Raw genomic sequence first — 144,179 nt, forward strand, 5'->3', positions numbered from 1 at the left:
CCCCAAAGTGCTCCCCCACTGACACCTCAGTCATCAGCCCTGACTTATTTCCCAAGAGGAGGTCAGGTTTTGTACCTTCTCTAGTAGGTACATCCACATACTGAATCAGAAAATTTTCTTGTACACACTTAACAAATTCCTCTCCATCTAAACCCTTAACACTATGGCAGTCCCAGTCTATGTTTGGAAAGTTAAAACCTCCTATTATAACCACTCTATTATCCTTACAAATAACTGAGATCTCCTTCCAAATTTGTTTCCCAATTTCTCGCTGACTATTAGGGTGTCTATGATACAAACCCAATAAGGTGATCATCCCTTTCTTATTTCTTAGTTCCACCCAAATAACTTTCATGGATGTATTTCCACAAATATCCTCCCTCAATACAGCTGCAATGCTGTCCCTTATCAAAAATGCCACTCCCCCTCCTCTCTTGCCTCTCTTTCTTTCCTTCCTGTAGCATTTTTATCCTGGAACACTAGGCTGCCAGTCCTGTCCATCCCTGAGCCATGTTTTTGTAATTGCTATGATATCCCAGTCCTGTGTTTCTAACCATGCCCTGAGTTCATCTGCCTTCCCTGTTAGGCCTCTTGCATTGAAATAAATGTAGTTTAATTTAACAGTCCTACCTTGTTATCTGTTTTGTCCCTGCCTGCCTTGACTGTTTAACTCACTTCTTTTCTCAACTGTACCAGTCTCAGATTGACTTCTTTTCTCACTCTCTCCCTCGGTCCCACCCCCCATTGTACTCATTTAAATCCTCCTAAGCAGCTCTAGCAAATCTCTTGAAATTAACTAAAATGATCTGTATCCAGTGGTGTACAGATTATGTGAAATGGCCATGCTAAATTCCCCGTGGTGTCTAGGTATGTGAAGGCTAGGTGGATAAGCCATGGGAAATGCAGAGTTATAGGGATACAGTAGGCGTTCTGGGTCTGGGTGGGCTGATCTTCAGAGGGCTGGTTTGGACTCAATGGGCTGAATGGCCTGCTTCCACATTGTAGGGATTCTAAGATTAAGTCAAGAACATTTGAATAAGGGCCAAAAATTAGTAAAAGAAACAGTATACAGAAAACCATGAGCATAGCCAAACATCTGTGACAGAATTTTAAATAGAGGAATTATTTCACTAGAAGAACTCATGAAAGAAAAACATAAGCAAAAAATTAGATTTATTTTTGGGGACGTACAATTAACAATTATAACAAGTCTCTTCCTGCCACAAAAGAAATTAGAAAACAACAAATATATTAAAAGACATCCAGAAGATGCAGCCAGTTTAGGACAAAACTGTGTTGAGATTAACACTAAAAATGCCCTTAAATGTTGAGACAAAAAATCTAATGAAATTATAGAGGTTAGTGAGTATCGATTTCTTTAAATCAATTTCATTGACTATCTAATTTCTTTTGGATTTGAACATAGTTCATAAACTTAAAGTAGAAAAGTTGTGTTATGATATTCTATGATACTAAATTCATTCCTACAATATAGTTTTAGAATTGATTCTTACAATAAGTATTCATAAGCATGCATAAAAGAGTTATAGTCTCATACTTATAACCTGCATCAATATAAAAACATCAAAGAATTCTTTTAAGTTATGATTGTAAGTTCTGCTACTGGTAAACTTAAAACAAAAGTTGTTTCTGCTACAGTATAGCTGTAGATATCTTCTTCCCTGCGATAATTGTGGATGTTTGAAAACTCCTGGGGGAGAGATTTTTCAAAACAGCATCAAGTCTATGGTTGGTATAGCTTACTAAGTTCCTTTTAATGATCTGTATTTGCTCTTGGTTGAGTTTTAAAGCTGACATTACTGGACCCAAAACGTTAATTCTGATTTCTGTTCACAGATGCTACCAGACCTGCTCAGCTTTTCCAGCAACTTCACTTTTTATTATTAAATTTGACTGAGTAGGTTTACATTGCTGGAGGTAAAGATAGTCAAATCATTAATAGTCGATCTGAATGTCCCAACAGGCTGCATTGAAATTAGAGAGGAAGACATGGCACAATGGCATGGGTTCAGGCTAATTTCTCAGTATTTATAAACTTCCTTTACTGGAATATTTTAGGGTTAGTGTGACCAGGTACAAGGTAGCAGTTTTTGCTTTCATCAAGATTTAAAAAGGCTGCCAGTGCCACAGAAGAGGAATAAACTTTATCCAAATGGCTGAAAGATCTAAGGAAGAGATTTTTCAATTATCTTTACATTTCGTAGAATCATTGAAAGTTTTATGACACAGAAGAGGCCCATTTTGTTTGCTACGATGAAAATACAGCCTAACTCCACTACAATTGCACGTCCAGATGCTTATAAACTGCATTGATGTTTTCTGCCTCTATCATCCATTCAGGCAGTGGGCTCAGGACCCATACTGCTGTCTGAGTGAAAAGGATTTTCTCACCTCCTCTGTAATGTTTATATCTATCAATTTAAATCTACCTCCCCTTTGCTCAGGTGAGTAGGCCCTTCCCATCCATTGTGTGCAGGCCCCTCAAAGGTTTGTGTATCTCAATCAAATCTCCCCTCAGCTCCATCAATTCAAGGAGAACTAGCGCAGCCTATGAAAGCTTTCCTCAGAGTTGCACTTCTTCCCTGTCTTGGCAACATCCTTATAAATCTCCTTTATAATGAAACCAAAATACTATAGGATGCTGGAAATCTGAAACACACACAGAAAAACGCTGGAGAAACTCAACAGGTCTCACATCTATTGAGAGAGAAACAGAGTTAAAGTTTTGAGTCAGATGCGATTCTTCTTCAAAATATCGTATTGAAGAAGAATCATAGCAGACTCAAGTGTTTCTCTTTCCACAAATGTCCTTCGTATGCTCATTAGTGTCATGTCATCCCTTCTGCACACAGTATGCAAATCATTGCCTAACTAATGATTTATGCAATTCTATTGTAACAACTGTGTTGTTGTATTCCACTCCTGCGCTGACAAAGTAAAGGAAGACATAAATCTTTATAACCACCTTATCGACTTGTCCTCCTACCTTAAGGATAAGTGGACATTCACTTTATGTTTCCACATTTTGTCTATCCCACTCAATATTCTTAAATTAATAATATATTCCTTTGCATTGTTTGACCTTCACAAATGCATTATTTCATACTTGTCCGGGTTGAATTCCATTTGCTAGCTATGTGCCCACCTGACTAGTCCATTGATATCTTCCTGCAGTATGCAGATGTTCTCCTCAATGTCAACCATGCAGCCAATCTTTGCAACATTTGAAAACTTTTTAATTATGCATCTTATATTAAAATCCAAATTCTCAAAAAGCAAGGGACATAGAACTAATTCCTGCAGAACTAGAGTCAGCCTCCTAGTCAACAATTACTGTTTATTTCCTGTCACTGTGCCAATTTTATAGCCAGCCTTCTACATTTCCTCAGTCTTCATGTCTCCCCCATGGAATCTTGTCAAAAACCTTTACTAAAATCTCTGTCAACCTCATAAAGTACACTACCCTAATCAATCCTTACTGTTACTTCCTCAAAAATTTCAATCACGTTAATCAGACATAAACTTCCTTTAGCCAATCCAAGCTGACCATCTTTGATTAATCTGTGCCTTTTGTGACAGTTTATCCTGTCTCTCAGAATTGGTTCCAATAATTTGCACACTAAGATTAGGTTAGACTAACCATCTTGTAATTATTCAATCAACTCCTCATTCCTTTTTCCAACAATGATACAACATTAGCAGTTCTTCATTCCTCCAGCGCCACATCTGTGAACAGTGAGGGTTTGAAAATGTTAGTCAGACCTTCCGTTCCTTCTTCTTTGGCTTTTTTTAACCAATAGGAGTACACTTTATTTAAAATTGTGATTTATCTACATTCAAGGATTTTAATCCCATTCATACTTACTTTCAGCTTATATTTATCCCATCAAAATTTTCATATTTCTCTTCCTTCACTACATTGCCCTGTCTTTTGCAAAAACAAAGACGTGAAATAAGCATTAAGAACCACACCAATATCTTTCACTTCCACTCGTGTATTACCTTTTTGCTCTTTTAATCACCTACTCTTTACTTAGTTATCCTTTTAGTCTTTAATGTATTGACAGAACATATTTGGGATCATAAAGATTTTGATTGCCAATACTCTTTCATATTCTCTCTTAACTTTTATAATTGTTTTTATTTTAGCCCTCCACTGTTTATACTCTTCTTGGCTTTCTATATTACTGTACTGAGTTCTTGCTGTTGAACAGAAGCTTTCCTTTTAAGCCTTATCTTATTCTGTAAGCTCTGTGACTTGCAGGCAGCTCTAGATTTGGAGAAAGTGAAGACCGCAGATGCTGGAGGTAGAGTTAAAACGTGTGGCGCTGGAGAAGCACAGCAAGTCAGGAAGCATCCCAGGAGCAGGAGAGTCGCGTTTTGGGCATAAGCCCTTCATCCTGATGGGAACATGTTCACACGAGCCCCTTAAATCTTTCCTTTGAATGCTTCTCACAAGTCTGGTATTGATTTACCTTCAAGTAAATTGATTTACCTTCAATCCTTGGCTGAATTACTCCTCAGCTTTAGAAATCTAACTTCAGGTCTCTCCAATAAGACAATACACCTTTGTCTTTTTCCAGAATTATGTTAAACAAATTGAATCAGGATCACAACCATTAAAACACTCTCCATTCCCTTTCCTTCCACCTGTACAGTTTCATTTCCTGAAATTAAAGCTAGAACCAGGCCCCTCCCTTGTTAGACTTGCTACGTATTCACCAAAATGATTTCCTGAAGGTTCCTCAAGAACTCTGCTACCTCAATTCCTTTAACATTAAAATATCTTACTTAATATTATGATAATTGAAATCTCCAATTGCTCTATTGTTCTTGTGTTTCTCAGAAATTTGTCTTTATATTTATTCTGCCAACTCCCTCTGACTATAGTTCTATAATACATTGCCAATAGTTTTGGTTCTTAGCTCAATATACAGGGCCTGATCCATCTAACATATCATCTCCCCACTCAGTTGTAATTGTTTCCACAACCAAAATCGTCAGCCTTTTCAATTTTCTATCCCCAAGTATGTTGTTTGAAAACCCTGTAACCACTTGTGTACAACTATCATTCCTGTCTTTCTTGAGCTATGTTGAGCTTTGTCATGTTCCTACCCGTGCCCTCTTTGTTTACTTCCTTGGGACTTTGTAAAACAAAAAGTATTTAAGACTTCTTCAAATTAGTTTTTTTGTAAATTTACAAGAATAATCAGGTCAAAGTTGATTTTATTTGACTTAATGTTTGATGAAGGCAGACTTAAAGCAGAAAGAGATGAAATAATGGTATGGTTATAAGTAATGTAATGGCTTGTAATGTGTAATACTGTCAATAAATATAAAAGTATGTTAAGATTGCCTCCTACAGCTATCGGTTTTCTGAACTCAGACGTTATCCATCTGTCATTTATTTGTCATTTCAAAGAAGCTCACATGTTCATTCATGTTTTCACATTTAGTTATTCAAAACAACATTGTGATGTTCACTTTTCATAATCCCAGTACCTGACTGAGAACCAGTTACTGATCTCTCAATAATACTCATCAGATGTTTGGACCTTTCTGCACTGTCACTAAGGTTTTTTTTAGAAAGACCTCACCAGCACCAAGCATCCACCATTCAAGGACATTATGAGCTATTTTACTCCAAAATATATATGAGTTTGTGTTTCATTATCGGCATGAGGGAGACTTATTGGGTTCTTTAGAGACGAAGTATAATTCACTAAAAGCCATTTCACGCCTTAAGTCTATGGAGCACAGATAAAACATCTTTACAAGCACTTAGCAATGCCCATCTCCAAAGGCAATTGAATTTTATGACCACTTGATTTTGTTTGATCCTAAACATCCTATCCAAGCAGATGCTTTGTTATTCATTGCATCATTTTTCTTTTAAAACTTTAACTTTGTATTTTCAAAGAACTGCATAAAATCGAGCAGTTTGCATTAAATTTTTCAATTTCTTCCCAACTTTCTTCCAAGTTTCATGCCATGTTTTTGTTCAGATTTGGAGCCTGTACTACCTTCATTCCAAACTAAGGGCAAAATTTTCCTTCCTGGTAAAGTGGAATTTGGGACTAACACAGAGAATGCTGGAGAAGCTCCACAAGGGTGTAAGTTTGCTCGCTCAGCTGGAAAGTTCATTTCCAGATGTTTTGTCACCCTACTAGGTAGCATCTTCAGTGGGCCGCCGGGCAAAGCACTGATGATAATTCCTGCTGCCTATTTATGTGTTTGAGTTTCTTTGAGTTGGTGATATCATCTTCTGAGCTGATGTCATTTCTTGTAATGATGTTATTTCCTGTGGTTATGCCATTTCCTGTTCTTTTTCTCAGGGGGTGGTAGATGGGGTCTAACTTGATGTGTTTGTTGATAGAGTTACGGTTGAAATGCCATGCTTCTAGGAAATCTCATGCGTGTCACTGTTTGGCTTGTCCTAGGATGGATATGTTGTTCCAGTCGAAGTGGTGTTCTTCCTTATATGTATGTAAGGATACTAGTGAGAGAGGGTCATGTCTTTTTGTGGCTAGTTGATGTTAATGTATGCTGGTGGCTAGTTTCCTGCCTGTTTGTCCAATGTAGTGTTTGTTACAGTTCTTGCACGGTACTTTGTAAATTACATTAGTTTTGCTTGTTGTCTGTATAGGGTCTTTTAAGTTCATTAGCTGCTGTTTTAGTGTGTTAGTGAGTTTATGGGCTACCATGATGCCAAGGGTCTGAGTAGTCTGGCAGTCATTTCTGAGATGTCTTTGATGTAGGGAAGAGTGGCTAGGGTTTCTGGATGTGTTTTGTCTGCTTGTTTGGGTTTGCTGCTGAGAGATTGGTAGACTCTGTTCATTGAGTACCCATTCTTTTTGAATACATGGTATTCCAAAGAAACCCAAACATATAAATAGAAAGCAGAAATTATCAGCAGTGCTTCCCCCCAAGGCTCACTGAAGATGTTACCTAGTAGGGTGACGAAACGTCTGGAAATGAACCTTCCAGCTCAGCAAGCAAACCTACATCCAGAACCTCAACCTGAGCTACAAATCTTCTCAAAACCTGCAAAGATCCACAAGGTTTGGCAGCATCTGTGGAGAGAGATGCAATCCCGCTATGATGTTTCCTCAAAACTGCTCTTGTGGTTCGGGGTGGTGTCCCTACATCTGAGTCAGGGGCCTGGGTCCAAGTCCCACCTGCTTCAGAGGTATGTCAGAACAAACCTGGGTTTTGGGTCTGTTTTGTAACCTGATTATCAACAAATTGAGGATCACCATTAACTAAAAGCTGAACTGGATTAGCTATGTCAGAAGTCACACAACACCAGGTTATAGTCCAACAAGTTTATTTGAAATCACAAGCTTTTACAGCACTGCTGCTTCATCAGGTGAAGTCATTTGCTCATCATAGTCTGTGTTGCAGGTTGATTTGAGTGGGTTGTGATCTGTAGTCTTTCAGGATCTTTTTGGTTTCTTGCATTTCTGCAGAAACTTGGTGTCTATGTTCATCTGTGCAATCTTCTTGGAGATCCTCTCCACTTTGAGCCAGAGGTTGTCGTGTCAGTGGTAGCCATGATGTGAAGGTGCCAGTGTTGGACTGGGTAAACAAAGAAGTCTCATGACACTAGGTTATAGTCTAACAGGTTTGTTTGAAATCACAAGCTTTCAGAGCACTGTTCCTTCATCAGATGAAGTGAGTAGCGCTCCAAGAGCTTGTGATTTCAAACAAACCTGTTAGACTATAACCCGTTGTCATGTGACTTCTGACTTTGTCTACCCCAGTCCAACACTGGCACCTCCACATCATGGATTAGCTATATAAGTGGCTACAAGAGCAGGTCAGAGTGTGCAGAATATTGAACACTCTGCCACCTCAGAACCCATTTTCTTTTAAACTTTGCTTCTTCTTTTTTCTGACTTATGGTGTATAGCTAATATAACTTCTTTTTTCTTCATTTCTCTATTCCGTAAGGATTGTACCCAGGTAGCTTTGTACCTAAGAGAGCATTGTAAGTGGTGACTTATAATCTTTTCATTGTACTCATTTGAATACATGTGACAATAAAGTTAATTCAAATCAATTAACCGTCTACAAGGCACAAGTCAGGAGTGTGATGAAGTAACCTCCCTTATCTGAATATATGAAGTTCCAATAACACTCTCAAGAACTTGACACCATCCAGGCAAAAGCAGCCTGCTTAATTGACACCACGTCCACAAATATTCACTCCTTCCAGCACTGACACTCAGTAACAGCAGTATGTACCACCTACAGGTTGCATTGCAAAACCTCACCAAGGCTCCTTTGACAACACTTGAAATATCATGACTGCTACCTTATAAAGAAATAAGTTCAACATATATATTGGAACCACTGTATGCAAGGTCCTCAACAAACCACCTGGTATCCTGACTTGGAGGTACATCACTGTTCCTTCACTGGGACTAAATTCTGGAACTCCCCCCACCCACCCACCCATCCCCAACGGCATATAGGTCTGTCTACACCAAATGCTTTGCAGCAGATCAATAAGATAGCTCACCATCATTTTCTTCATCAAATTCATCTATCAGGTTTTCTCCTGGTCTGTAACGTTAATTTGATTCAGTCACCCACGAACCCCTTCCTAAGGATATTTTCACCATTAAGGCTGTAGTACCTTAAAACCATCAAATTAGCAATTGGCAATACATGCTGGGCCAGCCAGTGATACAACATCCTATCACTGAATTTAAAAAAAAATCTCACCTCCAGTAGAAAGTAGTCTCAGCTGATGTTCCCTCTCTAAGCTGTGTGGCTGCACAGCCATAGGAAGGTTTGTCACAGGCTGGTTGGAGAGCTTCCAGCAGCCTCTGCTTGCAGTGGCCTTTGAGGTCTACAGACACAACTGTGAAAGGGAATGTTGGTTACAACCTGGACTTTTACGAGGGATGACTTTTAATTGGCTAAAGTGTGGGCTAGGTAGCAATTTAGCAACCGCAGGGCAAGAATGAAAAGTGGTCAAACCAATGAACGCACTTGCTGGAAATCAGATTCTGGATTAGTGGTGCTGGAAGAGCACAGCAGTTCAGGCAGCATCCAAGTAGCTTCGAAATTGACGTTTCGGGCAAAAGCCCTTCATCAGGAATAAAGCTGGAATTGAAATACTGGCTTTATTCCTGATGAAGGGCTTTTGCCCGAAACGTCGATTTCGAAGCTACTTGGATGCTGCCTGAACTGCTGTGCTCTTCCAGCACCACTAATCCAGAATGAAAAGTGGACCAGACTGGATAGAGCACTGTTGAGGCATCTGTCAGCAGTGAGACATCCAGCTTTTAATTACATGAGTCCTTGGCATTTGTCACAAAGTCTTGATTATTTTTGTCATTGCAGAAGCAAGGGACATGTATTGACCACAAGAGGATGCAGGCTGGAAGAGAGATTCCTTATCTGCACTTTATCACTGGCATAGAGGAGGAAGACATGAAGATCATTAAAGACACTATTGAGAGCAAGAGAAGAAGACAAAAGGTACACCCATGATGGCATCTAGTGGGCTAAAACCTAGCAGAGAGAGTTAAATGTAGTAAGGTGTAAAGTCATGCACTTTAGTATAAATAATTAAAAAGCACATTTCCATTTCACTTTGACTTGCAAGGAAACAGGCTTGATTATGGCGCTAAAAATGAAGGACCCATTGGTCAGTGTCCATTATATGACAGGATTCACCCTGCAGTTTGAGAAGGATAAGTGGGAATAAAATGTAGCAGCATTACAACTGGGGAAAGGTAACTACAAAGACATGGGGCAGGAGCTGGCCAGAGTTGATTGGAAGGGGACCTTAGCAGGGAAGATGGTGCAGCAACAATGGGAAGAAGAGACATACTAAGGGGACGATGAGGTCGCTGAGAGTATTCAGGGACAGCAAAAAAAGTAAAATAGAAAGTATACAATGTAGTGAAGATTAGTGGGAAGCCAGAAGATTGGGAAGCCTTTAAAACCCAGCAGAGGATAACTAAAAAAGCAATAAGGGGGAAGAAGGATTCATAAGTTTTTTTAGGTATCTAAATGGTAAGAGAGGGGCAAGAATGGGCATTGGACTGCTGGAAAATGAGGCTGGAGAAGCAGAAATGGGGAACAAAGAAATGGCATAGGAACACAATAGGTACTTTGCATCAGTTTTCACTGTGGAAGACACCAGCAGCACATCAGAACTTAATGATATTCAGGAGTAGAGGTGTGTGTACTAGCCATTACTAAGGGTAAGTGGTTGAGGAACCTGAAAGGTCAAAAGATGGACAAATCACCTGGACAAGATGGACTACATGCCCGAGTTCTGAAGGAAATAATTGAGGAGATTGTAGAGATATTGGTCATGATCTTTCAGGAATCAATAGAGTCAGGGAGGGTCCCAGAGGACTGGAAAATGGTTAATGTAGCACTCAATTTACAAAGGAATGGAGGCAGAATACAAGCTAATTAACCTGTTCTCTTTTGTTGGTAAAATTTTAGAGTCCTTTATTAAGGATAAGATTGTGGAATACATGAAAGTGCATGGTAAAATAGGGCAGAACCAGCATGGCTTCATCAAAGGGTGGTCATACCTGACAAATCTGTTAGAATTCTTTGAGGAGGTAATGTGGAACTTAGACAAAGGAGAGCCAGCAGACATTCTTTGTTTCGATTTCCAATAGGTCTTTGACAAGGTACCACACAGGTGGTTGCTAAATAACATTACAGCCCATAGTGTTAAGGCCAAGGTACTAGCATGGATAAAGGATTGGCTGATTGGCAGAATGCAAAGAGTAGGGTTAAAGGTGTCTTTTGTCAGGATAGCAGCCAGTGACTAGTGGAGGTTTGCAGGGGTCATTGTTGGGACCACAACTATTCGCATTATACATTAACGATCTGGATAAAGGTACTGAGGGCATTTTGCCAAGTTTGCAAATAACACAAAGATGGTGGGACAGGTAGGGTTCAGGAAGGGGGGAGGCTGCAAAAGGACTTGGACAAGCTAGGAGAGTGAATGAAGAAATGGCAGATGGAATAGAATGTGGGAAAATGTTAGATTGTGCACTTTGGTAGGAAGAACAAAGGTGTAGACAATTTTCTAAATAGGGAAATTCTTCAGAAAATTGAAGCACAAAGAGACTTGGGACTTGTCATTCAGATTAATATGTAGGTTCAGTTAGCAGTTAGGAAGGTAAATGCACTATTAACTAGAATACAAGTACTGCTGAGGCTGTATAATGCTCTGGTCAGATTGCAGCTGGAATATTGTGAGCAGTTTTGGACCCTGTATCTAAGGAAGAATATGTTGGCCTTGGACGGATTCTAGAGAATGTTCAGAGATTGACATGATAGATTAAGGGCTTGTCATAAGAGGACTGTTTGAGAACTTTGGGTCTGAACTTGATGGAGTTTTGAAAGATGAGGAGGGAATCTGATTGAAACTTATAGACTACTGAGAGGCCTGGATGGAATGGATGTGCAGAAGATCTTTGCACTAGTAAGAGAGACTAGGATTCAAGACACAGCCTCAGAGTGAAGGGACTACCCTTGAGAACTGAGAAGAGGAGAAATTTCATCAGTCAGAGGGTAATTAATCTGTTGAACACATTGCTGCTAAGGACTGTGGAGGCCAAGTCATTGACCATATTGAAGTCAGAGATAGATAGATTCTTGATTAGTAAGGGGATCAAATGTTATGGGGAGAAGGCAGGAGAATGGTGTTGGGAAATGTATCAACCACAATCAAATGGCAGAACAGAACCACTGGGCTGAATGGCCTTATATTGCTCCTGTACCTTACGATGTTAACTGGTGGAAAAATCCAACGATGCACATAAAATGTTAGTGTTCACTTGCAGTGAGTAATTAAGAAGGCCTGTTTTGCTCGGGAGTTGGAGTTTAAAAATATACAAGTCTTGTTACAACTGTACAGGGTATTGTTGAGGCCATACTTGGAATAATGTGTACAGTTTCGATCCCTGTATTTAAGGAAGTTTAGCCACAAGCATCCCCAAACCTCAAAGCCAATGGACTATATGACAGGTTCCTGCCATCCCAGCTGCAGACCTTTGGTCTGTACATGGACGTAGTAGAAATACAAGGACAAAAAAACCCTTCTGAGGGTACATAGGTTGCTTGGGTTCATTGTAAGTAGAATATCACATTTATACATAGCATAAATATATTGACATAGATGAAGCAGTGGGTGCAATATATTTGGATTTTCAGAAGATGTTTGAAGGTACCACACAATAAACAACTTAATAAGATAAGAGCTCATGGTGTTTGGAGGTAATATAGAGGACTGCTAAAGGCTGTGGAGGCCAAGTCATTGAGCATATTGAAGTCAGAGATAGATAGGTTCTTGATTAGTAAGGGGATCAAATGTTATGGGGAGAAGGCAAGAGAATGGAGTTGGGAAATGCCTGGATAGAGGACTGGCTAACTAATAGAAAACAGAGAGTCAGGGTAAGGGGAATTTTCAGAATGGCAACCTGTGACTGGTGAAGTGTGATTAGAATCAGTACTGGGGCCATATGGATGAAAGAAGTTATTACTATAGCCAAATTTGGACATGACACAGAAATACATAGAAAGGCAAGTGATGAGGATGATGTAAAAAGTGCAGAGGGATTGGGATAGTTTGAACGAGTGGCTAAAAACATGACAAATGAAATATAATGTAGAAAAATATAAAGTAATGCAATTTGGCAGAAAACATAGAGGAGCTAAATATTATTTAAATGGAGAAAGACTGCAGAAAGCTATAGGGCATACGTATTTGAGAACCCTCGTACACGAATCTCAAAAAAGCTACCCTACAAGATCAGTAGGTAATAGGGAAGGCAAGTAAAACATTGATCTTTATTTCAAAGGGGATGGAGTATAAAAGTAGGGAGCTTTGCTAAAACTATACAAGGCACTGGTCTGACCACAGATGGAATACTGAGATCAGTTTTGGAAAGGTTGGAGGCAGTGCAGAGAAAGCTGATAGCAGGTATGAAAGAACTGTTTTATGAGGAGAAGTCGATGAGGTTGGGCCTGTATTCATTGAAGTTTAGTAAAATGAGAGAGATCACATTGAAACAAACAAGATATTTAGGGAATATGTCAGAGTAGATGCAGAAAAATTATTTCCCCTTGTGAGAGGTTCTAGGACCAGAGGTGCCAATTTAAGACAGAGATGAGGAAGAATTCCTTCCCTCAGAGGGTAGTGAATCTGTGGAAGTCTTTACTGCAGAGGACTGTTGAGTTTAGGTCAATAAGTATATTTAATGCTGGGTCAACATATTTAATTAGTATAGGAATCAAAGGTTATAGGACAAAAGCCGGAAAGTAGAGTTGATCAGATCTGCCATGATCTCTTTGAAAGCTGATGCAAACTCAATGGACCAAATAGCCTCCTTCCACTCTTACGTTTTATGGTCTTATGGTCATCCGTCTGATCAACTGTCATTTTAGCATAGCATCTTGTCAATATTGAATATGGGAGCATCAGATATTGTAAAACTTTCAAATGGTTTAACTTTTATTAAACTACACAAAAAACAAATAAAAAATGAATAATGAAACTGTATTTGCTTCTGAAACTGAATAGGGACTACTTGCTTTTTGAGCAGCAACCAAATTACACCCAATGAATGATGTCTTCACCCAACACAGACCTATCGGAAGTGGGTGTCAATTTCATGCTGTCTGGCTTGTTGCACCCAACACTGCACCACTCTGTCATGGCAAAGATCATGGTCCTCCCACTCAGTGTCTTCATCCTCCTCCTGGGAAGACTGCTACTGTTCTTCCAGCTCTTCAGTGTCCATCACTTCCCCACTCTAGTTGTGCAGAGAACAGCAGGTTAAGATTTTGCAGGATACCAGAGACCAATCCCATCTTGAGGAATCTATCACCTATTATGTAAAGTCCATGGAAGAAGAATTGCATTGTATCTATACTCAGCCTCAAACAAGAAGGTTAAGTGATGGAGCCATTAGCCACGCTCGGAGAGGATATCCCCTATCTGTACGAGTCATCCTTGTGTTGTCTAAACCCTTTAGACATGGTGATCAATAAATTATAAATGAATTTACCCAGGGGTCCCACAATAACATAATGGTCAAATTACAGGAACAAATTAGTACTGATGCAAACTGTCACAATGTTATTAAGGAACAAGTAACAGTCAGGCTTTAATACTATTCCTAACCCCGCCTGATCCCCTTAGTCATTACAATACTTCACAGAGTCTCTTGTAACTTTAGTCAGGTTCACAAAGTAGTTGTTCTCTTTCTCTCTCAGTCTGGATGGTCAATCATTCTTTGCCTTTGCCATTCTAGTCACCTCTTCTTTGTCTCCAGAAGAGATTGATCTGCAGGTTAGCCCTGTTTTTAAACATTTTGAATGGCTTTATGGATCTTTAAACAGTTCTGACCAATCAGGGAAACTTGTTGAATGGTTTGAAACATTGTCAACTGTTTGGATGACTCATTAATGTTTGTTTCTTTGTGTGGCAGGGCCTGAGTGCCTTTCTGTCAGGTGTTTGGTTGAAATTATGCATTCCTTCTTTGTTTGGTTGAACCGTTGATGAGACGTATCTTTTTACATTATTCTGATATCATTAGCAACCTGGCAGCTGTGTTTGCACTGGGTCTAGTTTATGGATTTGCAATTTGCAGAGCTTGACTTGGCCAACGTGTCCCTTACCCAGCATCCCCTGCTGTTTGGCCAAGTTGGCAATCGAGTTGTGTTTTAGCAGTCGTGAGACTATGACACTTGTAAGGCACCCTACCCATGGAATGAAGCAGGCATTTGGGAGTTCTCATGGATATAGGCATCATGGCAGCTCCCAGGTATTTGGCACTGACTTCTAAAATATTGCAGGAATGGTCACAGATAATTTGGATATTGACTACTTGGAACTCTTTTCCATTAATAAAGTCAACTATATTATAAGGTGACATTGTCAACACAAGAGTGTACAGTCTATAGTGCACTGCACCTGACAAAAACCTGCCATGGAGGCAAAGGCTACTGCCAGGGCTGTGGCACTGATCTCCTTATGGGCAAATGAGTGTGATATTGCACAAAGTACATCAGTAACATAAGAATGAGAATTAAGAGATCCAATAACAGGCCTCCAACTGTGTCATCTGCTGGAGCAGCACTTGTGATCTGAATGGTGGGTAGCCATCAAAGTAACAGACAGTAACTTCAACTGTGAGAAGCAGACAGTTGAAGTTACTGTCTGTTACTTTGATGGCTACCCACCATTCAGATCACGAGTCCTGCTCCAGCAGATGACACAGTTTTGTGACCGTGTTCTGGGACATTCTCACTCTGTGGTAGTAATGTGCTTTGCTCATCTAGAAGAAATGGCAATGTGACTCTATGCCTCCTGTATGTCCTTTGCATCCTGAGGAGACCTGCAACTGTGACTTGTCCATGTGGAAGTTGTTTAGCAGTTGCTGGAGCTTGCTGCCGGTTTTCTGGTGTAGTTGGCTCCCCCTCAAATTTCTCTGCACTTTTATTTCCTCTCAGAAGTGACTGCCAGGTTTAATTAATGGTCAGCCAGGTGGACCTCACAGAATATGAGTTGACTAATTTGGGCTTTTAACCTGGTCCAATCAGGGGCCCTGGCTGACAGAGAAGAACAAGAGTTTCAGACATCCTCCTCACTCTGAGAGCTGGCTCTGAGGGAGCTGGATCAGTGTCAGAGAATCGCCATGTATAAATAAAAAGTGACTCGGTGACAGGATGCCAGTCTCTCTGGCGTTATTTCACCCTTGTTTTCTTGTGGTCCCAGGAATGGTAATGACTGCTGAAGCTGGATCCAATGATTGATCCAAATCATGGTTCCAATGACCCTATCTATTGGCATCAGAAATCCAGCTGCTATTGCAGACTTCTGAAAGTAGCTCTAATTACTGCGGCAACCACAATTTCATTGTGTGCATTTAAAACTATTGATATTGCGCTTTCAATCATGCAGTATTGTATGAACTGATTCAAGCAAAATGCCATCCAGTAATGGTGTAGTTCTTTATCTTTCTCCGTCAAGTTTGAAACATGAAGAGACAGAATACAGTTATTGTATTCACCAAGGCTGATTAGCACATACGTGAGCACTTATCTCTGTGCTTGGTTTTGAATCTGATGGGAAAGTGGCCTATCAAATTCATGCTGAGTTTGTCCAACTCTGTAGTTAGGTGGAGTTGTAGAATTGACCGTTTTGATATTTATCTACAGTCCAGAGAAAATCTATAGAGTATGAATGCATCAGGTTGACCGTGATCACTTTTATTCAGGACTGAAATGCATGATTGGACCTGAAAATCTGGTTGAGTCCCTTTAACAGTGTTTAGCTTTTTGGCAGTTAAGTGTAAATTCAGAGTTGCTTATAGACTTTCAATAATGTGAGCAATGTATGTAAGAACTCCTGACAAGAGTTTTATTTAGTTTGCACCCAACAGAATGCATTAATTAAACCTGGCAGTCACTTCTGAGAGGAAATAAAAAAGTTACTACAGCTCTCAGAAGCTATATATCCCATTAACACTCAGCCCTGATTCTGTATTTCGGCTCAGGTTAATATATCCTGTCTCAGTAGAGATATCTTACTCTGGATTTATTTTTCTTCTGTGGACTGTGATCATTGGATCCAGTCTCAGCAGGATCACTGTGATCATGTGGCTGTGAGTATCACTTTGAAATCTAATAATTGTTGCCCACCCCTAATTGCTATACAGAGCTTTAAAGTCAGCCCAATAGTGCTGTGGATTATGTAGGCCAGACTGGGTAGAAAGGCAGATTTCCTATCCTAAAGGACATTATGATGAGTTTTTATGTCAACTGATGATCATTTCATGATCACTACTGAGACTCTCTTTCCATTCCATAATTATAAATTAACTGAAGTTAGATTCGATTGACTGCCATGGTTGAAGTTCACAGTGGTACAATACGATGGGATTCTTTGCAGGATACTGGGTGGGAGGAGGTATAGGAAGGGTTACACCTGAAATGTTGACTTCTCCATCTCCTGATGCTGCCTGGCTTGCTGTTTTCTTCCAGCCTCATGCCTGTCTACCGTGGTAGGACTTCAACCTGTGCAATTATATTGAAATGATTTTAAGCACAGCCTACATTGTGTGCAATTCTGGACTCCATCCTATCGGAAAGATGTTGTGAAATTTGAAAGGGTTCAGAAAAGATCGACAAGGATGTTGCCAGGGTTGGAGAATTTGAGCTATAGGGAGCGATTGAACAGGCTAGGGCTGTTTTCCCTGCAGCGTCGGAGGCTGAGGGGTAACCTTATAGAAGTTTATAAAATCATGAGAGGCATTGATAGGATAAATAGACAAAGTCTTTTCCCTGGGGTCGGGGAGTCCAGAACTAGAGGGCATAGGTTTAGGGTGAGAGGGGTAAGATATAAATGAGACCTAAGAGGCAACTTTTTCACTCAGAGGGTGGTATGTGTATGGAATGAGCTGCCAGAGGAAGTTGTGGAGGCTGGTACAATTGCATTTTTAAAAGGCATCTGGATAGGTATATGAATAGGAAGGGTTTGGAGGGATATGGGGCGGGTGCTGGCAGGTGGGACTAGATTGGGTTGGGATATCTGGTCGGCATGGATGAGTTGGACCAACGAGTCTGTTTCCATGCTGTACATCTCTATGACCCGATGGCTAAATGCAGAATGTTGCAGATACTGGAAATCTGCAATAAAAACAGACAATGCTAAAGATATGAGAGACTGCAAGGCAGGACATAGCCTTCCAGGGCCAAAATAAATGGTAAAGGAGTAAAAGAAACAAAAATGCAAGAAAACAAATATGCGAAGAGCAGGAATGCTCCTCTGTCATTCCTTTTCTCCTGTTGCCATCCCACCTTCCATTTGTTCTTGTCCCATTCAACCCTTGACAAAATCAATTTCATCTCAAGCTTTTCCCAATTCTGGTGCAAGATCACAGATTGAAAATGTTAGGTTGAACTTGGTTGTGCTTTGGCTAAGTGTCAGTTTCAGAGAGTTTCATGGACGGTTTCTTCCCTGAGTCCTGTAATCTCACATAATCTTCTGTGACTCATCTTGTTAATTATGCATCCGGGGTTCACAATATCCTTCTCAGACAATCATGCAATAATCAAAGGTGCAACCAGTGCCAGGACCTTTGAGTGTTCACATGGGTGGCTGTTATATTTAAACTCCAGCCAAGCACCACTTCAAGTTGCAAGCCAGGAGCAGCCAATCCAAGTAAGTTACTCACGTGCAGTTCGAAAGGAAATGCCTGAGAAAGGGAAATTGGCACCTCACCTTAAGGTCCTGGTAGACAGGGTATGGGATAGGAGGGTTGTCCTCTTTCCTCAGGAACACAGGAGGAAACTATGGCAGCAGACTTGCCAGCCTGATCAACATAGCAACCTGGATTATAGTCAGAAGAAATGCACAGCAATGTTCTAGGAAGGGCAAAAATCCTCTGTACTCTGCAAGGTTAGATCATAAGACCATAAAACCCAGGAGCAGAAGTTGGCTATTTGGCCCATCAAGTGTGCTTGGTCATTCATGGTCAGGATCAGATTATCTTCATCTTCACTTTCCTGCCTTATCCCCAAAAGTCAGGCTATCTTAGCCAGGTTAAGTGGCAGCAATTTTTCTCAGTTACCTCACGTTCACTCAAACTCTGCCACTGCACACCTCTATGAAGGCTCATGGTCTATTATTCTTACTGATGATTTTCATTTATTCAAGGGATGTAGGCTTTGCTGGCTAGACGAGCATTTATTGCCCATCTCTAACTGCCTAGAGGAAAGTCAAAAGTCTGGAGTCACATGTAGGTGGGACCAGGTAAGGATGACAGATCTTCTTCCCTTATGGGAATTAGTGAACCAAATGGTTTTTTTCCAACAATCGACAATGGATTCATGGTCATTGTTACACTCTTCATTCCAGACTTTTTATTGAATTCAAATTCCACCATTTGCCATGGCTGGATTTGAACCTGGGTCCCCAGAACATTACCTGGGTCTCTAGATTAATATTCCAGTGATAATACCACTAGGCCATCATCTCCCCCCTATTGTATGCAATTTCTCCCCAAATGGCTCAAATTCTCTTCATCTTCCAAAACTACAGAGTATCCTACACCTTTAATGGGGACACTCCAAACCTTTCCTGCTGCTGTGGTGCCACTACAACTCTTACATCCACTTCCATCATACTCAGTATTTCCTTTTTTCTTGTTACAGAATGAAGTAACCTACACCTAGACTGGTAGCTCCACAGCATCCTATCTGACCTTCCTGTATTTCTCAGATTGGTCGGACTTAATCTAGAGGAGTCATGGTGGCTGAACCTCTGGACTGCGATTGGACAATAGCCATGACTGACTGTGGCGGCACACCCTAACTGATCATAGTTGCCCTTGACTCAACCAAGGATTATTCCTCTTAGATGTTCAAAAGGGACCACCTGGTTGAATCATATGTCATGTGGCTACCATGTAAGCTGCGGGCAAATGCAGTAGGTGTGGCATTGACATAGCGCCCTGCTAACAGAGACATGTCTATACCCATGACTGTTCCATGCTGGCAACATGACAAGGTGCCTGGCTTTCTCTCTGTGCTAAAGGCAGGGCAGAAATGCTGTGAGCATCCAAACAAGCACAGAGTGCGTGAGCATTAAGAAAACAAGCCAGCACTCCAAAGGTGCACTCTGTTCCAAGGCATGAGATGGGTGTGCACTCGGGTAACCTGGTAGAAACTTTTCAATATAAGACCTTGTGAGCTGTGAAGGAGTAGTGGAGGTGTACTGAAGTGATTTTATAAGTTGATCAAAGAGATGAAGGTAGGTGAGGACCTGGAAACAATCATTATTACAGAAGAGATCGTGTTAGGCAAGCTAATGGAGCTAAGGATACACAAGTCTCCTGGCCCCAGTGGAATGCATCCCAGGGTACTAAAAGAGATGGCGGGAGAAATAGCAAGTGCACTGGTGATATTTTTCCAAAATTCGCTGGACTCAGGGGCAGTCCCAGCAGATTGGAAAACAGCAAATGTGACACCACTGTTTAAAAAGGGAGGCAGACAAAAAATGGGGAATTATCAACTGGTTAGCTTAACCTCTGTCATGGGGAAGATGCTTGATTCTATTATCAAGGAAAAAATAGCAAGGCATCTCAATAGAAATTGTCCCACTGGGCAGATGCAGCTTGGGTTCATGAAGGGAGTGTCATGCTTAACAAATCTTTTTGAATTCTATGAAGACTTTACAAGCAAGGTAGACAATGGGGACCCAGTGGATGTGGTGTACCTAGATTTCCAAAAGGCCTTTGACAAGGTGCCGCGCAACAGGCTGCTGCGTAAGATAAGGATGCATGGCATTGTGGGTAAAGTATTAGCACGGATAGAGGATTGTTTGACGAACAGAAAGCGAAGAGTGGGGATAAATGAATGCTACTCTGGCTGGCAAACAGTGACTAGTGGTATGCCTCAGGGATCGCTAATTGAAACTGCAATTATTCACAATTTATATAAATGTTTTGGAGTTGGGGACCATGTGTATTGTGTCTAAGTTTGCAGATGACACTAAGATGAGTGGCAGAGCAAAGTATGCAGAGGACTGGGCAACTTTGCAGAGAAACATAGATACTTTGAGTGAGTGGGCAAAGGTCTGGCAAATGGAATACAACATTAACAAATGTGAAGTCATCCATTTTGGTAGGAGTAACAGTAAAAGGGATTATTACTTGAATGGTAAAAAGTTGCAGCATGCTGCTGTGCAGAGGGACCTGGGTGTCCTTGTGCATGAATCACAGAAGGTTGGTCTGCAGGTACATCAGGTATTTAGGAAGGCAGATGAAAATTTGTCCTTCATTGCTAAAGGGATTGACTTTAAAAGCAGGGAGGTAATGTTGCAGCTGTATAGGGTGCTGGTGAGGCCACACCTAGAATACTGTGTGCAGTTTTGGTCTTCTTACTTGAGAAAAGATGTACTGGCACCAGAGAGGGTGCAGAGGAAATTCGCTAGGTTGGTTCCAGAGTTGAGGAGGTTGGCTTATGAGGAGAGACTGAGTAGAATGGGATTATATTCATTGGAATTCAGAAGAATGAGGGACCATCTTATAGTAATGTATAAAATTATGAAGGGAATCAATAAAATAAAAATAGAGAGGATGTGTCCACTGGCAGGTGAAACTAAGATAAGATGGCATAGCCTCAAGACTAGAGGGAGCAGACTTAGGACTGAATTGAGAAGGAACTTCTTCACCCAGAGGGTTGTAAATCATGGAATTCCTTGCCCAAGGAAGTAGTTGATGCTACTTCAGTGAACCTTTTTGAAGCTGAGAGAGATTTGTTTTGAACAATAAAGGAATTAAGGGATACGGTGAGAGAACTGGTAAGTGAAGCTGAGTCCACGAAAAGATCAGCCATGACCTTATTGAATGGCAAAGCAGGCTCGAAGGGCCAGACGGCCTAATCCTGCTCCTAGTTCTTATGTTCTAATGTATAAAAAAACACAGCAATCCTTTTAAATAGTAGGCAGCATAATTTAGCTAACTTTAGGGAAAACCAAACATCTTTTTCTTGATGTTGACAAACTAACTTTTTCATTCTCACCATACTTTCCCAAGTTTCTTGCCATTGCCCTGGTCAATCATGGAAAATTCTGCTGGAAAACTGGGTTTCTCTCTTTACTCAGATACTGCCTAACATGCTGAGCAACATTTTCCCCAGGGATTTTCTGTTTTCCTTTTCATTTATAGTCTGTCCTTCTGGTTGTCGGTCTATTCACACATTGCACCCAATAGAAGCTGCGTAGTGCAGAAGGTAGAATTAAGACAGCATATTCCTCATTCCAATGTCATTTTATCCTAAAGCCAGTTGAATCCATCTGATTTAGTGGGATGGCTCCAAAATTTACATAAATTGGAGTCTTCTCACATAGATAGTGTCCAATAGACAGTTTTATTGTCTTCGTACGAATATGCCATGCTTGGTTTGGCTGCTGGACCAGAGATGCAAGACCATCAAAGAAAATATTTTTAAAAATGTAATTCTTGAGCAATTCCTTCTGCTCCTACCTTCACATTGAGCTCTCCCATTCCACCAACTCCTCACTCGCTGTTGGGCAGCCTCTGAACTGACTAACATTATGATGACTCACATCAGAAAGTCTTTGAGAGCACCTTTTTTGGGACAGGCAGGTAGGGCAACTCAATTTAGCTGATAAAATAGTGAGGAGCTACTGCTGCAGTTCTGCTGAGCAACAGCCTATTACTTAATATTTTCACATATGTATTTACAGACACAGAGATTGTGGAAATTTATTGTTATTTTTCAGCTAATGTTGCCAGAGGTGACAATTGTGACAAATAAGAATGGAACTGCAGGGACAATTACAGAATGTATTACTAATCACAAATAACTGGAGGTGAGTCGGGTTCAATGCAGTTTCAGATAATCAATTATAATTATGAGGCGTTTGATTTATCCTTTGAACTTCGTTGGTAGCTATGACTTCTCAATGGATGATGAAAGACCAGAGCTGCTTTCAATCGTGAAAGGGGATTACTTTGATCAAATTTCATTAACCTTAAATGGTAAATCTGTTCCACCATTTGATCATGGCTGATACGTTTCTCAACCCAAGGAGGCAAGGGAATGGCGTTGAGAAATATAAGAGCCAGGATCGAATGGCAAAGCAGATTCAATGGGCCAAATGGCCTAATTCTGTTCTGATCTTTTATGGTCTTATAACCTATGATCTTAACTCTGTTTCTCTTTCCATTTACACTGCCTGACCGAATGGGTATTTCTATCACTTTCTATGGTTATTTCAGATTTCCATCATCTGCAGTGCTTTGCTTTTATGACATGTTAATGATCCTTTTACTGTTTGTGAGTTTTGCAGTGTGCACATTGGCCTCCACGTTTGCCTACATAATAACAATGTCCACAGCTCAAAGATGAAGTGGTTTGGCATGTCCCATATATATGATGGCGTTGTATAGGCAATAAAAAACATTTTAAAATACTTTTATTGATGAAGAACAAGGCGTAAGACTGATGATGAAGTGATTGAATTATAAGGGCAAAAAAAATGGAATAACATACAGAGAAGAGAATGCCTATATTTCAATTATTTTAACAAAGCTGGGAATTTACAAAGATCTCTTAGAGCACAACATCGAGGGCAGAAAGAAGGGAGGACTGAGGCATTTGGACAACATTATGTCATAGTATGGTTACAGATGAGCTACTGAGTATGTGTGAGGATGTCACAAGACAGATAAAGATGATGTAATATGTCAGCAGATCTTTTGGTAAAAGCAGTTATAAACAGGATAGGATGAAACAGGTCTAAGTTTTATAAAACAAGCAAAGAATGCTGGAAAAACTCAGCAGTTTCCCACAGCATCTGTGGAAGGATGTTTACAGAGTTAACATTTCGTGTCCAGTATGACTTTTTTCAGAACAAAGTTTGACAACGTTGCATTTTTGGACATCGTAAAGCAGTATGCATTCATGACTTATTCAACCTTTTCTTTTTATACAATTGTGCAAAATAAATCAGGAGGGCTTATTTAGGTCAAAATCATGAAGAACTTCATCTTGAAATAGAGTAGTCCCCCGTATCCGCAGGGGATATATTCAAAGACCTACCGTGGAAACCCAAAACCATGGATAGGAGCGAACCTATTCATTTAAATTTGATAGACTCCAAAAACAGACATAGTTACCATTGTGTGATTTGCACGTCCACTCATGACAATTGAGGTAAGCAGGCTAAATTATGCTGCCTGCTGTTTGTTAGGATTGCAATGTTTTTATTCTGCACTTCATTGATTGCAAATATCTACACGGTACCCAGTATTCCAAGTGGCTAACACTATCTAAAGACAGCCTGCATTTCTTAAATAAATGCAGAAAGTGTTGCAAAAAATCATTAGCCTGGTGACATGTGTAGAGAGAGAAAGACTTAAGTTTGAATAGAGGAAGATATGTTCACATTTCTATGTTCCTATGCACAGAATCCAGCCATCAGCTGATAGCTGAGGGTGAAAGGTTGAATTAATCTTTCTTCACTTGCACCATTTTATGTCAAATAGACATAACTCAGTTTAAAAACTAAAGCAGAGGGTGGGAAAAGGCAATTAAATATGGTTGCAAAAGGTATGCTCAGAGAAGAATGATCATCAGTTTCAATAATATGTTTCAGGAAGTGTGTGAGTAAGTAAAGACTAGTATATTCACTTGTGACAATGCAGGCAAGTGTGGATTTCACTTGAAAATGAGTTATTCCCCTCTCAAATTCATGAGGGTGGTGGTTTATATTTTCAGCAATTGCAATGTGAAATTATTAATATCTTTCCATGAGATTCTCATAGAAATTCAATCACACTATAAACTCTCCTGATGGCGATAATAAATGAATTACGCAGATCTTCTCTGAATCAGCTAAAACAGGAACAAACTGTAGCAGAGTTTCCACTGAGAAAGAAAACTTACCTGGGAGTTTTAAGTGAATTGATCCAAAGAAACAATTACAGATGCATTTGCACAGAATGACACCATAGGTTTGAAAGTTAAATGTTTACGTTTGTTGGTGGGGGGGGGAGAATCAGTTTAGCTCAGTTGGCTAGATTGTCATACAAAACACCGTGGATTCAATTTCTGCTCTAGCTGAGGTTCCCATGTTTGTCAAATTCTCCCCTTGCCTGAAGTATGGTGTGACCCTCAGGTTAAACCACCTCCAGTCATCTCTGTCTAATGAGGGAGCAGCCCTATGGTTGGTAAGACTACTGCAACTTCATATTTTATTAACATTAGATTAGAATGGATTAGATTATTTACAGTGTGGGAACAGGCCCTTCGGCCCAACAAGTCCACACCGACCCGCCGAAGCACAACCCACCCAGACCCATTCCCCCACATTTACCCCTGCTCCTAACACTACGGGCAATTTAGCATGGCCAATTCACCTGACCTGCACATCTTTGGACTGTGGGAGGAAACCGGAGCACCCGGAGGAAACCCACGCAGACATAGGCAGAATGTGCAAACTCCACACAGTCAGTCGCCTGAGGCGGGAATTGAACCCGGGTCTCTGGCGCTGTGAGGCAGCAGTGCTAACCACTGTGCCACCGTGCCGCCCACTTGCCACCGTGCCGCCCACTTGCCACCGTGCCGCCCAGGCAGCTTAGACAGCAACAGCATAATGCCCATGACATAAGAAAACAAATGTTGGCTAAAAAGAGTATTGATGAAACAATAACATGCACGGTGTAATCAATGCTGTCAAAATTATTTGTGGCCCAATCACTCACGTGTCCACCACATCAATAGCCAAGAATTGAGGGGAGTTCATCAGGGCCAGAAGGCTTACTGGGGAAAACATTTTGAGGAACTCTTGAATGGAGATCTGTCTTTGAAACAAATGTTCTCAACTCCACTACTCAACAGCTCAACCACTGCAGTCTACCTGCTGTGGGTTGACACACAATGCCATTAGGGAGAGAATTCCAGGATTTTGACCGAGTGACAGTGAAGGAATGGTGTTATATTTCCAAGTCAGGATGATGAGTGTCTTGGAGGGGAACTTGAAGGTGCTGGTGTTCCGATACATCTGCTACCATTGTGCTTCTAACTGGAAGTCGTTGTTGGAAGGTGCTGTCTAAGGATCTTTGATGAATTGCTGCAGTGCATCTTGTAGGTAGTACATGTTGCTGCGACTGAGCATCAATGGTGGAGGGAGTGGATGCTTGTGGATGTAATGCCAATCAAGCAAGCTGTTTTGTCCTGGACAATGCCAAGCTCCTTGAGTGTTGTTGGGGCTGCACTCATCCAGGCAAGTGGGGAGTATTTCAGTTCACACTCCTGATTTATATCTTGTTGTTGGTGGACAAGCACTGGGGAGTCAAGAGGTGAGTTACTCACTGGAATACTCCTAGCCTCTGACCTGCTCTCATAGTCACTGTGTTTATGTGGTGAATCTAGTTGAGTTTCTGCTGAATGATAACTCCCAGTTTGTTGATAGTGGGGGATTTAGTGATGGCAATATCACTGAAAGTCAAGGGGTGGGGGTTAGATTGGCTCTCATTGGTGATGGTTGTAGCCCGGCATTTGTGTGGCATGCATATCACTTGCCATTTGCTAGCTCAAGCCTGGATATTGTCCAGATCCTGTTGCATTTGAATATGGACTGCTTCAGCATCTGAGGAGTTGCAATTGGTGCTGAACATTGTGACATCATCAGCAAAATCCCCATTTCTGGCCTTATGATGGAGGGAAGGTCATTGATGAAGCAGCTGAAGTTGATTGGTCTGAGGACACTATCCTGAGGAGCTGAAATGTCTGACCTCCAACAACCACCACCATCTTCCTATGTGTCAGGTATGGCTCTAACCACCAGACACCCATTGATTTGCCCTCTGACACACACTGATTCCAGTTTTACTAGGGCGGCTTGATGCCATAAGAGAAAATGCCTGGCAGCATCTGTAAGGAGAGAAAAGAGCTGATGTTTCGAATCTAACTGACTCTCTCTCTCTTTCTCCACAGTAATTTGTTTTTATCTGCTTGTTGCCATACTCAATTGAATGCAGCCTTGATGTCAAGGGCTGTCACTCTGTTTTTGTCCATTGATAGAGACTTATAGACATGGTCGTCACGTGTGGCAACTTCAAGAAAAATGCAAGGAACATCAACAAACACTGTACGTCATCTTTTTTTGAGCTAACAAAGGCCTTTGACTCTGTCACTATGAAAGCATGTTGAGTATCCTGCTCAGATTTGTTTGTCTCTGAGATTTGTAATCACCATCCCACAATGATACGCGCACTGTGATTCTCACCAATATGACCATCTCAACCCCTTCTCATTGAAAACCAGAGGCAAGTTAGACTGTATCATTGCAACAACTCATTTCTATATTTTACTCATTACAATACTGCCCCTCACCTCCAGGAAACTACTCACACAGCTGGAGACAACCGATAGAAACCACAGGAATCTGTTGATCCTACTTCACCTTCAATCCAAGACCAGAGCCATTCCAAACTCAGCCACACAATTTCTGTATGCAGATGGTGTTTTCATGAGTGTTCAGGTTTTTTTTTGATCTCCAGATCATCTTCAGTTAGCTCCTTCTTTGAAATATATGAGAAAATCAACCTTCCACCAAATGCTCAGAAAACGAAGGTCCTCTTCCATCCAAAACAACAAAATATCTCTTTTCATTGATGAAATTCAGTGGTGAAATCTTGAAAAATGTGGATTGTTTTCTGTAAGATGGGAGTCTTCTATCGATGAAAGCATAAGGAATAAAATTCATCATCATCTCCAATGTGGTAGCTCAGCCTTCAGCTGACCAAGGATTGGTGTATTTGTGGATTCCATCCAAGCCAGCTGCTGTTTAAAGTTCCCTGGACCAGTTTAAAAAAGGATGGTTCAGCTCCCCTGTAACTTAGATGGAGAAAGCCATGAGCAGAAAGGGAGCCTGATCTACTTCTAATGAGTGGGGTCATGAACCCCGGCAGCACAAAGAGTGTTTCCCATTTGACAGATCATCAGGATATGCCACAGTCCGAGACATATTGGTGTCACCCATAATCAGAGCTGGGCAGATTTTGGTACAAATGTAACAACACTTTGCCAGGTTGGCTTCAACTTCTTGTTTTGAAAAGGCAGATGGCATTCTCAAAGAGAGTTTTAAATGATATGATTACTTTGAGAAAAGTATGATTCTCTGGTGGAACGTAATTTGCCCCCAGACATTTATCGACTAATATTTTATGCTTTGTTTCAAATGGGCATTTGTAATGTATATGGGTAAAAGTGAAAACTGGGTGAAGGTAGATATTGGTGCTCGTGAAGAGAAGGTGAAGGAAGGGTGAAGGTGGATTTGTAATATTTTATTTGTAGTTTTGAACTAGCTGCTGACAGAATGTCTCTTGTGTCTGAACCGCCAGCCTTCCCGCCTGTGGTCTAGGTGAAACAGTGTGCTGAGAACTGGTGCATGATGATAAATCATGGCAAGAAACCAGGCACAGACCTGCACCCGTGGTCTGTATTCACAAACAGATGGAATATTTAATAAATGGAATCTTGTCAAGTCTGTACTTTATTCTTAATGGTTCCAGGAAATGCTATTAGGAAATCACAAACATCAATATCAAATGTGATGTTTTTATTTTGATATTCTGCCTTACTCTTCTAAAGCAAGAACTTTTAAATTAGTTCTGCTTGCCATTCCCTTATCTGCATTATAAACACTGTCCTTGACCTAATCTGTAATGTTTCAGACTATTTTAATCATTAATTTTACCTTCCTGTGCCCTTGGAGAGAGACTGTGGTGTTTGTCTTTTTAACTTTGCTTCTTGCTTTTCGATCTATGGTTATATGGTGTATGGCTGTAATGCAACCTTTCTTCATTTCTCTATTCTGTACGTAAGGATTGCACCTCGGTACTCTGTACCCAAGATGGTGCCATGTGTTGGTGCTATTGTTACACTATAATTTAACTTGTAACTGAAGAAGCTGCACCTAGGTACATTTGTACCTGAGACGGTATTGTTGGTGGCGACTTATCAACTTTTCACTGTACTAATTTGAGTGAATGTGACATTAACATTAACTTCATTCAATTCAATACACAAGCTAGCATTTGTTGCTCATCTTGAGTTTCCCTTGAGAAGGCAATGCTGAGTCTGAGCAACCTTCTTAATTGGCTGCACTCTATCTGGTGCAGATAAACTGACAATGCTGCTGGGAAGGGAACCAGCATTTTGATATTCTATGGCAGTAAGGAACAGCTACTTCAAGTCAGAATGGCACGTGACTTGGATGGGAACTTTGCAATTTGCAATGTTCCCATGTGTCTGCTACCCGCGTCCTGCCAGATGGCAGAGATCAGAGTTTTGGAAAGTGCTATTGAATGAGCTTTGGCATGTTCCTGCTGTATATCTTTAAATGATGCATACTGCAGCACTATACATCTGTGGTGAAGAGTGTGAATATTTAAAGTGGTGGATTAAGTACTGATCAGTCTCCTTTATCCTGGATTAGGTTGAGTTTCCTGAGTAATATTGGAGCTGCATTCACACTGGCATTGTTGCAAATAAGTTAGGATATTGAAAGTACTGATAGAGGAAAAACAGATGGTTTGGGTTTCTCTCAGAGAGATGTAGGTGTCCTGAGTCAGAGTAATGCTTTGTCCCATTTTAAAAGCCAATAATTAAAGTCACTCTTTAAATTATGTTAGTGTCTGTCTAGAAGCAAAACATGCAAAAATATCCCAAAATCTTTGAGACATGATGAAGCCCTGCTCTTCATCTTAAACTTCATTCTGATTATACTCAACACTGACACTAAAGGGAAGTGGGTTTGCATCACTTTTTGTGATGGAGGGAATCTATATATGGTCTCCAGTCTATTAGAAATGGGAACATACACTTTAAGAAGAATTGAGATGTGCCAAAGTGCAGGAATGTTTAAGTTTGTGACCCTACAGCTTTGAGGTCCTCATAAAATTGCTATATAAAGCAGTCAGGGAAACTCTGCAAATAGTTTTCAGTTTGTATTTAGGACTTGTGCAATTAGGGCTTGGGTAGTGCTGTAGAACAGAGGGACTTCAGGGTTCCAGTACACAATTCTTTGAAGTTTGTGTCACATACAGACAGGGTGGTTAAAAAGGCATTTGGCATGCTTGCCTTCATTGCTCAGTTCTTTGAATATAGGAGTTGGGACATCATGTTGAGGTTGTAGAGGACATTGGTGAGGCCTCTTCTGGAATACTGTGTCCAGTTCTGGTCACCCAGTTATAGGAGGGATATTACTAAGCTGGAGAGATTTACCAGTATGTTGCCGGGTATGGAAGGTTGAATTATAAAGAAAGGCTGGATAGGTTGGGGACTTCTTTTTACTGGAGGGTAGGAAGTTGAGAGGTGACCTTGTAAGAGTTTATAAAATAATGAGGGCTATTGATAGAGTTAATGGTAGTTGTCTTTTCCCTAGTTTGGAGGAGTTCAAGACCAGGGGACACAATATTAAGATGAGAGGAGAGAGATTTTAAAAAGATATGAAGGGTATTATTTTTACACAGAGATAGTGGTTCATATGTGGAATGAACATCCTGAGGAAATGGTGCGTGTGGGTACAATTATAACTTTTAAAAGACATTTGGATAATTACATGAATAGGAAAGGCTTGATTAGATTCCCTACAATGTGGAAACAGGCCCTTTAGCCCAACAAGTCCACACTGACACTCCGAAGAGTAACCCACCCAGACTCATTTCCCTCTGACTAATGCACCTAACACTATGGGCAATTTAGCATGCCCACTTCACCTGCCCTGCACATCTTTGTACTGTGGGAGGAAACCCACACAGACACAGGGAAGAACATGCAAACTCCACACAGACAGTCACCTGAGGCTGGAATTGAACCAGGGACCCTAGTGCTGTGAGGCAGCAGGGCTAACCACTGAGCCACCATGCCACTCATAATGAATCATAAAAACCTACAATGTGGAATCAGGTCCTTTGGCCCAATAAGTCCATACCAACCCTCTGAAGTTTGGAGAGATATGGACCAAGAGCACGCTGGTGAGATTTATTTAGTTAGGGATTATGCTTGGCATGGACTGATTGGACAGTTTCTGTACTGTATGACTCTATTTACAAAAAAGCAGAAGCTATCCTCTGGCACTTAGCAGTGAGATTTATGAAAAACACTAGAAAGTATTGGTTCCCATCTCATAAGCCTACTCAGCTTGGATGCCAAATGAAAGTTTTCTTCCTGGAGTTGACACAACTCTCAATCTCCCAAAATCTCCTCCAGATCCAGATCTGCCTTTCAGATTTCAATCTCACTTCAGTTTTTCAATAGTCACCTGAATGTAGTTTTCTACAAAGAAAAATTAAACACTAAAGAACAAGCCTGCTTTAATTGGGATAAAGAAAAATTACGAGGTAAAAACAATGACTGCAGCTGCTGGAAACCAGATTCTGGATTAGTGGTGCTGGAAGAGCACAGCAGTTCAGGCAGCATCCAAGTAGCTTCGAAATCGACGTTTCGGGCAAATGCCCTTCATCATGAATCATCCTGATGAAGGGCTTTTGCCCGAAACGTCGATTTCGAAGCTACTTGGATGCTGCCTGAACTGCTGTGCTCTTCCAGCACCACTAATCCAGAATAAAGAAAAATTACACTGAGTTTCTTTCATCAGTTATATAAAAGCAGAGAATTGAGACATAAAAACATGGAGAAAGTGAGGATTGCAGATGCTAGAGATCAGAGTCAAAGAGTGTGGTACTGGAAAAGCACAGCAGGTCAGGCAGCATCAGAAGAGCAGGAGAGTCGACATTGATGAAGAGCATATGCCCAAAACATTGGCTCTCCTGCTTCTAGGATGCTGCCTGACCGACTGAGATTTTCCCGCATCACATTTTTTGACACGGAAACATGGATCTACCATTGGTCATAATACTGCTGTGATGAACTTTGACCCACTGTAAGGATGCATCCCTAGCCCAGATTGAGTTTTCAGAGTGATGTGTAAATAAAGTAGACAGAAACTGGTTGTTTTAGGTCTCAAAGCATAGCAACACACACAGACTCTGAGGCAGTTGAAGAATATTTTCAAGGTTGTTGAGCTGTGGAACTGAACAAATTTACTTATGACCAATTCCACTCCTCTTGGGGATTTAAAAATTAAGCCCATTCTCTAACTCCTGACTGTCCATAACAATGATAGTGTAAGGCAAAAATAGAGAGACACAAGCTGTCTCTTTTACCTGTTGTTGTAAATAATTGGAAATGTATCATATTGAAAATCTAGAATCACCAGGATTCTAAATTACACTCGGTAGCGTGTGAGATGTGCAACAAGGGAGAGCAAAGCTAATATAGTATAGAATAAAGGAAAGAGACAGGACCCAGAGATGTAGCTACAGTGGCAGTTTTCAGAATTGCTTACAAGTTTATAAAAGGATGTGTTTGCATCATTGACTACAATACGTAGGTAGGGCTGCAGCTGAATCATCCTGCATTTACAATACGATGCACAATCTATTGTAAATTACACAAAGGCAAAGGAGTAAAGAAAATAACTGACAAACTTATAGAAGCTTCACCAAAGCTGTCACTGCCGAGGGATGAATCAGCAATTCCAAGTAAGGAGCCTTTGCCACTACTACACGTAAAGGCTGGAACAAGAGAGGGAAAATTCTATTTTTATATTCCTGGAACTCAAGTGCTTGAGGCACAAACTGCTGAAGCTACTGATTCAGTGCCTCAATCTGCCTGAGATCAGCTGTTTTCCATGAGCACTGTTTTGAAGAAAATTAGATGTCATTCATAAGTGATGGGCAACTGTAACATGATAGGGACAGCGAATTGTGAATTAAAAGTCTCTTTTTTTGTAATAACACTGCCTAAAACATCATCCTGAGCTCATGATTGCGGACACTGTTCACAACACGACCAACTTTAATCATTCGAAAACCTCTGAAGAGAAAATGACAGTTTCTGCTGTCATTCGGCAAATAAAATGTATATTTGTGAGATGTAAACTGAATAACGTGGCCATGTCTTGGACATGGGCCATGTGTGATTAGCAGTTTCAGGAGCTTACAAATCATGTAACTGTCCTAGAAATCTCTCCATCAACATTTCAAGACTGTTAATATTTTGTTTCATACCCACCCCATGACATACAAGAATTATAAAGGCTTAAACTGATTGCCCTCCAACAGCTAAGTTACAGACCTTGCTCGGGGATGTGCTTAAGAGCTATCAAATCTGTCACGGAAAATTCATGCCCAAGTCATTATCTTGACACATACAAAACACTGAAATAAAAGGGTGTTGATAGTCTTCAGATATTTCAGAGTTACACCGAGGAAGAAATTTGAGGAGGTTTCACAAAGGCTTGGCAGAGCTCAGGCCTGTATCTCGAGTTATGGTGATGTTACTACTGGACAAATCTGATCCCAGATCGAAATCTGGCTTGACAGATCATATTTTGTTATTTTAGTTTTAATTGTTGGTCTCTCACTGAAACACAAGTGTGCATTGTTGGGTATTTTGTTTAAACAACAGAACAGACATTTATGAAGCAAATAATATTAAAATAAAGTAGAACAAAGCAATTTATGTATTTATAATATGAATTTAAATAGTTTCAAACAACACAGTAAAAATATAATTCTATTAGTCCTAGAACATTCATTTACTAAATCCAAAAAATAATTTTTTTTACAGTATCCGAAGGAACCTTCGTACTGTATAGTACTTACGCCACAATCCCTTTCTATAAGACTTGATAAGTTTAAGGTAACTGTGACGTCAACTCCTTGACTGAAATCCCTGATAACTATTCCCGGATCTATCACACACCTTCAACTTCACTTCAAGTTCCCTTTAGAGTTTAATCTCAACACTTCCAGTATAGAACATGTACTAGTCACTGAATCTGAAGTAATCTCATTTTATTTTCATTTTTTATCAGAAGTGCTACTCTATATATGCAACTCTATGCAAGGATTTCACAGAACTGCCCAAAACAAAGTAAAACAGAAAAAAAAACACTCCCTTTGAACTCAGGGTACGTTCAGGTAAGAAGAATCACTAAGTCTGGAAATTTCTAACAGACCAGAAAGCACTATGGTTCACCCTGTTAATGTATATTCATAAGTAAACAAGCACTCATTAGGCTGCTAAAGCAGACCTCACAAACTATTTTAAAAGAAATCACCATGGCCGCAGAAATACTGAAAGTTCATTATTAACTTTTGACACACAGAAAATCCATTTATTACTAGCCAATGATTCAAAACCTACATTTAAAATAACCAATATTAAAGGTATGTATAAATCATAGTTCACATCAGCCCATCAAGCCAAACTGAAAACCAAGCAACATTTGCAGCTTTTGCAAAGATTCATGCAATAAAAAGCAATGCTTATAGCATGACCTACACTGAGGTTTGAACAATCCAGACTGCACTGAACAGAATCAAGTAATTTTGTCCTCCAAGCATCATTCAGGGTGAGAAAAAAATTTGCCATCTTTTTCACCATTTCAGTTAGATATACAGTAGGATTTTGATAGCATTAAGGACTTGTCAAAAAAAAATCCAAAAGCAGGCCCAGTAATTTCAAATCTCTTCTGACATTTGTCAAAATCCTTATGCATAGCTGAATAAGAAAGGTTGCTTAACACCAACGAACAGGTCTCAGAACAGCACTGTTTCATCCAAATATGAGTGCAGTCCCAATTGCAAAGAGGAACAAATGATAACTTAGTATATTGGGCAGGTGAGATATGTCTGGTAGGCTTTTCTCAAACTATAAATAGCATTATCGGACAGACTCTGAGAAATTAAAACTGCAAGCTAGTTAAAAAGCCTAATTTAACAGAAACTGCCTGGATGTGTCAATCAATTGGAAGTTATGCCCTGAATAGAGGTTAATTACAGCGGAAGGAAGCTGACTTGGGGACTGCAACGTGGGTGTGAGTCACCAGCTCTCTTTAAAAGCTGGAATATTTTCTGAAACTACAGAATGTAGTAGGTGGAGATGACAAGAAATGAATGTGACAAGAAATGAGCACTAGGCTTTGAATTTGGTGCAGAAGGGTAGGAGTTACATTTTTCAGCTTGAAGTAGCTGGTGAATGTTCAAAAGCATTGGTTAGTGAGTTTTGTGAATTCTCTCGACAGGAGTAATAGGTTAGATCAGTTCTGATAAGGTATAAATATTGCATGAAGTTGATAGTTTAATCAATGACACTACATAATAATAATTGCAAATAATGGTTGAGTGATATTTCTGAAATCAAAACTAAATTAATTAAATAAACCTGAATAAAGCTGGCAAGGTAGGTGATGTGTTACGGCTGCAGCACATGAAAGTTACTGGAGACCAGTGTGTTCCACGACAACCACATTTGCAGTAAATGCCTGCAACTCCAGGATCTTTGGCTCAGCATTGATTAACTGGATACTGGATTAGTGGTGCTGGAAGAGCACAGCAGTTCAGGCAGCATCCAACGAGAAGCGAAATCGACGTTTCGGGCAAAAGCCCTTATTCCTGATGAAGGGCTTTTGCCCGAAACGTCGATTTCGCTGCTCGTTGGATGCTGCCTGAACTGCTGTGCTCTTCCAGCACCACTAATCCAGTATTTGGTTTTCAGCATCTGCAGTCATTGTTTTTACCTCCTTGTTGATTTTAACCCTACTGCGAATCCTCTTGCAAGGATGCCTGCCTTGAAGAAGTTTTCCTCCTCTCTCTACAAGAATCTCAGGGAGTCCCTCTCCCACTGCAACTCCCAGGTCATTTCCTCTGCTCTGAAGCTCTTCAACCATGTCGTGAAACAAACTCGGTACCACAGCCACATTTGCTTCCTCAATTGATGAACTGGAGTCTGCTTAATGGAAGTGCTTTCAAAACCAGTAAAGCACTTCAAAAGGTTATATAAAAGGAAATAGATAACATGTGAATGTAAGTTTGCTAGGAACATAGAAGTAGATTGGGAAGAGCTTTTTCAAGTGTATATAGAGAAAAAAGAGGCAATAAAGCAAACATTGATAACTTTAGAAACAGAAAAAAATGAGAATAAAGCAGAGATGTTGAACAAATATTATGTTTGTCTTCACAGTAGAAAACACACAATACAAAAAAAGTGTAATCTAGTGGCTACTAAGAATCATATAATTCCTGCAGTGCAATAGAGGCCATTCAGCCCATTGAGTCTGCACCGACCCTCCAAAGAGCACCCCATCCTATTCCTGTAAACCTGCATTTTGCTGTAGTTAATCCACCTAGCCTGCACACTATGAGGAGGATAATTCGGCATGGCCAAACCACCTAACCTGCGCATCTTTGGACAGTAGGAGGAAACCAGAGCACACAGAGGAAACCCACACAGAGGTAGGGAAATGTCAAACTCCACACCGATAATCATCCCAGGCTGGCATAGAACCTGGGTCCCTGATGCTGTGAGGCAGTAGCGCTAACCACTGTGCTGATCTCTTAAATATTTGAAGCCTCCCCAATGGGAACTTGAACCTTGGTCTCCCCTGTGACAGGCTGGGGGTACTAACCACTCTACTACTGAAGATTTCAGCATGAGGCGATTAAGATAATTAATGTCAGCATAAAGGAAAAAGATTGGCACCAGACTTGGGCCTGAAATTTGATAAATCCCCACAATCTAACGGCCTGCATCTGGAGTTTTAAAGAAGATAGCTAGAGCGATAATGGATGAACTGATTACGATTTTCCAAACTTCCCAGGTTCTGGAACAAGTGAAGCAAATTGAAAGTTAGCAAATGTAAACTACTATCTAAGAAAAAAGGCAACTTATTTTTACAAACAGGAAGTCCTATTTGACTAGCTCACTACAGTTTTTCAGAATTTAAGTAGAAGGTGGGTAATACAGACACAAACAGCTGTATTATTTTCCTTCTGTGTTGGTTAGTTAAAGTCCTGGAGCTCCCTCCTTAATAGCACTGTGGATGTACCTACACCAAATGGACTGCAGCAGTTCAAGATTAGGATAGGCAGAAAATGCTGGCCCAGCAAATGAAGCTCACATCCAATGAATACATTAAAAATATGTACATTTGGATTTCCAAAAGGCATTCAATGTGGTCCCACAGAAAAAAATATACAAAATAAAGGCTCGTTTCATTAGACCAATATAGCAGCATCAATAGAAGATTACTTAACAAATGGTGAGCAAAGACCAGGGATAAATCGGACATTTTTCAATTGATAGACTGTAATTGGTGGAGTGTTACAGGATCAGTGCTGGGCCTTCAGCTATTTACAATCTATGTTAATGGTTTAAACAAGGTAACAGAGAGTAATGTATTCAAGATTGCTGATGATACAAAGCTAGGAGGGAGCGCAAGCTGTGTGCAGGACACAAAGAGCCTGCAGAAAGAAACTAGAATGACGATTGAAGTAAATAGATTCACATTGGAACAAATACATACATTTGACTGTTCAGGAACTTATAACAGAAGTAGGCAAATATGATGCAAAAGTTAGAAGAGTAAAGGTAGCTAGAAGTAATTTTGTGAAGATAAAGAATGAGCTAAAAATAAACTTGAGCTTGTTACAAGAAAAGAAATTCAGTTTTACCAGTGGACAATAGTTTGGCTGATGGAGTATATTACAGAGAAATGTGAAGTTATCATTTTGGCCAAAATAGAATAGTAGATTTTTTAAAGACATAAAACTTGTAAATATTGAATGAAAGAGAGCCTTGGTGCACTCATGTAAGGAATACAAAAGGTTAGAAAGCAAATAGTATGTTGGTCTTTTGTTGTAAGGTGATTGGAGTACAAGGATAAAGAAATCTGGTGACAATTATGCTAAGGAATGCATTCCAGGTAATTTGGGACATTAATTATTTGTTGTTACCGAAGAAACCTAAAACAACTGAGTCTGACCATTTTAAAACTAAAAAGGTAAGGAGTGATCATATTGAAGCAAGCTTGAAAATCACAGTAAAAAGAAATAATTACACATTTTAAACAGATTAGCGAAACATTGTTTGGATTTAGACCTGGAATTGGTGGGGTGGGGTGGGGGGACAAAAAGGGAATATTTAATCTGAGATTGATCTTTAGAATATTTAGAAGAAAACCAGAACACTACTCATGCTTTGCAGAACGTAACAAAATATTCAATTGTCCTTCTCACTAAAACTTAACAGACATATCACTGAACTAAGACATTACAGTAAATATATGAGATTTATCCAGAGTCTTTATTGTGACCAAATAGTGGGCATACAGCTAGAAGAGGGACAATCAGATATGTTTCAAAAGAAAAGAGGATTATGATAAAACTGTGTACTGGTGCCAACATTATTTGATCTGCACAGAGAACAAGTATTCAGAGATTTAAATGTACTTCAAAAATTGGAGTCAAGATCATAAATTTGCAGAATTGTGACAACACAATACTACTTACAGAATCAGAAGCCTTTCAAAGTTTTGTCAATCAAATAACATCTATAAGTTGGAAAAAATGGATTGAGTGTGAAAGCCAAAAGGACCAAAATCATAGCAGTTAGAAGGAATATTTTAGAAGAGACCAGAACGAGGATTGAAGTGAATAGATTCATATTGGAACAGAGATATCTGTAGGTTTGTCTGTTTAGGAAAAGTTATAATAAAAGATGGTAGATATAATGCAAAATTTAGAAGAAGAGTCATTTTTAGCCAAAAGTAATTTTGTGAAGACAAAGAGTATAAGATATAGGAGAAGAATTAAGTCATTTGGCCTATCAAGTCTACTCCGCCATTCAATCATGGCTGATATGTTTCTCAGTCCCATTCTCCAGGCTTCCCCAATAATTTTCTTACTAATCAAAAACCTAACCACTTCTGTCTAAAATCTGTTCCACAGATTAACTACTCTGGCTAAAGAAATTCCCCCTCATCTCAGTTCTAAAGGATTGGCTGTTCACTCTGAGACCCTTAGTCTCTCCTACCAGTGGAAAAATCTTCTCCAAGTCCACTCTCTTCAGGCCTCTCAGTGTTCTGTAAGTTTCAATGATATCCCCCCTCATCCTTCTACACTCCCTATAGTGCAGACCCAGAGTCTTCAACTGGTCCTCCTATGACAAGCCTTTCATTCTTTCATTGAATCTTCTTCCAAAGCCAGCACATTTTCCTTAGATCCGGGTTCCAAAACTGTTCACAGTATTCTGAATGCAATCTGACCAGTGACCTATACAGCATCAGTAATACACTTCTGCTGTTGTTCTCTCGCCATCTTGAAATGAATGATAATATTGCATTTGCCTCCCTAACTGCCAAATGAACCTGCATGTTAACCTTAAGACTGAACTAAGACTTTGTACTTCAAATATCTGAAGCCATTCCCCATTTAGAAAATAGTCTAAGCTTCTGTTCTTCCTATCAAAGTGCATTATCCACTTTCCTCATATTGTGTTCCATCAGCTCTTTATTTCCAACTCTTGTAGTCTAAGTCCTTCTGCAGTTTCACTGCTTTCTCAACACGACCTGTCTCACCACTTATCCATGTGTCAGCTGCAAACTTAGCAACAATGCCCACAGTTCCTTCATCCAGGTCACTAATGTATAATGTCAGTAGCTGTGGTCCCTACAGAATTCTCCTAGTCATCACCTCCATCCTGACAAAGACCACTTTATCTATACTCTCTGCCTTCTGCCAGTCAGCCAATCCTCTATCCACGCCAGGACCTTGCTCCTAACACCATGGGCTCTAATCTTATTTAACAGCCTCTTGTACAACACTTTGTCAAAGGCCTTCTGGAAATCCAAATAGATCAAGTCCACTGGTTCTCCTTTATATAACTTGCCGGTTACCTCCTCAGAAAATTTTAACAGATTTGTATGGCATGACTTCCCCTTGATGAAGCCATGATAACTCAGCCCTATTTTACCATGCACTTCCAAGTACTCTGTAATCTCATTCTTAACAATGGTCTCTAAAACCTTAAAAATGACCGAAGTAAGGCTGAACGGCCATAATTTCCTGACTTCTGCCTCCCTCTTTTTTTTGCAAAGGGGTATTACATTAGCCAGTTTCCAGTACTCTGCCCCAGATGTATTTATCCACCTTCAGAACATTCAGCTTCCCCACCACCTTCTCCCTATACACTCTTCTCTGCCCCCTGACTCTCTTGAAGTTGTGGTATGCTACTGATATTTTCATACAACATCAGGTTATAGTCCAACAGGTTTATTAGCTACCTGACAAAGGAGCAGCGCTCAAAATATCTAGTGCTTCCAAATGAACCTGTTGGACTATAACCTGGTGTTGTGTGAGTTTTAATTTTGTCCACCCCAGTCCAACACCGGTGTCTCCTCACCACTTTATTTAAAAATAATTATATACCTTGTGCTCTGGTTACCCAAGTTTTTATCTTAAAAAAAACCTGCGATCTTCTTTCATATTACCAGCTAGCTGACCCTTATAGTTAATCTTCTCACCGCCCCCCCTGCCGTTTATTCATTTTTTAGATGTCTTCTGCTGGTTTTCAAAGGCTTCCCATTAGTCTTCACATTAGGTACTTGCTCTTTTGCTTCATGTTGTCCCTGACATCCCTTGTCAGCCATAGTTGCCTCATTCTCCCAAATGTGTTTTATTTCCCTTGGGATGAATTTCTGCTGTGCCTCCCGGTTACTCCCAGAAACCTCTTCCCTAGCTGCTCCACTATCTGCCCTGCTAAGCCCCTCTTCCAATTGACTCTGGCCAGCTCCTCCCTTATGTCTTTGCAGTTACCTTTTTTCAATTGTAATACTGTTATCTTTGATTCAGTCCTCTCCCTCTCAAACTGCAGGGTGAATTCTGTCATATTATGGTCACTGCCCCCTAAGAGGTTCCTTCACCTTAAGCTCCCGAATCAAGTCTGCCTCATTACACATCACCAGAATTCTTTGTTCCCTCATGGGTGCTACAGCAATCTGCTCCAAAAAAACCATCTTGTAGAAATTCCATATGTCCCTTTTCTCGAGATCTGCTATCGACCTTATTTTCCTAGTCCACCTCCATACTGAAGTTCCCCGCGATTATTGTAGTAGTGTCTTTCTTACATGCCTTTCCTGCACCACATCCTGACGACTTCTAGGTGTCCTGTACATAACTCCCATCAGGGTTTCTTCTCATTTATGGTTCCTCAACTCTACCCACACAGATACTGAGCCTTCCGACCCTATATCACTTCTTGCTATCAATTTAATTTAGTTTCTAATTAATAAGGCAGCCCTTACCCCTCAGCTCATCTGCCTGTCTTTGTGATAGGATGCGGATCCTTGGATATTTAGTTCCCACCACAACATCATACCTGCCAATTGCAATCTATACTACAAGTTCATTCATCTTGTTTTGTATGCTGCGTGCATTTAAGCATAACACCCTCATTCCTGTATTGACTCCCCCCACCCCCAACCATCTCATAATTGTCCCCTTATCTGCAATGCCTGAAGTTAGATTCCTGACCATTTTCATACTCTGTCCTATTACCTGTTCTGGAAACATTAATAACCTCTCCTGAGCCCTCCCTGCCTTGAACTAGTTTAGAGTCCTTGTGACTACCGTATTTAGTTTTTCCATGGAATCCTGGTCCCTTTCTCAGGGATATAGTTCCCTCCTGTCCCAATCTTGATGTTACTGCCCCACACCACTGCTTTAGCCACATGTTTACTTCCCTAGTCTTTGTATCTCTTTGCCAATTTGCAAATGGTCAAAAGTTGCTACACTCTATCCATTTTCCTCTATGTCTCAGAAACCTGGACAGCAAGTAAAGACCCACAGAAGAAAATTAGAGACATTTAAAAATGTGGATGCCAAACTGTATGCAAAAAATTCCAAGTACTAACCAAACAACAAGTAAAGGGGTACGCTTTAAAAATTCATTCATGGGATGAGGGCATCGCTGGCTAAAAGCCAGCATTTATTGCCCCATGCCTAATTGCCCAGAGGACAGTTAAGAATCAATCACATTGCTGTGAGTCTGAGTCACATATCGACCAGACCAGGTAAGTATGGCAGTTTCCTTCCCTAAGGGACATTCGTGAAACAGATCTTTTTTTTTCTGACAGTCGCCAGTGGACTCATGGTCACCATTAGACTCTTCATTCCAGATCTTTATTGAATTCAAATTTCACCATATGTCTTGGCAGGATACAAACCTGGGTCCCCTGAACTTTACTTAGGTCTCTGGATTAACAGATCAGTGAATATACCACCAGGTTGTTGCCTCCCCTGTGGAAATTATAAATGTAAACTTGAAAATTATGAAAGTAAAAAGAAATCTTAAACGTGCCATCCAAAAAATAAAATGCCTGCATTTGGCCGTTTGACCAGAGATGCAAAGCAGCCTAAATCTTTTCTAGAAAGCAGAGTGGAGCACAGGCGAAGGAGGAATCAACCTCAGCATGATTGGATGATGGATGTCAGAGTGATTGCAGATGAGTTACAGTGGATGTGTGAAGTTGGCACAAGACGAATGGGGATATTGTGCCATGATAGCAGAATCCTGGCAAGAACAGCTACAAGAATAGCAGCAATTACAATTGTACAAGGCTTCGGTGAGACTGCAGTCAGAATACTGTGTGTACATTTGGTCTGCACATCTAAGGAAGGATATTACCTGCACTGGAGGTGATTTCTTCTGCGGGGTGATAGGATTGTTTTACGCTGAGAGGCTGATTAAATTGAGTCTATGCTCTCAGGAATTTGAAGAATGAGAGTTGATCCTATTGAAACATTCAAGATTGTGAAGTGGCTTTACAGCAAGACGTTCTGAGATGTTCTTCCCCCTATCTGAGGAATCTAGGAAAAAGAAAGAATAGTTTCAGACTAAGAAGCTGATCATTTAGGACTGAGATGAGGAAGCATTTCTTCAATCAAATTGTTGTGAATCTCTGAACGATGGTTGTGGTTGAGCTATTATGGAAAATATTTAAGTTTGAAATAGGCATATTTTTGATCTCTCTGAGAATGAAAGGATATGGAGAGCAAGTAGAAAAGTGAAGCTAAAGCCAAATATCTACAATCAATTATATTAAATAGTGCAGCAGACCCAATAAGCCACGTGGTCCACTCTTGCTCCTAATTCTTTGGTCCTGATACTTTCTGTAAGCCCTATGTATGCAAACTTGTACTGAACCTCTTTTCTTTCTGTAGAGATTGGAAGAAAAAGCATATGTAAACAAATAATGCAAGGTAATATAAACAGCCACCTTCTGCTAAAGATAAGACACTGTGGTGGTTGTAATAAAATGACTTACATGCCTTATTTCTTGCCTGAATAATTTGTCAAGACATGGAAAAAGAATATTTTGATAACAAGTTCAATTTGTTTTGATCAAAAATCTGTAATCTTAAATTGCTGATTGTAAATATTTCTTCAAACAATTGTTCAAAGATTTTAGTGGGAGCTTCAGGAAGATGTATTTGAAATAAGGTTATACACTAACAGGTAATTACCTCAACACACAAGTCACCAATGCAGTTCATTACTCAGTTTAATGTTTTTTATTTTCTTCCACAAGGAATGGTATAATAAATTCTGCTGCTAAGTGGTGCAAAATGTTTCAAATAAAATGGCGAAGTATCAAATGTTAATATTTTGAAAGAGGACACTTCACTTAATTTATATATTAATATGTTCACCCTAAAATGACCATTAATCAATGCAATATATTTATCTGCAAAACACATAAAACGTTGTGGCAAAAATGACAATTTCTGCAGAGTATGTCCCAGATCTCCTTAGATGTAGATCACATTAACTTATAAAACTTCCAACAATATCATCAAGCTTTACTTTTTTGACTTACACCTTATTATTCTGCCAGCATAATTTTCAATTTGTTTTGTTTTCTAATTGCTTCAGATTTTGGGGTACATTCTGCCTCACCTCAAGCACACTGAGATACAAGTGAAACAAATCTATAAGTTGTAACTTACTCCTAAACGATTTCATTTAGACAAAAACACATCCAAGAGGTTCGAAGCAGAATGTTTATGTCTTTGATATATTACAAAGATTTTCAACTGAGATTTTTATTCACTGCCACAAAATAAAAACAATTTGTAAACATGTAAAGAATAAACCTAAGACTGCCTTTCAGATATAGTTCTGCGTTTTTAAGGGAAGGCATTCTTCAAAAAATAATAAATGGATTCTTTATCAAAAGTCAGATTGCAATAGTATTAATAATTTATTGTACTGAAATACATAAAGTGTGAACATCATTCTGTTGGCTGTCTGGTAAATTGCTTGCTCATGTCATAACATTTTCTTGATGATTCAGCAATCAGAGAGGAGAGATTTGAATGACGTGTGTAACGGGCAGATTTGGGGCAAAATCATGGAAAGTAAGTTGAGGCCTATCTTGACGTCAAAACTAACTTATTGCGTCTTTTATGCATCTACCAAGCAGTGTGACAAGTTTGTCAAAAGACAGCAGCAAGGTGCCAGTCAAGGGCTTGGTAAATGCATTACGAATGTTACAACTCACCTCCATTAATATTCAGCTTCCTATAACACAAATGCATGGAACATGCTAGACATCAATAATTCTCACCACAGAAGTCAGAGCAGGTATCTGGTGACTTCAGTTTACCACTTGCTTCATAGGACTTCTGTCTTGGACAGTGAGCATGAAAATCACAAGGTACTTTCTGTGACGCTGGCCACACATAGCCCATGTCCACGTACATCAACATCTGACAAGTGCCCCAGTCTCTAAAAACCCTCATGGCATATCTCTGCTCTGCTTTCACGTTGTGTTGGTATTTCAGTGTTGCACTTCAGGCTACACCAGCAACTATCATTGTAATATTAGTGCAGGGACACTGTGCACTCAGAGACATGCAGCCAGCTCAAGAAGTTGGACCACTTCTGGTCTGTTCACTGTCACAGTGCCTGCTCACTCTGAGCTTACCTGGATGCCTACAACATCCTGACTTGCCTTGCCTTTTAGCATTTTTCCCCCTCAAAGTGATACCAAGTTCACACTACAGCTTTATTGCCACACCATTTGATGCAGACACAAAGCCAGGAAGCTTGTCGTGGATGTCAGCAGTCTTCAGTCAAGTCATGAGATAGCCTTTGCTCATAGAGTCCCATTGCAGTAGATCAAAGGCAGCCTCTGATACCAGGCTTGGACATAGTCAACTACTTCAGACAGTCAAACTCATAATGCTCTCCACATAAGTGGTTAGGAACCAAATGCTGGAAAGCCCGCCACCCATCTTTGCTCCTCCTGCTCATGTTTTTCTCCTGGAATGAGAGAGAGCCAGGTATGAAGGAAGTTTAAAGTGGGTAGCATAACCATTACCATTGGCTGAATCCTGAGTGAGTGTGCAGGCAGTGCAGAGGGCTTACAGGGTTAGTCATGCCAGAGGTAGGTGTGAGTAACAGCACAAGAGAGAAAATGTTGCGGGCAATAGTGAGAGTAAAAATGTGTGGTGCTGGAAAAGCACAGCCAGTCAGGCAGTATCTGAGGAGCAAGAGAGTTTCGAGCATGAGCTCTTTGTCAGGAAAGAGGGGTGGCCCAAGGGGGCTGAGAGATAAATGGGACGGAGTGGGGCTGGAGGGAAGGTAGCTGAGAATGCGATAGGTAGATGATGGTGGTGGTGATGGTGATAGGTTGGAGCGAAGGGTGAAACAGATAGGTGGGAAGGAAAATTGACAGGTAGGATAGTTGTTAGAGGGCAGTGCCAAGTTGGAGGGCTGGATCTTGGATAATGTTGAGGGAGGCGAGATGAGGAAACTGGTGAAATCGATGATGGTGCCGTGTGGTTGGAGGGTCCCAAGGCGGAAGATGAGGCGTTCTTCCTCCAGGCATCGAGTGGCTAGAATTTGGTCCTCACTTTCTCCTAGTAGTGAGGGTGGTAGAGTATAAATCTTGTTAGGAGGTGGGTACAATAAGTGAGATGGAGTGAATGTGATATAGCAGAGAGAAGACAGTAGCACTTATCCTCGTGGAATGGGGAAGGGCATTGACTTAACTTTTGTATTTCTGTGCATTTGCCTGGATGGCTCAGGTTAAACTGAACATGTGTACCAGCCCATCCAACAGGGCCTTCAGATCACTGCTCACAAGGTGGGGCACCAAATTTCTCTTGTTTGCTAAGTCCAGGACAAATGTCAGGAATGGTGGAAGGCAGTTCTGTACTGACAGTTCTTGTCTGAGCACTCAGCGGTCTTTTAAAGATGGCATTGGCACCAGTTTTGGAATATCTTGGCAGTAGCAAGTTATTTGGGAATGTCATGTGGCTAGATGGAGTTGGAATCAAACAAAAGGAATGCCACAATGACAGGGTAAGTAGTTGTTGAGGTGAATTTTGTAAAATAATGTGAAAAATCACACTAGATCTCACAATGAAAAACCCTTTAAGAACTTGCCCCATCTGGCCCTTAACAAGAAAGAAGTAAGATTCAGCCAAAGGTCTGAATTTCTTGGGCTGGATTTGCTTCACAAAAGTACAAACAAAGTTGCTGGCTGCAATTTTTGGTATTCTGAGAATTACCACAGGTGTGGGGTGGCTCCTGTTCCATTGAAAATCAAACTCAATGCAGGATTCTCGAGAAAACATGGAACTGAAAAAATGTTATCATCCACCAAAAAATTCATCAGTCTCACCTCATTTGTCTGCAGCATTAGGTTCATACCCATGACACAGGCAAGTTTTAGTGTGCCAGGAGCAGATCTTGGTGGAAAGGGAATCTGTATCTTCAAGAAATCTCAAAGTTGTTGCCATTGAAAAATAAAAGCAAGCATTTTTTTCAATTTACTTTGTTTTAAGTCTTCATTCACCAGGATGCTATGAAATGTAACATTACAAAGATGCTTCTCTTCCATGTACAATATATAACTCCCAAGATGTGAATTTGCTTTTAATACAAATAACTTGTATTACTGACAATAATTATATTGAAGGAAGACACGTATTTTTGATTCCTGTCACAGAGACTGAAATATCCCAGGCAGGTTAATTTATTCTTTTTTTGAATGAAACTAAATAAGGTCAGCTTTTAAATTTCATTGTTTCTATTTCTGCAACATATCCACAAAAAAGTGCAAAATCTTTGAATAATGATGAACACTGTCTTGTGTATCCCTATGCCCATGACTTACCTGCCTCTCTCACTGCCATACCTGCCATATCTTCTCATCTCTCATCCTTGTGCTCTCTTAATGACCATAAATCACTCCAAAATCATATTTTTGGACACTTCTCATAAAATTCTAAAGTCTCCATGCTTGTACACCTTCATACTGTGGCAGCCAGGCCTTAAATCTTGTCTGATGTCTACTCACCAAGCACCTATAATGCATAGTGATTTTGATCCCCATGTAAACACTGGGAATTCTTTGAGATACTCATGAAATTATCAATATAAACAAACAATTTTATTTTAAAAATTTTCAAAACCATAGTCCAATGAAGTAGTCTTGAAACTGTCAAGATAAATAAACGCACGATCCCCTTGACAGCTGTGTCAACAATCCCTGTTAAGCTGAATCCAATAGCGCAATTCTAAACTCTTCGAGGCAACCAGAATGGAACTGGACTGCACGAATGTAAAAATAATGTTTACATTACTTTTTAAGTAGTTGAAAGAATTCAACCATCTCTTGCAACTTAAAAGCAAGGGAACACACAGGTGACCTGTTAGAAGATTAACTCAGGAGAGATAACTGACACTGTGCAATCTGAATATCAATACTATATATGCAAAGAACACTTTACCCATTACATAATACATTTTAAAATGTCTGAAGATTTTTCCACTTCCACAATACAGTAAATTTAATGATCACTTACCTTTAAAGATCAAAGCTCTATTTTTAACCATCGCATCAGAAACATATTTAGCTTTTCACTTAGTGCTTTATTGGGACATGTGAAGTTTTCAGCACGTTTAGAATTTACCCAGAAAATATTCCCGACCCCAGAATAAGTTTTCCCTTCCCCATTATTGATAACATCTCTAAGCTGCAGTCAACGATGGCAGAATCAGAATCTCGCCCAACTTCATGAAAATTGCAGGTCTAAACCGCCAGTGCCCACAACGGAGCCCATACGGCTAGGAATGCTGTATAATGGGATCATCACTTTGTGTACTAGTTTCCTGCACCAATCAAAGCAGTACATGTTACCTGCCCACCTATTTTGTTCTGCTAAATGCAAGTTTTCCCCCTATCGCGACAGAAAGATTCGACCTAAATTCTCCAGACTGAGATCATGTGTTGTGTATGCACTTCTTCATCTCCATTGCTATAAAGAGTACACTTGACATCGAACTTTGTATTAAAGGTTATTCAAATGAACATAATATTCAGTAATAGTCCATAGCTATGTCCTCTTCAGATTGTTTTATTTCAGGTACCAAGCAGCTACAGCGTTTGGTTGTGAAATTTGGACAGTGTTATTGTGAGTACATCTTAAAACTAGATGTCTTCCAAATGGGAAGTAATGTGTTCTATGTTATTCTAAAAACTAAATGGCATCTCAAACTCCCCAGCAAGGACAGAGGTGAAGTCGCTTGGATTGAGGGTTAAAGCGATGTAATGACGAAGGCGATGCGAACGAAGTGGAAATAAACAGCTTATATGTTATCAGTTCAGATTGCGGCGAAGAGACAATTAGAAAGACTCCGGTTCAACTCGGAAAAATCGAACTGCAATTTAGTTTTAAAAATACTCACAATAACACTGTCCAAATTTCATAACCAAACAGTGTTGCTGCTTGGTGTGTGAAATTTTACAAAAATGAATATGTAAAGTGTGTTTGAATAACAAGCTTGTTACTGTTCTTCTCCTGGTACTCAAGCTTTGCACCCAACCGACCAATCAGGCTGTCAGCTCGCATTCATGTCTCAGCCTTCAGTGGATGTTGTTGAGGGAAGGAGACAATGACTGCGATTGTTGCTTTACTGGCTGGCGGGACCGAAACGCTGTGTTGAAGTAGCTGTGAGGTCACAGTTGCAATGCGAAAGACGAGCGCCGTACCGCTCCCCTGGGACAAAGGTGACATCTGACTTGGCCGTACCCAGTATAGCATGCATCAGGCAGCTTCCACTGAAACAAGACTCCCTGTACTTCACAATGAGTGGATGATATGACTTGACCTAGCGAGCTGTACGCGCCTGCTTTCATTAAGACCTGATGCCAAGGGAGACTTTGTCTTTAAAAAAAAGAGATGTTTATATAATTGTGAGAAAGATTTGTGTCAGGCGTGTTGGTCGGTATTTCTTTGAGAGAATGCTGGTGGGAGCACCATGTGCACCCGCGGTCAGATCATTGCCAGTCTCTTCGTGCTCTCTGCTCTGGAAATAGGTTTCGGCATCACCAGCGTGGCTTTGGGTGCAGTCAGCATCGGGAGGAGCCGTGCTCAGGAACTCCACCTCGGGGACTCCTCACCGGTATGGAGCGGGGTCTGTGTACGTTGCAAACTGTTTCTCTTGCATTTCTTGACTCTGCGTTCAGACTCGGTGAATGCTTTCTGTATCTCGTACAGTCCACGAGCGTGCATCAAGGATCGTTAGAGCTGGGGGAACACGGAGAGTCCGCTAGGGTTTAGAATCGTAGACTTCTATAGTACGGAAGCAGGCCATTCGACCCATCGAGTCTGTACTGCTTCCAGAAAGAGCTACCTAGTTGGTCCCCTCGTTTAGCCCCGTCCCGAAACCCTCTAAATTCATCACTTTCAGTTTTAGTATTGATTATAAAAATTAAAGCAGAAATGAATTTGCAAGGGGAAATACTGCAATTATAATCGAGTTTCAAACTACCAATGTACATAACATTGCATTTCACATCTAAATAACTGCGAGCTTTGCATTTTCCTTGTTATGTAAAGTATTGTATCATTTCAAAAAGTGGCAGCCTCAGATCTCGTGCACCGATTGTATTGCAGTGCCCTCTCAGTGCAAGCGAGTGTACACGTGAAACATGAACGTAAGGAGGTTAAAGCAGATAATGTAGGTCTGGTCTGAGCCAACACCAGATTCCACCCTAATGTTAGCCCAGCCACTTCCACCAAACCACCAGAACTGTTATGGTTGCTGGATACATCACAAATTGTATGTCTGGTCTGAAAACTGCTGTTTGCAGACGTAATTGGTATCTGGTGAACTTTTGCCCCGCGCTTGATTAGGATTGACTTGAATGACCACTTGAGGTTTTTTTTTGATGTTTGAAGCGTCTGGGGAAACTAAGTCGAAAACCGTCCGGATATGAGCATTTCAGTTCTTTTAATCCCCAGCCCAATTGCCCCGGATCTTTCCGTTAAAAACAGAAACTTGACAGTTCGAAACCGGACTGGTCCGGGGATGTGGGTGTGATTTTCTTCTCTGTGCTTAATAAAGCCCACGTTTGACATCCTAATGATAGTCAAAATGCTGTGTTCCAACAGCCGGCGAGCTGTTAACGATGAAGGGGAATGACGAATTGAATTGAAATGTTAACGTTGTTTCTCTCCACAGATCCACTCTGATCTATTTCCAATCCTCTTTTTCTTTAAATTTCAGGTTTCCAAAATATCTGTGATATTTTGCTTTTGTGTTGAGCTATAACTATCATTGCGCTATCCCTTATTTCTGAACTGTGTACAATCCTATGTTATTTGGCTCGTGCTGTATTCCCGATTTAAATAAATCTATTGAATAGCATCTCAGTTATTTTATACATTTCATAACTTATGTTGTGGACCAGTTTTGTTTCAAATAATAATTTAGGGGAGTAGACTGAGTTTTCTAATTTGCTGGAGACTGATGTCAGGTATTCAGGATTCTCCAGTATATTTTGTAGGGGCTGTAACATTCTGTTGGATTATTGGGAAAATTGAAAAGTAGTTCAAAATACAAAGCCTGGTACATGTAATGCTTCTTTAATGGACTTCAAATGTTGGTTGTTAGTACCCGACTGATTTGAACTGGTATGAAGTGTTGGATTATACTGTACCACAATACTATGATTGGTAGTGCGAATGTCAGCTTATAGCAAACACCTCCATCACTTTTTCACTCTGGTTATCATTCTTATGTTAAAATGTAAGGCAACACAGCTTTCCCAGGGACTTCAAGCTCTGGACTGCAGAAGAATTCCAAAGATATAGGACTGGAATTTTCCATGGTTTTCAGGATCCCAACAACAGAATAACCAAGTGACTTCCTGAGCCTGAATTTGTTTGGACTGGGATTAGCAGTGCAAATTTCCTAGCGGTTGCCTCATGTCTGGCTGCCTCCATTCTTAGCATCTGATGAAGGATAATCAGGGGGCTATTGCACCCCCTTCAGGGGGACAGCAGCTCTGGAGAGTGGGTGCTGCTGAAGTAGGTCACAAACCGTGAGCGCACTTCAATGTGCACATTTCCTCAAGGTACAAATTGAAATGAGAAGTTTAGACAACCCAAGTCAGGAGGCTCAGCTCAGGAGCAAAACATTTGGCAGAAGTGTTTGAGGTGGGTGAGACATTTTATGGGTGAGACTTTTCCTGTCTCTCGGCCCTCTCTGTGGCATGGAGCCTCTGAGTCAGATGCCCCCTCTCACTTTGCTGCAGGGAGTCCGGGTTCCATGACTGTGTCAAAACCAGTGGCAAGATGCCACCAGTGTCACAAAAATCACCGCATTTGGGGCCTTAAGTATATAAATGAGCTGATTCACTTCCTAGGTCACAAGTCAGAAACTTTCCCAGTGTGGGATTGTGTTGTGGAGCAGTCCCAACATGAACCCTCCTTTATTTTGACAGCACCGTATGTCTAAACTCACCATCCTGTCACCTGGAAAACTTAGCTTGCATTGTCTCTCAGAAACTTGGTGCTAAAGCAGTCAGCTGAGTGATGAGAAGTGGCAGTCATGAATAGTTATATTTTTAGCAAGCGCAAACAGTTATGTCAAACACAGCTTGTTGAAAACATGCAATCTCCATTATACTTGTTAGCTTCTTTTAACCAGGTATATATATTGCATGTTACAATTTCTGAGAAATAACCCTTATTCAATATGTTACCAAGAAATTTAGTATGAAAGTTGTAGATTATTGAAATTATCATGAATTATGCTTTATGAGAAAGAAAACATTTTCACTTGCATGTTATATTTTGCAGGCAAGATTTATTACAGTGCAATAGTTCTTATAATAAGAAAATAAGGCTTACTTTAAAGAATGGTAAATTTTGTTGCAGGAGATAATAGGGTAATCAATATGGTTAATCAAAATTACAGCAGAGAACGCAGTGAGAAATTATGTAGAGAATTGTGACAGCACACAAACCATTGGTATGAAGATTTTAAAAATCTAAGCCATCTTTTCCTCTTTCCAGTTTTTAATCTGTGGAGTATGTGGAATTGTCTGTGCCAAAAAGAAGTCGGGTCGCATAGTGAGTGATTTTATTTTTCAAACATTCAACACCAGTCCTCCAAACGCCTAGATGTCAACAGCCATCACATCATTATTTTGCCATCACCGTTATAACATTTTCCCTGCAATGATAAACTTGCATTTCTTTTTCTTCACTACATTCCACAGTTTGAATTATTCTCTGAGAAAATGATTGTGCACTGTGCAATTGTAGAAATTGACTAGTCCCACCTTTGAAACTGAATTTAGATTTTTAAATGAAATTAAAGCTCTGCTGTGACATTGCAACCTGTTTCACAAAGAAGTAAATGGAAGACAAATGTTTGTTACAGTTCTTCTGCTGCATTCTGATTCATGTTTAGGCTTGCTTGATGCTAGGACAGTATGCCATTCAAAAGATCTAGTGAGTGGATTTCTAATTAAATAAAGCAGATACCAATTATATAAGCCTGTGCTTTTGCTACAGAATTAAAATGTGTTTTAATAATAGTATCTCTCTTAGACAACTACATAGGTTTTTTTTATTGCTCATTCAGGAGGTATGGGTATCACTGGCTATTGCCCATCCCTAATTGCCCACATTGCTGTGCATCTGGAGTCACATTTAGGCTAGACCAGATAAGGGTGGCAGCTTTACTTCCCTAAAGGACATTAGTAAATCAGATGGATTTTTCATGACAATTGATAATAGTATCATGCTTACTGTTGGACCAGAGTTTCTTGCTGAATTCAAATTCCATTATTTACCATGGTATGATTTGAATACATGTCCCAGAACATTATCTGTGTCTTTAGATTAATAATCTAGCAATGGTACCACTGTCTCCCCATATGATATGATTCTAATTAAATGATGGTGGCATAGGTATCATATTTCTTACATATAAAATATAAAAATATGCTTCTTTGAAAAAGTATTATAGTATAAATAATTGACATTTCAAATATTAGCCGTATAAGCTAGGAACATATTTCTTTGAATTATGTAACAATACAAAACTCCTGGGGATGGGGACTGATGATGATTAAACTTTATTAAAATGGTATCTTTCTCATGTTATATAAATGATTTGATCTCTCAGCAAAATATAAAGCAAATGGGTATTTAAAATATAAAAACTTGACTGAAACATATTGTGTTGAAATAAAACATATTGTCAAATGTTGAGAATAACTATATCCACAGTGATAAACGCTCCATGAATAGAAAAAAAAACACAAGATGTGTATAAACTTACATAATGTGATTTTGTCTGAATTGGGAAGATGTTATGATCAAATAATCTATTTAAAACCAGTTGTATTGAAGGTTCATTCTGGGAAAAGTATTGTGTAATCTCATTATTACAGACAGTATTTTACTTACTGTATTTCTGCATAAGCATTCCTTGAGTCAGTGTTCTGTTTCATACAGAAAAACATTATCTGCTGACAAGAATAGTGCTTCAGGTCAGGCCAGTTACTATCCTGTTGGGAAGTTTCTGATAGAGTTTATTGGGACTGATTCTCCTTAACAACAATAAATGTATCTTTTTTTGGAAAACTTAGAAGGGAATGGTAGGCAAGAGATCAGACAACTATAACTTTAAAATTCTGTTTAAGTGAACAACTTTCTTTAAATACTTCTATACCAGAAAGTAGAACTTTTCTTATGCCTTATAACTGTATTTCTAGTTTGCTGATATGGAGACTGATTTTAATTCTTCCTGTCTCCTGCCAGATGATATTATTTTCTGCCTGTTGTATCTGTGGACTGATCGGAGGAATATTAAATTTTCAGTTTCTGCGGGCACTAGCGAAAAGGACAGAAATCTCTTACCCCAGACATGTTGCTTCCATGTCAATGGCATGCTTGGGCATTGCAGGCTGCACTCTCTCTGCCTGGCTCACTTGTCGCCTGGCCAGCAACGAGCAGCAGAGGATGTTCCTGGAAAGAGATCACTCGTTGCATCACTCCCACGAAATGACAGACAAAGTATGTAAGGTTTGCAATCGAGAATATTCGGTATACATAGATTATATCAACTTTATTTTTGCTTTGTCAGCACAGGAGTAAGGCGGTAAGCCTTACCCATTTTAGTTTAGCGTATTTATAGAAAATTTAGATAATTTTACCTAATTCACTTTATATTGTAAGATACCAATACAGTAATAAATAGTTTAATTCAATTAAGTAATAATTAAACTATTTACATTAAATGATAGTACTGTATTATTAATTATTAACTAATTACCAATTATATTAATTATTATTTTATATCTTGATTATATACCATATTATACGGTAATACACTATAACACAGGTACAGGCCTGCGCTGGTTCCTAATCCTAATTTGGACCTGTTACTTATTGCCTATGCACAGTATCTATCACTCTGTTCACCTCTCATTCACGTGTCAATCAAGATATGACTTAAACTTTGCTAACATGCCTCCTTCCATCACCTCCATTGGCAGTGTGTTCCCAGCATCCAACACACTCTATATGAAGAATTTTCCACAATCATCTCCCCTAATCCTTCCCCCCTCTCATCTTGAACCTGTACCCTCTTATACTTGACCTTTCCACCCTGAGAAAAAGCCTTTGACTATTCACCCGATCTATACCTTTCATAACATTGTAGACCTCTAACAGGTCATCCCTCAATTGCCGTCTTTCCAGTGAAAACAATCTAAGTGTATCCAATCTCTCCTCATAACTAAAACCCTCCAGACCAAGCAACATTCTGGTAAACCTTCTCTGTACCCTGTCCAAAGCATCCACGTCCTTCTGATGGTGTGGCAACCAGAACTGCACACAGTATTCCAGATGTGGCCTTACTAAAGTTTTATACAACTGTAACATGACTTGCCGACTTTTATATTCGATCCCCAGCTGATGAAAGCAAGCATGCTGTCTGCCTTCTTGAACACTTTATCCACCTATTTTGCCACTTTCAGGGATCTGTGGACCTGTAGGCCTCCTCAAAAACTTTATCAAGTTGGTGAGACATGTCCTTCTCTACACAAACCCATGCTGCCTATCACTAACAAGCACATTTGCTTCCAAGTGTGAATAAATCCTGTCTCTCAGTACCTTTTCAGCAGCTTCCTCGCAAGTGACATCAACCCTGGGATAGCTCCCCTTTGGCCCTGGAGACTTGTCTATCTTGATTTAATTCAAGACAACCAACACTTCCTCCTCCATTATGTCGACCAGCCCGAGAGTATTCACACAACTTTACCTAATCTCAACATCCCTCACGTCCCTCTTTTAGGTGAATACCGATGTAAAGTATTCATTAAGGATCTCACCCATTTCCTCTTGCTCCACACGTAATGTCCCTCCTTTACGCTTGAATATTGAATTCGTATTCTTGTGAATTGTCCTGATGGATGTATGATGAAAAGATTTTTCAGCAATATGAACAATCCCATCACAAATTTATAAGCTGATTCATCTTTAAAATCAGTGAGTGTCTGCATAAGGTCTTGCTTGCTAAGTCTATTTAATCTGGCTATGTATGTTGTAGTTATAGCAAGTTCAGTTGCATCATATATCAGGTATAATGTGATAGGATTTTGCTGCATAGAAAAGGCCATTTGTCTCATTGTGCTTGTGCCAATCTCTTACTCACATTTGTTGTCCTTTTGTTGGAAATAAATAATGTAAACTTGTATAAACCGCTCTTATTCCTGTTGCTTCCATTTAGTATTTTCTTTCTCTTTGGATTTTTGGATTCCTTTCAGCAATAATTGCTCTACTGAGAGCCAACATGAGAACTTAGTTATAAGTTGTGCCAAGTTAAACTCCTGAGCTTACTTTGCTCTTAAAATTTATAGTGTGTAAAATTTGATTATTTGGTATTCTCAGCGTTATGGATGCCATTTCACACTTAAAATGGTGTCCGCATTGTATGTGAGCTCTCAAATCTGTGAATACCATTTTAGGCACATCATTAGCTCAGGTGTAAGGATCATGTACAAGAATATGCAAAGCAGGTACCGTGATGCCAGTTATTATTTAATGCTGATGTTTTCTTTAGCTGTGCTATTTTCAAACTCAATATTCCAACTAATTCCTTCTCTTAACTTTGCAAAGCTGAAGATGTTTCGATAACAAGGAAACTCACTGCCGCCACCATCATCAGTGTTATTTAAAGGCTCACCAATTACTTTTAGGTTAATTGAGGATTGATTTTCACTCGTGGTTCCTGAGGTAGTACAAGTATTGGTAGTTTGTCCTGTTATTTAAAGCTGCTGAACTCAAATCTACATGTGTTGTATGTGATGAAAGACTTAGTTCTCAATTCAAGAGCTCTGCTCATAACACTCGCCCCCGGAATGGATGTTGTAAACTCTATTTCCTTTGACCAGCAGCAAGATAAAGGGAATGAGGAAAGTCAACAGAGAGGAGGGTTGGGAGATGGCCTGTCAGCAGGAATCCATATCTACCTACAGTTGTCAATGAGCTACACTCAAATCTCAACCCCAGTAATGAACAGTATGTATTTCAGCTCTTTGTCATTCAAAAGGTGCTCACTGAAATCTGTCACATCTTGCGGTCAGGTTTGTAGCCTCAAGAGCAGCTAGAGCATGGTATTGCTATGACTGTAGAAGTGACCATGGTTATGTCGGCATCCTTCCAGGCTGGAGAATGTGGCAACTGTAAATATCTATGAGAGAGGTCACTAATGTGCAGAATGTCGGAAGATTGAAATCAGTTTACATCCTCTGTTTCCAGGGGGCATCGGATGACTTGAGCATGTGGCTTCACCAGGAGAGCAGTTATCCCAATGCTGCAGGGTTCCATTGACTGCACACACATCACCTTCATCAATACACTGCCACTGCAGAGGGTTGTGACCTCAGCTGGTGGGTGAACATACTTAGCACACCATGCAGGTCAATAGCCATGATGGTTCATCTTCCAATCATCTGAATCATCAATACGTCAAGCACCAATGGGAATCGAAGGGTGACTTTTGTATAGCCGGGGCTAGCCATTGACTAGCTGGCTCATGATTCTGGTTTGGAACCCATGCACATAGAGACAGTTTTCATATAAGGAGAGCCAGGCTGTCATAAGAAATATCATGAAGCAAGACTGTTAGGCTGCTAAACCAAGCTTTGAGTGCCTGGAATCTAGCAATACTTTCCCTACAGTGTCTCACACTTTGTTGTAGCCTGCTACACTCGAAAGAACCTCACCATCATGAAGGCACCAGATATATGGTAAGCAGTTGAGAAAGAAGAAGAGGAGGAGGTGCAACAGGAGAGAGAGAAGGAGGAGGCAGTCGCACAATTTTCCTTTTCCACTGAGCCATTTCTGATCAGCTCATCTGATTATGGTTCCAGAGAATGTAACTTAAATTCCGTATCCATCAAGTTGTCCCATGTATTATCTTCTTTCTGTTGCAGCCCGTTACAGCTTGCTCTTAAACACAGTGCTGCAATAAAATCCACAACAAAACAAATAATCCAAATCAATTTTATCAAATAAACTATCTGATATTCAATACAAAATCAACTAAGAAAGTTTTCTGATTCAGTATGTGGATGTACCTACTAGAGAAGGTGCAAATCTTTACCTACTCTTGGGAAATAAGGCAGGGCAGGTGACTGAGGTGTCAGTGGGGGAGCACTTTGGGGCCAGCGACAATAATTCTATTTGTTTTAAAATAGTGAGGGAAAAGGATAGACCAGATCAAAAGTTAAAATTCTAAATTGGAGAAAGGCCAATTTTGACGGTATAAGGCAAGAACTTTCAAAAGCTGATTGGGGGCAGATGTTCGCAGGTAAAGAAACGGCTAGCAAATGGGAAGCCTTCAGAAATATGAAAATGAGAATCCAGAGACAGTATATTCCTGTTAGGATGAAAGAAAAGGCTTGTAGGCATAGGGAATGCTGGATGACTAAAGAAATTGAGGGTTTGGTTAAGAAAAAGAAGGGAGCATATGTAAGGTACAGACAGGATAGATCGAGTGTATACCTTGAAGAGTATAAAGGCAGTAGGAGTATATTGGGAAGTCTGGAGGGCAGAAAGGGGACATGAAATAGCTTTAGCAAACAGTTAAGGAGAATCCAAAGGGTTTTTACAAATATATTAAGGGCAAAAAGGGTAACTAGGGAGAGAATAGGGCCCCTCAAAGATCAGCAAAGCCGCACAAGAAATGGGAGAGATACCAAATGAGTATTTTCCATCTGTATTTACTGTGGAAAAGGATATGGAAGATATAGAATGTAGGAAAATAGATGGTGACATCTTGAAAAATGCCCATATTATAGAGGAGGAAGTGCTGGATGTCTTGAAATGCATAAAAGTGGATAAGTCCCAAGGACCTGATCAGGTGTACCCTAGAACTTTGTGGGAAGCTAGGGAAATAATTGCTGGGCCTCTTACTGAGATATTTGTATCATTGATAGTCACAGGTGAGGTGCTGGAAGATTGGAGGTTGGCTAATGTGGTGCCACTGTTTAAGAAAGGTAGTAAGGACAAGCCAGGGAACTATAGATCAGTGAGCCTGATGTCAGTGGTGGGCAAGTTGTTGGAGGGAATCCTGAGGGACAGGATGTACATGTATTTGGAAAGGCAAGGACTGATTAGGGATAGTCAACATGGCTTTGTGCGAGGGAAATCATGTCTCACAAACTTGATTGAGTTTTTTGAAGAAGTAACAAAGAGGATTGATGAGAGCAGAACGGTGGACGTGATCTATATGGACTTCAGTAAGGCGTTCGACAAGGTTCCCCATGGGAGACTGATTAGCAAAGTTAGATCTCATGGAATACAGGGAGAACTAGCTATGTGGATGCAGAACTGGCTCAAAGGTAGAAGACAGAGGGTGGTGGTGGAGGGTTGTTTTTCAGACTGGAGGCTTGTGACCAGTGGAGTGCCACAAGGATCGGTGTTGGGTCCAGTACTTTTCATAATTTATTTAAATGATTTGGATGTGAGCTTAAGAGGTCCAGTTAGTAAGTTTGCAGATGACACCAAAATTGGAGTTGAAGTGGACAGCAAACAACGTTACCTCAGATTACAACAGGATCTTGACCAGATGGGCCAATGGGCTGAGAAGTGGCAGATGGAGATAAATTTAGATAAATGTGATGTGCTGCATTTTGGGAAAGCAAAACTTAGCAAGACTTATACACTTAATGGTAAGGTCCTGGGGAGTGTTGCTGAATAAAGAGACCCTGGAGTGCAGGTTCATAGCTCCTTGAAAGGGGAGTTGCAGGTCGATAGGATAGTGAAAAAGGCATTTGGTATGCTTTCCTTTATTGGACAGAATATTGAGTACAGGAGGTGGGGGGTCATGTTGTGGCTGTACAGGACATTGGTTAGGCCATTGTTGTAATATTGCATGCAGTTCTGGTCTCCTTCCTATCGGAAATGTGTTGTGAAACTTGAAAGGGTTCAGAAAAGATTTACAAGGATGATGCCAGGGTTGGAGATTTTGAGCTAGAGGGAGAGGTTGAGTAGGCTAGGACTGTTTTCCCTGGAACGTCGGAGTCTGAGGGGGTGACTTTATAGAGATATATAAAATCATGAGGAGCATAGATAAGATAAATAGACAAAGTCTTTTCCCTGGGGTGGGGGAGTCCAGAACTAGAGGGCATAGGTTTAGGGTGAGAGGGGAAAGATATAAAAAGGACCTAAGGGGCAACATTTTCATGCAGAGAGTGATATATGTATGGAATGAGCTACCATAGGAAGTGGTGGATGCTGGTACAATTGCAACATTTAAGAGGCATCTGGATGGATATATGATTAGGAAGGGTTTAGAGGGATATGGGCCATCTTTTTACAGGTGGGACTAGTTTGGCTTAAGATAACTGGTCGGCATGGATGAGCCGGACTAAAGGGTCTGTTTCTGTGCTATACATCTCTATGACTCGAGTCACCTTTGTATATTCCCTTTGTGTCTGCCTTTCATATGCTTTTGCCTTTATCTTAATGCCCCTATGCTCTGCTAACACAAGTTTGCACTAGTACAGGTGGAAGTCTCTTGATTTTCAGTCTGGGAAACCACAGATGGCCTTGCAGATTGATCATAGTAGTTCTGGGCCTAGAAAGTCTGATTTCAGGTTGCAACATCTCAGCATGGGCAGCAACATTCAGCTGATAGGCTGGAAGAAAACACCAAGAGCATTGGTGGCATGGCAGTGATGGGGGGTGATGAATGGTATCTTACTGAGAAGGATACCTGCAGAACCTTGCCACACAGAGCCACGAGCCCATGTGGCGATCCTAATAATCACATTCTGAAATGCTGTGAGCTATTGCAAGACCATTTCAGTACTGGTTTCTGTGGTAGTAAAGGCAGCATTTGGAACCTGTAAGGAAACAAAAGGACCTTTAATGTCTTCAATCTGAGATTCCATTGCAGTAAGGATATTGGGTGGCTTCCGTTTGTGCTGGAAGCTAAGACATTGGCCATTGGTAGTTGCATCATGGTTGGATCCACAAGTGTGTTAATGGACTTGTCCTCCATCTCCAAGTTGCAAAGGATCAGCTTCCTCCAAGCTCCTTGACAGTGACTGCAAGATTTCATTAAGGCCTCCCAATATACCAAGCATTTCATTGCGATATCAATCAGCCCTTCTGTATGCCAGACCAACAAAGTGCTCATTTGAGTTCTCTGAACCAGAACTCCAACATCTTGATAGTACCTGTGCTCTCATTTACCTTTGTCTGGACTACTTCCTACGCATGTCCAGTGTCTCACCAACCTTGGTGCAACTCCAACCTTGAAGCTAGCGTGTAAAGTTTGTGTGGTTTCAGTACCTGGGCTGGGAGATGCAAGTGTAAGAGCGAGTGCCAGTGTTTCACTTTCTTCGTTCTGCTCCTTATCTTTCTCTCCTCAGTTTAATGCTGTGTCTCTGCCTGGCCAGGAATAAGTTGCAAAAGTAGGGTTGTGTTGAAGGGAAGGGAAAAATCAAGACACATATGTATACATCATCTACACTTTGCAAATAGGAACAGATGCTGAGCAGAAGAGGAAGTGGGATGAATGAATGATGAATATTATCAGTTTGCAAACAGTTTCAATGCTTTCAGCGCTATCATTAGTTACATTCACAGTGATGATGATTGTGCTGTGTCCCTCATCGAGGTGAGGAAATGTATCTTTCCCCTGATCATTATGTGCTGCTGCTTACAGTTATGTCTGAGAACAATCTGCAAGGGAGAGCAGTGTGACAGTGAGTATGGTGTAGTATGTACATGTGATATATCATAGATCACGATTAAATAACTGACAACATATGCAAGGCAAGGAATGGGACTCTGAGACTTGCAAAAGTGTGTGATGGTAAGGTAAAGATTTCAATGTATTTAATGATTCATAGTTGATGAAGATTGTTGGAAGTTTTGTGAAGGTGCATTGAACAACGTATGAGGTTGGTGGTTAATCTATGAAGATATTGTAACAGGTGGCTTAAACCCACATGCAATAAGAAAATGATAAAACAGGGATTCCTTGTTCCACTGGCAATGAATCCTTGCAAATGTTAAAGGAAAACTGTAGCTTAGCGAAATGAAATATTTATAATGGGTATGTGCACAATGTTGCAGATCCTTGATGATATTGTTGAGAAGCTTACATCTGATTTCTAATCAGCTGGACAACCTTTTCAATGGGAGCAGCTCCTATGGTTAACTTCCTGTGATCACGTAACACCGATGATCTTGCCTCCCCGACACAAAGGGGATCCGTCTTTTCCTTCTGTCCTGTTGAATTCTGGGTTTTCCTCAAAAGGTCCACTTAGGAACCCTACAGATATTACCTCACTCCCATTAACATTTTCCAGCTTTCTATCCACCATCAGTGGATTCATGTGTCCAGCCCTTCCACGCTGACTCACCAGCCTGGAGCTCTACTCCAGCTTCTGGATGCTGCTCCTCTCTCTCTCTCTTGCTCACTCTCTATCTCTCTCACTATCTTGCTCCCACTCCATGAGGCTTCCCCACCTCAATGGCGCTACTCTTCAATCCAGCTAGTTGCACACTTGCTTCAGTTCCACTTCCTGGTTCCCTAGCCACCAGCAGATGCTTCCTACTCACAAATATTAACCATCTACTTTTTATTTCTTTGTCTCTTGCCCATAGCATCTGCCTCTGCCTACCACACCCACCACTGGAGGTTGCCAGAGATACTGTTCCCTGGAGGAACTGATGTACTCCTTCCCACTATTGCTACTTGCTGTCAGAGGTTTTACTTCCTTATGTCATTTGGCCTTGATCACTTGTCTGGGCTCCCTGAGCATCATGCAACCTCCTCCCAATGCCTTTGTAGTAACTTGCTTTAACGCTTCTCACTCCCCTCCTCCTGACCATTGACCGCACCAAACTTTGTCCCATTGTTTTAGAGAACCTTAAAACTCACTCTTTGACAATACATACAATTTTTATCTCTTCCTCAGGACATATTCATGATTAGAATCACCTCTAGCAAATGTTGCAATCAGAATTAACCTTCTTGCAAGTTTATACTCACTTTGAATTCAAAATTGTTTATCGTGGTTTTGGATTCCCAGCTTGAGTTTGCTTAATAGTGTGCACTGTGCCATCATGTGAATGAACAAGCAGTATAAAGTTTGACACACAAGCAATGAGTATTGTTTAATTGTGCAGCATGATCCCCACCCAGGCCTTTGAGAACAGAATTTTGTGGCTACAGGTGGGGAACAATCAAACTTGATCTAACTTCATGGTTACTTTAATTTATTGTCGCCTCTTCTACACTTTGCAACTTGGTGGTGTTCACCACTGCAGATCCATGAGCGATATAGGTTTCTTTTGTTAAAAATATTACTTGAGTTTGTTAGAGTGGGGCAGAGGTGGTTTTCCCTCTGATGGTTTCCTCTTTCCTTGTACAGAATCATCACACTTTGTTCAGTGTCTCCTGCTGACAGTCCGGGTGAGATTGGTAATTCACCATGTGAGGAATCGCAGGTGAGACTCCTAATCACACCACAACACGGCATGGCACAATGTCTCTTTTGCTTTGTATCATCCAAAAAAAATCACCACAAATTACACATTCAGTTGATTACCTAACCACATCTCCGAACATGATGCAGATCTTCCAATTTGTAAGGCTGTCAGCATGTTTTGAGTATCATTTCCTCTCATCTTGTGTGCCAGCCATCTGATAAAACCAAACTTTGATTTCCCTTCCCAACTCCAGCACAACTTCAAATAAAACAATCAAACCTTGGACATGATTTACTGAATGCCTGAAAAGATTGATTCCCAGCAACATATGACTTGATTTTCTCCAGAGAAACGTGTACGCTAATAGGTAAAGATTAAAATAATGTTACAATCAATCAACTTTAATCATGGTTTAACTTTTTGTTAAGTATAAAAAAAAGTTCTGTTGGTAGACATGAAACATTTAACATATCATGGTTAGCTGGAGTTGTTTAAATATAGATATGGTGGGATTGTACCAAACATTAGAAGATTTCAGTAAACTATATTAAGTCAGAATGAACTGATTGCCCACAAAGTCACAGGAATGCAGTTCTGATGTATCTGGTTCTTGACAGTGATTGTTCATCGTAAAAACAATAGATGCGATATCTATTGTAATAATGCTTTGCAAGCAGTTAATTTACCAATTTCCCGTGGGAGCACTCTAATTCTTGAAAATTGGACCAGAGTATAGCTTAGCTTCAAGAAAGGAAACTTGAGTTTAATGATAGAAAAAAGAAAATTACTGCAGCTGGTGCAAATCTGAAATTAAAACAGAAGGTCTAACAGCATCTGTGGAGAGAGAAACAAAGTTAACACATGGAGTCTGACAAGAACTGAAAAAGTTGGATCGGATTCGAAATGTTAACTCTGTTTTCCCCACCACAGATGCTGCCAGACCTCCTTGTCCAGAATATCTATTTTTATTTGCTTTCATGTTGTTCATCTATGAGTTCTCTTGAATTCTGTGGATTTATTTCTAGTGAGGGATATACATCAGAGCTTGTGAACTCTGCAACTCCAGCAAACCAAAACGTGAAAATAAGGTGAGAATGTTTCTGTACTATAATTAGATCTGACATTTAAAAAATTATTTTGAAATTGAGTTCATAGAGTGTAATTAGGACAGTTTTTCATAGCAGTACATTCTATAGCTAACTAGGAATTAGGCTACTCTAGACCTGGTAATGAACTCTGAGATCGGATTCACCAATAATCTCATAGTAAAGGAACCTCTAAGTGGCAGTGATCACAAGAGGGTAGCATTTCATGTCGAGTTGAAAGTGGTCTAAGACCATTATTTTAAACATGAGTAAAGATTGTTATAAGGATATGAAGGCAGAGCTGGCAAAAGTGATCTGGGACATCAAGGACGCAGGACGCAGTGGCAAGCCTAATGACTTTCAGTGTTATTTTTGTGTAAGTGTACAGCAGCTTCTGACGGCAAGTAGATGCATAATCAATTTCAAATATGTTTGAGTTATTCTGGTTTATTGCCAGTTTCATGATAGCAGCACCTTGTTATCTGCTTACCATTGAAAAGCATTGAACAGCATAAAGTTGTTATATTTATGGAATAGATATGAACTAAACTTGCCTCAGAGGTTTAAATCCTATCCATTCCTTTTAACAATATGATAAATATTAATTGCTGTCAATCAAGCAGTCTGGTACTGAAGATTGACAAATTCAGTTGTGGATTTTTATTCATTCAGGTTTGTTGATTGTTAATTCAGATTTTAAAATGTGTAATTTGTTTTTGTTTTGAGTTTGCTTTCTGTCATTTTTCTCTGTCATGTAATCCAAACTTTGGTGCCCTCTCTTTCATTTTCTTTCTGTATTTGATTTAGCTTTCAATTCATCCGTTGTACTTTATTCTTCTTTGTCAGTCCTTGTGCTGTAATTTCACAATCCTTCACTCTGGATCAGAAGACATATTGCTGTGAGTCCTGTTGACTCAGGTCTCAGATATCCTATCCTCTGTTTTCCCATATGAGATATCAGATCACACTCTCAGAATCTCACCATATGAAAAATTTAAAAATATTATTTACGAGGGCTTGTCTAACATAAGTCAGACACCATTAGGTACCCAGCTAGAACAAACTACGACCCATCAGCAAATAATTGTTACAACCAGAAATTACAAAATTATGCAAATCACATTATAGACGATTTTGAAGAAATTGTAGCATAAAGTATAAAGGCTGAGTTGCAATGTGTCAACCCTTACCATTCTTTTATTAAAGGCAAACCCAGCACATAATATAAATGTAATAAGTACGACATGTGATGAACTTCGGATGAGGAATCAACTGTTCACCAGATCTCAAAGGAGAACTTGAAAGGCATGGAGTCTGTACTCCTTGGAGCTAGCATAGAAATAATATGTCCCATAACATTAAAATGTTTGTTGATTGGCAAAATATGAACATAGGCACACATTTTCCTTATTGACATACATACAGCATGTGATAACAATGCATAACCCATAAGAAAACCTGTGCTTATTTATTTATAAAGCATTTTACCTTCATTATAGGGCAAGAACAAGCAACCTGTACTCAAGGTGAACCAGTGGAGGCAAACCATGAGAGAAATCAAAACAAAACTTTGAATCAGTCTACGTGTGAAGCAAATAGCAGCACAGACACCTCATGCTAAGTAGATAGAAATACTAAGAGGGAATGCCTAATGGAACAATGTAAATTAGCACTGGTGAGGAAGTGTAGTAGGGGTCGAGGCTAAAGATGCAGTAAAATGCAAGGGAGTGATTAGATTAGATTACTTACAGTGTGGAAACAGGCCCTTCGGCCCAACAAGTCCACACTGCCCCGCCGAAGCGTAACCCACCCATACCCCTACATTTACCCCTTACCTAACACTACGGGCAATTTAGCATGGCCAATTCACCTGACCTGCACATCTTTGGACTGTGGGAGGAAACCGGAGCACCCGGAGGAAACCCACGCAGACACGGGGAGAACGTGCAAACTCCACACAGTCAGTCGCCTGAGGCGGGAATTGAACCCGGGTCTCTGGCGCTGTGAGGCAGCAGTGCTAACCACTGTGCCACCGTGCCGCCCACAGTATGATCTAGCATACTGACTGTTCCTTCTCAGCTATATGGGATCACTACATTGTGGGTGGTGAAAGTAGAACGCTATCATATGAAGATCCTAAAAGCTAGATAAACAATTCCATCAATCTCATTCGTGACGTCAGTGACTCTGACATGAGTTATGCCATGGAGGACCAGTTCCTTCATTGTTGAAAGCTTTTCTTTTGTATATCCATTGATGAGAGTGTCACTGGCTGGGCAATCATTCATTGCCAATCCCTAGTTGCCCTTGAACTGCCTTTTGCTTTTTGGGGACCTACAATACCAAGAGGGAGAGAGTTCCTCAACTCTGACCCAGGAACACTGAAAGAACTGCAATATATTTCCAAGTCTGAATATTTGTGGTTAGAGGGCAACTTGCAGCTGGTGGTGTTCCCATTTATCTGCTGCCTTTGTGCCTGTACATTATAGCGGCCTAGGTTTGGAAGTTACTTTCTAAGGAGAATTTCTGCAGTGCATCTTATAGATAACATATAATGACTGTTACTTGTGGAGGAAGTGAATGTTTGTGGATGTGGTGCCAATCAAGTGGACTGTTTTATTTTGGATCATCTCAAGCCTCTTGAGTGTTGTTGCAGCTGTACTCATCCGGGCATGTGGGGAATATCTTGACTTGTGTCTTGCAGATCATGGACAAGCTTTGGAAAGTCAGGAAGTGAGTTGTTTGCTGCAGGATGCTGAGTCTTTGACCTGCTGTTGTAACCACAGTACTTATATGGCTAGTCCAATTCAATTTCTGGTCAGTGATAAACCCCAGAATGTTGATGGTGTTGATTCAGATATAATAATTGTCTTGAATGCTAAGAGACAAGGGTCATGTTTTCTGTTATTGGAGATGGTCTTTGCCTGCACTTGTTTGGCACAAATGTTAGTTGGCACTTGTCAGCACAAACCCGGATATTATCCAGATCTTGCTGCATTTGGACAGAATGCTTCAGTATTTCAGGGGTCAGATATCAGAAATCATAAAATTCCTGGCTGGTAAGAACATCTCTCAAAAATGCCCTACCACTGCTCATGAGCTTTGAGAGGCTTTCATATCCAATTTTAATTTGTACTGAAATTAGTAATTGTCAAGAAGGAACTTAAAACTTTGAGAATTGCTACTGTTTGTTTCACGATCTGAAAATTAGATACAATAGGGACATAGCGAGTTTTGAGAAGATGTGTAGCTCAGGTTGAGGTTCTGGATATAGGTTTGCTCACTGAGCTGGAAGGTTCATATTTAGACATTTCGTCATCATGCTAGGTAACATCTTCAGTGAGCCTCCGGAGGAAGCATTGCTGGTGATTCCTGCTTTCTATTTATATGTTTGGGTTTCTTTGGATTGGTGATGTCATTTCCTGTGGTGATGTCATTTCTTTTGCTCAGGGGGTGGTTAATCAGACCTGAAAAGAAAAGGAAATGACATCACCACAGGAAATGACATCATCACCCCAAAGAACCCCAGATATATAAATATAAAGCAGGAATCACCAGCAATGCTTCGTCTGGAGGCTCACTGAAGATGTTACATAGTATGATGACAAAACATCTGAACACGAACCTTCCAGCTCAGCGAGCAAACCTGCATCCACAATGAGGACATACTCCTTGCAATGGCATATATTCAATTAGTGGAATAGCAGCTGCATGGTAATCACATGAAAGGGAGTCTGAGCTGCCAGCATGGTAGCAGACCACTCCAAAAGGAATACACTCACACACAGTTCATGGCAGGTGATCCCAAAAAACTGCTGCATAAATATTGATTGCACTGACAGCACATGGGCCTTCTGCATGTTATGGAACAGATCAGTGGACTAGTTATCAATCAGTGAAGCTCCTCCTTCAATTTATTCACTCACTGGCTCACTTTATGTTAGACTCTGTTAAATTTTGCCAAAAGGGAACACTTATATAAAACTTGATATATCCCATGTCATTCTCCGTAAGAAATAAACAAGTGAAGCAAGTTGTAATCCATAACTAGTAAATTTGTCTATTAGAAAATGTTAATAAGAGGTGTTGTGGAAATACAAGCCCACAGCTTGGAACACCTCATAAGAATATGTTCTTGCATATAAAATAAATAGAAGGCAAGCAGAGCAGGATAAACTGTTGAAAGAACAAGAATTAAGAGAAGGACAAAGGATCTTAGCAGGAGACTATATCCATGTATGATTATGTTAACTAGATGTTCAAATGTCAAAACCAGGACTCATATAAAAGCTTTGATAAATTTGGGCTCCATGACAACTGCCATTTCTGGCAGCCAATAACAGGAATCAGGGGGTGTGGCAGTTCAGACTAAGAGGTCTCGTGATAACATTTTGGACTATGTCCAGCTAAGTTGTAAGTTTGCTCGCTGAGCTGGTGATTTTTTTCTTAGACAAATGTGATAAAGTGAGCAGTGGCAAGATGAAGCAATATTTCTTAAAATGCAAGACATTCCCTTGCACTGAAGACAGACTTGGAGTACTGTATGCTGTTTTAGTATCCATAGCTCGAAAAGATATACTTGCCTTAGTGATAGTACAGTAAAAGTTGACTATATCAATTCGTAGAATGGGAAGTTTGATAAGAGGCTGAGGAAATTAGATCTAAAGTTTCTGAAGTTGAGAAGTCTGAGAGGTGATCTCATTGACACACACAAGGTTCTGAAGGGGCTTAACAGGCTAGATGCTGTGAAATCTAGAATGCAGGGAACAGTCTCAGCAAACAAGGTTGGTCATTTAATCCTGTGACGAACAGAAATTTCTTAACTTGGAGTGTTTTGTATCTTGGAATTCTAGAGGATTGAGGTTGCTTGATTGTAGATTATATTGAAGACTATGTTACAGTTTTGAGCTCGCAGGCAGAAATGGGGAGAGGACAGTAAAGCTAAGGTAGAAAACCCACCATAATGGTATTGAATGGTGCAACAGGCTTCAGAGGCCCTGTGGTTATTCCTGCTGCAGGCTGGAGGTTCGTGCGTACATATGAGCTTATGTGACAAGCTCCCTGCAGCACCTGCACTTTAGATTGCTTGACATTGTGCTAATATCAGAGCTGGGACTTTGATCAGCAGGTGCTATATCATGGTTGAACACTCAAGTGCTCTCACGCAAATGCTGTCCAGTTCCTGGAAGGGATTGCTGACAGGGATGGGGACTAAACTCCTCACAAAGTCTCCTTGCACCTTGTTATGCCACACAGGCTTCTTAGTAGGCTGTTAAAGCACCAAGCATTTTATCATGAATGCCTATAAGATACCTTCTGTACTGCTCTGCCTCTGAACATTTTGCATTACACCCATGCCAGGAAATGATCATATTCATTAAAAGAGAATTGAAACATCTCTTGCTGTTCAACCACAGTACCATTACTAAATTCCCCTATTGTCAAAATCTGGGTAGTTACCACAGATTAGAAACAACTGCACCAGTCACTGAAATATAAGAGCAGGTCAGAGATTAGGAATTCTGTGGCAAGTAATTCACCTTCTGACTTTCCATAATCTAATGCCATTTATCAGGATCAAGTCAGGAGTGTGTTGGCATACTCTCCACATCTTTGGATTATTGCAGCTCCAATACCATTCAAAAATCAGCACTATCTAAACCAAAGTAGTCCACATTATCACCACCCTATCCATCTTCTGAAATGTTTAGTCCTTTGACCATTGAGACACAGTGGCAGTAGTGTGTACTATCTTCAAATTGTATTGCAACAACTCATCACGATTCTTGAGACAGTATCTGCCAAACCTGTGATCTCTATTACCTGGAATGACAAGGGAACCAGATATAAGGGAATACTACTATCTGCACATTTCCTACCAAGTTAAATATCTCTATCTGTTGTTTCATTGTTGTGTATCACAATCCTGGAAATCCCTTCCTTTCAGTGTTATGGATGGTATGTGTCAATACAGAATGAAGTGCAACAGTTCAGGAGGCAATTCACTGTCAACTAGTATTGTGGAGAAAATATAGAGAACCACCAGGAGACTCGGAGAGTTCTTCAAGAAGTAGGTCTTTTATTTGCAAACAAAAAACTGTGGCACTGAGAAAGCAGATTCTCGAATGCCCCCAAACCTCAGGGTCCGTGGATTTTTATTTTTTTTATCATGTTTCTGTTAGCTTATTAGCATGTCCAACTATATTAAGCAAAGTATCTCACTCTAGCTATGCAATAAACCCGTGATGTTAGTTCCCATTATCTCTTTAGTGGTACATTCTACTTAATGTTATTCTAATGTCACCGTTAGATATTTATTGCTAACTGTGCTACAGTGATCTTCAATTCCAGACTAACCTGTCAAGATAGATATTTAGCTATTCCATCTGTTACAATAGTCTCCTGTCTCAAGCTGACTCTACTAACTATTAATTAGATATTTTAATGTCATGTCCCAAATATTTTTTGTCCCAATCCTGTCATAATAACACTTGACAGAGAAACTTGCCTTATTACTTGTGTTGTCTCATCTCGCCATAGTGACCTTTCAGCCTTAACCTTACTCTGCTAATTGGTGGGAGAATGTTCCACTATGGTTATCCCATTCTGCCTTCCACAGAACACAGCTTGCCAGTGGTCTTCAAGCTTTAACCCTTCCCATGCTTTCATGTTCTTTATTTTCCTTACTAGTCAGAAGTATTTAGTGGTGACAATAAATGTTGGCCTTTCCAGTAATGCTCAAATCCCATGAATGAATAAAACTGCTGAAAAAAGACATGTTGTGTCACAGCATTTTATCTTGCACTCATCAGCATTTTTACATGAAACCTAATGTAAGGGGAAACAGTATGTTTCTACTGTATGAGCACAGCCTGCTGCTTCAAACTGATTGGCAAGTGAGCTCTGATTGATAGACTGCTATAGAGAATGCACCAGTTAGATAATGACCAGTTAGATAATTACCAGTTAGATAAACCTGCCAAGCTTTGTTTAAATTTAAGGCAGGCAGGCTGACTCTGATTGGACAAGACATTAATGAGGCGTGAACCTGAGAGTACTGTCACCTATTTTGCTGAGTTGTTAAAGACACAATGTGTGTGCACGTTCTTCCTGCCTATAAAGAACAGGGCCCTATGTATTAATATATGTAGCTTCCAGTATGCGCAAGTGTGCCCCTGTATGAGCCTGACCGACAATCTTCAACAAACCGCATCTTTGTTTTCAGTAATACTCAAGATATGTGCTACCAAATGATTGAGTAACTTATGCATTTAACTATTTTCACCTCCAAAGTTGCTGTACAGGATCTGAAACCTATGGTAACTTGTTCCCTGCCTGTTTGGGAACACAAATGTACCCATTTTATGGTTGAGAGTGTGGTGCTGGAAAAGCACAGTAGGTCAGGCAGCACCTGAGGAGCAGCAGAATCGACGTTTCGGACAAAAGCACTTCATCAGGAATCTGTAGTCCTCACTTTCTCCCTGTGCCCAGTTTATGACTATGTGCAAACTCCACCTCTAACTATTCTCTGAGGTACACACCGTGTAGATTTCTGAGATTGTGAGATCGATTGATAGTGTTTCTCTTTCATCACTGCCTTACTCTGACAGCTCTGTTCAGTTTGAAATTCTTGATTCTCAGATAGAAGAAAGGCACAAGTGTAAGACTGTGGTGAGAGGAGGAGTTAAGATGAGAGGAAAGCGAAAGGTTCAATCTTACCTCATCAGCAGTTTCTGAATCAGACAACCTTGTGGGAGAAGTGGAATGTGAGACAGTTATGTTGTCACACTTGTATCTTTTCAGCACTGTTGTTAACCAAGCTGTACAACAAAATCCAGATACTAACTTTCTCTTTCAAGGTCCCAGGGCGCTTCTCAGGAATGTTCCAATGTTTTTTAATATGTCAAGCAATTTTAAAGACCTAGCCACTTAAAGTTGCTGGTTTTTCTTTCTCTGTTTGGTGTGGCTTTTTTTTTGTTACTGTCCCACTACATCAACCCTGCTGCCCTTAGCTACCTTTGGGTCGTCTATGTTTTCATCTGACTGCTTGTGTCTCCATGTGCTCTGTCAGTGCCATTAGCTTGCAGTGCTGAGAACTTGTTATTTCTGATTAGCATTTTCTGTACCTTGAGGTGCGCAGACTCGCTTAATTAGCTGATCTGTCAGCCTTTTATCTCAATCTTTAAATGTGCATGTTTTGGCTGCATTTTTCAGTTTTGTTTCGAAGTTATCAATAGAGTCATCTAATACCAATCAGAAACCTTGAAACTCATACCTCCGATCTGAGGATTTGATATTGGCTGGAAGTGTGTGTTGAATCTTTTCAAAAGTTTTGTCTGGGTTTCTGCTGTCCTCTTTAATACACTCCCAACAACTAAATGCATTTAATCCTTTGTCATCTGTCCATAGATGAATATAGCTGACCCTGTTTTCATTGCTAGTGCCTTTTACTGGAACTTCTGACGCTAATGTGCATTTTTGTTTAAACCTCTCAAATGCCTCTACAATATCATCATCTCTCCGATTCATTCTGGGCTGTAGCTGTGTACGCATTGCTGTGCCAGTCAACATTCCATTGTTCATTTGTTGCAGGTTTCCTTCCTCTCGCAGGCACTAATTTGGATCGATTTTCCAGCTCAGCATTAAATTCATTGAAAAGGTTTTAGGTTTACTCACAGCTGCTACCATGTTATGTCTTCTTTTGGCTCCCAGATCTTAGGAATAAGCAAACATTGTGTTTGGAACAGTTAGATATCTTTGCCTTTAATCTAATTTGTCATGCTGCCGAGTTAGTAGCTTACCTTAAACCAGTGTTATGTATAACCTGACTTTTCAGTGCAGCTGTGAAAGAGCACTCGGATACTTGCATATTTGGTTCCTGGCTAATTAGTTACAAGCTTTTTACAGACAAGTGTTTCAAGAAGGTGTTGGGGTCTCCCAGCAGGCTAGGAAGCAGGCAAGAGCACTGCCACACCTCTTTTTGGTATCCATAGTGAGTGTGTATCAGGCACTTAACAACAGTGGGCCTCCCCAGGATCAATGACCCTTTGGGGCAGAAGTCTAATCTCTCCACCAAGAGTTGCTGTAATCAGAGGCTTGTAGCTTTGCACTATTCAGCAACATCACCAGGGAGGCCCATGGTTGCAGAAGGACCGAGGACACAGGTGACTAACTAAAGGCAATAGGGTGGTAATGGGATGGTCTTGCATGGGGGACACTAGTAGCAATGCAAGAGGTCACTTTCAGCAATCCCCCCCTCCTCCCCCCCCAATCCTTGCTGATGCTGGACACCTTGATTAGGCAGCAAATGTCTCAGAATGAGGTTGAAGTTGGATAATAGTTTGCTTGGACAAATGGTAAAGAGTTGTTTGTTTGAAGAGGTGAGCAATGAAGGCAAATGTATAGGAGAGAGAGAGGGAAAGAATCTGAAGAGAGAGAACTATTTATTATATCAGCTCACATCAGAACTAGAGAAAGAAATTGGATGTCTTCAAATTTAGTAGACTTGGCTCACGGGAGCAGGAGGCAGGTCTCCTGGAGAAGATGAGCTTGGGGCTGGTGTGAGGGGGATAATAGGGAAATGTTTAGTTCAGGTCCGGCTTTAGTGGAAGCTTGGTCAAGTGGGTAAGTGGAAGGGAGAAAATTGACAGAGGCAGGTGATTTGTTGGTCTCAATGTTAGTGACATAGAGGCCTGTGACTTCTTCACACTTACTGTTGGAAGTGAAGGTGGGGTACTATCCTCATGAATCCTTTCAGATAATTAAGTGTCAGATTGGTTGGTATATTTCTGCATTGCCTTTTAGTGGTTGTAGTGTTGGCCAGAGTGCGTTCTCACTGGGGACTTTATTCTTAATACATACTGGGCAAACCTAATTTACAGAATTGTGCAGAGGACAAGATTGTGTATGTGCTCACATTATTTCCTAGTACATCATGAAAGTAATTCAGGAAAATAATATGTTAGATCTGATATTGTACAATTTTAAAAGGTTAACCTTGTAATGAAAATGGTTGGAGAGAAAGGTGATCATAACATTACCAGATTTTACAAGGAGTTCAAAAGTGATCTCATTAAATAGGGCCTGAACAAAGCAAAGTTTGTAGATTGAGGAACGAGTGAATAAAGATAGTTTGGGGATTCATCATAAAGTTTGGATGGTTGACCTACATGGCAAACATTTAATAGATAAATTCATAATTTGCAACAAAAATACATTTCATTAAGGAATAAAAGCTTATCCCACTGGATAAGTAGTCCAACCATACCTCTCAAGTGAAGTAAATGATGATATTACATTAAATGAGGAGGACAAAAATATTGCCAAAAGAACAGTCAAACTGATAATTGGGAAGATTAATGAATTCCGAAAAAGATGACTAAGAAATAGAAAAGAGAATGTGAGAGTAAACTAGCAAGGAAGTTTAAAAAAAGATTGCAAAAAGCAATGGATTAGCTAACATAAATGAATCTCCTCAGCAAAAGCAGGAGAAATTATAAAGGAGAACCAGGAAATTGCCGAAACATTGAACAAATACTTTGGATTTGATTTTAATTCTATGCAACTGAATAGGTTTTAAGTGAATTAATACCTCAGCGTTCATATCTGTCTATTTGAAAATAAGAAAGAGTGGGGCAACAATGGTCTGGTGAGTATAAGAAATGTAAAGAAACTAGTATTCCTAACAAAAGAGTACTGGAAGAATTAGTGGGTCTAAAATCTCCTTGAATTGGCACTGCACCCTGTACAAGTAGCTGCACTGATGGTGAATGAATTGATTTTGATTTAGAATTTCCTAGATTCTTCCAGAATTCCCTAGATTCTAAGATGTTCTTTATGAATTGGGAGTTAGCAAACATAACCCCACTTGGAAAAAAAGAGGGACAGAGAAATCACAGAACAGTAGGCCAGTTATCTTGATTCCATAGTAGGCTAAATGCTAGAGTTGTTCATTAGGCACATAGTAACTGAACACCTGTAAAATCATAATATGATCAAGCAGTATTAACACTGAAAGGGAAATTGTGTTTAAGAATCAAGAGTTTCTATGTTTGTAACAGATAGGGTGGGTCAGGAAGGATGTGACCTATTTAGATTTGGAAATAAATTTAGAGAATAATTTTTAAACAGTGAGAGACTGTGAAATAATTGCATTCAGAAGGATCTGTTTTGTAAATGAAACACTGAGAGGTAATCTACAGATAAAGCGAGTAATTAGGTATTCAAATGGTGTATTAACTTTATTACAAGGAATGATAACTTTAAAATAAAAACCTCTTCACTTAGTTATAAAAGACCTTGTGAGACCACATCCTGAATATGGTTCACAGTTTTGGTCTCCTTACCCAAGGGAGAATTTGCCTGCCTTAGAGGGAGTGCAAAAGAGGTCCATGAGACTAATTCCGAGGATGAGATGATTATCCTAATCAAGAAGACATTGAAAGTCTAGGTTCATGGTCTCCAATACATATATTGAGATTGATTGGTTGATTGTAGAGTCTTTGATTGTTGATCTCACCATCCACCTATGTACTCTTGCCGTGCATGTCTATTATCATACAACTGCATGACTTCCATTTCCACAAAGCGCATGGCATGAGAAAAGTGCAAGATCTTAACAGGCTGTGCCAGCTATGTTGATTCATATTTCAATTTAGTCCTGATGGAATATGATTACAGCGTAAAGTAAGTTTTCTGGTGGGAATGCAAACAAATAACAAAGACAGACACTAGGAAATGATATGTGAATCCAATATATTACAGTTCTAGAAATATAAGTGGCTATTCTGCCCATCATGTCCAGGTGGACTCTCTGTAAGAGCAGCTCAGCTAGTCCCACTCTTCAGCTCATTCTCTGTAGACCTGCAGTTTGTTTTCTTCAGCTGCTTATCTAAAAGGTCTGTGCAGACCCAAGAAAATGTCTGGGGAATGCTGTGGTACCCTATATCCAATGTCCACGCATTGCACGCCCCCATTCAGGGGCTTCCCTGAAACAAATTCCAACCACAGATGTGACCTCTAAGACTCTAGACTTGAAAGCAGCAAGCAACACTCTAGATGTTCCAGAGGTGCATATCCAGAACCCTATCTGCAGCATGACCAGCAACAAAATGATGTCACAAACTACAAGGTGAAGCAACAATGATGAGCGATGAACTGGCATCATCGAAAAATTAACAAAAATGTACAACTTCCACTGGGACAGCTGTGAAAGATAAGACCATTTACCTTATATATTACCAAAGAGTATCAACAAGTTAAAAAGAGAATTTGGAACAACACCACACAGGTAGTTTTCACTCAAATAGCTTTTTTGGACAAAGAATGTTGACCAACTGAAGGTTTTTTGGAAGCTACTTTTTTTTTCAAAAGTCAGCAGCAAAAACTGAGATCTGCACTGAAGCATTATTTCACATTTGCCAACACAAGAAGTCATTCACACATGGTGAACTAATTACAGAAGCAATAACTGTGGCACTCACTCTTGCATCAAAAACCTTTAAGAACTAGGAAGAAATAATAATGGCAATCCAGAGTGGTGCTTGATGCTTCGATGGTAGCAATGCACTTAGAATCATTGTCCAAAGACATTTTTCAACAACTACAGCAGAACCTGAAAGTCTGTGAATGCTTCTTACTGCAGTTTGATCAATCCAGCAACATGAATGACACAGACCAGCTGATTGTTTGTGTGTACATGTTTTTAAAGGATACAACAACCAAAGAAGATCCTCTCACCCCCTCATCGCAGGGGGTGAGGATATCTACATCGAGTTCAAAAGGTACATGCTTGAGAAAAAGACATTCCGAACAAGTATCCATCACAACTGATGGTGCACCGGCCATGTTTCATGTCAGTGCAAAATGTACTTTGCAAAAATGACCTAATTTCCTTTTTTTTAATCAATTACCACTGTATACACTACTAGTAAGGCTTAGCAAATGAACGTTGTTAAAATTGTAAACTTATTTTGCGTAACGGCCCTTCTGTATCTGTAAATTCTTACTTGTCGATCTCAGTCCTGCCTCCGATGAAATAATCTGCAATGCTGGTGTGTCGTGGTTATGCCGAGGGAAGGTTCTGCAAGTATTTTTAGCTCTCATGCCTGAAATTGTCACTTCTTCAATCCAAAAATAAAGTCTATGTTGTGCTGCCAGACATTATAAAGTTGCTCAACTCCAGGTTCCTTCCAGACATAATAGAAAAACTGTAAACTAAGGAAAAGTACAGGGACTTAGTACAGATGGTCATGCATTCAAATTCAAACTGGGCTTGTGGCCCTCCCAATTAAAAAAAGTAAAATCCTACAATACTTTCCAATTCTGGAGAAAATGCTAGAAGAAGATCAAAGGCAAAGAAAAATGCTTTCACCCAGAGGCCTTCTGTGTACAACTTAGTAGAGGAATTCATAGGCAATTTCAGGAATTGAATGTGATGGAACAAATCATCACATTAGTCTCAAAATCAGGTGTTTGAATTACAGAGCAGTGTAGTTGATATAGAGATAAATATTGTGCAAAACAATATTGAGCTGAAAGTCATATTTTTGCAGATTTGTAAACAGAAAGAAATACTCAGTCATGTCATCCCTGGTTTAAAACTGAAAGTTTATTTTGACCCCTCAAATCTCTGCGAAACAGCATCTTCTCAAATGAAGGTGATCAAGTCCTAAGTATCATGCCAGTTCTCAGATGCCAGTTTGATAAATTGTATATGACTACCAGTCTCAAATTACCACCCAGACTTCAAGGCATTGGCTGATAACGTGGGGATCCCTGATTCCGGTTTATATTCCTCTGAATTTAGAAGATTGGGAGATGACCTCATCAGCATGTATACATTTCTATAGGGGATGATTAGGATAAAGGGAGAGAGAATTCTTCTTCTGTTTGGGAAGCCTGTCACTATAGGAGAAAGTGAGGACTGCAGATGCTGGACATCAGAGCTGAAAAATGTGTTGCTGAAAAAGTGCAGTAGGTCAGGCAGCATCCAAGGAGCAGGAGAATCGACGTTTCGGGCATAAGCCCTTCTTCAGGAATGAATGTCACTATAGGGTCACAGCCACAGAATAAGACTTACCATTTACAGCTGAGATGAATAGAAATGGCATCTCAAAGGGTTTTGAATGTTTGGAATTTTCTCAAGAGATTGGTGGCTGCCCATTCGTTGAGTAGTGTAATGAAACAGATTGATGGATTTTTTTGTGAATAAAGTGATCATTACAGTCATATAGCTAATTAGTCTCTTACATTTAGTAACTGAGCTACAACTCATCATAGGATAATGGAATGGAATTCTTGCTGCTAGATAAAATGTAAGAGTCTTACATGAGATATGTGAGAGCAGCATTCACCAAATTCATGAGCATCACTATCAAGATTATTCCCTGTTCCTAATTACATCTATTCTGTCTCTAAATGGTGAATCTTACTTACAGGATAACTGTTGTGGCAATGGAAAACATTACACAGGTACATTAGATGGTAGTCTATTGTGGATTTCAACTGTAATAAGAAAGGTTTGGGGGGATAGGGGCCAGGAGCAGGCAGATGGGACTAGCTTGGTTTACATTCATGGACTGGTTGGGATGACTGTTTTTGTGCTGTATGACTCTATAGTCAATTTTGCAACTGAAACGAATATTTATTGTTTATTTTAGAAAATGAGTGTGAGTACAAAACTTTTGTTTCTGTATAATAGCCTGACATTATTTTTCAATTAACAAGGCTTTTTTAGGGAAAGCTTGGTAGATTTCCTCTACACTTTGTGTGAAAATGTGTGTTCTCCCATCACTTAAAGATTGGCTCAATCTAATGTGAAGGTTTTGCATCCTTGATGTGGACTCCCCCACAAATGGAGTTTGTTTCTCTCCATCCACCCAATCAACTCCTTTTATCATCTAAAAATATCAATCGAATCACCCCTAAGCTTTCCATAATGAAGAGAATTCATACCCGGTCTTGGCAATCTATCCTCATAATTTAACCCTTTTATTCTTGGACTTCAACTCAGTTTGCAATTTTGAATACTTTTAAAATTATCTGCACACCAACTTGAGACGAGATTGTATGATGTTAAGTTTGTGAACTGTTATTAAAGTAGAATGTATTATACTTAACTTTGGCTGACACAGTCCAATGGACTGTATTGATGCAGTATTCATGACATGTCTCTTTATGTTTAGTTTAAAAAGCTTCCTCTAAGCAGAATTCTAATTTTAATGGATGTTTCTTTTAATGGGTCTTCCTGCAACCAGTGCCAAATGACAGCACATCATCTGATGTTGTCACCAGATCTATTTCCCATCCCTATCTCTCCATTGCTGATATTGAGTGAAGTGCCATTCTGCCGATCTGCAAAACATGGTTGTCTGCTACTGTCAATATGGCTATGATTACAAAGTATACCTGGTTTTCTATTGTTGACTCTTCTCCTGTAATGAGAGGAGGGAGAGTGTGAAAAGTACAATGTGTGTTCAGGATGGTATAAGAATATTTAGAAGACTCACTGTGAAGGATAGGTGTGAGGAGGCATTAGAGTCAGGGTGAGCATGAGTGTTAGCCACAAAGTGGAGATTTGAGGAGATATCTAGAGGCAAGGGAATGTATGGAACTGCAAGGTATGTTGATCAGGAGAATGCTGTGCAAGGGAATACTGGGGAGCTGAGGTAGTGTTGGTTGTCAGTTGAAAGTCAGCTTGCCTGAATGAACAACGTGGTTTACTTTTTTGTGACACTTAATGCTAAATCCAGGCCTTTGGCACCAGACCCCTGATACAAATGCTGGTACTTCCAAACACACTCTCTTCATTGGGCTCACTGGCCTTTGCCTGTCATCCTGAGGAAAGGACATTTCCTTCTTAATTCCTCATGGCTCCATCTTTGCTGCCAAGAAAGAGTCAAGAGCTAAGGCAGGAAGAATGGTGGATTGAGTATTGGGGAGGAGAGTGGCACTATTAGCCTGGGGAGGGGGTGCAATGCGAGTGGTTGAAGCTATCCTCCACAGCTTTCCCCTGTCTTCCTCACATTCTGCACATTTCTGTACACCTCGCCCGCAGAATCTCCTGCACTGTTTAAATCCAGGCGGATTTAAAATTGAGGCAGACTGAGAATGCAGAAAAAAGCAAGGATAACTTAGGACATATGACTTACAACATCTCTAATAAGGAAGTTAGCATTAAGGCACTTTACCTGAATGCTCGTAGCATTCATAACAAAGCCGATGAATTAATGGCACAGATAATAGTGAATGATTATGATGTAGTAGGCATCACAGAGACTTGGTTACAGGGGGGTCAGGACTGGCAGTTAAACCTCCATGGTTTTTCGACTTATCGAAAAGACAGAGAGGTGGGCAGAGGGGGTGGGGTTGCCTTGTTAGTTAAGAACAAAATTAAATCTATAGTATTGAATGACATAGCGTCGGATGATGTGGAGTCTGTGTGGGTGGAATTGAGGAACCACAAAGGCAAAAAAACCATAATTGGAGTTGTGTACAGACCTCCTAACAGTGGTCAGGACCAGGGACGCAACATGTACCGGGAAATAGAGAAGGCATGTCAGAAAGGCAAGGTTACATTGATCATGGGTGACTTCAATATGCAGGTGGACTGGGTAAATAATGTTGCTAGTGGATCTAAAGAAAGGGAATTCATGGAATGCTTACAGGATGGCTTTTTGGAACAGCTTGTCATGGAGCCCACAAGAGAGCAGGCTATTCTGGACCTAGTGCTTTGCAATGAACCAGACTCTATAAAAGATCTTAAAGTAAGGGAACCCTTAGGAAGTAGCGACCATAATATGGTAGAGTTCAGTCTGGAGTTTGAAAGGGAGAAGGCGAAATCTGATGTAATGGTGTTACAGTTGAATAAAGGTAATTATGAGGGCATGAGAGAGGAACTGACTAAAATAGACTGGAAGCAGAGGCTAACCGGGAAGACACTAGAGCAAAAATGGCAGGAGTTTGTAGGTATAATTGAGGACACTGTACAGAGGTTCATTCCCAAGAAAAGAAAGATTAACCGGGGAGGGATTAGACAACCTTGGCTGACAAAGGAAGTCAGGAAATGTATTAAAGAAAAAGAGAGATCCTATAAAGTGGCTAAGAACAGTGGGAAATCAGAAGATTGGGAAGGATACAAAAGCAAACAGAGGATAACAAAGAGTGTAATAAGAAATGAGAGGATCAAATATGAAGGTAGGCTAGCCAGTAATATTAGAAATAATAGTAAAAGTTTCTTTCAGTACATAAGAAACAAACGACAGGCAAAAGTAGACATTGGGCCACTTCAAACTGATGCAGGGAGCCTAGTGATGGGAGATAAGGAAATAGCAGGAGAACTTAACAAGTACTTTGCGTCAGTTTTCACAGTGGAAGACATGAGTAATATCCCAAAAATTAAAGGGTCTCACGGGGCTGAGTTGAGTATGGTTGCCATTACAAAAGAGATAGTGCTAGAAAAGTTAAAAAGTCTTAAAATTGATAAATCTCCTGGCCCCGATGGGATACACCCTAGAGTTCTGAGAGAGGTTGCTGAGGAAATAGCAGAGGCATTGGTTGAGATCTTTCAAGAGTCACTGGAGTCAGGAAAGGTCCCAGATGATTGGAAGATGGCTGTAGTAACCCCCTTGTTCAAGAAAGGATCAAGGCAAAAGATGGAAAATTATAGGCCAATCAGCTTAACCTCGGTTGTTGGTAAAATTCTAGAATCCATCATTAAGGATGAGGTTTCTAAATTCTTGGAAGAGCAGAGTCTGATTAGAACAAGTCAACATGGATTTAGTAAAGGGAGGTCATGCCTGACAAACCTGTTGGAATTTTTTGAAGAGGTAGCAAGTAGGTTAGACCAGGGGAACCCAGTGGATGTGGTCTATCTGGACTTTCAAAAGGCCTTTGATAAGGTGCCACACAGGAGACTGCTGAGCAAGGTGAGGGCCCATGGTGTTCGAGGTGAGCTGCTGGGATGGATTGAGGATTGGCTATCTAACAGAAGGCAGAGAGTTGGGATAAAAGGTTCTTTTTCAGAATGGCAGCCGGTGACGAGCGGTGTCCCGCAGGGTTCGGTGCTGGGGCCACAGCTGTTCGCATTATATATTAATGATTTGGATGAGGGAACCGGGGGCATTCTAGCGAAGTTTGCCGATGATACAAAGTTAGGTAGACAGGCAGGTAGTACTGAGGAAGTGGGGAGGCTACAGAAGGATCTAGACAGGTTGGGAGAGTGGTCCAGGAAATGGCTGATGGAATTTAACGTGAGCAAGTGCGAGGTCTTGCACTTTGGCAAAAAGAATATAGGAATGGACTACTTTCTAAATGGTGAGAAACTTAATAAAGCCAAAGCACAAAGGGATCTGGGAGTGCTAGTCGAGGATTCTCTAAAGGTAAACATGCAGGTTGAGTCTGTGATTAAGAAAGCGAATGCAATGTTGTCTCTTATCTCAAGAGGGTTGGAATATAAAAGCAGAGATGTACTACTAAGACTTTATAAAGCTCTGGTTAGGCCCCATTTGGAGTACTGTGTCCAGTTTTGGTCCCCACACCTCAGGAAGGACATACTGGCACTGGAACGTGTCCAGCGGAGATTCACACGGATGATCCCTGGAATGACAGGTCTAGCATATGAGGAACGGCTGAGGATACTGGGATTGTATTCGTTGGAGTTTAGAAGATTAAGGGGAGATCTAATAGAGACGTACAAAATAATACATGGCTTTGAAAAGGTGGATGCTAGAAAATTGTTTCTGTTAGGCGAGGAGACTAGGACCCGTGGACACAGCCTTAGAATTAGAGGGGGTCATTTCAGAACGGAAATGCGGAGACATTTCTTCAGCCAGAGAGTGGTGGGCCTGTGGAATTCATTGCCACGGAGTGCAGTGGAAGCCGGGACGCTAAATGTCTTCAAGGCCGAGATTGATAGGTTCTTGTTGTCTAGAGGAATTAAGGGCTACGGGGAGAACGCTGGCAAGTGGAGCTGAAATGCGCATCAGCCATGATTGAATGGCGGAGTGGACTCGATGGGCCGAATGGCCTTACTTCCACTCCTATGTCTTATGGTCTTATGGTCTTATATCAGACCTTGGTGCTCCACATGTCATCTCCTTTAATATTCATTATTTCTAAACTTATTCAAATCTTGTATATCCTGCAGACTTTTAAAGTTCTAATGCTTATTTCTCAATTTTACAAGAACAGTGCCAGAGACCCGGGTTAAATTCCCGCCTCAGGCGACTGACTGTGTGGAGTTTGCACATTCTCCCCGTGTCTGCGTGGGTTTCCTTCGGGTGCTCCAGTTTCCTCCCACAGTCCAAAAATGTGCAGGTTAGGTGAATTGGCTATGCTAAATTGCCCATAGTGTTAGGTGCAGGGTAAATGTAGGGGAATGGGTGTGGGTGGGTGCGCTTCGGCGGGTCAGTGTGGACTTGTTGGGCCGAAGGGCCTGTTTCCGCGCTGTAAGTAATCTAATCTAATCTATTTGTATTACTGTGACGTTTTTGATCTCCGGTCCTTAACAACATTTTCTCTTTTCCTTGACCTCAGCTAGATCATTTCAAAACTTGCCTTATTCCAATTTGGTAACCTCATGCATTTTGAAAAACCTAAAAACGTATTGATTCAGCTCCTTCGGTCTTAGCAATTTCAGAAACCAGACCTATGATCCCAGACCCAAGGAACGTTCGAGTTTGATAGCCCCTTATCATTAGAAACAAAATGTTAGATAAGAAAATCCTGCTCTAACCCCTAATTGCACAACTGAACACCAGTCAAATAAACAACCCACTTCCTGAGCTCGTCCTCAACCCCTGAATAACCCTAACTTGGGCACTAACTCTGTCTGAACCCCCACTCCATCCACTAACCCCAGATGCCACTCCTGGCCCAACCCAACCACTTATCCAATTCACGTTGACTAGCTCCCCACCATCTGACTGTCCCTCACATCTAGTTCTGACAAGGCCCTGATCTGACAACTCCTTTTAACCTGACCCAAATACCTTAGCCCACTCATCCACATGCCCACCTCAAACACCAGATACCCTGTATACCTTCCACACTACCATCCTACCACCTCACTCACCTGTCTCCCTACCTATTTACCACCCTACACATCTATTATCTAAACAACTTCCACCCTTCCCACTGGCCTCACCCACCTCACAGTCAAGCCATTTATTTATTCACCCACTTACTAACTAACATTCACGTTAGACATTTAAACTTAAGTCAAGAAGGGTGAGGGGGGGTTGTCTTTTGAGCTGATTGTCCTTGCATGCTGAGACAGCTCTTCTACATCATGAATAGGAGGTTAGGCCTCAAAAAAAATGTTTGCAGACAAGTGGGCAGCTTTCACTCTGCTCAGCTTTATACACAATGGTTACAATACTGATCACAAGACTTTGACCACTATTTTGCTGTTTACAAATTGAAAATGTCCGATCATCCATACTGAATTCATCTTCTAGGTCTATTATGTTGCTTCAGCAGGACGTAGCAACATCACTCCCTTTACCAGAAAGCAGTGCAATTCAGGCTTTTCTGGGCAGGGCCTGAAATATGGCCTGTGGAGGCTATGTATGTGACCAGATACAGGGTAAAACGGGTAAATGGATTCTTGGCAGGTTCTACCTGCCCAATCACAGGCTAACTCTCACCAGCATTAGTTGCTGATAAGCTCACGAGTTATGTTTTGTGAGCCTTATCAGGAGGACGTGTGAGCAGGGAGCAACACGAGGTAGTAATGCTGTAGTAAGGACACTGTGTGCTCAGGGACAGGCACCCAGCTCATGGACTAGACAAAGCTGGATCGGCAGGCTTTTTGTCTGCTGTCATAGCACTCAATAGCTCAGCCTACTTGGATGTTCGAGGCATCCCTGTCCTGTGGTACGCTGTCTTTTTGCACCTTGGCCTCAGCCAGAGATACGGGGCTCACAGTTCTTGTGTCTTGCTGTGCTGTGCAGTACAGACATAAGGCCAGGGAGCTTCTCACAGTTGTCATTGTTATTTATTCCAATCCACGAAAATTTGAGGCTGTGTTCACTTAATAAGTACCTGGCATCACACACTTCGTCTGCTTATAAATAAAGGTTACTGGTCCCTGGTGAGATAATGCCATAAATGTGGCAGTCTGATCCAGGATCATAACATAATTTGGGAACTCAATGAACATATGAATATCCACAGAAAAATACAATCACTGAGAGTTGCCAAGGTTAAGGATGGTTAAGGTTTTCATGATGAATTTTACTGTATGTATTGAAAACAAAAATGGCTTTGCCAGTTGCTGTGACATTTCTGGGGAGGCAAGGTTGATCCCTCAATGATTACAAATATAAACCAACGGTAGACTAATATCATTGGCAGAGAAGGTGGATATTGAATTAAAAGCAGATTCTCAGAAAGCAGATATAATTGAGGTAATAGCATCTGAGATTGGAAGAAAAGAGTCTCAATCAGGTGGAAGGTAGATGAATTGACTGGAATTCAGTTATGGATGAAGCAGCTTGGAATAGAAATGGACATTAGATTAGATTCCTTACAGTATGGAAACAGGCCCTTTGGCCCAACAAGTCCACACCAAACAGTAACCCACCCAGTCCCATTTCCCTCTGGCTAATGCAGCTAACACTATGGGCAATTTAACATTCCCAATTCACCTCTTTGGACTGAGGGAGGAAACCAGAGCACCCAGAGAAAATCCAGGCGGAGAATGTGCAAACTCCACACAGACAGTCGCTCAAGGCTGGAATTGAACCTGGGATGGTGAAGCAGCAGTGCTAACCACTGAGCCACTGTGCCACCGTGAGGGGACTTGAACTTGAAAGATAAATGTAAATGCTTGAATATGACTTTCAGAAAGAGGTTGACAAGTGAGGAAGAAGGTAAAGAGAGAGGAAAAAACTTCAAAGAAAGGAAGAAATCTGAAAGCACGAATTTGTTAAATAAAAACTTAAGTTATATTGTTGATGTTTGTTTTGTTCCTCAAATCTGGATGACACAAGTTTTCTCTTTTTCAGAACTCAACCTCCAGCAGAACAGTTTTTGGACATACATCGTTTGTCCCACGGTCTCACTAGATGGCTGAAATCCCTTATCCTTCACAGTTTCCTGATTGAGGGTGGAATTAGTTGCCCCCATATCTGTCATAAATAGGATTGACAATCCAGCTATCTGCAGGGTAATGTTGAGTTCCTGCTGAGGGGTCATGCTGACAACTGGGAGGTTACTGTTCGGGAATCAGGTGAATGGATTGTTAGATGTGAAATGAGTCCGGGGCCGCAGATCCAGGCCTGGATAGTCGGGTTCTGGGTGAAGTGGGCATTCACCCTTCCAGTGACCAAGCCTCCCACAGTTGAAACACTGGTCTGGCTGCCTCACTGGGAATTAGCCCCGTCTCCTTCTTATCCAAGGTGCATCAGGGGACACCCCCAGTATCCCCCTCCAAGGTCCTCGTGGGGAGTGGTGGGTGTCACTGGACAGGCATCCTGGGGGAGAGTTTGTGCCCGGGGGTATCCTGGTTCCATTAAAATTTGTTAGTTCGACTGGGGTTGCTGAACAAACTCCATTTTTGGGTGAGATTTGGAGCGTGGTTTGGGGTCATTCTGGACTTCCCAATAATACATAAGGGTTCTTCTCATCTGGGACCTGGTGTTTTCGGACCAGTCCATGCTGTTCATGCGTATCATGTCAGCAAGACTTGAGGGGACACATTGTAGAATCATTGAGTTAAACAAAGGTGAGTCCTTCCCAGAGTTAAAAACTTGATCCCCAGCAAAGGTCCTATAGCAGGCAACAAATCTCTCCAAGAAGTCTCCCCCAGACTCTCCCACCTTGGGTCTGCAGGCTAGGACCTTGCTAATGTTAACAGGCTGTTGTAGGGTGCATTCTATTGGCTGGACAATTTGATTCACTTGAGTGTTGTCTTTGAATCTGACACTTAAATCCTCGTAGGTGAGGGCTGGCCCCTTTCTATCACTCTCACCCATCTGCTCCTGCCATTTAGTTACTTCTTCTGGTGACAAAGTCATGCAGCAAATTGCAAACAGATCACGGGGTGTCGCATTGCACATTTGAATGGTGCGCCAGATGTACTGAGTGAATTGGGCAGGCTTATCTTTATGGTTTGGCACCTGGTTCATAATCATGATCATCTCTTAGGGTTTCCACGGGATATAAACTCCGATAGTGGGCGGCTCAGCTTCCTTGGGATTCAGCAACTGCCTATTGAGGAACATAGTTTTGGGGGTGACATGGAGATGGTGAACTCCCGTGCAGAGATTGAAGGGTGCCGCAGATTTCCTAGCGTGCATTTTAACCCGATCGGCTATGCAAGATCTCTTGGGATTCGGGAACGGCGGCAGAGAGGGGGTTGGGGGTGTTTCAGCTGATGGCCTTGGCGCACTGGGATAGCATCCCCATTCTTCCTCTATCTCAGTGTCGTTCCCTGCCTCCTCAAGCAGAGTCGTTATGCCAGATCTGAGCTCGGAATCGCGAGAAGTGCTTTTGTGCTCCTTGCAGTGCTGTCGCTTTAACCCCTCTAGTTTATCATCCCCAGCTTTAGCCTCTTTGCACTGTTTGTCCTGTGCCCTTTCTTGCCTACCATCCACCCATTCACATTCCGCCCTTAGCGCTTCCCAGCCCTTCGGAATCCCATCTGCTGTGAACAACTCAATCTCCCTGTTGCAGGCATTACTTCTCCAGCTGGCCAGCAAGGTGTCCTGTCCTTTATTATCGGCCCTCTCCTTCCATTCCTTGATGATGGATTTCCACCTTTTACCACAGTTTCTCTTCCAGATCAAGTTCACCGCTTGCTCACAGGCAGCCACATCCCAAGATCCCCCCAGAGGCCAAATCTTGTGCCCTAGTCTTTGTTCAGTGCTGCACTTAATTTTCGGAAGATCTTTTCCTGATCAGGTAAGTTTTTGCATGTGCTTTGAAAGGTGCGGCAATTGGTTGGGGGGGGGGGGGGGGTCCCCCTATCAGGCACATCTGGGGGGGGGGGGGTGGCACATCTGGGGGGGGGGGGGTCCCCTTATCAGGCACATCCAGTGATTGTCCCATTTTACTACTCTGCTGTACTATAAACAAATTTCCACCGGCCGTGTTAGTACCATGGGATGAGAAATTTACCGAGCCTGCTCTCTTTTCTATAAATCAATTTCCACCAGCCAAATCCAAAGAGGCAGCTCCCAAACCAGAATTCGCACAATATAGAGTAGCCAATGTCACCCCGCAGCAATTTAGAGCAACTGGACAACTTTCCTACCTTACAAGCTGAGTCCGGGTGGTTTGTGCGACCTCTTCAAGGAGCCAGTTCACGGGGCGATGGACAGATCATCTGGCTGAACACAAGGAGCAGTCTGGGTTAAAACAGCCCAGGATGTCCTTACCGCTCGGTTTTTCCCAATTCAGATTTTCATGCAGCTTACTCAGCCCCGTTAGACGTTCCCTATGTTGAGGTCCAAGTTGCGGCACTAAATGTTGATGTCTGTTCCGGATGACACAGGTTTTCTGTACAATAGCAGTAGCTATATTATCGGACAGCCAGCAAGAGATTCAAAGTGTCTCCAAAGTAGCCAAGTGTCTATTTGTAGTGACTCTTCTTCACAAATCTCTGCCTTACACACAGACAGTATATCTTATAGGAATTAAACAAAGATATATCAGTCACATGAGTGATTGTCATTACATAGTTTAAAGTAGGTAATTATGAATTTACAAAGCTTGATGAATGTCGATGTCCTGTGATAACGTGTGAATGGATTACAGAAACTAATTATCGTATTACTCATGATTATGTGTTGATGGAAAGACATTAAGGCAGAAGGGTTCTTCCATCAGTAAATGGGGAATTCACATAGCTATGAAAGGCTTTTTGCCCGAAACAGCGATTTTCCTGCTCCTCGGATGCTGCCTGACCCGCTGTGCTTTTCCAGCACCACTCTGATCTAAACTCTGGTTTCCTGCATCTACAGTCCTCACTTTTGCCTCATTCACATACCTATGCTAATAGGGAGGGGAGGTAAGACAATGGGAGTGAGAGGCATTTTAACAGGGTTGTGGCCAGGGCTATCAGTCAGCTCCAATAGGTTCTATTTCTAAGATACAGTCAGCCTCCCCGCTACTGAGTTGTTCTGTCTGGATTGTAAGAATACAGGCCTTCAGCTGATACTGCAGTAAGTCTTTTGGCCGGCGGGGGGGGGGGGGGGGGGGTGGGGGGGGTGGGGGTGGTGTTTAACCCTTAAGTCCCCAATGTGTCCTGAAAGAGAAGCAAAGCATGGAACTGACTCCTCTGTGGCTTTTTAACTTAGATTTATGGGAACTTGGTCCAGTCAATACAAATTATGATAAAAAGAAAAGAAATGTTGTTAGAAAACTACTATGTTTCCATCAACATAAGAGACAGCATGTCGAAACAAATTGTTGGAAATGAAACGGCAAACCAATGGGAGTAATAGTAACACTTTAGGATTTGTTAGTAAAGAAAATGGGTTTTAAAACAATGGAAATGGTGCACATGAAATGGTGTCCCTCAGAGGCAAATAGAAAGAGGGATGTGTCTCAGGGTAGTCAAGAAAATTCTTCTTTGAATACTACTACAATAAATCAGTTTATTGGAGATTATAGAGGTTTTGTTTCTAAGGGTGAAGTGATCCCTTGTTCTTCCGACAACAGAAGTAACAGATTAATATTTTGAGAGCTACTGGAGCAAATCAGTCATTGATGGTTGCTGATGTTACAATTTGTCTTCCGGTTGGTTTGGTCCAAGATAAATTATGAATAAGGGATCCTTACGGGATTTATGCACCTCTTCCCTTGTACAAAGTTAATTTATGAAGAGACTTATTGAACCGAATTTTTACTGTGGGAATTATTCGTAGATTACCTGTTGAGGGAGTGGACTTTATACTAAGTAATGATTTGGCAATTCTGAAAATCTTGGCATCTCTGAAAATTGAAAGAGAGTCAGATGAGATGAGAGAGATGGAGATTTTACAGGAGATATATCCTAGACTCTCCCCACTTCTGCAGCTGGCATAGTCTAAAATGGAAAAATAACATGCCCAGGACCAAGAAAGGTTAATGTCAGATATGCAAGAATGTCCATGGCAGCATCAGGAACAAGGCTGTATTTTAATAAAACCTAATGAGTTGAGAGAACCAAGCATCCCATATGAAAGATGAATTTGCTAATGGAAAGTGCAAGCTGGTGACAACATTTGAGTATCTGTCACTGCAAATAAAACACTTGGATGTGAACTTGAAGTAAATTGAACAGGAATAGGAACTCAATTAAAACCTGATGACCTTCAAGTATCAGAGATCTTCATGAAGTATGATGGAAAATGCCTTGAGCAGGAAATGGAATTGCTGATGAATCAGAAAGGTTGCTTGAATGTAGAATTTAAAGCCCAGACTGACCCAGCTCTCAAGTGGAGCTTTGTCTTCAAAGAACAAAGAGAGTTTAGAACTCTGACGCAATATGGAGAATAATGAGGATCAGCTAAAAATAGAAAATGTTGGTGAAACTCACCGGATTTGGCACCATCTGTGGAAAGAAAAACAGAGTTAACACGTTGAAAGAGAGAGGGTGGAATCTTGTATGGGTCTGCACAGTAGCGACACTGGTGAGATTTGGGGCAGAATTGTGTCAGAATTCTGGCGAGGCTTATCTTGTTGTCGGGAGCATCTTGCTCCATTGCTTTTACATTTCTCAAGTTGTGAGTGAGTTTCTCAGTAGGATGCAGCAAGTTGCCAATTAAGGGGGATTCTAACTTGTTAAAGTGGCAACATTCAGGTTCCTAACATCATTCATATTGAACAAGCTAAACATTGAGAATTCTCATCGTGGAGGTCAAGTGGGTACCTGATGCTTTCAGCTACCTCCTGGCTGCAGAGAGTCTCCATGTTGCCCAACACCAAACAATTCCTCAGCTCTTGACCCACAGGCACCAACCACATGTACCCCACCACCTAAGAGACACAGGGAGAATGTGCAAACTCTACATAGACAGTTGCCCAAGGGTGGGATCGAACCCGGGTCCCTGGTGCTGTGAGACAACAGTGCTAACCACTGAACCACTGAATGAGAGAAAGGAAGAGATTGGGAGAGATAACATGGATGGCACAGCTGTCAGTGTTGGTACAGGCAGTAGAAAGGTGGTGAAGTGTTCCGAGTGAGTGAGTAGGCAGTGCAGAGACCATGCAGGATTGGTACTGTGGGAGATTGTGTTTGGGGTTAGGAACACGAGTAGGTAAGGAAAGATGTTGCAGGCAGTAGTGAGAATGGCAGTGCCTGAGCTTTGGTGGGAGGTAGGAGACAGGAGTGTGGCACTTACCGTAGCAGAGAGGAGAAAGTAATTGACCTTCTTACGGCACTATGGTTGTTCCTTGGCACCATGGAGACCACACTGCCCTGGATAGTGACCTTTGACCAGACTCCCAGAGTCTGGTATTATGATCGTTTCTGCCAGTCCTCTGGGAAGAGATCATGCCTCCTCTGGACCACCCTGCCCAGGAGGACCTCCAGGTCCCTTTGGTGTATTGGGGCACCGTTTTCCCATTCTCTGAATCTTGGAACTGTATGTCAGGCACCAAGGTTCAGATGGGTGCATAGCAGCCTTTTATATATGGCTCACACTCATTAGATGCCCGCTATTTGGCAAATATCTGCTGCTTGGTGAGCTATTCTGGGAATGGTGCATGGTAAGTTGGAGATAAGATCATATGAGAAGGAGGTCATGGGATGGATAGGTCGTTAATGTGGTGAGTTTGTTATGATATGGCCGTGCAATGAAAAAACCTTCAATACCCTGGCAAAGTTAACGCTTGACTGAAAAAGGATGAGGGTCCACCTCATGTTAACTCACCTTCTGGACAAGTCATATTGGACTCAAAATATTAACTCTGTTTCTGTCTTCCCAGATTCTGTCAAGCCTGCTGAGTTTCTCCAGTACTTTCTGTTTTTATTTCAGATTTCCAGCATCACAGTACTTTGCTTTTATTTACGAAAGATGAGATATGTGGTATGGAAGAGCAGGTCTGACTTTAAAAGCAGCAATGGAAAGTTTTAAGGAAATTATTGTAATTACCAATGGGGAAGATTACTTTTTGCAGAGGAGCAAGATATGGTTAAAACTAGTTATATTCAATGCAGTTTGAATGACATTGTCAGAAGATAAAGCTAAGTTTGATCATTTCAGCTCAGGAGAAGCTCGAAAAGCTTTGGAGTCTCATGTGCCAGTATATTCTCAGTGCAGCTGGGAAACAGGATGAAAGAAGCCTATAAGCCTTTCTGGCTTTCAACAACTGGTCAAGATTAGAACTCAGAGAAACGCAGAGGCAGTACTTGCTTAGTGAAGCAAGCTTTGTGTGAAAAGTTGAAATTTTTCTTAGGAGTAGGAGTATCCAGAAGAACCTCAATTATCCGAATGAGATGGGCAGGCACTATTTCATTTGGATAATTGATTATTTGGTTAATTATTCAATGCCTCTCCTTTGGGACATGGAGTTTGCTGAAGTTTCCTTTTCCCTTGCTCCCTCTCTCTGTCTCAGGGTTTGTTTCTGACCAGACACACACTTGTGTGTAAGGGACCTGCAGCATTGCTGAAGCCTCCACCCTCCTCACCACCCTACCCCCACCCCCCGCACTCCCCACCAATCAGTTTAATAGGATTGACACAGCAAGTACTTGCTAAGTCCGCTCCCCATTCAGGAGACTAGGCAGCAGCACACCACGCATGAGCCCCGCCCTCCCAGCCATGTCCAACCCAACTCAACAATTTTGAGTTTCAAAATAGCACACATACACAACTTTTTACTGCAGCTTTTTGACAAGTTCCACCTTTGTCCTGTGCAGGGCAAAGTTGGAGAGATTATCTGGGGATGTGGTGTTTAGGGTGGAACTCCAGGGAAAGTATGGGGCGAGAGAGGGTCGGGCGGTCAGTCATTTGGAGACGGTGCCTGGGCTCCCATCGATGTCCAGGACTGTTCTCAACAGCATTTCAGTAAGCCGAGTTCATTTTTAATCATTGTAAAACAAAAGCTGTGATCAGTGTTGGAAACACTTCTTTGATATAATGTTTCTATCGTGACCGTGAGCTCTTCTTCAGATAATCCGAAATTTGGATAATTGATATATGGATAATCGAGGTTCCTCTGTTTCCTGAATCCCGAAGGGCAGAGCCTCAATTGGGAGAGTGAATCATTGAAGCATTCCATAAGATCATGGCTTCTGAAGGTGTTCCAATGCTGTGTTTTCAAGAATGAAGAATTGCAATCTCTTGTACGTTTTAAAAGAGATTTGTTGACCCACTGTGCCGTGAAGGTCTGGGGGATGGTGTGTGGGGGATGGGAGATGAGGGATCTATGGGCTCTGTCTGGATTTCGTTTGCTTTCTGATGTGTTCTGTGGGCTGTTCAACCACAGTATCAATTACCCATGTTTACCTCGGGTGAATACTAATAGGTTTTTAGAATAAAAGTGGTAAAGATGTTATAGATTTGTAGATTGAACTTTGTATAGTAAAGTTTATTTTCATGCTTACCAAACCCACGCTACTCTCTAAACATTTAAGGGTAGCAGATACATGGGAACACCACCACCTGCAAGTTCCCTTCCAAGCCCCTCCCCATCTTACCTTGGAAATATATCACTATTCCTTCAGGGATGTTGGATGAATATCCTGTAATTCCCTGCCTAAGGGCACTTTGGTCTACCTACTATACAGTTCTGCAGCAGTTCAAGAAGGCAGCTTATCATCATCTTCTCGAGGGCAACTAGGGGCGGGCAATAAATCCCAGCCTAGCCACGTCCATGAGTGAAGAAAAATAAATAAATAAAATGCCGTACAAGATGGGCTAAATGAGCTCCTAGTCAGATTTCTGTTCCTCACTGGGAAGAAGTCCTGCCTTCGAGAGCTGGTACTAATCTGATCAGCTGCCAGCTACAGCACTCTTTGCAGCACTAGAGTTCCATAGTGGACACTGCTGGTACTGCAAGCAAGCTGAGGAAGGCGGCTCACAGGACTCCAAAGGAAGTTAAGTCGATGGAAATTGGACAGGAGCCCCTTCCCTTGGCTTAGGCGCTAGACAAGATTGTTGGACTTCATACTATGGGAAGGAGGAGCTGTCCTCCTTGGGGGTTGCCCTGGATGGGCAAGAGGCACACTCCAAATTATGTCACACTTCTTTTCTTCCGAGCATTTTGAACACTTGAGAAAAACAGCCTGCTCTGTAACCAAGCTGGATTCATCCTTAATAATTTATTTACAAGTGGTAAGTGGGCAGCTTATTTCAGCACCTGTCCAACTTCCATACTGTGGGATGAGTTGGAGACTGAATGTGAACGTGAGCCACCCACCCCTGCCCAAAGTATCAGATAAGGGTGCGTAATATTCAGCCTGTTTATAGTTTTGTTTTAAGAAATAGATTACTGTTCCTTAGCAGACTGGTCCAGAATGATAACAGATTATTAACTTGCCTAAAAGCGCACCAGTGAAATGTATATATAGCGTCTCAATGTTGTAAAACATTCCAGGATATTTTATGGGAGCATTGTCAAACAATATTTGACTTCAAGCCACATTGGGGCCATTATGGCAGGTAACCACAGTCTTGATCAAAAGTAAGCTTCAAAGTGTTTCTTAAAGGTAGGAAGTGAGGTCATGTGGAGCAGAGGATTAGTATGTATTCCAAAGATAGGATCTTGTCAGCTGCAAGATACGGCTGCTAGGTGTGGAGCAATGACACTCAGAGTTGACCGGGGGCAGGAGGCATTGTAAATCAGTGAGCACAATTTTGATGGATGACTGGGACTTAGTTTGAGTTAGAACAGAGATAACAGAGCTTTTAAAGATGCCAAATCAATGGTGGGAGGTGGGTGGTGGTGTCAACATGGGAGATAGTCCAGAAATGTATTTGAGCTGTCAGTTTTGGAGGTGACAAAATAATTGTGGATTTCATTTGGAGATAAGCTAAACAAAATCTGAGCAGTTGGATGTTCATGTTAGAAATGGCAGTCCCATAGGAAAACTGCTGTAAAAAGAAAAGTAGTCCTTGGAAATGAACAAACTGATCATAGTGGAGCATTGTCATGAGATTTAAGAGACAAGAATTCATCATTCAGAAGGTTTCCTGGTTTTTCCTTCTGATGTTTTAGGTATGGCATAAACATGGGGTTGGAAACTCATCCTAGTCAAATTTGATGCCAGTGTTGCCAACAATCTGGCTGAATCTTAAATTATTGTCAGGGAGAAGGATTCATTCAGTGGCTAGGTAGAGAATTTGTGGCAAAGTGTGAAGAACATGGTCAAAGCTTGTGACAGAAAAAATGCTGAGGTTAGCAGTGCTCACAATTAATCGCATGGAAACCGAACACCAAATTCTAGCAACTGCACATGCATAGTTAAACGCAGAAATCCAGAAGTTGTTGTCCATTTGTCTTGCCATCCAAATCTTCACATTTGGTGGCATCTCACTTAATAACCCATAGATGGAATTAAAATTATCATTAAAAAAAAGATTTATTTCTACCAATGTAAGTAATCTTTTAATGGTGGGCTAAATGTTAATTACTCACAAGCAACCAGGCTAGCATTGAAATTAAGTTTTAAGTATGTGCAGTCTCTTTTGTTTAGATTTTAATTATAATTGGAAATGTTCAAAATAAATTTATTTTAAAAAGTTTATTTTTATTTTCTTTTTCTCTTTCTTACATTTCTGTAAATCCAGTCATTTATTCCATCTGTTTGTTATGGTTTCTGCATTTGATTTGACTTTCATATTCTAATTGGCGCTCCTTAGTTTAAACTCTGCACTGTTCATCAGCAAATCTTTAATTTGCTTGTGCCTGCAGCTTATGATCTTAAGAGATGAGACTGCAGAGATAGTAGATGCATTGTTATAATCTTCCAAAATTATTTAGATTCCAATTTGGCAAATTTTTGGAAACAAGTTACTGTAACAGCTTTATTCAAAAAAGGAGACGTAAAGCAGGAAACCAAAGCCTGCTATCCTAACAGCTGTCAAACAGAAATCACTAAAATTCATTAATAAGAAGTTTATAGGAGGATACTTAGAAAATCATTATATGATCAGATAGATTCAATATGGCTTCATAAAAGGATAAAAGGGAGCTTCTGGATGTACTTAATGTGAATTTCCAAAAGTTTTTAGTATGATGTCATATTCTGTTACTACACAAGATAAGGATGTGTGGTATAACATATTGGCATCATTAGGGATTGGTTAGCTAATTTGAATCAGAATGTTATGACCAGATGATGGGAGCAGTACACTGTTTTCTCTAGATGCAATACCCCAACAGTCACGGCAGAAGTTCAATTGGTTTATTCAGTTCCTGTAATTGCCAATTAAACATTTTCTTTGTGTTAGACGTAAGCCAAAAACAAAGTTATTAATTTATTGTAAAATAAAATGTATTCCATTAAAATGCAAAATCAGTTGACATACACAGTGTATAATATGAAAATATAAATGTTTACCCTCAATGTAATCCATACACACAATTACACAGTCATTCACTCCAGGAGAAAAAGAGAAAACAAATTTCTGTTGTTAGAAATTCACTCAGAAAGAGAGAAACTTGTTTTCTCAGTAAGCCTTAGTTTTTGAAGGCTAAAGATGAAGATGTGGAAATCTCAGATGGTTCTTGGTCTGACATTCTCAAATGTGCAGACAGATGTCACCAACATAGACAGATGTCTCCTATGCTCAAGAAACACAGTATTGAGAAGTCTTCAGATGCTCTTCAAGAGAGCAATCAAGATTCAAACTAGATTCACCACAAAGCTGCTTCAGAAAGAGGAGACACGAATAGAACGGTTCATTTCCTTCAGCAAGCCCAACTGGCTGAAAACAAAACCATCTTCAATGCTGCAAACACTGCTCAAGCAGAACAGCAATAAAATCTTTTAAAAAGTCAGGTATTTCCCTGAAGTGAGTTCAAGCCACCAAGATCAGTAATTAACTGGAACCATGTGGTGTCTAAGAAATGCCTTGTTAATAAAGTTCTACCATCCTTCACTGACATCTTTATCAAAACAATTCCACCTATCCTCAATCCTTCATACTCACGTTCACAAAAAAGTTAAACATAAATCTAATATAACAAGAGAGTTGAAATAAACGGATCATTATTAGGTTTGCAAACTGTACCTGGTGGATTTCCAGAGGGCTCAGTGCTGGGCCTCAACTATATTTAGATGATTTAGATGCAGATAATGAACATACAGTTTGCCATTGTCACCAAGATAATTAAGGAGGTTGTCAAGAGGAGGCAGAGAGTCTGCAAGGGGATGTAGAGAGCTTGAGTGGAAACAAAATGACAGGTGGAGTATAGTGTGGAAAATATGAGCTTGATCACTTTAGCAGGAAGGCTAGAAAAGCAGCATAGTGTTTAAATGGGGAGAGATTACAGAATTCAGTGGTACTGAAGGATTTGATTGTGCTGGTATATATTTGCATAAAGTTTTTATGAAGGTACAGCAATTGACTTGGAGGGCAGATGGAAAGTTGGTGTTTATTGCTATAGGGATGGAATATAAAAATATCAAAGTTTTACTGCAATTGGTGAAACCCCATCTGGTATACGATGTACAGTTTTAGTTTCATCATTGACAAAAAGTATGATTGTATTTGGAGCAATTCAGAAAAGCATCTCTTGACTCATTCCTGGATGAAGAGTTTACCTTATATAAAAGATTGAAGAGCTTCAAGAATGAGGCATGATTTTGTGGAAACATATAGGATCCTGAGTGGACTTGTAAGGGGGGATGACAATTCTTTTTGTGAAGGAGAGTAAATTTTTGGGACACAGTTTAAGAATTAGAGGTCTCCCTTTTAAGACAAAGGTGAGGAGAACATTTTTTTCTCTGGAGGGAGGGTCATTAGTGTGTAGAATTTTCTTCCCGGAAAGCAGAGGAGCTGGGTCATTGAAGGCAAAGTCAGAAAAGCGTTTGGTTATGAAGCTCAGTCAGAAAGTGGAATTGAGACCACCACCAGATTGGTCAGAATCTTAGTGAGTAGGAGAGAACCTGTAAAGGGTCAAAAAGACCATCTCAGCTACTAAGTCCTGTACTCCTATATGAAGGAGGTAGTTATTCACCTTGCTTGCCCAAGTCCCAATGCTTTGTAACACTTTCCTTTTTTTGGCTAGTTTATAGTAAATTAGAAAACAGAGTTCTGTAGGCATCTGCATGTCCTTAGTATAGCAGACACTACTTGTTTACCTTGAGAGAGCAAATTCTTTCCATTATATTCCACTCTTGCTTAGTTGACAGCCACATTTCTCTTAGTCCTACTCATTTTTAAAAAAAGATTCTTGAGATGGGAACCTCATTTACAAAACCAGCATTTATAGGCATCCTTTATTGATTTTGAGAAGGTGGTGGTGAGTTGCGTTCTCGAGCCACTGTGGTTTATGTGGTTTTGGTACAACCTACAGTGCTGATAGCAAGGTAATTTCAGGATGTTGATCACGCAGTAGTGAAAGAAAGGCAATACACTCCCAAGTCAGGCTTGTTTGTGGCTTGGAGGGAAATGTTCAGATGGTATTGTTCCCATGCATTTGCTTTCTACCTATGGCCTCCTAGTTGGTGGATGTCAGGTGTTTGGAAAATGCTGTTGAAGGAGTCTTGACAGGTAGCTGTACTGCATCTTGTGTATGAAGCACACTGTTGCAACTGGGCATCTGTGGTGTCTTCCCATGACATAATTTGAATCCCATAGTTTATTTCCCACATTCTGAACATTGCAACGCATGCTTTTCACAAGTTTACTTGCCTATATATTTAACATCAGTCACTTCACTTGATACCTTTTGTGTCCATACCAGCTGACATCATGTTCCTTTGACAGAGCCTTTCCACTTTTTCTAACCCTTAAATTATGTGTTACTCATAAATTCCCATTTGTTAACCATTTGGTTGAACACTTTTAAAAATTTTTTATCACATTAATCTCTATTTGTACCTTATCCTTGCACTTCTCAATTGCTTTCATTTTCATCTACCTCCATTCCATCTGAGGGTTGACTTTAAGATTCTGGCATGGACTTCAAAAAGTTCCATTGACCTAATCATCATAGAATAAGCGTTCAGCTGATTAAAGATTTGATCAATACCCATAAAAAAGTCACTTAGCAATTATTTTATTAGCAGAGGATTTTAATTAAACAAAGGGAGTGCAGTTGTTGTAAAAACTCATGACTATAAGCATTTTCGATGTATTTACATCAGATTAGATTTATTGTTCTAGAATTGATCTTAATGATGAAGTAGGCCACAAGTGGCATCTTTCCTACCTCATTACTCACAGGGATTAAATTAATCCTTTTTTTTAAAAGCTAGGGCTTCAAAGTAACATCCATTATGAATAGAGTAAATTGATGAGAGCACAACCTTTAGAGTTCAGATCTTCACAAAATGGCATGACTTTATAACTTACATTGTACTGCTGATTTCTGTCATTGGTGCCTAAATGACAGACCCAAAACCTATTGGAAAAGAAGTGAGGTCAGCAGCTAAATATACGTAGCTCCATACATACAAACAAAGAAGGACACCACTTTGACTGGGACAACACACACACACACAGGACAGGCAAAACAAAGATACATACGAGAATTCTTAGAGCCATAGCATTCTAACCAGAACTCTATCAATAAACACATCAACATAGAACCCATCTACCTTCCCTTGAAAAAGAGAACAGGAAATGACATCACCCACCTTAAGAAACCAAGATCCATAAATAGAGAGGCAGGACATACCACCAGGACTTCATCGGAGACTCTCACTGATGATGTTACCTAGTCATAGTGACAAAACATCTGAAAACAAACCTTCCAGCTCAGCGAGCTAACTTACATACATACCTAGCTCCAAAATTACATTGGCTGAGAATTTCCATTACTTCCCAACGTGTGGCAAGAGATTAAGTTAAAGTTAAACCTGAATTATTAACTGTTCTGTCTAAATGTCCACTGTGGATACTGCTTACTTTGTGAATTATTTATTACAGACCTCCAGCCTATAGTCTTCCTTTATACATAACCCTTATCTGTGTGTCACAGAAACACTGGGAAAGGCATGAGACATAGAAATGATGTTGAATTTAGGCATACTGTCTTTCTCACATGAGCATTTAAGTGACTTCCAGTAGGATTTACAATTCCACAAAAGAAGTGGCAAAAGAATAAACAATCAGGTGAAACAAAACCAGAGTTATAATCTAAGCAGTAACTGGCAATAATTCCCACTTAAATTATTTTGTGAAGTCATGAATCTGAATTGGCCATGCATGTGACAAAGCCGCTGCTGTGACTTTGAGTTGATTCCATTTGTTGGAATTAGATCCAAACAAGAGTATACCCTATACAGAAACAGTGGTTTTTATGCAAAGGACATTTTTAACCCACTTATTGTGAAAAACAATTCACACCCCTTCAGCTTTTTCCAAAACATAACGACTCTGACCATTGACTTTCTTTCAACTCGCAAATCGGAATTGGCGATAAAACCAGTGCACAAATAGAATATTTAGAAATTGCTATTATTAAATGTGTAAATAACCTAACAATATTTAATTCAGAAACATTTATCATCTTGCATTGAATTTATAGGCTGTTGAGAAAAGGTCATTTATCTCTCTTAAGTTTGACTCTTCAGTATGCTTACTTCTCTAGTTCAGCACCATATTGCGAGTTTTATTTTTCTCAAAATATTTTAGCAGCTCCCATTTGCAATATCAGTTTTAAATGCTGCTTAGATTGCCTTAATTTGCATTCTTTGGTCCTTTACTTGCTGCTTTGCTGCAAAAGAAGCAAGGATGAAGTGAGGGAAATCTTTTTCAGTCAGTGGGTAGCTAGTGACTGAAAAGGCAGTAACTTAAAATAGTTCAGTTGAGTATTCAAGAGGGCATTGGATAAAAATAACATGCAAGGGTGTGGGGAAAAGGCACGTGATAACAATGCTGGTGTAGGCACAGTGGACCAAACAGCCTCTGTCTATGGCATAACAGCTCTGTGATTTTTAATTTAATATTGTGGGCTTACCTCATCCAGACAACTTAATCTTTAATGCATGTGAGAGAGGAGCATCTTCTCTCCCAATGGCAACCAGCTCTCAATCCAACACACCACCTTGTTTCTAGGCGAGAGAACTTGAACTTTTCTTGCAGACCCCTTCTAGTTATGTTTCTAAACAAATTGCTCAGTGATGTTATGACACACTTCGGGACTAGCTGGGATTTGAACCTGAGTTATAATCCATTATCACCCACATTACCACCTAATCTCGGCCTCATTAATATGCAGGCTTCATTCTCCCACCATACAGATAGAAACTAGACACCAAGAATTCCCAGCACGTAAGTCCAAATGGGTAGCTGACAATTCCTGTTCGCCTCCTGCTTCTCTAACTTCCATCTCCACTGGACATGCCAGCATATCTGTTTCATCATGCTGCATCTCCAGATCACTTTCAATGCAGTTCTAGACTTCAGTGAACTTTGGAATGTACCAGTACCTTTCAGTGCAATGCTGCTGCAAAGATACTTGGTGCTGATGGACAGGAACCCAGCTCACAGGCTGGACAAAGTTCCATCTCAGGACTGCCTGCTCACTGTCTTAGTGCTCACTCACTTCAAGCATACTCACAGCATTCCTGCCTTGCTTTGATTTGTCTTGCTTTGCCTTGTTTCCATTTGTATTTTAGTGTGTTGCCACTTTAGCCGCACCTTAAATGCTCACAGTACTTCTGCCGTGCCTTGTATTTTAGAGCACACACAAAGCCAAGCAGCTTGCCATGTTTGTCACTGGTCATCAGTCAAGTACGCAGACCTTTTGCTGAATGGCACAGTGCTACATTAATCTCACACCCAGACCTTGTGACAGACTTAGAGATGTCGTACACACTGTGCATCAATCAAGTGGTCATGTTTCAAGATCTGAGGGGTGTAGTCCTTTATCAAGCCCAGGGAGACAGCTTCAGGCAGGGAGTCCAAGTACAGAATGTCAAGGGCATTCTGCAATATCAGTTCATGGGCTTGGACAGAATCAGAGCAGAGTGGTCAGCGTCAGGGAATCCATACCTCTTCAGGCCACAAAGTGGATCAGGGTCAGCCCTGTGGCTCCAGTGTAACTAGTCCAGGGAATCACAGGAATGACGTCGGGGAGCTGTACAGAATCAGGTCAGGAGTTTGTCGCTTATCAACTGCAGCAAGTGGGAGATTTGGGCTAGCATTAGATGTGAGGAAGATGGTAGGTAGTTCATGAGGTGAATTTAGAACTATTGTATGAAATAACTCACCAGGCCTGACAGAGAGAAGGACGTCTATGTTAAGGGACAGATGTCACAATGGCTGAGATAAGCCTTTATAGTGAAGGCTTGAGCAAGCGAAGAAATTTAAGGAAGGTGTGGGAAGGCTGCCCTTTGTTCTGTAACTCTTATCTGAATGTATTGCTGGAGGAGATGAGTATCCATAAGGATGTGCTGTTTCCTCAGGACAAGAGAAAGAGATCGGTGTCCCTGAGGGAATAGGCGTGACTGGAAATGGTGCTGTGTGCAAAAGGAATGAGATGTCAAGGACCTGGATAAAATATCTGAAAGATTTAAGCCACCACTTTCTGACCTCCTTTGCATTTTTATGCACAGCATTCCTCCATCCAACACACTTTGCTATTCCACGCATTTCTTTCTTTTTAGGAATCTCCTCAAATCTCCCACTGAATAACTAAGTCGAGTGTGTGGTGCTGGAAAAGCACAGCCAGTCAGGCAGCATCCAAGGAGTAGGAGAATCGATGTTTCAGGCAAAAGCCCTTCATCAGCACCACACTCTCAACACTGATGTTCCGCATCTGCAGTCCTCACTTTCTCCCTCTGAATAAGTAACTCTGATTCTCATAATAACTTCAGCTCGTATGCATTCCTCATAGTCACCATGCTGCCACCCACCCCATAAATGTTCTCATTTCATCCTAACAGCCAGCTTCCAACTGCACTCATTGCTCTCTGCTTTTCTCAAGATGGGGAAGAGATCACACAACTCCTGAGAGAGGAGCGAGCCAGCATTTGATTGGCAGTGCTAGTCACCTTGACCACATTGCAGGAAGTGAGTTTGGAGACTGACAGAGTGGTGCTGACATTTGACATTACCAGCGGAGAGATTACGATTATCACAGAGCTGGTAACAGAATTAGATATGATGCTGCCACTCGTTTTGAACAGTTTTAATCACTCATGGAACTTAGGGTCTATACAATGAAGACTGTTAATTTTTTCCCATTGGCCAGTTTTAATCAATGTCCATCACTTCCCACAGATACTTTAAGAGTGTCAGAGAATCTGGAACAGTAAGAGGCCAAGGGCTCCTTCATGGACAGTGAACACTCTGTGATTCACTGACAGACCTGCACCCTTGACCAGCTCAGGTCTGTGCATCTCCATTGGAAGTATCATCAGAGGAAACAAGGCTGCCACATGGTGAGGAAAACAATACATGGGGGCAGTAGCAAATGCTGAAAACAGGGACAGTAGTGGAGAATACATTTCAAAGAGCGCAGGATGCTACAGTGCTCAGTTAAATGCATTTTGGAGGCCTTCATCAATGGGGATCTCCTGGAACAGAAAAGTGAAATGTTTGTGCTTCTTCAGTATTTCCAGATGTAATGCAAACCATATGGTAGAAATTGGAGGAGTCCATTGCAAACCACAATAGTATAATGTCTCAGACATTTGCACTGCTGTCAATATTTGTGAAAAGAATGACTCCCTGAATGGGAATTGGATGTGATTGGGAACCAACCCCTTCTTGTTTCTGACCTGCACATTCTAACTGGCACTTTACACATCATACACCAAAGCCTTACCTTGGTAGCTTCACTGGAATGCAGCCAAATGGTCTCTAGCTTTAACAATTAAAGAAATATAGCTGGGAATGAGAAGGAAGATAGAGATGGGAACATGGCCAAGGGACACCTGTCAAGGTGTTGCTACTCCTCATTTCCTGTCTCCTCATCTCCAGATAGAGCCACACTTCTGTCACCTTTATCAATGACCAAGACCACCCATGCAAAGGTGCAGAAGGGAAGGTTTTAGCAAAACTCTCAAGAGCTCCAAAACAAAGAGGATGTCCACTATAGGCATCTTTTCTATCAACACAGAGGGACTAATGCCTTGTCTCATGCTCTTTTGAAGTTATGGGGATTGTGCCACCTGTGGTAACAATAAGAGGATGAAAAAGAAGTAACTGTTGCACAAGTGGACTCACAAGTATGTACAACAGTGTTCATGGATTTATATTTATGCTTATTTCAATAAATAACTTTAGCCTGAATTTTCACCACACCAAAGAGTCTTTCTATCATATAAAAATAGGCAGAAGAGCCTAAAACTTGCAAGTCCAAGCCTAACACATCATTTGTCACTTTCACAGGGCCAGACATGGCTCTGGTGGGATTTGCACGTGCACAGTTCACAGAAAAATCTGGCTATTTAAATCATCAGCTGCCAACACTGAAGGAGGTTTTGATAACTTTGGAGTGTGAAACCTGAAGTGTGAACTTTGTGCATTTCTTTGACTAGCCAGTGATACTCTTTTGGAGGCATAAGGTACCCTTTGGACCTGGTCCTGGGACTGCTCTGGTGAAGATGAGATGCCATTTGCTGGAGGTATGTACCTTTAGCTCGAGGTCAAGTGCCCTTTGGTGTGAGTCATGTACTTCACATTGTAGGTAAAGTGCCCTTTAGAATTGTCAAAAGTAGTTGTACAGGTATGTAAAAAGATAGTAATAAAGCCATTACTATCAAGCACATTGAAACTGTCAAAGGATGTTTCAAGAGGTCATATCAAAAGGAGCTATCAAGAAGACCTGTCAAAAGTGTCAAAGAGATCTATCCATGTTAAAGAACAGGCTAAGAAAATGCTCAATAAGCTCAGCAGATCTGACAGCATCGTGAAGAGAGAAACAGAATTCATATTTCTGAAAGAGAGTTGTATTCAGCTTGAAATTTAACCCTGATGGAACTACACCTGGTGAGTTTCACCAGAATTTTCTGCTTTAATTATAGATTTCCAGCATCTGCAGTACTTTATTTTCGATCTAGTATTGTGCATTGAAAAACATCTCATTAGTACTGTTATATTAAAGGGGCCTCTATGGAAGAGAAATCATAATATTGATTGAATTTAAAGTTTAAAGGTTATTTAGTTAAATCTGAAAGCAAAGTTTTAAATATAAATAAAGCAAACTACATAGCTATGAAGGTTATGTTGTTTGCAGTAGATTGTGAAACTCCAGTAAAAGAAATGTATTGACAGACAAGCAGTGGCTAACAGTTAGAACTCCAAATACGTAATTAGCAACAAATATATATTGTTTGGAGACACAAAAACTCAACAGAAGAAAAACAGCTTAATTGTGTCTAACAAGATAAGTTAACCACAGAGTTAGATCAAGTGATTAGCCTTATAATGTTGCCAAAAAGAGTAGTGTGCCTGAGAAATAGGAGAACTTAAATATTCAGCAAAGGAGGACCAATAACATGATAAGGAAGAAGAGAAGAGAATATCAGCATAGACTACAAGTGACAAAAAATTGTAAGCTTTTCTATCACAATCTAACTACTCAGATTAGTGAAAGTAAAAGTGGGACCAATAGAGGTAAAGAGAAGTGAAATGATGTGAGGAATAAGGAGGTATTATTAAATACTTTGTAACTGTCTTCATGGTAGAGACATAAAAGCATTATGCGAAACCAGGAATTTAGCAAGGATGCAAAACTTAAATAAATCACTATATGTAATGAAATAGGACAGAAAAAATTTAAAGGAACAGTATGGGGACAAATGCCATGGACGTGACAACCTATATGCTTGGCTTTCAAATGAGATAATTTCTGCGATAGTGGATACATTGGTTTTGATATTTCAGAATTCTTAAGTTTTCAGAACAGTGGCTAGGGATTGGAATGTGGCAAAAATAATCTTGCCTTTTAAGGAACAGAAAAATTGTGAGCTATACTGTAGTAAGCAAAGTGCTAGAACACAAAAATAGGTGTGTTGTAAAACACCTGGAAAATCATACAAAGAAGGATTTACACAGATTTATGAAAGGCAAATTATATTTGGCAAATTAGTTTGTTTTATGATAATGACCAGTAACAGATATATAATAATTTTGAAAAGCATTTGATAGGGGTGTCGCACAAGACATTATCAGCACCTTATGAGATTAGAGTAATTTAAGCATTGAATGGGGATTGGAAAATGGGCAGAAAAAAATGTTAGTTATAAACAGGACTGTTTACAATTGCGAGACCGTAAATAACAAAGTACCGCACTGATCAGCACTTGGGTCTCAGTTATTGACAATCTATAATAATGTCTTAGATGAGAGGACGAAGTGTAATATATCTAATTTTGCTGTCAATATAAATTTATGTGTGAAAGTAAATAGCAGGGAAGATACAAAGGCTGCAGAGGAATTACAGACAGGTTGGCTGAAGGGGCATACATATGACAGATGTGGCCAGGGAGAGCTTTAAAAAAAGTCCTTCTGGATGATAAAGGATTGCAAAATGATTACATTCAGCATTGACCCATTCTTGTACAAAAATCTCAGAAAGCTAGCATACAGGTAGAGTAAGAAATTAGAAAAACCATTTCATCCACTCTCTTCCCTGCTTTGCACAGTCCTTTCATCACCTCACTAAATTCCTCTCCCACTTCACCCATTCTGTTTGTCTCTTTTTACTGATTGAGGATGATCTGCCATGGTCATAATGAATGGTGGTGGAGGCTCGAAGGGCAGAATGGCCTACTCCTGCACCTATTCTCTATTGTCTTCACTCGCTAATTATAATCAGGGTAATTGTGTTTATCTACTATTTTCAGACTTCATTCATGCACTAAATAGAGTTTGCAAAGATAGAGTCTTACCTCTTATATGTCTGTTTGAATAGCACCATTTTTAATGCAGGTAGCTGCCTCAGATGTTGTTGACAGTGACATCATGGGCATTGACTCTGGATGTGCAGGATATGGTCTTTCAAACATGTATTAACAATGAATGCTGAATGAAACAGTGGTGTATGAAGTTAGGAAATGTAACCTTATGTTTAACTCCAAACAAACATAAGATGGATGAAGAATTGGCGCCAGGATTATCATTCACCAAATGACTTTCTGAATTATAACAGCATGTTGTTTTGGACTCCTCTGTAGGTAAGGATGCACTCACCCTGGAGAAATTGAATTGTCCCATGAGAAGAGATTGAGTAGACTAAGTGAACATTAGGTACATTGAGAAGGATGAGTGATGATCTAGTTGAAACGTAGAAATATCCGTAAGAGGTTTGATAGGGTAGATGCTGAGATAATGGTTTCCCTGGATGAGAAATCCAGCACAGGGTCACAGCCTCAGAATAAGACATTGATGAATTGACACTGAGGTTAAGAGACATCCTTTTCCTTAGAAAGTTCCAAATCTTTGCAGTTAACTCTGCCATAGAGCTGTGGGTGCTTGGACACTGAGTATGTGAGGCCAGTAAAATTTGGGGGTTTGAGGGACTTATGAGAAATGGAGATAGTGTGAGAAGATGGGGTTTTATGCATGGCTTGAGGCACAAAATGGTGTGGCAGTGAGGAAGTCCATCATGCCCTCCCAATGACCAGGTGCTGTGCCTTACCAGTGCCAACGTGAGGAAAACCCTTTGCAAAGTCAACCCATGTAATGCTGCTGGACCAATTAACACCTGACAGAGTGCTCAGAGGATGCTCTGATGTACTAGCGGATGTTCTCATGGACATCTTCAACATCTCCCCGAGCTGCACCATAGTTCCAACGTGCTTCAAGCCGCGACCATTGTTCCCATGCTGAAGAATTCTTCAGCGTCCTGTCTCAACGACTGTTGCCCTGTTGTGCTTACGCCCATCATGATGAAGTGCTTTGAGAGGTTTTTGATGAGGCATATTAAGACCCTGCTGACCCCCCTCAATGGACACCTTGCAGTTTGTGTATCGATCCAACCATTCCCACCACCCTCCATCTGGCCCTCACCCACCTGGAGAAGAAGGACACCTACATCAGACTACTGTTCATAGACTTCAGTTCTGCATTTAACCCTATCATTCCTCAGCATCTGATTGGAAAGCTGAGTCTGCTGGGCCCAAGTACCTCCTTTGTAACTGGATCCTGGACTTCCTGATTGGGAAACCTCAGTCAGTCTGGATTGGAACAGCATCTCCAACACCATCACATTGAACATGGGAGGCCCCCAGGGCTGTGTGCTCAGTCCACTGCTGTTCACCCTGCTGACACACAACTGAGCAGCAATGTACAGCTTCAATCACATCATCGTTTGCTGATGATACGAATGGAGTAGGTTTCATCTGATGAGCAATGAGTCAGCACACAGAGAGGAGGTGCAGTGGTTAACAACCTGTCTCTGAATGTGAACAAGATGAAAGAAATGGTTGTTGACTTCAGGAGGGCAAGGAGCAACCACTCTCCACTGGACATCAATGGCTCACCCGTGGAGATCATGAAGAGCACCAAATTCCTTGATGTACACCTGGCAGCAAATCTCACCTGGACCCTCAACACCAGCTCCATAGCCAAGAAAGCCCAGCAGCATCTCTACTTTCTGCGCAGGCTGAGGAAAGCCCACCTCCCACCCCCCATCCTCACCACATTCTACAGAGGGTTGATTGAGTGTACCCTGAGCTGCTGCATCACTACCTGGTTAGGGAATTGTATCATCTTGGATTGTAAGACCCTCCAACAGATAGTGAGGACAGCTGAGGAGATCATCGGGGTCTCTCTTCCCTCCATTACAGACATTTACACCACATGCTGCATCCGAAAGGCTAAGAGCATTGTGGAAGACCCCACACACCCCTCACTCAAACTCTTCTCCCTCCTTCTATCTGGCAGAAGATACAGGAGCATTCGGTTTCTCACGGCCAGGCTGTGCAAGTTTTTTCCCCAAAGCCATCAGGCTCCTAAACACAGTATGATTGGACTTCAAATTACTTCTAGAAAAATGTTTATTATTTATCATTCCTCTACTATACTGTAGCTTTCATGTTTTGCATTCTTATGCGCTTTATGCCTTGTACGATTGTATAGTTTGTGCTGTCCATGTAGCACCCTCGGTACTGGAGGAATGGTGTCTTGTTTTTACTGTATCAGTTGTATATGGTAGAAATGACAAATAAAAGCTACTCGACTAATGTAGAGAATCAGCTTCAATCCGTTGAGTGATGGAACATGATTGAAAGACTAAACGGGTCTGATCTTTTAAAAAATACTCTCAATAACAATATTCTCAAGTCCTATTGTTCAGCACCAAACAGGTGATAGTGCCTTTATGAATGATTACTTTTTTTTACTGAGTATCACAAAAAATCTTCCATCAGATCCTTGTGCATCAGACAAGTCATTCCCCCAGCAAAAATAAATTCCTACAAGAAATTCATTTCCCAAATGTGTTATTTTGTGATCATTGTGTTGCTGATTCAATTGCAAGTGTAGAGAATTTTACATTCATCAATTCCTACTTGCGTAAAAGGACACATGTCGATGGTGCAGTAACAACAAATTAACTTGTTGATTTGTTATTTTTCAGGTGCAGGAGATTACAGATAACATAAGCAATGGAATACCACAAATTATGCAGAATGGCAGACCAACATGATGAAAAGAATACTTCACAGAAATAAAACTTTTACTGCAAGTTAACTCTGCATGACGAATGTGATATTTTTACATAGCCCATAATTATTAATACCAAAGTCTGGAGTTCAGGTTTCTGTAAGCAAACCACTACCAGGTGCCAGAAACAGCAGAGTGGCACTACAATCTCAAGGAAGCTTCAAAGAAATACTCAGCCCTGAGTTTACAAGAAGATTTAAAAGAGATTCAGAAGGTCCAGGTGTATCGCTTTAAGGAATGTTTTGTGAGAAATCAAAGGCTAGAATTTTAAGAAACATCACTCAACAGACTTTCCAAGAAGCATGCAAAAGAAGCTATTCAGCTTTCAAAGAAAGCACGAACAGTTATTGATATTCAAAAGCAGATTTTCACGGAATGCCAACAATACTAAAACAAATTCAATCTCCAAGTTACTGTATCTATGCTAAATACACTACTATATATATATACACTATGGGTGAAAGATGGACAATATAATGACTATTTGTTGTTGAATTCTATATTTAAAAATTATGAATCACTATTTTTCTATAAATGTTATTATGACTTCATAACAAATATCACAGTAAATAAGCATAGCTTCATCAGTCTGCACTTGGGTCTCTTAAACATATTTCTTCCTCTCCCACAGCAAAACATTTGTCCTGCTTTGATTGAGAAAAGTTAACATAATGGTAATGAGGATATTATCATAGACGTAGGATTTGTTATGCCACAATATTCTCTCTTGTGACCTCAGTTTGCTGTTGTATGTAAACTGCTTTTGGTTGGGCACACATTATAATGTACTCTTGATGCAGATAATACTGAAAAATGATTTCTGATAGCAAATCTACAATGATTAAACATTTACTTTTGGCAAAAAGAACATGAAGCAGTGGGACTAGCTTGAGAATAAAGTCTTTTACTCCAAATGCAATGAATAGCAGTGTAGTTTTAGTTTCTAGGAGGGGCGACATTAGATAGGATGACATTATTTACAGGTACCATAATTACTGGAAAAATATTTCCTCAACAATATGATGAATATTGGTACTGCATTCAAAATACCATCCATTAATCTTCTGATGAATATTAATAAATATTAGTACATTTATTAAAATATGTTGCTTGTTGTTTCAGTCAATAAATGCTCTCTCCGCCACAATCCAAAGCTGGTAATTGCTTTGGAATTGCTCTCACTCAGCTGCTCTAAGTTTACGCGCAGGATGTCAGAGAAAATTCCTGGCCCAAGAAATGTTTCAGGTTTCATAACTGGACTAAGCTGCATCACATAACTTCAACCTAGATAGGGATTGAAATACTACATTTAGTCTCTGGGTACCCTTAGACTAGACTGGAATGGAAATCAACAAGGTAAAAACAATAAGGTAAAAACAATAACTGCAGATGCTGGAAACCAGATTCTGGATTAGTGGTGCTGGAAGAGCACAGCAGTTCAGGCAGCATCCAACGAGCAGCGAAATCGACGTTTTGGGCAAAAGCCCTTCATCAGGAATAAAGGCAGTGAGCCTGAAGCGTGGAGAGATAATGGAATGGAAATCAGTTACAGTTCCTGATACTGTTTGTCCAGTAACGACAAGTGGATAGAGTACGTTAATGAACATGGGTGAGGATGAGATCAGGGTGACAGTGATGTCTTCCTTCTAGACAAATGGTGCGCAATTGTCTGGTAATTGTCCCTGTCTATATTCATAGAGTCATACAGCATGGAAACAGACACTTTGGTCACGTTGACCAGATATCTTAAATTGATCCAGTCCCATTTGCCAGCACTTGGCCCATATCCAACTAAGCCCTTCCTACCCATCCAGGTGCCTTTTAAATGTTGTAATTGTACCAGCCTCCACCACTTCCTCTGGCAATTTGTTTGATACATGCACCATACTCTGCATGAAAACATTGCCCCTCAAGTCCCTTTTAAATCTTTCCTCTTTCACTTTAAAGCTATACCTTCTAGTTTTTGACTCCACTACCCTTGCAAAAAGACCATGGCTATCCATGCCCCTCCTGATTTTTTAAACCTCTGTAAGGTCACTCCTAAACCTCCAACATTCCAGAGAAAAATCCCATAACTCAAAAATCAGTATAACTTAGCCTTGAATACATTCAATGGCCCAATCCCCATTACTCTCTGGGGGAAAAGTAGTCCAAAGACCAACAACAAACTCCTCCTCATCTCTGATTTAAACCTTTCAGTTTGATGCTGCGCCCTCGGAGTTGGAAATCGCCCCACAAGGGAAAACATTGACCATTTCAAGCCCCGTCAGAATTCTGTGTTTTAGCATGATCACCTCTCATTCTTCTAAACCTAACTTGAGACAGCAAAGTTGAGTAACCAGCAGCATAAAGGTTACTGACTGCATACACAGTAATAAAAACAGCGACTTTATGAAGAACCGGAGTCTGATTTAATTCACATGGACAAATTAGCATCAGTGGGTCAATGAGTAGCATACATCAGCAAGGAAACACTTGGAACACTTGAAACAAGGAACTCCTCGTTGGTCAACGCATCTTCAGTATTCTACAGAATGAGAGTCATTCAAACATCGAATGGTGTAGTAATAACACCATGAGCAGCATGGTGGCGCAATGGTTAGCACTACTGCCAACAGTCCCAGGGGCCCAGGTTCAATTCCACCCTCAGGTGACTGTGTGGAGTTTGCACATTCTCCCCATGTCTGTGTGGGTTTCTTTTGGGTGCTCTGGCTTCCTCCCACAGTCCAAAGGTGTGTGGGTTAGGTGAACTGACCCTTCTAAATTGCCTATGGTGTTTCAGGGATGTGTAGGTTAGGTGTATTAGTCAGGGGAATGGTGGGTTACTGTTTGGAGGGTTGGTGTTGACTTGTTGGGCCAAATGACCTATTTCCACACTGTAGGGATTCTAACTATAGACAGATTAACATCAGTGCTAGATAAGGTTTTACAAACAATAATCCAGGGGAAAAAAGCCACTGATACTTCGCGGGGATTGAGTTAATTAAGGAGAGATAGCACAGATTTGTAAAAGGTAGATTGAGTTTGATTAATCTAATTTCATTTTTGGTGGAGAAAAAAAAGTGTGAAGTGGGAGAAGGAATGGAGGAGGCAATGTAGATTTAGTGGCACTGTGCTAAGGAGTATGTTATAATAGAGGGAGCTAGGGTTCCATGTGCATATATTTTTTATGTGGCATATGAGATCTTGGTCTTTACAAATAAAGGTATTAAGTACAAAAACAGGATCTTTATATGACTCTAGTTAGACCATAACTATAATATTGTATACAATTCTAGTCACCACACTTTGTGAAGGTGTAGAGAATCATTCCAGGGATAAAAGATATTTGCTAGATTTTTGTTTCAAGAAATCAGGGTTCCTCTTTTGGAACAAAGAATATTGAAGGCAGATTTGACAGAGGTGTACAAGACTGACAAGTTCAGGTGAGATAGATGAAGAAAGGTTTTCCCAATGCAATGATGGATGACATAATTTTAAGGTTTGGTTAAGAAATAAATGGAGGGTGAATGTGCGAAAGATTTTTTTTATTTTTTACAAAGCTATTAGCAATGACCAGGAACTTGTTGCTTATGAGACTTGTGGAGATGGAGACCATTTGCTGAATTTTATTTGAAATTGGCTAAGTGTCAATCTTGGAGAGTTAAATGGAGGTTTGTCTTCACAAGTCCCACCAAATTTAGTCACACTATCTTCACAAACTAACTTTATCACCTATGCATTGCACCTCTATGGCACCATACTTGTTCATAGACAGAAATCCTCTCCACTGATGGGATTGCCAAAGATTCCTGTCTTGGACAACACAAATAAAACACAGTTTTGAACCAGATCAAGTGAGGGAGGTCCAGAGCTGACTTGTATGGTCCATGTCATTTTCCACACACATCAGACAAGAGAAAACTGGCACCCCTCTTCAAGACCAGTGGCCTGGAGGTTAGAATGGTGCAGAGAAGGGCATATTCCTCCCACAGGACTAGCAGAGTAGATTGCAGCACCAGGCCCTGCCAGCCTGGTCTGAAGCTGTCACCCAGGTCAGTAAAGCCTCCACAGTCTGTGACATGCCTGCATCAATGACACTAATTGCTATATCAGGATTAGTGCCTACTATTTTTCTCTGCTATCTCATACTACCTTGGTCACCACACAAACTTCCCATCAAGGCTTATGGTCGACCACTCTCACTATCATACACAACATCTTCCTTAATTTGTTCTTACCACCCTAAATCCCCCTCACCTTAACCCTGCATGCCCTCTGCCCTGCCCATGCACTCACTTGAGTCACCTCATCACCTTTCTCCCACCTGCACCAGCACAAACAGCCACATCACCCATTTTCATTTCACTCAATCCCTCCCTTCATCCCATTCCACGAAAAAATGGCTCACAATAAACTGGGAGAGAGACAAAGTGGGTGGTGGGATGTACAACATTCAGCTCCTTGTCCCTTATGAAGGCAGGACCTTGCTCCTCCTGGCCAGTAAGGGCCACAAATGCTCATGTGATGATGCCAAAACATCTCTGTCCTAAATCACCATCCATTGCTGTGCTACTCTCCCATTACCACCACTGTAAAGGTATTGTTAGCATACACAAACTATGACCCTTATGTTACGACACAGGGTAAACTCTCCTGCTTAATTTAAAACCAGCAACATAGAAAAGGATTATCCTGTACAGTAATCTGTAAAAAATTGAGTGGCCAAGAACTATGTAAAGTAAAAATTAGCAACTTTATTTCTTAAAGTATAAGAGAATAATTAACTAACAACTATTTACAATTTCTATATTTTATCTTCCCTTCTATAATACGAGTCCAATAAACTCCCAATTAAGATTTACAAAACTTCTTATCTTTTTATCTCAAACCCAGGTAGCTTTGTCTTTGAATCTTCCTGTGTCTTCCTTTCTCCTTGTTAGGAATTTCTGCGTCACAGGTTACTGATTGAAAAGGTACTATTAAGAAATATATTTTTACAAGCAGTCTGTTACATGTTAGGACTTGGCAGTTCTCCTCTCAACTGTTCAAATTCCCCCAGTCTTATACCTCAAAGCATCGGATTGTGTCATTGGCTTTTAAGATTGTCAATACACTCAATTCAAACTTGATTGGAAATTGGTATTTTTCGGGTTATAATATAAACTGATTGGCCAAATTCAAACTTGTTTTTGTCTCCAGGCAACAACCTAATTGACATGTTCGACCCAGTGTTATATTGTTGCCTTATTGAGAACGCTTGGTACTGTGTCCGGTAGTTCTACTGCTTTTAACTCTCTTCAAGGTACACCCACATCTTCATAACACCTCCCCCCTTAAGAAAAAATGAACCATCATAATGAAAAGATGGTTTCATTTTTTTCTACCTTTTAAACACATTACTCTAATATACTGATAACTTTTATGTAAGTTCACCTTAACTTCTTCCCATATACCTATACATAAAACATTAAATAAAGACAAATCTCACCTGAACTCTATCAGTTAAATCTGCAATAATGCGTCTGTGATTACATTCTTCTGACCCAAAACATGAATGATTTTTAAATTAAAAGTCTGTAACACAAGACTCCAACAAAATAGTCTCACGTTCTTATCTTTAAAATGTTCAATGAATGTAAGCGGATTGTGATCAGTGGACACAATCATCTCCGACACATTGTTCGTGGCATATATATCAAAATGCCGTAAGGCCAGTACCAAACTCAATAGTTCCTTTTCAATTCTGGAGTGTTTCCTCTGGTGGATGTTGATCTTCTTCGAAAAGTAACCAACTGGCAGCTCAATCCCATCCTCATCTTCCTGTAGGAATGCAGCTCCAACTCCAATGTCATTAGCATCGATGGCAACTTTAAAAGGTTTTGAAAATGTTGGTGTAGCTAAAACTGGTTTGGTGGTTAATATCGATTTCAAATGGTTGAATGCCTCCTGCATGACTCCGTCCACCGAAACTTTGTGTCCTTCTTCAGCAAACTGGTTAACCGTGCCACTACACTGCTGAAGTTTGGAATCTGCTGAGTCCTAAGAATCGAAACACCTCTTTCTTTGAAGTTGGTCGTAGAAATTCCTCGGTAACCATCGTCTTTGTGTTCTGTGGGGTCAACCTTCTATGACTGATGTTATGTCCCAAGAATGTTACCTCTGCTTTCGCGAATTCTGTTTTATTTACGTTTATCACCAGCTTTGCTTCTCATAGTCGTTCAAAGAGCTCTGCCAACTGTACCATGTGATCTTTCCAGGACTTACTAAAGATCACTACATTGTCCAAACAAACTGCACAGTTTGTTAACCCAGTCACAACTCTGTTCATAAATCTTTGGAATGTGGCAGGTGTGTTCTTCATTCCAAAGGGCATCACTTGAAACTGATATAGCCCATTTGGGGTTACAAATGCAGAAACTTCTTTTGCTGATTCTGATAAAGATACCTGCCAGTAACCACACAGTAAGTCCAACTTGGTGACATAACTGGCTTGTCTGACTTTCTCAACACAGTCCTCTAATCTAGGAATTGGATATGAGTCTGATTTTGTAACAGCATTGACCTTCCGATAATCCACGCAGAATCGTTGTGTCCCATCCGGTTTGGCAATTAAGACAATCGATGAACTACACTCGCTCTGGCTTGGTTCGATGATGTTTCCTTCAAGCATGGCCTCCACCTCCATTTGGACCTGTCTAGCTTTGACAGGATAAAGCTGATAGGGGTGTTGTGTTATTGGAACAGTATTCCCTACATCTACTTCACGTACAACAGCTTTAGTCCTCCCTATCTGATTCTTACATATGTCCTTACACTGCAGTAACAGATCTTTCAACTCCATTCTAGGCTCCTGAGACAAATAGCTTACTAATCTATCCCACTCCTCAAGGACTTCTTCATTTTTAAATCTATTTTGAGGCACCTCAAAATCCATGTCATCTGGAATTGATTCCCCACTCTGCGTGGCAGTAACTAACACCTGCTTCTCCAGTTCTTTCTCTCTAGTATTATACTGTTTCAACATGTTCACGTGACATACCCGATACCTTTTTTTTTCTATCTGGCATCTTTACTAAATAGTACACCTGACTCAACCTTTTCTCAGTTTGATAGGGACCACTAAACCTGGCTTTGAAGGGATCTCCTATCATTGGTAACAGTACTAACATGTTATTCCCTTGGGAAAATATCTGAGTCTCAGAGCTTTTATCTGCCACCTGCTTCATTCTCCACTGTGCCCTCTTTAGCTGCTGTTTAGCAACTCAACTACTTGATTTAGTCTCTCCCTCAACTCCAATACATAATCTAAATGTGAGATTTCCAACTTTGGTCCTGTCAATTTTTCTTTAATTAATTTTAAAGGGCCTCTCACTTCATGACCAAATATAACTCAAAGGGAATAAACTGAGTAGGTTCGTTTGGGGCATCTCTAATGGCAAACAATTCAAATGGGATACCTTTATCCCAATGATTTGGGTAATCCTGACAGTATGCTCTTAACATGGTCTTCAAGGTTTGATGTCACCTTTCTCAAGTTCTCTGGGATTCAAGATGATACGCATTGGATTTAAAGTTCTGTATACCTAAGCTATCCATAACCCCTTTAAACAGCCTAGCAGTTAAACTTGACCTTTGGTCCGACTGAATCTCTCTGGGTAGCCCATACCGTGTGAAGAAAGATACTGACTCTACTACCCTTTTTTGCCTTGATACTTCGGAAATCTGGTAGACACACCCATTATGGTTAACAAGTACTGGTTCCCACTTTTAGTTCTCGGGAGGGTGCCTACACAATCAATTATAGCCCACGTGAAAGGTTCTTCAAATGCAGGAATTGGCAATAGAGGTGCTGGTTTTATTACCGACAGTGGGTTAACTACCAATTGGCATGTATAACACATTTGGGAAAAGTTAACCATACCCTTGTGCATTCCAGGCCAATAAAAATGTTTTTGTACCTTTGTCTGAGTCTTTTGTACCCCTAGGTGATCTCCTACAGGTACTTCATGTGTTACCTGTAACACTTCCTGTCTGTATGCTACCGGCAACACAATCTGGTGCACTTCGGCACATTTGTCCTCTGCACTAACCTGCCGTAGTCTCCATTTACATCTGAGGATTCTATCTTTCAGATAATAACCCTCCGGAATATTCTCTGCCTCCTTTTCAGAGTACGCATTCACATATATATCTTTTATTGTCTTGTCTTGCTGTTGCATGTCTCTTAGCCTTTCGGGACTAAACACTTCTGTCTGACCCTCAGCATGTTCAGGTTTTTCCTGCACCATTACATCAAAGAGGGTATCTGCTAACTGAACTTCAATCTTTCTCTTTACTTTTCACTTAGTGCTGTGACTTACGAAAGTGGGATCTGGTTACCACACAGTCTGGGAAAATTCCAGGATACCTTTGTTTTAACTCCTCACTTTCTTGGTCTTCCTTGGGCTTCTCCACAACAAGGGGTGTCACTCCCACCTTGGATCCTGCCAAATCATTCCCAAGAACAAACTGAATTCCTGGAACTGACACTCTGTCAGTCACTCCCATTGTAACTTCCCCAGTCCTGAGTTGGTACTCCAACCTGAATGTGCATACGGAACGCTAAATTTCTGTCCATTTATCCCACAAATTACCACACTCTCGGGTAACAGATCAGAAAGAATGCATATTCTCTCATCCCTTACTATCAGCAACTGGTTAGATCCTGTATCTCTCAAAATTATAACTTCGTATCCTTCTCTGCCTGTTTTTTTCTGAGTAAATTTTACCCACAGAGGTGAATTCTTTGTAGAGATCAGGTACTAACTCCATACCCAGTCCCTGCCTAGCCTGTGCACACTCCTGCAGCTCCTCGGCTCTTTTTTGGGGTCTCCTTTATTACCTTCATTATGCCATTGGCTTAGCTTCTTTAGCACATCTTTTCCCACAGCGCCTTTCTTTAACAAACAGCACTGTGTCTTTACATGTCTCACCTTCTCTGGCAGTGAAAATACCTTTTCCCAGTGCCCTTCTGAAACCACCGGTACTGATTTTCTGTGTCCCATTCCATTACAGTGAAAACACCTGAGGCTTATCACCTCCTATCCACCCTCTTGTGCTTCTTTAACTTGTGATAAAATCTTACCAGTGCTCTTTATTGTTGGATAGTAGTGTAAGATATCCCCTTCTTCCAACTTCTATCCCTCACAGGACATAATTCTGGCCGGAAGCTTGTCTTATTCACCAACATGTTCTCATCTGCTAATTCTGCTGCCCTTCTCACTTCCTGAACTTTCTGTTTCTCCATGTGAATTCCTACCATCTCTGGAAGTGAGTTTTAAATTCCTCCAGCAGAATAATCTCTCTTAGAGCCTCAAATGTCCTATCTATTTTCAAACCACCCACCCATAGATCAAAGTGACTATGTTTAATTCTTTCATACGCAGCATAGGTCTAACCTGGTGCCTTCTTTGTGTTTCTGAACCACTGTCTATATGTATCTGGTACCAGTTCATAAGCACTTAAAATAGTCTGCTAACCTCTTCATACTCTCTTGTCACCTCATCTGACATCGCAGCAAATACCTGACTGGCTCTGCATACCAGTTTAGTCTGAACTAGCATTACCCATAAATCCTCGCACCACTCCATCTGCCTAGCCATTTTTTTGAATGAAATAAAGAAGGTTTCAACATCTTTCACATCAAAATGTGACAGAGTTTTGACATATTTATATGTATCACTACCTTCTCATTTAATCTCCATCCTGTTAACTTGACTTTGCTGAATAAGTTGCAATTTCTCAAGTTCAAATTCTCTTTCTCTCTCTTCTCTCTCCCTTTCTTCTCTCTCTTTGCTCAGCCAAGAACCTTCTCTCTCTCCCTTTTTCCTCTCCTTCTCTCTTTTTCTTTTTCCTCTCCTCTCTCTCTTTCTCTCTCCTTTTGTTTATCTTCTAACTCCATTTTCCTCAATTGTAATTTAAGTTTTTCAACCTCTTATGCACTTGACTGTTTCTCTGACTCACATAAGTGTTTGAGTAATTTCCTTACAATTTCAGCTTTACTTTTGTCCTTTATTAACCCCAAATCTAATGTCTTTGCTAATTCTAAAGGTATGGCCTTTTTCTTTCCTTCTCAACTTTCTTGGTAATCCCAGAACCTCTTTAACAATTTTAAGAGCCATTTCTCTCACTTTTAATTCAATCAACCACAAGTCATTGTAATTAAACAAGTTGTCTATGTTTTATTTAAAGATCTAGGACACTAATCTGAAAGTGTTTAAATCTGGTGGGATTTTACATACCCCCAAATCTATTCAAATCTGTCTAAACGAGTTCAAATCACAGACCCCAGCCCTCACGCTGTTATGACATGGGGTAAACTCTCCTGCTTAATTTAAAACCAGCAACAAAGAAAAGATTTATCCCATCCACTAATCTGTAAAAATTTGAGTGGCCAAGAACTATGTAAAGTAAAAATTAACAACTTTATTTCTTAAAGTATAACAGAGAATAATTAACTTACCGCTATTTACAATTTCTTTCTCTAACCTATCTTTTACCTTCCCTTCTATAACACTAGTTCAATAACACACCCAGTTAAGATTTACAAAACAACACTTCTTATCTTTTTATCTCAAACCCAGGCAGCTACAGTTTCTTGTCTTCGGATCTTCCTGTGTCTTCTTTTCTCCTTGTTAGGAATTTCTGCATCACAGGTTACTGATTGAAAAGGCACTTTTACGACAGATATTTTTTCAAGCAGTCTGTTCCATGCTAGGACTTGGCAGTTCTCCTCTCAACTGTTCAATTTCCCCCCCAGTCTTATACCTCAGAGCATCAGATTGTGTCATTGGCTTTTAAGATTGCCAACATACTCAATTCAAACTTGATTGGAAATTGGTATTTTTTTCTGGGTATAATTTAAACTGATTGGCCCAATTCCAATTTGCTTTTGTCTGCAGGCAATGAACTAAACAAATTATTTGACCCAGTGTTATATTGTTGCCTTATTGAGAACACTTGGTACTGTGTCCAGTAGTTCTACTGCTTTTAACTCTCTTAAAGGTACACCTACAACTTCATAACACTTAGTTCTCAAATAGGCCAACCTCAGAAGAGATCTCAACATCTGAAGAGAAAACTACAGATACCTCTAAGGATGTGCCAGTAAGGCTGCCTCCTGCACCCTCCACCAGCTCAGATACTGATACCACAACAACTCAATAGTTGGATTAACATCAGGCACACTTGCTAGTAAGCACATCACTGTCGTGTCTCTCCTTGTGGTTGAGGATGTGGTTTGGAATCCAGCGCTCTCAGTGTCTGTTGGAGTTAAGCATGGACTTGCACTTTCTTGCTTGACCACAGGTACTCAGTCCCTGTGGCAAGGATGATGAGGCATTTTGAACTCACTCCTTTGCTCACAAGGACACAAGGCATGCCAGTAGGTACCTCATTAGAGGAGGACCCTACTCGGGCCTCTCAGACATTTCCAGTCAGGATACTCCAGAGATGACCAGGTCTTTCATCTCTGCCATCAGCTTGATAGGAGTTCATACTGGGCATTAACACTCAGCACCTCTGAGCCCTCTATTCAATTACCAAGCCAAAATTCTAAGGTCAACATTCTCCAACGTAGGGCAGAGTCCCTCCATCTCAACTGTGGACCCTGAGACTGCACCTGTACAGAGTTAGAGAGCAATGAAGAAGACTTTGTAATGGGACATAGTCATGTGGGTGACAGTTAATTGTAAATACATGATCGTGTTTATATATTTACATTCACTTTCCATCATCTCCTGTGCGCGTGGATGTTAGTCTGGCTGCAACAAGAAATTGAAGACACAGAACCTCACCATCCTTAGCGCTAGTTTTACCATCCAAAATATGAAGTGAGCTGCTCCTGCACCAGGTTCAGGCTATGGGAACTTGGAGGTGTTAGTTACATTGACAGATAGACAGTCAATCTGTCCAGGTTGCAATACATTGCTTGGACATTAAAGCCATTACTGTGATTGATTCATGATGGGCTACTCAAGACTGCTTGGGGTTACGATTTGTAGTCCATACATTAGGTTACTGCTTAAGGTACATAATAGCATGTGGTGCTCTCAGGTGCTTTTCACCTGTGCTGAACAGATAGCTGTGTAATTCTGCTGCCCACTGAAGGAACTCAAATCACTCAAGCGTGAAGTTCCCTCCTTCTCAGAATGAGGGATAGTGTAGTAAGTCTGGTATTTGCCTAATGGATGGGGTTGCATGAGACTCTGCCCCTGGAGCATGCCCTGTGTCAGTGGTGACTGATGTTCAAAATGGTGATCCAAAGGATCAGGTGGTGAGCTGGGTTTAGCAGATTAACTGCTCTGACTTTCATAGCAGGAATTGTCACCATATAGCTTCTATCCAGCAAGTGGAAGAATGGGATAACTTCATATAAATGAGGTGAGATTAAGTAACAACAAGGATGTTAATGCATGCTAATACATACAAATAGACTGCTCTTTGCCCACTAATAAGAATCTCATCTTGCTGTCTAATACTCAGTTGGAAAATGGGACATTTTGCTCTCGATGTCAAGAAGCTCCTTGCTGGCCATCTCGTACGTTTCCCAACTCTCTGACCAATATTGAAATCATTCCAAAAATGTCACTCAATGAGTTATTTCAAATGGACATTAGATGGGTATTAGAGGTATATAATATTGGCGGACGGGGGGATAAAGCAGAGGAATAGGGAGAATGGAGTGTTCTACAGAGTGCTGGCATGGACTCCTTGGGTTGAACAGCCTTGAGTTGTGCATATTGGCTTCATACCTCTATGACATTGTGTGTCAGGGTCACTGAATGACCTTAAGCCTTTCTATATCTATCAGCTAGCAGCTGTCCATTCAATTAGTTTACCAATTGTTCTGTATCAAGTTGATTGTCCTTTCAATCAATCAAAAATACAATATGCTGCATCTTTTAGGGGTCTCAGTGAGGTGGACTATGGCGAGAGCTATGGCAGAATCATACAGGAAGTCTGCCAAGGCCTGTCTTGAGATTGTGAGCAACTTGCTGCTTCTTTACACTACTGCCCAGTGGCAAGGTGAGTTTCTTGCTAGGCAGTGGTGAAGTTGCTAATTAAGGGGGATCATAGTTTGAATGTAAGCTAGAACCAAATGCCTTATTAATAATTCAATTAATCTTATCATATTCAGCTCTCTGCATTACCAAATGTGGGAACTTAACAAGATGCCCAGAATTCTGAAAGTGGATGTCAGCGCAGGTTCCTGGCAATTTCAGCTCACTGCTGGCTGTGAGGAGCCTCCGTGTTGCTCCACATAAGCAGCATTTCAGGGCATAGTCCATGGGCACCAGCCACATCCATAAACAGTGGTATCTGACAATTTCCTCAGAATCATCATGGTGCCTCTCTAATGCAGGCTGCTGAGGAAACACCGACTTGCATTACAGGACACAGCGGTAACTCATATAGAGAGGCTGCTGTAAGGACACTTCTCAGGTAAGGACAGGAACCCAGTTCAAAAGTTACACTGGGCTGCATCTCAGAGTCGCTTGCTTTCTCTCTTTGTGCTTGCTTACCCACTGTCTGCCTGCAAGTTGGCAGCATCCGTGCCTTTCCTTGCCTTGCCCAAATTAGAGCAGTCACACAACCAGGCAGCTTGCCTTTTTAGTCAGCAGTCCTCAATTAAGGGAATATTCATCTTGATGTGCAGCAGTGAGCTTTGAGATTCTCACAACTACACCATGTGCCAGCAGCATGTTCAGCAAGCACACTGCATGTGCTGCAAGCAGGCCGCCATGCCTAATGGGAATGTTCTTCACTGAAGTCATGGTGGTACCAGTGAAGTGCGGTGCTCACCACCTTGTGCTCCTTAATTCTCAAAAGCTAGTATTCCCAGTGTCAGTACCTGAGCTAGCAGGGATGTGTAGGAGGCAGTCCTGCCAATGCCTCCTGTGAAGCCAATATCCTTTTGTCCTCTGAGGTTGAGGAGGTGGCTTCTGGGGGAGCTGATTGTTTCTCCATGGAGGTCGTGGACTTCCTGCTGATGCCTGCAAGACAGAAGAGAGTGAAGTTAACAATGATGAGCAAAGAATGACACTGGAAGTGCGGTTACTGTTAGAGTTGCAGCGGAATGGAGAATAGTACTTACTCGGTTGGTGGGCAATGGGTGTCACCAATATCCCCAGAGAAGCAGTCCCTGTCTTCACCTGCAAGGGGCAGGATTCTCTCTACACAGAGGCTGAAGTATCTGTCATCAAACAGATTCCATCTATCTGGTCTTTTTCTACTCTATTATAGGCAATCTGAAAAACAGGATGAAGAGGGATTGAGTACACTTAATGAGGGTGGCAGGGGAGTTCATGACGATGTAAGTCATGGAAAGGTGTTGAGGGATTCAAGTTAGTGAGTAGGCAGTGAAGGCTTTGCAGATTTAGTGTTGTTGGGAAGTTTTGTGTGGGGGTGGTGTGCAGGGTAACTGTGAGTGAGGGAAGATGTTGCAGGCAATAATGAGAGTGGAAGAGCCTGGCCCTTGGTGGGATGTGGGTGCAGAAGCAGAGATGGAGTAGAAGAGAGAAGAATGCGGCACTCACACCGCAATGACCTTCTTGGAGTTCTGCTGGCCATTCCTCTAGACTGTAAAGACTTCAGACCAGGCTACTGGGCTCTGGTGTTATAGCCTGGTCTGAAGTCTTCACAGTCTAGAGGAAAGGCCAGCTATCTTCCCCTTCTTGAAATCTTCACACTGCATTCATCACTGAGCAGGGCAGCTCGAATTGCCAATGGCTCATCCGGGTCCACAGAAACCTTATAAACACAGTGCATGGCCAGGGATACAGATTCCCACTGAATGGTAAGTTCTGGGAATGTGGGTGAGGATGGGGATAGAATCAGATGTGAGGAATGTCATTGGGGCAGAGTAGGAAGTTGATGAGGTGAGTTTAGTAAGATGTGATGACACCATCAGCATTCAAATAATGATAAATAGTAAACCCAGATCTTTCTCTCTTAAAAACTATGTCATCAATTAATCTACAGAAAGTTAGGGTTAATGTGTTTTTAAAAAAAAATTACAGTGCATGCTGTGAAGGTTGTCACTAAGGCAGGGGAAAAATAAGATACGTACCATCAAGGCATAAGCCCAATGATCAGTTTCCTGAGATGTTCAATATGACTTCATCAGAAGAATGGCTTATCTGTATTTCATATATCATAAAATTAAGTGGAAGATAATTGAATTGAATAACCTTCTGCCTGTGAAATCAATAGAAAGCATGCTCTCTGAACAACTTATCTTAATTTTCATGTCTCACAAAGTGAGGAAATTTTAAAAAGATGTTAAACCCAAAATATTATTAGCATTAATTTATCCTAATAGCATTAAAATGTCAGCCCAAAATCACTATCCAATGCTGCTGATTGAATTTTATTACAAGTAGACATTATATACGTAAGATTGTGGTTTAATTCAATATCTGATGTAAGGGTCTGCCAGTTCAGTTTTAGTTAATATGCTGATTATTTGTCTGTTGTATAGATTGTCAGCAGTTTTTTTTTTAATGGAACATGAGATTTTGTGTGGGTTTAATTTTATTGCTGACTCCCATTGCTGTATGACGTCATATCGCAAAACATCCTGAGAATGAGTTGCTGTTCAGTCCACTACAGGTTTATAGCAACCACTTATAATGGCTTTCTGCTTTCTTTCACATGTTTGAATTCTGAGGTGTAAGTGTGAATCCTATCATTTAAATGTAATGTCAAGGTGCTTTACCAGTTTAAGGATGAATCTGATTGTGGCTTACTTGAGGATTTTTGAACTTTTTTTTCCACAGAACGGACACAGAAAATATAAGTCTTATTCTGGATTGTGTTTTAAATCAAAATATATTCATACCAGTTTGAAGAAGTAGTTAAATGAAAGTAATTAACTTTTAATTTTCTCTAAAGACCATGAATTTGATACAATTAATTTGTTTGTCCAAGTGATCAAAAAAAATCACACTCATTTTGGTCCTTAATCCCAGGCAGTCATAGAGTCATAGAGGTGTACAGCATGGAAACAGACCCTTCGGTCCAACCCGTCCATGCTGACCAGATATCCCAACCCAATCTTGTCCCACCTGCCAGCACCCGGCCCATATCCCTCCAAACCCTTCCTATTCATATACTCATCCAAATGCCTCATAAATGTTGCAATTGTACCAGCCTCCACCACTTCCTTTGGCAACTCATTCTATACACGTACCAGCCTCTGTGTGAAAACGTTGCTCCGTAGGTCTCTTTTATATCTTTCCCCTCTCACCCTAAACCTATGCCCTCTAGTTCTGGACTCCCCGGTCCCAGGGAAAAGACTTTGTCTATTTATCCTATCCATGCCCCTCATAATTTTGTAAACCTCTATAAGAGTGACTTGACCAAACCCTCCACGGCAAAATAAACCACAGGAGCTGACCCACAATGAGTCAGAATTTTATACAGAAAATTATCAGGATAAGTTTTCAGCAGCCTGAGAAGCAGAGTATAGAAGGAGGCATTTCATTTCAAAATTGGAGGTGTAGTGGACAGCAAAGAGGGTTACCTCAAATTACAACAGGATCTTGACCAGATGGGCCAATGGGCTGAGAAGTGGCAGATGGAGTTTAATTCAGATAAATGCAAGGAGCTACATTTTGGGAAAGCAAATCTTAGCAGGACTTATACACTTAATGGTAAGGTCCTAGGGAGTGTTGCTGAACAAAGAGACCTTGGAGTGCAGGTTCATGGCTCCTTGCAAGTGGAGTTGCAGGTAGGTAGGATAGTAAAGCATTTGGTATGCTTTCCTTTATTGGTCAGAGTATTGAGTACAGGAGTTGGGAGGTCATGTTGCAGCTGTACAGGACATTAGTGAGGCCACTGTTGGAATATTGCATGCAATTCTGGTCTCCTTCCTATCGGAAAGATGTTGTGAAACTTGAAAGGGTTCAGAAAAGATTTCCAAGGATGTTGCCAGGGCTGGAGGATTTGAGCTATAGGGAGAGGCTGAACAGGCTGGGGCTGTTTTCCCTTGAGCGTCAGAGGCTGAGGGGTGACGGTATAGAGGTTTACAAAATTATGAGGGGCATGGATAAGGTAAATAGACAAAGTCCTTTCCCTGGGGTCGGGGAGTCCAGTACTAGAGAGCATAGGTTTAGGGTGAGAGGGGTAAGATGTAAAAGAGACCTAAGGGGCAACTTTTTCACACAGAGGGTGGTATGTGTATGGAATGAGCTGCCAGAGGAAGTGGTGGAGGCTGGTACAATTGTAACATTTAAGAGGCTTCTGTATGGGTATATGAATAGGAAGGTTTTGGAGAGATATGGGCCAGGTGCTGACTGGTGGGACTTGATATCTGGTCGGCATGGACAGGTTGGACTGAAGGGTCTGTTTCCATGCTGTACATCTCTATGACTCTATTTCAAGTGTCAGCCATGGCTCTGTCTCTTTAGCTACCTCTACGTTGGTGGGTCATAGTTTGATGACTAATTTCAAAAATGTGAGCTACTAATCAAGATTGTGTCTCTAGAGCATGTGGGTCCACGTTTCGCCCTTTGGCAAAAAGTTAAAAATCACACACCAGGCTATAGTCCAACAGGTTTAACTGGAAGCACACTAGCTTTCGGAGCGCTGCTCCTTAATCAGGTGGTAGTGGAGGGCTCAATCCTAACACACAGAATTTATAGCAAAAATGTACAGTGTGATGTAACTGAAATTATATGTTGAATAATTGATTGCCTGTTAAGCCTTTCATCTGTTAGAATACCATGATAGTTTCACTTCTTTCATTGTAAATCACAAAACCCTTTTTAAAAAAGTTTCATTCTCAGGTTAGCTGTTAACAATGATGATAGCTAGACAATACGTTGAAGGTGTTAGCCCCCTGTGTTCTCTGTCTATGCCATGTTTAGATTGATTCTAATCTAAAAAATGAGATAACTGAGTTTTACATGAATTCATGCAGTTTTTGAGCAAAGTACAATGTAACTCTGCAAGTACAAATTCACCCCACAAAATATATGTGTGCATGTGGGTCTTTGTCTGTCTGTGTGTATGTGTCTGTCTGGGTTGGGGGTTGTGAGTGTGAGAAAGTGTATGTGTGTAGTGTAGTGAGTGCAGAGTGTCTTAAGCCTGTGAGGGGGTGCATGTGTGAGTGAGGGAGTGTGTGTGTCTGTAAGGGTGTGTGTGGGTGTCTGTGTGCATGTCTGTGTATATGTGTTTCTATGTGTATGTGTGTATAGGAGTGTCTGTGTGTGTGTGAGAGTGTGTGTGTGAAGGAGTGTCTGTGTGTGTGTGTGTAGTGCAATGGTGGTCACCTGTAATGAGACATGAACCCAAGGTCCTGGTTGAGGCCCTCCCTATGGGTAACGAACTTAGCTATCAGCCTCTGCTCGGCCACTTTTCGCTGCTGCCTGTCCTGAAGTCCACCTTGGAGGATGATCACTCAAAGGTCTGAGGTCGAACGTCCTGGACCACTGAAGTGTTCCCCAACTGGGAGGGAACCCTCCTGTCTGTTGATTATTGTGTGGTGCCCATTCATCCATTGCCATTGCCTTTGCTCGGTTTCCCCAATGTACCTCCGGGCATCCTTGCCTGCAGCATATAAGACAGACAACGTTGGCTGAGTCACACGAGTACCTGCCATGTACAAGGTGGGAGGTGTCCCCACGCGGAATGGTGGTATCTATGTCCACACTCTGACACGTCTTGCAGCGCCTAACGTGACAGGGTTGTACGGAGTTGTCCTGAGAGCGGGGCAGCTTGCTACGAACAACGATCTGTTTGAGGTTTTGCGGTTGTTTAAAGGCAAGTAGTAGAGGTGTGTGGAAGGTCTTGGTGAGGTGCTCATCCTCATTGATAATGTGTTGCAGGTCACGAAGAACATGTCATAGTTTTTCAGCTCCTGGGAAGTACTGAACAACAAAGGGGACCCTGTCGGTTGCAGCACATGTCTGTCTCCTGAGGAGGCCATTACGATTCCTTGCTGTGGCACGTCGGAACTGGCGGTCGATGAGTTGGGCATCATACCCCGTTCTTGTGAGGGCATCCCTGAGTACTTCCAGGTGTCTCTCACATTCCTCTTCATCTGAGCAGATCCAGTGTATGCGTAGGGCTTGTCCATAGGGGATGGCTGTTTTAATATGTTTTGGGTGGAAGCTGGAGAAGTGTAGCATTGTGAGGTTGTCTGGGAAAAAGGGATTGCAAAATATTCACATTTTTTTCCACACAATGTTGTAAGTAACTTCCCTTATACGGTGGTGAACGGTGAGATGATGCAGATATCGCCCATTGGATTGCTGGCATGTAGAAATTGAGGGCCACAGTCATTCTTACAGCCTCTGCTAAAGCTTGCTCTGTTCTGAGTTTATAGGTGTATCTTTGTTAGGTGGTAGCTTTCCATTAATAATCTCAGTTGTGAAATGGAGCCAAACTGCACACACTGTTGCTTTCTGAGTCTGAGATAAGAGGATTGCTCCCTGGAGATCTAAGGTGGATATGACCCTATGATGAGAGCACTGAGCAGCTTTTTCTCTTCATTCTCCCTATCATGCTGGAAGTCAAGTGGGTCTAAAGTGAAGCACTCATGACTATAAACAAGATGAGAACAGATTTCTTAACATGAGAACTGTGGCCTTCACCAAGTGTCACACTAATTCCTGTTGACTTTCTTAAAATAAGGAACTTGACCACAAAATGATGCTACTAAATCAGAAACAAACAGCAAAAAAAAATCAGCAGCTAATCTGAATATGATGAGCACTCAATATGTTTATTTTTTGATTGAGGTGATGATGCAGGTCCTTCCTGCTGCTCAACAGTTATTGCGCTGTACAAGATTAAAAGGGATCATCGGTAAGATTCTTGAGGTCAATAATGACACCGCTCAAGTCAGTGTTATAGACTGACTGATGTGATGAGCTGTTCGTGATTTGCCTAAAATGATGCCCAACAAGACCAGTCATTCCCAACACAATGTAGGACCTGAAACAGCATTGCCCCATCCTGAAATACTGGACACATAGGTAATACACATCACATATTGTAGATATTGTGTTAGTGAGGTGAATGAGAAGCAAGTAGGTAGGCAAAGTGAAAACTGGAGGCAATAGCACAGGTGGAGAAAGAGAGCAGGACCAGCGGTAAAAGAGAAGGGACAAAAATATAGCTATATTTTCCAATTTATTACCATACTTCAAAATTGCCTACTGCTGCTCCTTGGTAGTATACAGTTCACCAACGCTAGATGGCACTGTAAGACAAGACCACACGTTAGTTGCTTTAGTTAAAAACATAAAATTAAGGCATAATGCTGTTCAGCTCTCACTGGGTAACTAAAGCAATCAAACAGACACTGATCATGTTCATCTTGAGACTGCTCCATATGATCACTGTTCTGATCAGTGAAATACCACACAAACCATCCCCCAACCCCCACAATTTCCGTAAGACCTTGGGAAATCAATAGAAATATATTTCAGGAGAGATGGAAAATGGTCTGCCAATTCACTATTTCACACCATTTCACACTATTGTTTGAAGACAAAATTTATCCCTGAGTAGAAATGTGAAACTCCCACTCTCAAAAGGCTGTGAATGTTGTATCAATTGACATTTTCATAACATAAATTGATAAATATTGTTGGGTTGGGTATGAAGGCACATAGATCAACGGTAGAAAACTGGATGACATATAAATCAACCATAACATAAACAAACAGTACAATAGGTTTGTTTGGCTGAATGGCCTGCCACAGTTCCTATAATTGCATTTTTTTAAAAATTAATAACATTCTACTTGATTATATTTACCTGAAAATTTCTTCTGAAACTTCCAAAATTCAGCTTGACTTTTCACTTTAATATTTATCTTTTAACTTTGTAATCAAGATGAACACAATAAATCTTAATCTTGAAGGTCTTTTTTCCCATGGTAGGAGAGTCCAAAAATGGAGGGCATTGGTTTAGGGTGAGAGGGGAAAGATTTAAAAGGGGCAACTGTTTCATGCAAAGGGTGGTGTATACAGGGAATAAGCTACCAGAGGAAGTAGCGGAGGTTGGTACAATTACATCATTTAAAAATTATGTGGATAGGTACGTGAATAAGAAGGGTTGAGAGGGATATGGGCCAAATGCTGGCAAGTGGGATTAGATCAGCCTAACATATCTGATCAATGTGAAAGGGTTGGACTGAAGAGTCCGTTTCCGTGCTGGACATCTCTATGATTCTATGATGCAATCATCAGCTTCTTAAGCTGAAAATGTGTCATCCATGTGTGAATTTGCCAATATTTCATTCCAGATTTGCAAATTGTCAATAGCAGCCAATTAAGTCTGTAAAGGCACAGCTAAAAGGTTCCCAGAATTAATTTGTTCACCCACTTTGTCATGAATACTAGATTACTGAGGTGTTAAGACATGCTCCATTGTAAATGTCACAGATATAAATGAACAGTTTTGTTTGCAAACTAAACAATAGGTGGGACTTTTATGCATTAGGTCCAATTAAAGTTATCTCTGATTCAATGATGTCAGTTACTCCTAAAATTGACCTGGGCACACAACTTTCATAGGACTTGATTCCCACTGCTCTATATCATACTTGCAATGGTATAAATTTTGTATCTGATACATATGTACACATTCAATCCCTTTGAAGGTTGACCCAATTGTCAAGGAGGTAAAGTTCCATGCAAATTGTTGACTGCTTTAGTCCATAGAAAGATAAAATGTACCAGAAACAAGTCTATTCAGTCAGTTAATTTATTGGACAAAACTTATGATTACAAATGTTCCAACAATGAAGAACATAAGTCACCATTTTCATTCACTGAGTCACCTTATCTGACTTAATAAGAATAAATCTACATGTGTTGTTCTTTGTGGTTTTGGAATAACCCCAAGAGCTGAAAATGTGTTGCTGGAAAAGCGCAGCAGGTCAGGCAACATGAGGAAACTGGAGAAATCCGAGTTCATCCCTTGTGGTTGGAGGGTTCCTAGGCGGAAGATGAGGTGCTCTTCCTCTAGCCGTCGTGTTGCTATGGTCTGGAAATGGAGGAGTCCAAGGACCTGCATGTCCTTGGTGGAGTGGGAGGGGGAGTTGAAGTGTTGAGCTACAGGGTGGTTGGGTTGGTTGGTCTGGGTGTCCCACAGGTGTTCTCTGAAACATTCCATAAGTAGGCAGCCTGTCTCTCCAATGTAGAGGGGGCCACATCGGGTGCAGCGGATGCAGTAAATGATGTGTGTGGAAGTGCAGGTGAATTTGTGGCGAATATGGAAGGATCCAGTTTCCTCATTTCCCCTCCCCCCACCTTGTCTCAGTCCCAACCCTCGAACTCAGCACCACCTTCCTAACCTGCAATCTTCTTCCTGACCTCTCTGCCCCCAACCCCACTCCAGCCTATCACCCTTACTTTAACCTCCTTCCACGTATCGCATTTCCAACGCCCCTCCCCCAAGTCCCTCCTCCCTACCTTTTATCTTAGCCTGCTTGGCACACTCTCCTCATTCCTGAAGAAGGGCTCATGCCCGAAACGTGGATTCTCCTGCTCCTTGGATGCTGCCTGACCTGCTGCGCCTTTCCAGCAACACATTTTCAGCTCTGATCTCCAGCATCTGCAGTCCTCACTTTCTCCTAGAATAACCCCAAGACCCTTGCTACCCTTTAGGCTCCTAGCTGCTCCAACATTTCCACAGCATTTCCTGATCAGACTGTTTGTTTGGTTCTTGGGTGCTGAGTTTTAGTACTCTCTTTCACAGATCTATCAAGACCGAAAGGGAATTTTCATATATGATGACATGAGATGTGTATTTGAGTACCAGATATGCTAAAGATCTCCCTGAGAGAGAACTTAGAGAAGCCGCTTCTCATTTGTATATTAATTTACTCTTGCCTGACTAAGGATCAACAACGTCCTGTACAGATGCCCAGAGAAACTCATCCTTTTGGGACAAATCTTTGCTCCAAATATGTTTTAACATGTTCTCTGCCTGGACAATAAAAAAATTTTAAAATGATGACCCATGAGGTTAACAAATAAGAAAATAAAATACAACTTCGAAAAACATGTTATGTTTCTCAAAACAACTTTCTGGCATGTATCCATCTTCGTTTGTTGAATCCCTCACTGGATATGGGTGGGCTCACATTTATTGTCCTTCCTTAGTTGCCCTTCAGAAGGTGGTAGTGAGCTGACTTTTTGAACTCCTGCATATTACTAAGGGGGGGAGTTTCAGGATTTTGACATAGTGATGCTGAAAGAATAGCGATACATTTCCATATCATGGTGGTGAGTGGCTTATAGGAAAATGCCCCCATGTATCTGCCTATTATCTTCTAGGTGGGAGTGTTCATAGGTTTGGAAGGTGCTGTCTAAGGAGTTTTGGTTAATTTCTGCAGTACAGTTTATAGATAGTACCCAATGATACTGCTATGCATCAGTAGTGAAGGAAGTGGATTTTGGTGGATGTGGTGCCAATTAAGCAGCCTGCTTTGTACTGGATAGTGTTAAGCATCTTGAGTGAGCTGGAGTTGTACTCATCTGGGCAAGTGAGGAATATTTCATCAGACTCCTGACTTGTGCCTTGTAGATGGTGGACAGATCTTGGGGAGTCAGGAGGTGAAATACAGCAAATGTCTTCTCTCTGACCTGCTCATTTTATTGATAGTGGGCCGAGGATGCTACCCTGAAGAAGTCCTGCGCAGTTTTCCTGGAACTGAGATTATTGTTCTCCAACAACCACCACGAACTTCCTTTGACCAGGAGTGACTCCAACCAGCAGAGAGTTTTCCCATTGATTCCCATTGACTCTAATTTTGCTAGAATACCTGGATGTCACACTTGGTCAAATGAGGCCTTGATATCACTCTCTTTGCATTCTCCAAGTGCTGAGGGGATGATGGTACATTGTGATCAGCAGGGGATTTCCTTGCCCATGGTTGACCAGATGCTAGGGCACATCATGGGATTCAGAATCAATGTTGAAGACTCCCAGGCAACTCCCTCCTAACTGTATACCACATCCATTGGGTTTGTCCTCCCAATGAATCATTGTCTGTAAAGTATTAGTCAGGCAGTTGCTGGACGAGTCTATGAAATACCTTTCTTAATGTTGGCATTAATGCCCAGATGTTAAGAAGTCAGAGTTTGCAGGGTCAACAGGGTTGTGTTTGCTATTGTCCTTTCCAGTGTCTTAGTCAATGCCAAGTGGATCTGTCCAGTTTTATTTCTTTATTCTTTTTTCATAGTTGATATATCTGAGTGGCTTGCTAGGCTGTTTCAGAGGGTAATTAAGAGTTCACCACATTGCTGTGGACCTGGAGCCAGAATCTATGAATGTTGATCTGGTTTCTATGAAGTCATCCGCAACACTTCTTTGATTTATGAGTGAGGAGGTTGTGGTGTAGTGGTATTATGACTGGATGAGTAAGTGAGAGACCCAGGTTAATGCTCTATGAAACTCTGGAACTAAAAACTAGACTACTGGCAACCATGCCACCACTGGCAATTGATTCAAAACTCATCTGGTTCACTAATGTCCTTTTGGGAAGGAAATCCAGCATCCTTATCTGGTCTGGCTTACATATGTCTCCAGACCCACAGCAATATGGTTGACCCTCAACTGCCCTTGGAAATGGCTGTAGAAAACCAGATAATTCAAGCAGCATATTGGGATGGGTAGTAAATGCTGACCAAGCCAGCTACACTCACGTCCCATGTATGAATTTACAAAGAAAACCAAATCTTTGCCCTTTAGGAGGAATCCTTTGGACTCTCATGGTGGTTTCAGAAGGCTAGGAGTGATCTTAATTAGGTGCAAGGCAAAAGTTCAGTTTCCCAATGGTGGGTTGAAGTTTTAAGTGTAAGGTTCGGATATTCCTGATCCTTCAAGGTTGGGAACCTCCTCTGCATTCATTTGCATCCATGAATACTCATTAGCACTTTAGCATACTAGAATTACATTCAACGTTTTAATTTTATTAGGCAAAATGGGCAGCAGTTTCACAAAGAGAAAGTGAGGACTGCAGATGCTGGAGATCAGAGCTGTAAATGTGTTGCTGGAAAAGCACAGCAGGTCAGGCAGCATCCAAGGAGCAGGAGAATCGACGTTTCGGGCATGAGTCTGAAGAAGGGCTCATGCCCGACATGTCGATTCTCCTGTTTTTCGGATGCTGCCTGACCTGCTGTGCTTTTCCAGCAACACATTTTCAGCAGTTTCACAAACCCAATTATATCTATGTATGAGGTATGAGAGGGTAGACTTCTTCCTAAAGCTTCAGTGAGTAAACCATCTTCATTAACTTGGCTCCTTCACAGCCAAGCCATTCCTTTATGCAAACACGTACAGCATAAGTAGGGAAGCCCATCCTGGTTAACTTGGTCATGAGACTTCTCAGTTATATGCAGTCTTGCTTGGCATTTAATGCTTCAGTATAATTAGTGAAGCCTGTCAACGGCAGCTAGCCTGCTCAAGCAAGATAATAAACCAGCACACCGGCCGTCATGAGCAAACCTGATGAGGGCAAAAGTGAGAAAGGTTGGGTGGAAAACTATTCAAATTCAGCTTGGTTAAGTAGGAAGAATAATAATGGAATGGAACTAGAAGAATGTGTTTGTTAAAAGCACTGGAAGGATCCCAGAAAACAGAGGGAGGAAACTGGGATGTAAGGGAAAGAATTACAGTGATAGGGCAAGGGGGCTAAGGAAGGGAGGAGTTACATCGTAACACAGTAGGGAAGTGAGATAACGAGTAGTATTGAGGATCAAGAAAGAGAATGAATTGAGTAAGTGGCAGGGTAAAAGTAAGGCTTGGCGTGGGATCATTCTTCTTTTCTTGCTTTTTTTTAATCGTTCTTTTTAGCTTTTTTTTGCTGTCTATTTATGTTCTGGAGTGGACTTGGCTGTGGAGGCAGAGTGGGAATTTTGTCGGTCAGCCATGAGGGTTTTGCTGTGCCTGGGCAGAACTCTGGGTGGTCAGTGGATTCGTGGAAGCTGCTGGGGGCCTGGAGCAACACGAGAGCGCGACTCTGACAGTGAGACAGCAGCATGGAGGTATTGGATTGAGAAATTGAGCCTTTGTGGGGAAAGCCCAGCGTAGAGCGATTGCAGTCCTATAGTTAAAGAAAAATTGTAATTTGAAACTTTAGATTGTATTTCTTATTTCCAACTTTACACTGACAAGAACTGTAATGTTGAACTTTTGACTTAAGTCTTTATTTTTCTGTTCTTTACCCAAGATTTTGTACCTAGGCATGCTGTACCTAAGATGGCTCTGTGAGTGGCATCATTGTAAATTTTTAACTGTACTCCTGCACCCCTGTACTTGAGTACATGTGACAATAAAACCTAATTCTAATTTTAAAAAGAGTGTACAAGCTGGAACTGTTCCCCTTGGAGAAGGCTGAAAGGTGATTTAACAGAAGCATTAAAAATCATGAGGTATTCGGACAGAATAAGCAAAGAGCAACTCACTCTGTCTCCACTTTCTGGGTGCATTATGGTCTAGTACAGTAACTGCTCTGTCCAGGATAGTAAGAAACTACAGAAGGTTGTATGTATAGCCCAGAGCATCACAGAAACCAACCTCCCATCCGTGGATTCCACTTGTACATCTTGATGCCGCAGAAAGGCTACCAACATCAACAAACACTGTTTCACCAGGTAATGCTCTCCTACAGTCTCTTCGGTCAGGCAGAAGATTCAGAGGCTTGAACACATGCACTAGCAGCTTCAAGAACAGTGTCCTCCCTGCTGTTATTAGACTGCTGAATGGAGTCTCTAACTTCAAATAAAGTTGATCTAGATAATTTTAATTTTGCCTTGTGCACATCTGTGCAGTGCAACCTGTATTCCTTACTCTGTCCAAGTCTTTTTTCACGTCTTCTGCACTCCCTTGCTTACTGTGATCTGCCTGTACTGCTCACAAACACAGCTTTACGTTGTGACAATGAATGAAATCAAATCAGACGTCAAAAATCAGGGGACACAAACTTATGGTAACTGGTGAAGGAAACAATTAGGGCAAACATTTTTATGCAGCTGTTAGGGTCTGGGATGCATTGCCTGAGGCAGAATGAAAGGGAATTTTATATTTTTATTAAAAGAGGTACAGGGTAAGTAGCACCCAGTAATTACAGAGGGCTAGCAGGAACGGACTGAATGGCCTCCTCCAGCACTGGAACTCTTCCAAATGGACAGAGAGTAAGATTTAATGAATAACAAGTTGTCCAACTTGTCCAAAGTCCTGAAGCTAATGTCTCTCTCTGACTGGAGACCAGCGCCACCTGATGGCCAGAAGCTCGCTTTACGACAGCACGGTGCGGCGCGGCGCCGCTTTACGGCAGTAACGGCAGCATGGCGAACGGTGGTGGTCAGGAGGACGGTGCGGCCCCCAGGGGAGGAGGAGGCCAAGGCCAGCAGCTCTCCTTCAGCCAGGCCTGCGCCCTTATCCAGAGCCCGTATTCGTGCCTGGTGCTGGACACCTGCCGGAGGCACATCACCCTGGCCCCGGTGTACCTGAAGCGGCAGAGATCCGGCATCGAGAAGCAGCTGCGGATGGAGTTACTGCGGTTCTCCGAGAGGTCAGGTCAGGGCGGGGGCGGGGGAAGCAGGGAGGGGGGAGGGGGTGTGTGTGACGGTGACGTGAGGGGAGGGGGAGGGGTGATGGGGGCGCGTGCGGGCGATATCGGGGTTCCCTGGCGGAGGGGAGCATGCGTGAGGACAATGCGGAACGTGAGGCGGATGTGCGCGAGGGAGGGGAATGGTGGGATGGGGGGAGGTGAGGGAGTGGGTTTGTGAGGGGAATGGTGGGATTTAGAGGGGTGTAGGGTTTGTGAGGGGTGTCTGGGGGACAGCGTGAGGAAGATGTTAGAGGTTGAGGGGAATGGTGGGATCGTGGGTGGTGTGGGGGTTGTGAGGATGATGTGGGGGATGGCATGAGGGGGATATTGGAGTGGGCACAAGTGGGATATGGGGGGGGTTGAGGGGAATGGGGGAGATGTGAGGGGGTGGTGGTGTGAGACGGAATGTGAGGTTGTGGATGGGTTTTGGGGAAATTTGGGTGGAGGTTGAGGGGTGAGCGTGGGTATGAGGGCAATGGAAGGTGAATAGACATGGGAAGAGGTTGAGGGAGGAGTGTGGGGAGTGAGAGCAATGGAGGGTGAGGGCATGTCGGAGAGCGATGAGGGAGAGTGAAAGGGAGAGGAGAGGCTGGAAAGAGGAATGGGTGAAGGAGTAGGAAGGTGTGGAAGAGGGAGGATTTGGGGTTTGGGAGATCACAGAAGATGGGGAAGACCTGTAGGAGAGTCAGAAGCCAGGAGATGGATAGGGAAATACAAGTCAAGGTGGGGTTAGTTTTTAAGAGGAGATTGTCAGACGGGGTGAGTTGGAATTGGGGTGAGCAAAAACTGAGAGGTTTGGGAAGTTTAAAGTTGAATGTGAGTTGAGAGGACAGGGGTAAAGAGGTGAGGTTAAGGTTAAGTTGTGAGTTAGATTTGGTAGTGATAAGAGTATTTGGATACTCTGCTTAGATTGTTTGCTGGTTTTGGAGTGCTGATCCATGGAATTCTTTACTACAAAGGGCAAGTTGAATTTGGAATTTGTTTGTAAAGATGATGGGAATGCTGAATTGATTCTGTACATTAAATCCTCGGACTAATGTGTGGAATTTAAACTTTGTTTTTAAAGAAAAGCTAAGTTTCTAATTGACTCTTACTAACCTTGAATTTGACATCCATTTTTGGATGAAACCCCAAGAAATAGAAGAAAAAGACCATAAAACCAGTCAAGCCTGCTCCACTAATTACCACGATCATTACTGATCCAAAGCTTCAATCACAACTTCAATTCTATCGTTTGATTATAGAATCATTTCAGTGCAGAATGAGGCCATTTGGCCAATTGAATCTGCACTGATCATCTGAAGAGCAGTCCACCCAGACACAGCACTCTACCCTATCCCCATAACTCTGCATTTTCCTTGACTAATCCACCTAATCTGCGCGTTCCTGGGCACGTGGCAATTTAGCATGGCCTATCCACCTAAACTGCACATAGAGTCATAGCGATGAACGGGAACAGACCCTTGAGTCCAACTTGTCCATGCCAACCAGATATCCTAAATTAATCTAATCCTACTTGCCTGCACTTGGCCCATTGGTCTCCCTCCTATAGGAAGGATATTGTGAAACTTGAAAGGATTTTGGAAAGATTTACAAGGATGTTGCCAGGGTTGGAGGATTTGATCTAAAGGGACAGGCTGAATAAGCTGGTGCTCTTTTCCTTGGAACATCGGAGGCTGAGGGTGACCTTATAGACGTTTATAAAATCATGAGGGACATGATAGGGTAAGTAGACAAGCTCTTTTCTCTGAGTTGGGGGAAGATCAGCACTAGAGGGCATAGGTTTAGGGTGAGAGGGGAAAGATTTAAAAGGGTCCTAAACGGCAATGTTTTCACACAGAGGATGGTTCGTATATGGAATCAGCTGACAGATAAAGTGATGGGGGCTGGTACAATTACAACATTTAAAAGGCATCTGGATGGCTATATTTGGACTGGGGGGGGAAACCGGAACACCCTTATGGAAACCCATGCAGACCAGGGGAGAATGTGCAAACTTCTCACAGTCATCCAAGGCCAGAATTGAACCCGGGTGAGGCAGTAGTGCTAACCTCTGAGCCACTGTGCTGTGATTCTGAGAGACCAGAATCCCATTGGGATTCCAAATATAGAGGAACCTCGATTATCCGGCATTCAATTATCTGAATTTTGGATTATTCGAACAAGATTGCAAGGTCCTGATGCTTAGCTAATTATGTTGTCCAGCTTCGCTTATCTGACATTTGATTATCTGAACAAAATGTTCCCTGCCTGTGTCCTTTGGATAATCGAGGTTCCTCTGTCGTCTGATTTCTGGTTGGCTCTGTAATATGTTGTCACAAAAGTCATATATCCTGAATATTTAATTCCCGACTTCGATCTCTTTGTAATCATGCACCATAAAGGCTACAAGTTCATATCCATTAACCTCTGTTTGTGCTGTTTAACTATTTGTCCTGACTGTTTTAACGTGTAGACCCGTTAGCCCTTTGAACCATTTCTGTCAGTGAAATTGTGGCTGATCCTCTATTTCGCTGCCTTTCTGTGCTATCACTGTACATGTTTTTAATTTGTAGACATTTTATCAATCCCAGCCTTGAGTATAATGAATGACTGAGCCTCCACAGCTGCCAACTTCTATAAGCTATTCTCCTTGCAATAAAGCCCTTGCAAAATAGTATTTGCCTTCCTAGTTGCCTGTTATACCTATATACTAGCTAGATCTATGTGCACGAGCCCACAAAGGACCTTGTGTCACAGCATTCTGCTGTTGTGCTCCATTTAAGTAATACTTTTGTCTCAACCAAGTGCAATGAAGGTGAAACCTTTTTTGTTAAATTATGTTTTCTTTTAAAAATGAATAATATTGCTGAATTTGTAAAATAGATGAGGCTGATCATGTTTTTCTTTTGATACTTCTCTGAAATACCTGTATTGAATAGTCTTTCCAGTTAACCAACAAAGTTGTTGGAGGCAAGCTGTTTTTGTCCAGCCATTTGTGGACAAAAAAACATCAAGGTCCATCATTCTGATACATTTCCAGCTATTGCATCACCTTGCAATAGAAACTATGATAGGTGATAATGTTCCATTATTAACTTTATGGCTTTCCCGTGTGTGCACCAGCATGGGTCCCCAGTGTCTGAAATGCCTGATCCTTGTCACACAGCTGAAATCTGAACTGGTTAAAGTGCTTAAATGTATTAATCTGGGAATCTAAGTCAGTTACTTGTTGACCTCGAAAGGAGAGCAGGACATGCAAGCTGAGTTGGCAGCCTACTTTGGATGGGTCCACATCTGTATCTAAGTTGTTAGCTGGAAAAAAGTCTTATCTTTGTCTACAAGATGGGAGGATGTCTATGATGACAAAAGCTGTGTTCAATCTGTCACTTGCCCACTATGAGACACTGAACTGCTCAACAGCCAGCACTCCTCTGCTGGCTTCTCTGTCCCAGGTTCCCTGGTCGTGTAAACACTCAGCCTCAGCAGGACCATCTCTGCAAGATGAATCAATGACTTTATTGCAAATGGGACCTAAGAATGTCACCCATGCACATGCAGATTCATTCAAGCTTAGATATCTGTCATCGATTTTTGATGTCACCTTATCTAACCAAACAGATGGATGTATTCAGTGCCCTCACCTTATTACATGGATTGAATCCAGCTGGCTAAAGAACTGCATCAAGATGATGGGAGTCTTTGGAAGAAGCTGAAATGAATCATCTTCTTGGCACATCGACTAAAGATGCTTGTGGATGGTTCATCCTTGTCATGTATACTCTAAAGACTCATGTCCTCATTCTGGGGCTCATAGGTAGTGTTTTGAAGGTGGCAGAACTCATTGACAATAATATGGGATCTTGGATTTCATAAATAGAAGCATTTAGCATAAAGCGCAGAAATGATGCTGAACCTATACTAAAGCATGGTGACCAGAAGTTGTATGCTTTATAAAACTGTGAAGATCCTTGAGTGTTGAGTTAGATTTATCAGAGTTTGGGAGAAGATTTGTAGCTCGGATGCTCGTTGTTGTGGTTGTGTTCGCCGAACAAATTCCCAGCCCGGTGAACAGAACCACAACATAGATTTATCAGAATAGCTCGTGGGGTGAGAGATTTTAGTTCCAAGATTAGCTCGGAGAAACTGAGATTGTTCTGCTTGGTGTAAAGGCAGTGGAGAGGAATTTTGTAAGAAGTGCACAATATTATGATAAGTACAAATACAATGGACAAGAGGTTTGCATCAGCTGATGATATAAATGCTAAGATAGATGGATTTATGGACAGGAGTTGCAGAGGAATGTGAGCGTGTTTTTGCACAGTGACACCGATCTGGAATTTGCTGCCTGGCTATTCGAGGGCTCAACTTGTAGGGGTCCAGAGATAAAATAGGAGAATGCCATTGGATTGCTCAAAAGAAACCTGGTATGCACTTTATGGTCTCTTCCTGTGTCATAATTACCAAATGTCTTCTGAAATTTCAAATAAATAAGGTTCATTTTAAGAGACTGTTACAGATTCCTGTGGAACTTAATTAAAAACCTGGCTGACCAGGTGAGGGCATAGCACTAATTGTCAGGTATTCCAGCTACTCCTGGCTATCTTTATGTTTGTGTCAGTTATGCCATTCACTATAGTAATGCTATTTAAAATTAAAAAAGGTGGGTTGGATACCTCCCAGCCAATTAGCATTTTGGTGCTTGTGTGGCTTATCAGCTTAAACCTGTGGAATTCAGGTTTAACTCCATATGGGCATAGACACGTTATCTGAAAAGGAACTTTGTGCATTCATCAGGGATCATCCTCTCAGCTAAGCATAATATACAGGAAAGGTAATACAGGAACGTGAAGCAGCTAAAGAGGTTAGGCTACTGCTTAGCCTTGGGGTTAACTTGACTTTCAGCATCCACAATTTCCTTCCTTTGTGCTAGATCGGATTTCAACAAATGGACTGTTTTCTCCAATTCCTATTGCTTAAATTTTACTTGATGCCATGTGTGGTCGAAGGCTGGCCTGATGTGAAAGACATTGCTCCCTTCTGAAATCTGCTGTTTTAACCATGTTTGGATCAAGGCTGAATTGAGTTGAAGAGCATAATGATCCAGGTGGAACCCAAATTGGTTGGATTATTTATGAATGCGTACATTGACAGCACAGTCAATGTTAGCTTCCATCATATGACTGAGAGTTTTATAGACTGCTAATTGGCTGGAAGGTCCACCACCATCTTGGATAGGTGCCATTGTGCTCGGTGTACTGGAACAGTGTGGCTTAATACGCTGCATGTGGAGCACAACTCTTCAGTACTGCAGCCAAAATGATGTTGGGACCTATAGCCTTTGATGTATTCAGTGCCCTCATCTTATTACATGGATTGAATCCAGCTGGCTGATGAAACGGCATCAGTGATGATGGGAATCTTTGGAAGAAGCTGAAATGAATCATCTACTTGGCACATCGACTAAAGATGCTTGTGGATGGTTCATCCTTGTCATGTATACTCTAAAGACTCATGTCCTCTTTCTAGGGCTCATAGGTAGTGTTTTGAGGGTGGCAGAACTTATTGACAATAATATGGGATCTTGGATTTCATAAATAGAAGCATTTAGCATAAAGCACAGAAATGATGCTGAACCTATACTAAAGCATGGTGACCAGAAGTTGTATGCTTTTTAAAACCGTGAAGATCCTTGAGTGTTGAGTTAGATTTATCAGAATAGCTCATGGGGTGAGAGATTTTAGTTCCAAGATTAGCTCGGAGAAACTGAGATTGCTCTGCTTGGTGTAAAGGCAGTGGAGAGGAATTTTGTAAGAAGTGCACAATATTATGACAAGTACAGATACAATGGACAAGAGGTTTGCATCAGCTGATGATATAAATGCTAAGATAGATGGATTTATGGACAGGAGTTGCAGAGAAATGTGAGCGTGTTTTTGCACAGTGATACCGATCTGGAATTTGCTGCCTGGCTATTTGAGGGCTCAACTTGTAGGGGTCCGGAGATAAAATAGGAGAATGCCATTGGATTGCTCAAAAGAAACCTGGTATGCTCTTTATGGTCTCTTCTTGTGTCATAATTACTAAATGTCTTCTGAAATTTCAAATAAATAAGGTTCATTTTAAGAAACTGTTACTGTTGATTCCTGTGGAAATGAAGGCAAATTATTGACTTAATTAAAAACCTGGCTGACCAGTTGAGGGCATAGCACTAATGGTCAGGTATTCCAGCTGCTCTACTGGGCAATATGTGGCTACTGTTGTTTCAGGATCTGTGTGGGGTTTTTTGCTTAACTTAGATAATTGGGTGGGAAAGCTACCGTGAAATTTGCTGATAACACAAAATATTGCAAGCAGTGTTGATGGAAGTGTAGGATTGCCAAGAAATATTGATTGATTCAGTTGATAGGCAAAACTAGTAAATGGATTTTATTGTGGATAATCAACTTTGGATTCATAAATGACCAAACAAGGCAAGTTCTAAATTATGAAAAACTCTCAACAGTGAGATTCAAAAGAGGCTTAGTGGGAGATGGGAGGTCCATGACACTTTTGTTCAAATAGCTGCAGCTTAACTTCTGAATTGTAATGTTGTGTTCAAGGCACATTTCAGAGACTCGAATTTAATTTAGCTGCCTCTAGCAGAGTACAGAGGGAGGTACAGATATTTGGATAGGCTTTTGAAGAAACTAACTGGTCATTTGTTTCCCACATGATTGTGGGACCTTCTGCACAGATTGCCTGCAATAGCACCAATTCAAAAACACTTCATAAATGAAGGTCTCTAGAACATCATTGGATCATTGAAGGCGCTGTCACTCTTTCTTCCAATGGTTTTGGAACTCACTGTTGATTTTCCAGTTAGAAAATTTTGTTTAAAAAATCATGTTTTGATTCTCTTCAGTGTAGACATCACACGCATATCTGCAGCTGGGAACAAAAAACCCAAAGAACTACAAGATTGCTCTTATGATCTGTGCTACATATGTTATAA

The 144,179-nt window shown here is 41.0% G+C and overlaps 2 protein-coding genes across 4 annotated transcripts in view; both read left to right on the forward strand.

The window, feature by feature from the left end:
* The first annotated feature begins 48,460 nt into the window (after positions 1-48,460).
* LOC140480229 (transmembrane protein 196) lies at positions 48,461-110,635 on the forward strand. 3 transcript variants are annotated; one of them, XM_072574941.1, is made up of 4 exons: positions 48,461-48,957; positions 51,840-51,896; positions 53,598-53,852; positions 109,523-110,635. In XM_072574941.1, the coding sequence occupies exons 1-4, from the start codon at positions 48,796-48,798 to the stop codon at positions 109,589-109,591; spliced, it is 543 nt and encodes a 180-aa protein (XP_072431042.1). In that variant the 5' UTR covers positions 48,461-48,795; the 3' UTR covers positions 109,592-110,635. The 3 variants fall into 3 exon arrangements, with proteins under 3 accessions (XP_072431042.1, XP_072431041.1, XP_072431043.1); XM_072574940.1 differs by lacking the exon at positions 109,523-110,635 and having other exon boundaries at positions 53,598-54,012; XM_072574942.1 differs by lacking the exon at positions 109,523-110,635 and having other exon boundaries at positions 48,461-48,939; positions 53,598-54,012.
* A 26,280-nt stretch (positions 110,636-136,915) lies between these two features.
* polr1f (RNA polymerase I subunit F) overlaps positions 136,916-144,179 on the forward strand; it is a 16,544-nt gene continuing 9,280 nt past the window's right edge. The window contains 1 exon segment of the mRNA XM_072575342.1: positions 136,916-137,167. Within this exon segment, the coding sequence (XP_072431443.1) occupies positions 136,941-137,167 (227 nt within the window). The 5' untranslated portion in view covers positions 136,916-136,940.

This window comes from Chiloscyllium punctatum, chromosome 8, assembly GCF_047496795.1.
Source record: "Chiloscyllium punctatum isolate Juve2018m chromosome 8, sChiPun1.3, whole genome shotgun sequence".
Classification (NCBI taxonomy): domain Eukaryota; kingdom Metazoa; phylum Chordata; class Chondrichthyes; order Orectolobiformes; family Hemiscylliidae; genus Chiloscyllium; species Chiloscyllium punctatum.

Coding starts and splice junctions, on each gene's coding strand:
- LOC140480229 (XM_072574940.1), top strand. CDS start 48,796: ATGTGCACCCGCGGTCAGATCATTGCCAGTCTCTTCGTGCTCTCTGCT. Junction 48,958..51,839: donor CGGTATGGAGCGGGGTCTGT/GTACGTTGCAAA, acceptor TCCTCTTTCCAG/TTTTTAATCTGTGGAGTATG. Junction 51,897..53,597: donor AAAAGAAGTCGGGTCGCATA/GTGAGTGATTTT, acceptor GTCTCCTGCCAG/ATGATATTATTTTCTGCCTG.